This window comes from Corvus cornix, chromosome 21 (genome assembly GCF_000738735.6).
Source record: "Corvus cornix cornix isolate S_Up_H32 chromosome 21, ASM73873v5, whole genome shotgun sequence".
Taxonomy (NCBI): domain Eukaryota; kingdom Metazoa; phylum Chordata; class Aves; order Passeriformes; family Corvidae; genus Corvus; species Corvus cornix.
Window position 1 is genome coordinate 1,468,285 of NC_046350.1, and position 142,945 is coordinate 1,611,229.

The 142,945-nt window shown below is 48.0% G+C and overlaps 2 protein-coding genes across 2 annotated transcripts; one reads left to right on the forward strand and one right to left on the reverse strand.

Moving 5' to 3' along the window:
* The first annotated feature begins 43,710 nt into the window (after nucleotides 1-43,710).
* DISP3 (dispatched RND transporter family member 3) lies at nucleotides 43,711-91,355 on the forward strand. The gene is made up of 21 exons (XM_039563947.1): nucleotides 43,711-43,919; nucleotides 69,809-70,744; nucleotides 71,500-71,719; nucleotides 73,189-73,325; nucleotides 73,761-73,895; nucleotides 74,118-74,278; nucleotides 75,165-75,304; nucleotides 76,031-76,176; nucleotides 77,606-77,767; nucleotides 78,153-78,314; nucleotides 78,752-78,874; nucleotides 79,479-79,615; nucleotides 80,141-80,322; nucleotides 80,764-80,894; nucleotides 80,994-81,166; nucleotides 81,891-82,017; nucleotides 82,845-82,990; nucleotides 83,337-83,496; nucleotides 83,866-83,979; nucleotides 84,973-85,139; nucleotides 85,849-91,355. Exons 2-21 carry the CDS (start codon nucleotides 69,817-69,819, stop codon nucleotides 86,209-86,211), a joined length of 4,014 nt encoding a protein of 1,337 aa, XP_039419881.1. The 5' UTR covers nucleotides 43,711-43,919; nucleotides 69,809-69,816; the 3' UTR covers nucleotides 86,212-91,355.
* Nucleotides 91,356-95,630: 4,275 nt separating this feature from the next.
* On the reverse strand, nucleotides 95,631-97,296 carry LOC120411126 (translation initiation factor IF-2-like). Its single transcript, XM_039564134.1, has 3 exons — nucleotides 97,248-97,296; nucleotides 96,115-96,582; nucleotides 95,631-95,695 (listed from the first exon to the last, which is right to left on the reverse strand). The coding sequence occupies exons 1-3, from the start codon at nucleotides 97,294-97,296 to the stop codon at nucleotides 95,631-95,633; spliced, it is 582 nt and encodes a 193-aa protein (XP_039420068.1).
* Nucleotides 97,297-142,945: the final 45,649 nt, after the last annotated feature.

Below are 142,945 nucleotides of genomic sequence, written 5' to 3' on the forward strand. Positions count from 1 at the left end.
TACATTTTTTTCTCATTTTAAAACACCAAGCCTCATAATTTTCTAAGTAGATCTTTAGGGCTGTAGCCATGTGACTCCTATAAAAGACAGCATTCACATACTACATTCTTATGTGCACATCTGTCCCAAAGCATCCTGAGATGCAGCTATGAAGAACCATTCTGTTTTTTGGCTGTTGCCAATCAGGGAAGAGTGGGGAGTTCTCCTGTTGTGTTGTCTGGTGAAATGTTATGTTGTATGAAGTTCGGAGCACCTGCTTCTCCACACAGGGAGAAGGCTGAAACTGCTCTCTGGTGCCCTATCAGTGCTGCCAAAAAGATAAGGAAGGAATTGGGGTCAGATGGGTAATTGCTAAAATGAGAAATATGCTAAGTGCTCATACTTTTTAGCAGTGGAGCTTTATGCACAGTGAGTGGAATGAAATTAAAAAGTGAAAGTGAGGTTCTGTTGTTGCTATTGCTGGAGCTGGTGTGGTTGTAGAGGGTACGATACCAAGCACTAACACAAAGAACCACACAGCAGAGGCAAGTTGCCCTGCACAATCTTTATTATCTGTAATACACAACTTTCTGAGCATGGTCTATTGGCCCATTATTCGTCAACCAACTGTGTGTCAACAGATGTCTGAGTAGCATTTTGGCAATATTTGGGATGGTACTGACCCAATGGTGGCTGGTGCAGGAGTCTCGACAATGACACAGCCTATAAAAATGAAAATTATACAGAATGGTTTTAAAGCTTGGTTTATAAGAGACATGGCACATTTCTGAGGGGCAGATGAGGGTGCCTAGTGCTTTAAAGAAAACTGAGCATTTTCCAAGACTCACTTCTGTACATGGGTGAGAGGTGCCCTGGGAATACTGATGATCAGACCAGCTCAACAAAGGGCCCAGTTCTGTCATAGCACCTGACTCTATTTGAGCAGTTAAATTTGTTGTGACATAAAATCCTATTGATGATTCTGAGAGACACTTGTCAAGAGGTAATAAAAGGGGAAGAGCATTCATCTGCAATTACCTTAGATGCTTTTAGTAATGAAAGAATGAATTTTGCATGCAAGTGAAGCTACACAGAGATTAATTTGGCCTACAGCTATATATTTTTGTCAGTTCTCTGTACATTTTTCTTTTCAAAGTCTATTTTTCTGCTCACTATTTGCAAAGAGAGATTGATCATGACACAGAATAAGCACAGTAGCCTGATGTTTGGGTTTTGGGAGTTCTACTAGGTTTTTTTTTCTGTTAAAGGAATTTTCCCCATACGTGTTGCTAGGGGGACAAATTGCTGGGTGCTTAAGAAAAACAAAAGACCTAGCCACTGCAGTGGGGTGCATCTGGCTACTCTTTTGTTTCACCTGGGTGTGTGGACAGTCAGTTCCCGGCGTTTGGATGGAGAGAGAGGCTGCTTCTTCGGCTGCTTTTTTTCCTTCTGCCAGAGAAACCCTGGCATCCCAAGCCCGCCCTTCCCTGCCCCGCTGGGAGCTGGACCATGGCTGCCCTGCCCCCGCCATTGCTCCGAGCCTTTGCTACGTTGTAGCTGTGCTCACCCTGCCTGCCCAGACCTCAGGGGGGTTCCCACTGCAGCTCCGCAGTTTGGATACATCCGGTCTGCCACCTGGGATTTGTGCTCATCTCTGCCGTTCCAGCCTGCTGTTCCAGCCTGCTGTTCCTGAGGGTCCGGCCGGACACCGGGATCGGCTGCCCAGGGGTTTGTGGAGCCTTTGTTCCATCCCTTCCCGGGATCCCAGGGCACCGGTGCCGCGTGCTCCCCGAGCTCGCTCCGGAGCGCCCCCTGCAGCCGCGGGGGAACCATCGCACCTGCCCTGCTCACCGGGAGCCCCCAGCGCCCCTGCCGGCTGCGAGAGGAACTGCACCCGAGGGGAAAGGGCCTGACAGCCGAGAAGGCTTGGACTGGGTTTGTGATTGTTTGCTGTTACTGCCATAGTTATTGTTGTTCATTTGACTTGTTATATACATATAGACATATAATAGTAAAGAACTGTTATTTCTATTTCCCACATCTTTGCCTAAAAGCCCCTTGATTTCAAAATTACAATAATTTGGAGGGAAGGGGGGTCGCATCTGCCATTCCAAGGGAGGCTCCTGCCTTCCTTAGCAGACACCTGTCTTTCAAACCTAGACACCTGATATGGCCTGTTTATCCTTTCATTTCAAAAGCACACCAGATAGATCTATCTCTTCCTCCTTCTGTAATTTCCTCCTTTTCTTGCTTTTTTCCCTCCTCTTGAAAATTGTAATAGCAAAATTGAATGGGAGGTGAGATCTTCTTGGCAGAATTGTAGCCCAGGAGTAAGCTTTCTGTGCAAAGACTTGAAAAAGAAAACCTCAGAGGGAAGGAAACAGGGAGTTAAGATGCAAATGCTGATATGACCTTAACTTGAGTGTCATCCACAGCAATGCTTTAATTTATTCAATCAATTGCAGGGCCCTTAGGCTGGGAAAGGATAACTCTGGGATATTAAATCTGTCAGGCTGGGAAAGGATAACTCTGGGATATTAAATCTGTCCCTCTCTCCAATCTGTCACTGGTGTGTCAGAATACATTGATTCTTCTAGTCCTGCTTTTATTAACTGTCTCCTCAACGTGGCCTCTCAATCTATCACACACTAACCTGCAATTGCTTGCTGAGTGCAAGACCCCTGGAAAACCTCTGGATTCTCTGCTGACCCCTTATTTTATCACTGTCAGTGCAGATGTAATGACTTGCTATTATTGTATGTCATTCATCCCCACATACCTGGGGATTGCCATGGAAGACTAGACTGGAATCCTGTTTTGTCTTCTGCCCTCTCACAGCACATCACAAAAGATGTACCATACCTGTGTTGGAAATCCTGTGGCATGGTAAAGAGTGGCCTGAGGGATCCAGATCCTCCCAGATCCCCACTGATGGTTCGTTTAACTGCACTTGCCATTCCTGCAGATAGCATTTCCATTTCCAGCTTGAAGCTGCATCGGGCCCTAGGGCAATCAAACCAGGCAAGTGGTTTCCCAGGGCAGAAGGAGGTTTCATTGTTGCTCACTGTGCAAATAGCTTGGAGCTGAAGGGCCAGCATTTCCCAATTGGACTAAAGGCTGGTCTGACTGTCTCTAAACTAACTCTGGGCTTATTATAAAAAAGGCTAAACTCATTCCTCCTATAGTATGGATTCAATTCCTTTTTAAAAGCTAAGGCTACTTGTAAGCATCCTGTGGATCCAATTCTATTAGTAGTTGATGTCACTAATTTTATGGATGTCTACCTTGGTGGCCAAAGCTGGCACACATTTATGGCACCACACAGCTTTGCTTCAGTGATTACTGACCCCCAATAGCACAGTGAAGCACACATATATGAATATTAAAGCTGGAAGCACAATTTTGATCACCTACTCTGGCCTTCTACCTTACCCAAGCTCAAGACTCTAAGCCAGGCTGCCTGTCTCATCAGTTTGGACTGACTTAGTAATTTTGGTTTTAGAAACTGTCAGAGCTGGAAAATCTGTGTCTTTTGTACTAGTTGAAATGAGTCTGATTAATCAGAGAAATAAATTGCCCTGGAGCTCAGCAGAGTGTGGGAGTTCCACGCATTGCACACCCCTAGTCACAGCATGAGTGAGAGGCTAAGAAAATCCTGCCTAAAACCCACTGCCACAATCCTTCATCTGGCTCTCATATCCCTGCAAGACTTGGAGAGAGGTTGTTTAAGGTTCCCATCACTGCCTTCCCAACTGCAGCATCCAAATCCACTTGCAGCTTTGAAAATGTCAGCCTTTTGACTATATCCTGATTACGCTAGCCCCAGAGTGCTTTAGAGACTTTCCCAGTATTTCAACCACTGCAAAACTGGGCACTGGCAGGGGGTGGCTCTGAAAACCAATTAATTTTTACCTTTACTGAGAAGCCTCTGTTGTAAAGAGAGGTACATTTTCCCTCTGTAGTCTGAGTAATCAAGACACCACTCTTTCTTGATTTATTTGCCCATAAAATTCCAGGTGGTTTGGCACTGTTTCTTTCCCTTGTAGCATGAGCAAATATTGAGCCGCAAATCCTCAGCTTAATTTCATTAATTATCTGCTAGAGCTGGAAGCCTCTGAAATAATGTTTGATTTTAATAGAGATCTCAAAAGCAAAATAAGCTCCCAGCCCCTCCACTCCTTTCAAAGCTCTTTTTCTCCTTTTTTTCTGAATCTGGTTTTAATTCACCTTCACCTTCCAAAGACTTCGGGCTTCTTTGTTCTCATCTGAGTTGGAGAAGAATAGGCAATTGTATTTCATTACCATGTGCAATACAGTTGCAGTAAGTGTCTCACTCCCACAAATAAACAATAAAATAAAGTCCCTAATTAATCCAAGTGATTTTTCTTTTTACTGCCTGCGTGCATAGTTGCTCACTGTGTCTCTCAGGTTCGAAAGGAAGAAACCATCTTGCTGTTCTGTAGATATCCCAGCAGGAGTAATACAGAGTGAGGAAAGGAAGTGGAAAAGAAACAGCTGACGAAGGTCTTCTAAAATGATCCTATTCAGGAGGCAGACTCCTATTAGCTGAAGTTCTGGCCAGGCACCCTAAAGCAGCTGAGAAATCAAGATTTCTTTTTTCCTAGAGAGGTCTCTACTGCCTGGGATTCTTCTGAAGCTGAATCTCGCTTTGATAATCTGGGCTAGCCTTGATGTGTTCTGCTACCCCTTACTTCCCTCCTACTGCTGCAGCAGCACAGGAGCTGAGAAGAAATTGTCAAAATAAAAAGGGTCCAAATTGTTTCATTAAAAATTAAATATTCATGACCTGGAGGATGGTGCTGAGTGTCTAGATCTCCTCTAGGTTACTGACAGAAACACCCACGTACCCAACTAACAGGCACAGAGGTGAGCTGGGGTTTCTGCTGCTTTATTCCCCAAGCTGAGGAACAGTGCTCTGTATTTACAGGCATCTTTTGGGTAAGTACAGGAGGCTGTTCAAGGCGCTGCCAGGTTTCCAGGAAGTTGGTGGCTATCACAGCAAATCAATCTCTTGCACATAAAATATCACTATGAACAGGGAACACATTTCTCATCTAGCCACTTGTTCTTCTGGGACAAGCCAGCTGATCAGAAGTTCCAGGAAAATTAAATACATCTTGCAGAGGATAGATCGATGTGCTCTTTTATGGGGAAGAGCAGAGTGTGGATTGTGTGCAGGTGTAAAGGGCTGACAGCTGCTATCAAATGCTTTCCAAATCCTATTAAAAGAAAGAGTTTGCTTGGAAGGTTCTGTGAGAAGAGGGATGAGGGAACCAGAGAAAGGGAGGAAAGTATGTTTCATTGAGCAAATTTTCTTATTATCACTCCTCAGAGCAGTGTGTGATATATATGAAGATGTCATAGACTGGTGTGTTAGTGAATTTTAAGTGGGAAGAATTGCTTTTGTAGGAAATATATTAAGACAAGATTTCAGTCACTGTGAACACGGAGAGCACAACCATTTGCAGACCACTTGTAATGAGTTAAATATGCAGGAGAAGGAAAGTCGGTCAGGATGGTAATCCCAGAACTGGAAGAACTCAATTTAATATGCCATGGAAAAATCACTTAGAAGAACCCCCAGAACAATTAGGTGCTGTCTCTCATCTTCATTCATAAATATATTTGTTGGCTTGAATTTTTTTATCTGAATTTCATTTTCCATATGTTGGGGTTTTAGGAGTTCTCCTAGGTTTTTTTTCTGTTAAAGGAATTTCCCCCATACGTGTTGCTAGGGGGACAAATTGCTGGGTGCTTAAGAAAAACAAAAGACCTAGCCATTGGGGTGGGGTACATCTGGCTACTCTTTTGTTTCACCTGGGTGTGTGGACAGTCCGGCCCGGTGTTTGGATGGAGAGGGAGGCTGCTTTCTTTGGCTGCTTTTCCTTCTGCCAGAGAAACCCCGGGATCCCAAGCCCGCCCTTCCCTGCCCCGCTGGGAGCTGGGCCGTGGTCGCCCTGCCCCCGCCATTGCTCCGAGCCTTTGCTACGTTGTAGCTGCGCTTGCAGTGCCTGCCCAGACCTCAGGGGGGTTCCCACTGCAGCTCCGCAGTTTGGATACATCTCATCTGCCACACGGGATTTGTGCTCGTCCCTGCCATTCCAGCCTGCTGTTCCAGCCTGCTGTTCCAGCCTGCTGTTCCTGAGGGTCCAGCCAGACACCAGGATAGGCTGTCCAGGGGGTTTGTGAAGCCTTTGTTCCATCCCTTCCCGGGATCCCAGGCCACGAGTGCTGCGTGCTCCCCGAGCTCGCTCCGGAGCGCCCCCTGCAGCCGCAGGGAAACCATCGCACCTGCCCTGCTCACCGGGAGCCCCCAGCGCCCCTACTGGCTGCGAGCGGAACTGCACCCGAGGGGAAAGGGCCTGACAGCCGAGAAGGCTGGCACTGGGTTTGTGATTGTTTGCTGTTACTGCCATAGTTATTGTTGTTCATTTGACTTGTTATATACATATAGACATATAATAGTAAAGAACTGTTATTCCTATTTCCCACATCTTTGCCTGAAAGCCTTGATTTCAAAATTATAATAACTCGGAGGGAAGGGGGGTCGCATCTGCCATTCCAAGGGAGGCTCCTGCCTTCCTTAGCAGACTTATCTGTCTTTCAAACCAAGATAGATCTTGGCGCCCAGTGTGGGGCCTGAGGGCATTAAGAGAAAGGGGTTAGAAAGGAATAACAGATCCTGGGGAACTTAATTTTGTGTGCTGAATATAGGAACCTTGTTAGGCAGCACGATCTGGTCTAGTTTACCCTGGTTCATGTGGCACGTGTTCGTGGCTATATTCTTCCCCTTTGCAGCTCCTTACCTAAACATGGGTCCTCTGACTAAGGCTGCCATTGCTGTTATCCAGTTTGCACCATGGGTCAAGAAGGTGAGGAATTAATGGGCTTTTAACTTCCTCCGGAATGTGGGCACGTGGATAAAGGGCTATCACACACTGAGCACATGTTTTTGGGGTTATGTTAAAAGTGGTACCTTCTGTGAGGAAATGACACCAGAGGAAGTTTTCTCCCAACCCCTCAACCAGTTCTTTGGGCCCACCCCACCAATTTTCGAAGGGTTTAGATTTCCTCTGGCTACTGACCAGCTGGTGCTGATAGGCCTACTCTATTTAGCACACAGAGGTAAGTTGAGATTGGTTTGGATAACTACCCAGACACCAGTCCCAGAGACTAGAGATCCGGCCCCAGAGACTAGAGATCCTACCCCAAAGCCTGATCCTGTCCCAGAGCCTGACACAGCCCCAGACACTAGAGATCCTACCCCAGAGCCTGATCCAGCCCCAGAGCCTGACACAGCCCCAGACACTAGAGATCCTGCCCCACAGCCTGACCCTGCCCCACAGCCTGATACTGCCCAACAGCCCACCTCAGAAATAGACTACCCAAACTGGGTGGGGGTACTGATGAAGGGGATGCAGGAGATGTGCCAGGAGATATGCCAAGTGCTAAGGGAATACACCTCCTCAGCTAGTGAAAAACCCTCTCCCTGCCCCAAAGAGGGTGAGTCCGATGGTGCAGCAGTGGAACCCACGGATGTTATGACCGTCCAGGCTTCAGCTGAACCACAAGGACAATCACAGCCAGCAGCAGTCGCCCCTGTGCAAAGGAGGAAGTGTAAGACCAAATCAGTACGACCAGTTAATGATGATGGGGAACCAGGGCCCTCACAACCAGCAGGAGAGCCAGAGCCAGAAATCATCACTGAGTCCCTGTCGTACGACAGTCTCCGTGCTATGCGAAACGACATTGTGCGAAGGGGGCGTGAGCCTTATACAACCTGGCTGCTTCGGGTTTGGGACCTTATGGGCACAGGTGTGCAACTGGATAGTGGTGAGGCAAGGTATCTGGGATCGTTGACCCAGGACCCAGGTGTGGACCAGATATTTGTGAGGGAGCCAGGGCCCCCTTCTCTCTGGGAGCAGCTCTTAATGAGTGTGAGAGAAAGGTTCATTCACAAAGAAAGAATGCAGGAGTATCATCATAGAATGCAGTGGAAGACACTCGAGGAAGGGATCCAACAGCTAAGAGAAGTGGCAGTATTAGAGGTACTCTTTGGGAAGGATGGACAGCATGATAATGACCCCAATAAGGTCAGGTGCACAGGACAGATGATGTGGAACCTGGCAAGGCTAGGGCCATCGCAATACACCACCTTCATTGCAACGATTGATGCTGACAATACCCGAGAAACAGTGGGCTCTGTTGCCAACAAGCTCAGGCATTACGACAGCATGATCAATGGCCCGCTGAAAGCTCATGTCTCTGCTGTGGTCCAGGACCTCAAAGAGGAGATGAAGGAGATGAGGGAGGAGATGAGGGAGGAGATGAGGAGGGTCAGTGTGGCACCAGTGCGAGTCACAGGCCCCCAAGTCAGAGCCCGTCGTCCCCCTGCTAGAGAGAGAGGGTACACCCCACGAGCTGAGCTGTGGTTTTTCCTGTGTGAGCATAGGGAAGACATGAGAAGGTGGGATGGGAAACCCACCTCTGTCCTGGCAGCGCGGGTGCGTGAACTCAAGGAGGGAGGCACTAACCGAGGGGGTTCCGCTAAGGTGAAAGTAGCCTCAGCCTCCCGTGACCGAGCTGCCAGGTATTACAGAAGGGAGGATGATATGTCAGATCCCCTTGAAGGTACCTCTAGCATGTACACCCAGGGAAAGAATGATAACCAGGGCTAGAGGGGCCCTGCCTCTAGCCAGGAAGAGGCACAGGAGAACCGGTTTTTTTGGATGGTGTGGATTCGATGGCCTGGCACATCAGAGCCACAAAAATATGATGCATTGGTTGATACTGGGGCACAGTGTACTTTAATGCCATCGGGACATGTGGGGGCAGAACCTGTTTCTATCGCTGGAGTGACTGGGGGGGATCACAGCAGTTGACCCTGTTGGAAGCTGAGGTGAGCCTGACTGGGAAGGAGTGGCAAAAGCATCTGATTGTGACTGGCCCAGAGGCCCCGTGTATTCTGGGCATAGACTTCCTCCAGAATGGCTATTACAAAGACCAAAAAGGACTCAGGTGGGCATTTGGGATTGCTGCTATGGAGGCAGAGGGCATTAGGCAACTGAGCACCCTGCCTGGACTATCAGAGAATCCTTCTGCAGTTGGGCTCCTGAAAATGGAAGAGCAATGAGTACCAATTGCTACCTCAACAGTGCACTGCTGGCAGTATCGGACAAATCGAGATGCTGTGATCCCCATCCACAAGATGATCTGTGAGCTGGAAAGCCAAGGGGTGGTCAGCAAGGCCCAGTCACCCTTCAACAGCCCCATCTGGCCTGTGCGCAAGTCTGACAGGAAATGGAGATTGACTGTGGAATATCGTGGCTTGAATGAAGTGACTGCACCATTGAGCACTGCTGTGCCGGATTTGTTGGAGCCCCAGTACGAGCTGGAGTCCAAAGCAGCGAAGTGGTACGCCACCATTGACATTGCTAATGCATTTTTCTCCATTCCTCTGGCAGCAGAGTGCAGGCCTCAGTTTGCTTTCACCTGGAGGGGCGTGCAGTACACCTGGAACTGACTGCCCCAGGGGTGGAAGCACAGTCCCACCATCTGCCATGGACTGATCCAGGCTGCACTGGAAAAGGGTGAGGCCCCAGAACATCTGCAGTACATTGATGACATCATTGTGTGGGGGAACATGGCATCGGAGGTATTTGAGAAAGGAGAGAAAATCATCCAAATTGTCCTGCAAGCTGGTTTCGCCATCAAGAAGAGCAAAGTCAAGGGACCTGTGCGAGAGATCCAGTTCCTGGGAGTAAAGTGGCAAGATGGATGACGTCAGATTCCCACTGAGGTCATCAATAAGATCACAGCAATGTCTCCACCGACCAACAAGAAGGAAACACAAGCTTTCCTAGGTGCCATAGGTTTCTGGAGAATGCACGTTCCCAAGTACAGCCAAATCGTGAGTCCTCTCTACCTGGTTACCTGCAAGAGGAACAATTTCCACGGGGGCCCAGAACAGCAGCAAGCCTTCACCCAAATCAAGCAGGAAATCGCTCACGCAGTAGCCCTTGGCCCAGTCAGGACAGGACCAGAGGTGAAGAACGTGCTCTACTCTGCAGCCGGGAGCCATGGTCTGTCCTGGAGCCTTTGGCAGAAGGTGTCTGGTGAGACTCGGGGATGACCCCTGGGATTTTGGAACCAAAGGTACAGAGGGTCTGAAGCCAACTACACTTCCCCAGAGAAAGAAATCTTGGCAGCTTATGAAGGAGTCCAAGCTGCCTCAGAAGTAATCGGAACAGAGGCACAACTCCTCCTGGCACCCCGACTACCGGTGCTGGGGTGGATGTTCAAAGGAAAGGTTCCTTCCACACATCACGCCACCGACGCTACTTGGAGCAAATGGATTGCCCTCATCACACAGCACGCCTGAACTGGAAACCGAAGTCGCCCTGGGATCTTGGAAATAATTATTAATTGGCCGGAAGGTGAGACTTTTGGGTTATCTTCTGAAGAAGAAGAGGAGCAGGTGACACGTGCCAAAGAAGCCCCACCATATAACGAGCTACCAGAGAGTGAAAGACAATATGCCCTCTTCACTGATGGTTCCTGCCGAATTGTAGGCGCTAGCCGGAAATGGAAAGCTGCTGTATGGAGCCCCACACGGCAAGTTGCACAGGCTACTGAAGGAGAAGGTGGATCGAGCCAATTTGCTGAACTCAAAGCTGTCCAATTAGCTCTGGACATAGCTGAAAGAGAGAAGTGGCCAAAGCTCTACCTCTACACTGATTCATGGATGGTAGCCAATGCTCTGTGGGGTTGGCTGGAAAGGTGGAAGAAGGCAAATTGGCGGCGCAGAGGAAAACCAATCTGGGCTGCTGAGGAGTGGAAAGGCATTGCCACTTGGGTAGAGAAGCTACCCGTGAAGGTCCATCATGTAGATGCTCACGTCCCCAAGAGTTGGGCTAATGAAGAACATCGTAACAACAAACAGGTAGATCACGCTGCGAAAATAGAGGTGTCCCAGATAGACTTGGATTGGCAACATAAAGGAGAGGTGTTCCTAGTTTGGTGGGCCCATGATGCCTCAGGCCATCAGGGCAGAGATGCCACCTATAAGTGGGCACGAGATTGAGGGGTGGATCTAACTACGGACAGTATCTCCCAGGTTATCCATGATTGCGAGACATGCACTGCGATCAAGCAGGCCAAGCGGGTGAAGCCTCTGTGGTATGGTGGGCGGTGGTCCAAATACAAGTATGGGGAGGCCTGGCAGATTGATTACATCACACTGCCTCAAACCCGCCAAGGCAAGCGCTATGTGCTCACAATGGTAGAAGCCACCACAGGATGGCTGGAGACCTATCCTGTGCCTCATGCTACTGCCCGGAACACCATCCTGGGCCTTGAAAAGCAAGTCCTTTGGAGGCATGGTACCCCTGAGAGAATCAAGTCTGACAATGGGACTCATTTCAAGAACGGCCTTATAAACACCTGGGCTAGAGAACATGGCATTGAGTGGGTGTACCACATCCCTTACCAAGCACCAGCAGCTGGGAAGGTTGGGCAGTGTAATGGATTGCTTAAAACCACCTTGAAGGCACAGGGTGGGGGGACTTTCAAAAACTAGGAGGTGCATTTTGCAAGAGCCACCTGGTTAGTTAACACCTGAGGCTCCACCAGCCGAGCAGGCCCTGCCCAATCCGAACCCCTACAAACAATAGATGGGGATAAGGTTCCAGTGGTGCACATGAGAGGTATGCTTGGAAAAACTGTTTGGGTTAATTCTGCCTTGAGCAAAGACAAACCTATCCGTGGGGTCGTTTTTGCTCAGGGACCAGGTTGCACCTGGTGGGTGATGCAAAGGGATGGAGAGACCCGATGCATACCGCAAGGGGACCTTGTTTTAGGGTGAACTACCCATGGCTCTGTACTTATATCAGTATCTGCATGTATATATGTATGTAATTCGGGTGATGCATGTATTTATATGGTTAAAAGGGTTAAGTTTCATGTAATATGTTAGTATGGGAAAAATTCGAGGTGGATAATGTTGGGGTTTTAGGAGTTCTAGGGTTTTTTTTCCTGTTAAAGGAATTTTCCCCATACGTGTTGCTAGGGGGACAAATTGCTGGGTGCTTGTCGAGGGATTCCTTGTGGAATATAGGATACCCCAGGAGGGCTTGGGCACCCCAAGGCTGTTGCAGAAGTACCCCTGATGAGGCCTCAGGCTGAAAACAGGCTTGCAAGGCACCTGCCAGCCAGCAGCCTTGAACAGCCTTGGGAAAAGGTATACACTGGTCATCTCCCCCGCTGCTTAGAGGCTTTCTCATGGGAAAGGGGCGTGAACTTTGGGAAAAAGTATAACTTGGTGTAACGGGATAATAAAACTGGAGCACGATGCTCAAATCATATCGGTGTTCGTATCGTGACTCTGGCTGGATTCCCCTGCTCCCGGGACCCCCCCTGCAACAGGTGGTTAAGAAAAACAAAAGACCTAGCCATTGGGGTGGGGTACATCTGGCTACTCTTTTGTTTCACCTGGGTGTGTGGACAGTCCGGCCCGGTGTTTGGATGGAGAGGGAGGCTGCTTTCTTTGGCTGCTTTTCCTTCTGCCAGAGAAACCCCGGGATCCCAAGCCCGCCCTTCCCTGCCCCGCTGGGAACTGGGCCGTGGTCGCCCTGCCCCCGCCATTGCTCCGAGCCTTTGCTACGTTGTAGCTGCGCTTGCGGTGCCTGCCCAGACCTCAGGGGGGTTCCCACTGCAGCTCCGCAGTTTGGGTACATCCTGTCTGCCACACGGGATTTGTGCTCATCCCTGCCATTCCAGCCTGCCGTTCCAGCCTGCTGTTCCTGAGGGTCCAGCTGGACAATGGGATCAGCTGTCCAGGGGGTTTGTGAAGCCTTTGTCCCATCCCTTCCCGGGATCCCAGGCCACGAGTGCTGCGTGCTCCCCGAGCTTGCTCCGGAGCGCCCCCTGCAGCCGCGGGGGAACCATCGCACCTGCCCTGCTCACCGGGAGCCACCAGTGCCCCTGCTGGCTGCGAGCAGAACTGCACCCGAGGGGAAGGGGCCTGACAGCCGAGAAGGCTTGGACTGGGTTTGTGATTGTTTGCTGTTACTGCCATAGTTATTGTTGTTCATTTGACTTGTTATATACCTATAGACATATAATAGTAAAGAACTGTTATTCCTATTTCCCACATCTTTGCCTAAAAGCCTCTTGATTTCAAAATTATAATAACTCAGAGGGAAGGGGGGTCACCTCTGCCATTCCAAGGGAGGCTCCTGCCTTCCTTAGCAGACACCTGTCTTTCAAACCAAGACACCATACATTTAAAAGGGGGTAGTAGCAGAGAGCCTTTGGAGACTAAATATATCAGGCATCCACCAAGTCCACAAACATCCTGATTGGAAGGGCTGACAGCACTGGGTGCACAAATAGGTGAATAGGTAGTGTTAACTAGATGGGTAGATAAATAGAGACAAGCGGCCAGGCAAACAAATCACTGTGTGCTGCCTGGATTGCTTCTATAGCTTATCTGAGACCCATTGTGGCAAGTAATTTTTTGGTTTCTGCTCTATTTAGGAAATGAGCCTGTGGTTTGGGACCAAGACATCATCACACTGACATTAAAAGGCAGCAGTGAAACTGGGTATTTGCCTGTTTGTGCTTGATTGGAAATTCCTTCCAAACCTGGTGACTCTTCTCAAGTTAAAAGGAGAATTGCAGCAATTGTTGCAATCAACTAATAGCAGCATAGATTTCTGAAGAAGTTAATTGCAGAAGGGAACAGTACACCTCAGGAAGAAAAATAAAGGCTAACATTTTCTTGTAGGCCCCAAATTGAATTCCTGGTTAGGTCATCTCTGTGTCTCCTAATCATGTGTGACATTAAACACTTATTCAATGAAACTCTATTCTTTGTACTAATTATTAAGCATGAAAAATTGATATTGAGCGAGGCCATTGAGCCAAGACGATTCAATAACTAGCAGGGAGGAGAGATTATTTTAATAAAATAAGTTTGCTTGAGCCAGATGGAGTTCCCAGGATGCACTGAGACAATATGACACATAAAATTATCCTCTGGCTTGTGTGACAGCTCTAACTGTGCTATTAAAAAGCCATCAATGAGCTGGAGTGAGGTGTTGCAAGAAAGGACACAATGAGGGGGAAATTGAGGGTGTTTTAGACAAAATGTAGGTAAATGGTGAATATAAAAGGCAGCAAGGCGTGGCTGGGAGTCTTGGAATACCTTTGTGATCCTCAGTGGCTGAGATCAAAGAAAACTGCTGTATTTTTGCAGGACCACCAGGCAGATGTTATGTGACCTGCCCCTGCCCAGTGGGACAGGCTTGTCTCCACAGTGAATTTCTAGCTAAAGGACCTGTGCAGCCCACCTCACAAATTGAGAAGAAAATGCTTTGTGTTTGTGCTGGGAAAAAATCCCCAAACTAATATATTTGGGGATTTATATATATTTCCCTTCTCCTCCTCATTTTCTCTCCTCTTAGATTTGCTTCTTTCCCTTTCATTTCTTCATCTCATTCTTGTTCTATATGCTCTGTCTTTCACCCTCTCCATTACTAACCTGACCCTGAGAGGTCCAGTTTGGAACCAGGACTTCTTGGAACTAACACCTCTCTGTCTTTACTTTTTCCTCTATACTTCGTGGAACCTGTGCCTTGTTCTCTCTGTCCTGGGATGCAGCTAACAGCATTGTTACAGAAGGAAATGCCATCCCATAACAGGTTGGGTGGTATATGACATCCAGTTATCCAAACAGAATATAATGTAATTTCATCCATGGGCAGTGCTGAAAGGAACAGATTTCCTCTGAGTGTGATGTATGAGGCTGCCTCTGCTATCTCTGTTTGGTGAGCCTCTTGCTTCATTTCCAGCTTCCCAGCAAATCTCTAAAGCTCAGAAGACACTGGAGCACAGCACGTTTCACAGCTGAGGAACCTAGATAAACCAGAGACACAGAGGCTTGTTGTTTAAACCCCAGAGCAAACAGAAGCAAATTAATGGGTCTATCTATATCCCTCCCTTTCACTCTTCTGTTTGTCTTTTCCTTTCTTGTTTTCTCTTCTCTTTCCCTTTTCCATTGTTCTCTTCCTTCTTTGTTTCTTGTTACAATAAACATGATTCATGGCACAATGGCATTCAGCCTTTGGAACTTTACATCAGGGGAATGGCTAAGGGCAAGACAGCCCAGTTCAGGGAATTTAGCAACTTGTGTTTGACCTGTTTTTCTCAGGGATGAGGTGTTGGTCAGGAAGGAGAACAGAGCTGTGCCAAGATGGGTTAGTTAAATCCCAGAGGGAAGGGCCAGAAAAAGTGCTGGGCTTTTTCCAATCTTGCATCTCACAGGTTATGAATATATTATCGACTTAATAACCACCCTCCAGTGAGAAAGTCTGTAGCATTCCCGACTGGCTCTGCTTTGGAACAAATGTTTAAAGGTATGGAGGCATCTATAGAAAGAGAAACACATCCAGCAAGAAGTTCAAAGCACCCAAGCAGTTTGGATGTTTGACTGTGAATAGGAATGGTTGCTGAGATCTTTGGATGCTTTTGGGGTCTTCCAGCCTGAGTGTCTGCATCATTAGGTGCCAACAGCCCCCAGTAACTCTGGCATGTGTTTTAGTTCTGTCAGGTGAATGCAGGAGCCTGTTGTGCTGCCTGAGTACTAGTACCATGTATCTGCCTGCACTGAGCACCACATTACTGCTGCTGAGTTAGAAACACAGAATGTACAGGCAGCTTTGGGAGGGTAAACAGAGACCTGGATATTATTAACATGGTACCCTGAGCACTCTTAGCAGAGAGTGGTCCAGATGTGATCAGCAGACCATGCTATCATTAATGAATCACATGCATGAGAAAAGGAGAAAAGGAGGAAAGGAGAGGGGAGTTGGTGTGAAGGAACATGTTGGGTGTTTGGCTGATCCCTGGCCTCAACTCTGCGCCCCCCCAAACAGCTGGGTGCTCCCCAGGGACTTCTGTGGGATTCCCCAGGCCAAAACTGGGTCAAGCTCTGACATAGGTTCTGATCTTCCTTATGAAATGCCTTTTTTTAGAATTGAATTAATGGACTAAGTTTCCTTGTAGCCTTTTTGATGCCTTGTGCTCTAGGATAAGCTTTAGGTCTTTGTGAGCTGAAGGTGGCATCATGCATGTCACTACCAAGTTAGAACCTCTCCAATCCAAGCAGAGGAGTTGGTTTGAATGTGCACTAGGGTGTCTGAGATGAGCTGTGGGAATACCAGGATGTAACAGGGTGATGGTTTGTCTAGTCCAGGATGCTGCCACTAGAGGAGGACAATGATATGTACTTCAGTGGAAAACATAAACTGTGTACACTACACAGCATTTATCATATGAAGGCATGGAAGTGGAATGCTGAGGACTGTTTGCAGGACACTCTTAGTGTGAAATTGCTTTGACTAATGCCTGTGTCTCCTCTCAGGCATTCCCTAGACTGGCATTGTCTCTGTGCATGCGACTAACTGGCTGATAAAGAGGCACAGATACATCTCTGCCCTGCAGCAGGTTATTGGTAGGGTTATTTAATTTTGAAGGTTTCAAAGGGGGGTGATAACGCAGCGTTTGGTGCTTGAGGCACCAACTCTGGCGTGCCCCAGGTCAGAGAGAGTCCAGCTGCGTTACTTCTGCCTGTCGCAGAAGCGACTTCGGGATCAGGAGAAGAGCTGCTTGCTGGGTTAGCTAGCTGGCTTCTCAGCAGACGAAACATGGCAGAAGCCGACGGGATCGGCTCACGTTAGCTCAGAGACAAAGGAAGAGAGAGGCTGTTCAGGTCTGGCTTCCAACAGGTTTAATGCGATGGGATCATGATGAGGTTAGATTGCTGGGATGGGATCTCGGAGCCTTGTCCTCAGTTTTGTAGGTAATTTTAAAACCGTGGTGAAAGGGGAAAACAACCAATGAGTTACAAGCCAGGGGGAGGATACAATTTAACAAGAACCACTGGGGGAAACCGAGAGGCGGGAGTTATAACAGAACCAATGAACGACCAAGTAACCGAGAATTTTCCCGAACCAGGGGAGGTGGCTTGTACCCGGGCACCGCCCAGGGGGGTGCAGCTTAAGCTTCTCAGCCGCCCCCTGAGTCTGACTCTTCGGGGAACTCGATCCAGGGGAGGAGCTGGGATTGATTGGCACGCTGCCCCAGCCCTGCAGTGGGCTGGGTCACCCCAACAGGGTGAGAGTCTTCTCTTTGCAGCACCGGTGAGAGATGTAAGAAAGGTTGTGCAGGAGTGAAAGGAGTACCCAGCACTACCTTCCACAGGCAGGAAACATGGAAGGAAAAGTTGTGTTAACCCTTCTGGGCTGGATTGTGATGAGCCTTTAATTGTAGGATCACACACAACTTCCTGCATCATGGAATACAACAAACAGCATATCTTCAGCTGTATTCTCCTAAGTCACTGCCTTCATGTTTATTTAAAAGAGCTGACTGTGAAGCTCTTCTAAAAGTACATCCAATGAAAAATGACAGCAAATGGTGAAAGCAGTTGTGCAGATCCCAAAGGTCTAAATTTAAGGGAAACCCCTTTCCTACAGGAACAGCATGGAGAGAATTCAGGAGAGCCAGGTCTGCCACCCCTTTTGATGTTTCCCTTTTCCTCTCCTCCCCTGCCTTTCTCCTTGCTGTTTAAGGTAAACACCAACTGGTTGCTGGAGGCATCCTTGGCCCTCTGAAGTGATGATGCCTATTTGATCTGCCATTTGAAAGTGCATTGTAGTGGTTTGGCATGTGAATGTCTTTCCTGCTTCCTTGCTGTGTCTTTGCGTAGGGTATAATTTGAGACTAATTAGTTCTCAGCTCTCAGGTCTCACAAAGGAGCATCAGCACCTGGTAGACTCTATTTGCTGAAGCCTTTATGAACTGGGAACACATTTCTCTTTCATCTTATTGTACAAATAATTAGAATAACTTAACCAAAGTCCCCTGGGATGCAGTTTGTGTTTAAAACACTTCCCTGCAGTGACTGGCTACTTTGGCAGCCAGTATAGAAGAGCTGGAGGGGCTGAGACCTCTTGCCTGTGGATGCTTCCAGCCTTTCATCTGTATCCCTGTGAGCTCCAGTCCTTTCTAACCCAGTCTCTCTAATCCTTTCCTGTGTTTCAGAACTGTGTCTTTTCCAGAGATCAGCTGAAAAGAGGAGTGACATGCAGGCTTGGAAGAGGCAAGATGGATGACAGATTGTGTATATGAATGCAGTAGGTCCTCTCATGATTCTTCCAGCTTTGTGGTCTGGTACATGGTGCATGCCCTAGTCTGGGGGACATGTCAGACCCTTCTCTGTGTGGTTCTGGGTCACCCCAACTGCTCTGCACAACAGAGAAGCTCACACACGTGCTCAGTGCACTCTCTTGAGCTCTGGAGAGCTTTGGCACCTTTAAGGCCAGTGGAGTTCAACAATGGAGGTAACATCACCTCAGTAAAGTGATTCTGCATATTGCATGATTGAATTCCATTTATGTCCATAAAGATCAAAATCTTTTAGATAGCTTCTTTTTTTCGGTGTGACATCTTGTCACAAACAGACATGAAATGTTTCACATCTATGGGATTTCAACCACTAGCATAATTCCCTCACACATATTCCACTGCTGCATAATTTCCCTGCCTTTAATGTATGTGCACATTAAGGTTGAGTTACAGTTGCTGTGGGAACTATAACTTTGAGTTTTATGATTCAAAATGAAAAAAAGAGTGTATTTATATACTTTATTTTGCTTATGAATCAACATGGTAATATTGATGTAATGGGAGAAGAAAGAGAAACTTCTAAACAGCAAGTGTGACATCAAATACTGATCTGTTTATTTTCCCTTCTGTAATGTTCCTCTGACGGGCAAAATCCCCACGATAAAGAAAAAAATAAAAACTGTGAAGCAGACAAAAGGAAAAAAAGAAAGCACCAGATAACTGAGATGTTAAATGAAGTTGTTCAGAGAGAAAATGTTTGCACTTACAAGACACAGGTTGCCACATGCCAGGAACCTTAGTGTGTTGGGGTGGCTCAGCCTCTCTTGGGCTGAAACCATCAAATGTCAGTCAAACCAGAGCCGCCCACTGGCTGGATTTCCCCACCCAGGACAGTGGATCAGAGGGCGGACCAGAAGAGATCACTGAGATCTAGGTTACCTCCCCCTGGGTGGCTCCCAATCTTAAGTTACCTCCCCCTGTTCCAGAAAGTTCTCCCTTTCTTAGTTATTAATTGGTTCCCTGTTGTGACTCCCGCCTCCCTGTTTTCCCCATTTGTTCGGAAAAATTGTATCCTCCCCTCTGCTTGTACTCCATTGGTTGTTTTCTCTTTCCCCGCCTTGCTCCACCCCCCCATAAAATGGTGTGCCCTCTTCTTCTCGAGGCTTTTATCTGGTTCCTGGACCCTCCTGCAAATAAACCTGTTGGAACCCACACCAGAGGCCCCTCCCGCCTTCTTTGCTTCCGGACTAACGCAGGCCTAATCCATTGGCCGCCCGACGTTCTTCCTCTGAGGAGGAGCCAGCGCACGCATCCATCTCACGCTGATTCCACTGAGCCATCCAGCAAGGATGTTGTGGAGGCTAATGCTGCGTCCCCTCTGTCCAAGGGCACACCGAGGCTTGTGATTACAAGCCCCCGGTTGCGTTAGCTTGGCGCACCGAACAGCGACTACACACATGTGAGTTCCTGCATCGTCCTCACTGCCAGGGGGCTGCGAGTGTCAGCGATTCGGAGACGCCGACGCCTCTCGTGGCAGTGCGCTCTGTTTTAAAAGTTGCGCTCCGAGAGGAGGTGGCCAACTCCTGCCAGGAGAACAGCCTGACCCGGAGGACCCCACCGTGCCATTTTGTTTCCAGGACCAGAGACCTGTGTCTTCTTTGCGTGTGTGTAAGTATTTTTGCGATTCCCGGCCCCTGGGAAATTACCTTTAGTTTCTCCTTTTTGCTGGTGGTGGGTGAAGTTGAGGCTGAGATTTAAGATGGGAGCTAAGCTTTCTCAGCCTCACGGGAGGTTTATCTCCAAGTTGGGGAGTCCCTGAAGAATTGTGGGTTAAGTTATCAAAGGGGTTTTTGAAAAGGTTTGTTGAGTGGCTCTTCTTTTATTTTCCCCAGATGTCCCCTGTAATTTGAAGTCAGCCACGTTTTGGCAATTTGTGGGGGACAAAATATTAGAATTAAACCACGGGAATCCCTCTGGAGAGAGGTTTCTCTACATGGTCTGGGCTTTGAGAGATATACACAAAGCTAATCGGAAAATAAAGAAAAGCCCCGAATTCTCCCCAGTTCTTCCCAAGTCCCTCCTTCCCCCCTCGCATTCCTCATTCCACTACCCCGCTGAGAAGACCGGGAGTGTAAAATGCCAGAGGCACAGGGCTGCCACCGTCTCCCTGACCTCCTCGATCCTCTCAGCCACCCTGCCGAAGTAGCCCTGGCCAGCTGTTTCGGCTTCTACCCAAACCCTCTCTCCTATGCCCTCTTCCCCGGTTGTTCTCCCAAAAAGCGGTTCCCAGTTTTATTGCCCTGAAAATGACGGCGAAGGCTTTTCTTCCCCACCTTTTGTCCCCTTTCCCTGCTGTTCCTGCACTCCCCAAAATGGAGGAGACCGCATGGCACAGCCCGCCTTTTTTCCTTCTTCTTCCAAAATCCTCTTCCCCCCTCCTCCTCCCCTTCCTGGCCCCGCCCCCTCCTAACGTGATGACTGTGAGCTCCTCCTTCGCGTCGGGTCCCGCCCCCTGCGTCGGAGTCCCTGCCTTTCCCGTGGCCACTCCTCTTTGTCCTCAGCCCCCGCCTACCGGGAGGAGCCTTCTGGTTCCCACGCCTTCGTCTTCCGGTTCCCACTGTGGAAACCGGAACCGACGCCATCTTGAACCCGGAACCGGGAGCCTCCTCCGGTCCCTTCGCCGCTCCGGTTACTTATAACCGAGCTGGCGGCAACCCCACCTGGAAACCCTTTGACCCTGCTGGGCTCAAAGAACTTTGTAAAGCCCAGAAGGAGTTTGGGAGGGAGAGTCCATATTTCCGGAATCTCCTGCGGGCCACCCTCACTAATACAGTGTTGGTCCCAGCAGACCTCCAAAGCATTTTTTCCTGCTTGCTTTCTCCAGCCGAATTCGAGTTGTGGGATGATGGGTGGAGAAAGCAACTAAGAGAGGTCCTCCCAATCCTGTTGCAAGACCCTAATAACGCAGGGGTTTCCATGGACCCCTTACCGGTGAGGGGTTGCTTGCCAAGCCACAAGACCAGGCCCGAAACACCCCAGAGCCGGTCTTAAATGCTGTTAAACATGCGGCGGAGCAAGCATTTTTAATGATGCCCCCTAAATCGGCGCCTCTACTAAATTTTACTGAAATTCGGCAACTCCCAAATGAACCATTTATTGACTTTATTGACAAATTAAAATTAGTGGTGGAGAAGCAAGTGGAAGATACAAGAATTAGAGAAAGCATAATCTCAAATAGCAAAGCTAATGCAAATGAACCTTGTAAGAGAGTGATTATGACCCTTCCACTTGATCCTCCACCAACGTTAAAGCAGATGATTCGGCACTGCACAACCTTAGTTCCAATTGGCCAACCAAATTTAAAAATGAGGGGGAATGTGGTAGGAGCTGCGGGTGCCGCTGAGGCAACGGCACCTCAGGACAAGAGGATGACAAACAGAACCTGGACCTGTCACAGATGTGGCAAGCCAGGACATGTGGCCCGGAACTGCAGAGCTCCAGCCCCAATTAATCAAAGTTCCCGAGCTGTTTCCCCAGGGCAAGTACCATCGCCCACTCCCATGGAGGTACAGCCGGGAAACTGAGGACCCAGCGCGGATCTGCGGCCGCGTGATGACATAAAAGAAGCCGCAACCAGAAAAACTGTGACTGCAGCCACTGCAACCACGATGGACTCCATCACACCTCAACGGGTCCTCGTGAGCTGCAAAGGACTGAAAGACTGCTGCTTGTTTATAATAGGAGACACCACGCGTACACCACCAGAGATCTCAATAACACCAGAGATCGTCCAAGTAGGATCACAAGGACTCTTTACAATTAACATCCAATGTATTCATCCACCTTTCTTTCTTGCAGCTGGCCAGGTTCTCGCCCAGGCCATCCTCATGCCCAGAAGTTCACCAGAAAACTACAACCCATCTGTCTTCTGGGCTGAGGGGTAGGGGAAGGTAAGCCGATGCTAAGCTGCAAGATTTCATGCCAGGGCTCGGACATCAGCCTAGCAGGGATGATGGACATGGGGGCAGACGTGACGGTCATCGCCTCCAACATTGGGGGTTGCAACCGGCGGAAGGTATTGTTACGGGTGTGGGAGGATCTGTGGCTGCCCAGAGAAGCAGGACTCTTGTCCAGATTGAGGGTCCAGAGGGGGGATTGCAACAGTCCGTCCATTTGTTATTGACTCTGGGTTTACATTGTGGGGCAGGGATCTCATGTCCCAGTGGGGAGCCCAGGGTTGAGATCCCATCTCAACCCCGGGATTTTTAGTAGGGCCACTGCGGGAGCGCCCACCCAGAAATTGAATTGGCTCACTGATAAAAAGGTCTGGGTGGATCAGTGGCCTTTAAAAACACACCAGCTGAGAGCGCTCACTGCACTCATGGAGGGGCAGCTGGGGAAGGGGAACATTGAGCCTTCCAACACCGCTTAGAACTCCCCAGTCTTTGTGATCCAGAAGTTGGGGACAGACAAGGGGAGACTCCTTCATGACCTGTGGGAAATTAATGAGGTCACTGAGGACATGGGACCCCTGCAGCCCGGAATGCCATCACCCTCTATGCTCCCTAGGCAGTGGAAGCTAGCAGTCATAGACATCAAGGACTGCTTGTTCCAGATCCCCCTGAATCTGACGACGTGCCCCGGTTTGCCTTCTTGGTGCCTTCCCTCAACCGAGAGGCTCCCATGCAGCGTTACCACTGGCGAGTTCTGCCGCAAGGCATGAAAAACTCGCCCACCATCTGCTGGTGGTATGTTGCTCTCATTCTGTCCCCTGTCCGGAAAAAGGCAGTTAGAGCTGTGATCCTACATACATGGACGATGTTTTGGTGCGTGTGCCCATGCAGCAGTAACTGGACTGGACTCTGGGGGAGGTAATCAGGGCTTTAGAGGCCAATGGATTCGAAATCCATCCCAATAAGGTCCAGAAGACCTCACCCTTTAAATATTTAAGACTAAAAATAGAGGAGCAGACGGTGGTGCCCCAACCATTAAAGATCAATGATAACCCCAAGACTCTGCAGAAACTCCATCAACTCTGTGGATCCATCAACTGGGTGAGGCAGCTCCTGGGACTGACGACTGAGGACCTTGCCCCTCTGTTCAACCTGCTTCATGGGAACGAGGATCTCAAATCCCCGAGGCAGTTGACAGAAGAGGCAAGAAACTCCCTCATCAAAGTCCAAGAGGCACTGTCGTCTCGCCAAGCCCATCGTTATGCCCCAGGTCTGCCCTTTCAATTTACAGTGTTGGGGGAAATGCCATACCTCCATGGGCTGGTTTTCCAGTGGGACAAGGTGCAGAGGGATCCCCTTCTGATTATTGAGTGGGTTTTCCTCTCGCACCAGCTGTCCAAAAGTATTACCACACCACAGGAGCTCATGGTTCAGTTGGTGATAAAGGCCAGGTATTGCCTCCGTACCCTTGCAGGGTGCGATTTCACATGTGTTTACCTGCCACTAACAACCAATGCACTGGACCATCTCCTTCAAAACAACAATCATCTCCAATTTGCCTTTGATAGTTATTCGGGACAAATATCGGCTCACAACCTGAAACACAAAATTGTTCAATTCGGCTTTAAATTAATTCCAAAGGAAATTCAGAGTCGTGAACCCCTCAATGCCCTGACGATCTTTACGGATGGTTCGGGGCATCTCACAAGTCTGTCATCGCTTGGAGGGATGCTTGCACTCAGAAGTGGGAGTCTGATGTGCAGGTGGTCGAAGGATCCACCGCAGGTTGCAGAGCTTGCTGCAGTGGTCAGAGCATTTGGAGTGGTTCAATGAACCTTTTAATTTGGTAACAGATTCCGCATATGTAGCAGGAGTGGTGTCCAGAGCAGAAAGAGCATCGCTCAGAGAGGTGGCGAATCCAAAAATCTGTAAATTGCTTTCGAAGCTAATTCAAATTGTCTCCCACCGAAAGCAACCCTTTTACGTAATGCATGTGAGGTCACACACTGATCTGCCAGGGTTCATCACAGAGGGGAATCGGAGAGCTGATGCACTAGCCATGCCTACTGAGATGGCAAACTTGCCTAATAGATTCCAGCAAGCCCAGTTGAGCCATGCCACGTTCCATCAAAATGCTCCAGCCCTCGTCCGGATGTTCCACCTCACCAAAGACCAGGAAAAGATGATTGTGGCGACATGCCCTAGCTGCCAGAAATACCAGTTACCATCATTAGGCCAAAGGGGTTAATCCTTGAGGCCTCTGGCAATTGTGAGGTTATGGCAAGATGGATGTTACCCATTTCCCCCAATTTGGTCACCCAGAAATATGTGCATGTGTCAGTAGACACCTTTTCTGGTGCAACCCTTTCGCCTCAGCCCATCGTGGGGAAAGGGCAAAAGATGTCACCAACCACCTGGTTCAAGCCTTTGTTTGTGCTGGGACACCGAAAAAGAATAAAAACGGGACACAATGGCCCAGCATATACATCTGCAGAATTGAAAGATTCTTTGACGAATGGGGTGTGGAACATGTCACCATCCCCCCATTCTCCTACAGGCCAGTCAATCGTTGAGCGCAAACACCAGACATAAAAAGACTGCTTGAACAGCAGAAAGGAGGCAATGAGAGACTATGCCCCTGTTTAAGACTGCCAAAGCGCTCTTCACTTTAAATCTTTTTAAACTGCTTCCATGAAGAACCGAACCCCCATTTTAACACTTTACAAATTCAACAAGGCTAAACTAACTGAAAGACCTAATGTCTTGGTAAAAGACCCAGACACACTGCAAATACGCGGCCCATACCCCTTAATCACATGGGGAAGAGGGTATGGATGTGTATCAACCCTAGAAGGACCTAAATGGATCCCTGGAAAGTGGATCAAACCCTTTTTAACAAAGACATCAAAACCAAAGCAGCCTGAAAACGCGGCAGCAACTGCCTGGAAAAGGAGGAGAAACAAGACCTCCTGAATAAACAAGAAATTCTCCTCCCAGGCTGCAAAGACAAACATTCCCCTTCCCACCTTCCCTAATGTGTTTCCCTCCCCTAAGTGGTCCTTTGTTTTGAAAAAGTCCAAGGGAGCCACTGTTATTTAAGTTAATCGTATTTGTATTAATTTATGTTACACTGTCCCTAAAGTTACCTCCCATGACTGCGTGATGACATCCTATGTGCTGCTGTCGCACCTGCTGCTGCAGCTCCTCCTGTACACTGGGAGCTCCAGTAGCCGGATTCCTTACATTATCAAGGACATTGTATGGGGTTTCTTTATGGAGTTGTTAATTTTATTAGCCCTTCCCATTTTTAAGTGTTTAGTTTTGAAATCCCTTAAGCCTTTCCCCTCATTTCAATGTAATAAAGAAGGGGGAGATATTGGGGTGGGTCAGTCTGCTCTCAGGCTGAAACAGTGGATCGGAGGGCAGACCAGAAGAGATCACTGCGGTCTAGGTTACCTCCCCCTGGGTGGCTCCCAATCTTAAGTTACCTCCCCCTGTTCCAGAAAGTTCTCCCTTTCTTAGTTATTAATTGGTTCCCTGTTGTGACTCCCGCCTCCCTGTTTTCCCCATTTGTTCGAAAAATTGTATCCTCCCCTCTGCTTGTACTCCATTGGTTGTTTTCTCTTTCCCCGCCTTGCTCCACCCCCCCCTAAAATGGTGTGCCCTCTTCTTCTCGAGGCTTTTATCTGGTTCCTGGACCCTCCTGCAAATAAACCTGTTGGAACCCACACCAGAGGCCCCTCCCACCTTCTTTGCTTCCGGACTAACGCAGGCCTAATCCATTGGCCGCCCGACGTTCTTCCTCTGAGGAGGAGCCAGCACACGCATCCATCTCACGCTGATTCCACTGAGCCATCCAGCAAGGATGTTGTGGAGGCTAACACTGCGTCCCCTCTGTCCGAGGGCACGCCAAGGCTTGTGATTACAAGCCCCCAGTTGCGTTATTAGTGTAAAACCAGGCAATAACTTGACATACTGGGACTGGCAAGTCTAGGACTTAGAGTCCACTTAGAGTGGGCAATCCCAGTCATGCTGCTGCTTTTCAGGGGAGTTGTGATGCAGAGAAACAAAAGAGACACCGAAAAGCGCATGGGGGTGACCTAAAATCTGTTTATGTTGTCCCTCCCACTGCCCTGGGAGAGCTCACAGTTTGTGAATTTAAAGCAGAAAGGTTCATTCCTCACAGACTCAGGAGAAATGGAAAATGTCTGTGCGAGGCTCAAGTAGAAGACTGCATTACACTCTTTTTCAGTGTCTCAAAAGGAGGAATCTGGTTTTGGTCTCATATTGGTATTAAGTCAGAAGGAACCTTCTTCAAGTTAATGGTGTTAGATGGAGTAAATCAGGAGTAATGGGGGAGAACCAGGCCTGTGTAGTGCACTACACAGGGAAACACTTCCCAGCAGTGGCCAATACTACTTCTTAGTAATGAGTTAATATGATGTAGGATCTAAAGTACAGTCTGTGTTTATCCAGTACCTTTCTAGCATGGCTACTTCTGATGAAGCCACAAAGTTATCTCTTTTCAATTTTTCTCTAATTTAAAAGAATATGAACCTTTTCCCTCTCACAGCCTACAGCCACTCTTCACTGGTCACACTGCCTACTGTGATTTGTTATTGATTTTTACTGAGGTGGTGTCCATAACAGAAGTGGAGCAACGCAAATCGCTAATGAAAATTGTGACCAGCCTCTTATCAGCCTGCAAAGATGATGATTAAAAATGACTGGAAAAGCAACATCAATCTGGCCCCTTCACAAAGTTGTTTGGATGTACAAAAACAAAAAGCAAAGATTAGTAATATTAAAATCAGATTCTTTAAAAAGCTTTAGCTGGTCTCCTGTGTGACAGAAATAGCTTTGTTTCCTAAACACAGAACAGAGATATATTTCCTCAGTAGCGATGGCTGACGAGGAGCCACTCTAGTGTGTCAGATAAATAATGTGAGTTTCTAACGTTATTTTGCATTCCAAAGTTCACAAAAGTCTTAACGGCCTTCAGGACAATAAATCTAGAGAGCAGGTTATGGATTTAACATTTTGGATCCTGGATGGCTGCTGTGGGAGAGAGATTAACTATGGCGCATCAGTGGATTCCTGAGAGATGCGTGTCCGTGCTTGGCTGGGCTCGAAGCCTACTGTGCTGAAAGCACACAGAACACTTAGTGGAGCTCCCTGCAGCTCCATGCACTCATCCCAGCACCAGCTCCATCTCCTGTTGGGGCCAAGCATGGTTTCAGTGATGTATTCACAGGGCTGCTATTTTCCTAGGAGCATAGCACATGGATATTGGTAGATGTATGTTGGGGTGGCTGAGCCAGTGGATGAGATAGCTGAAGGGTCAAAGAACTCCGAAGCAGGAGAGGCCTTGGTGGGCTGACTCCAAAGTATAAGAACACCCCCTAAGTTAGGGTGAGAAAGGAAAAGCCTCTCCCATCAGGCTTTGTCGTGCTATGCAGATTGGGTCTGTCTGGTTGGCTCATTGCCCACTCCGCCCTTCCCTCCTCCCCATTGGCTCCCATTCCCTAGTCCTGCCTTTGTACCACCCCTGTTCCCTCAGATCATTGGTCCCTGATGCTCGACTGTCTTGATTTGAAAGACAGGTGTCTGCTAAGGAGGGCAGAAGCCTCCCTTGAAGTGGCAGATGTAACCCCTTTCCCTCCGAGTTATTATAATTTTGAAATCAAGGGCCTTTAGGCAAAGATGTGGGAAATAGGAATAACAGTTCTTTACTATTATATATATATATAACCAGTCAAACAAACAACAATAACTATGGCAGTAACAGCAAAACAATCACAAAACCCAGTGCCAGCCTTCTGGCTGTCAGGCCCTTTCCCCTTGGGCTGCAGTTCCGCTCGCAGCCGGCAGGGGCGCTGGGGGCTCCCGGTGAGCAGGGCAGGTGGCGATGGTTTCCCTGCGGCTGCAGGGGGGCGCTCCGGAGCGAGACTGGGGAGCACCGCAGCACTGGTGGCCCTGGGATCTCCGGGGAAGGATGAACAAAGGCTTCACAAACCCCAGATGGCTGGCCCTGGTGTCCGGCTGGAGCCTCAGGAAACAGCAGGCTGGAAGGGCAGGCTGGAGCGGCAAGCTGAAGCGGCAGGGATGAGCACAGATCCTGGGTGGCAGACGCGATGTATCCAAGCGGGGAACCCCCCGGAGGTCCAGGCAGGCAGGGCGAGCACAGCTACAACGCAGCGAAGGCTCCAATCAGCGGCGAGGCAGGGCAGCTACAGCCCGGCCTCCAGTGGGGCAGGGATGGTGGGCCGGGGGTCCTGGGATCTTTCTCCGCAGAAAGAAAAAAAGGCCGAAAAGAACCAGGCTCCTCTCCCCGACAACGAGGAGAGCAAACTGACCCCACACCCAGGTGAAACAAAAGAGTAGCCAGGTCTTTTGTCTTCTCTTAAGTACAGCCATTTGTCCCTAGCAACATGCATATGGGAAAAAATTCCTTTAGCAGGAAAAGAAAACTAGGACTAAACTAAAACCCCAACATCTACCCAACTCCAGTATAAAACTCTGGACCCGCCATTGTTTAGGGTCTTTTCGTCACTGGCTACCTTCACGGCTGCTGCAGTAAACCTTCATGGAACGCCATACGGGGACCCCTCCTGACTCTTTTGTCTCTGGTAACACATGAGCTATCCAGCTTGAGTGTGTATGTGTTTCCATGCATCCAGCTGCACGGGTGAAGAAGTTAGCCTGCACAACTGGAGCGATCCTTTGCCAGAGACACTTCCGGGAATAATGTGGCGAACTTTCCACCGACCACGCACTGTGTTAGATGTAACCTCGGAGAAACCTTGGGAAGCAGTGAAGAATCACTGCATACATGAGCATTAAATGACATACCTGGTGCAGCCCAGTGTCTCATTCAGCACTTATTGTCAAGGTCCTCAGTGGGGATAAACTGGTCTAAATCTATCAGATTCACTGGCACTGCAGTGACCACACTGATCTACACCATGAGACCTGGTCTCAGATGCATCTGAGCTGGGGGGGGCGTTGCAGACCATGAGAAATATCTCTCATTCAGCTCATCTGGATGATGAGGTCTGTTGACAGAGCAAGTGGCTGCAGGAAAAGAAGTCCAGCAAGATCTCTGCATCTTCTCTTTTAAGGCATGGGTGAGTTTGGAGAAGGCCTTTTCTGTTCTTCTCTGTCAAATGTGCTAGTTCTGCATTTCCATTACATCAGTTATGTACACTGCAAATATTTGATTTCAGGGAAATGTGAAAGGAAAGGAAACTACTCCTCCCTGTCTCTGGCTGGGCTGGATGTGCATTGGAGTAAAGGAGATGGGCAGAGAGCTGGGGAAGCAGCTTTTATGGCTTGTGGATGAAATGCCATGAATATGTACGGACTGTAATTGGCTCCCACAGAGTAACCAAGGTGCCAGCAGACCCAGGTGTCCTGGCTAAGTGTTGTAGACAATTAATAAATCAGATTCTACTGATCCCATATCAAGCTGTGCAGCTCATTACAGGATCAGTGAGTGAGATTCTCTGCAAAAGCTGCTTGGAAATAGGGTGTGTTGGGGGATCCAGGCTTAGGGGCAGAGAAGGTCACAACGGGGCTGGCACTATTGTTGGCTCAAATGGCAGCAAAATCAGAGCCACAGCAGGAGACAGTGACAGTCTGTCCGTCAGCCTTTGGCTGAGACCTGGAGTCACACGAGGGAGAACTCTCACCCAGTTGCTCCTCCCTGGAAACAGGAGCTGGGTAATGAGTCTGTGGGTTTAGTAAAGCCTAACAAACCACATCTTTGTCCTGTGACCCAGCTTACATATAGATTTTTCTTTGTGGTAACATGAATCCGTTATAAATAAAATACGTAATTCGTGCTATTATATATATAAAACTGAAATGTAATTAGACCCTACAGAGACTGAGTTTCTAAATCCCTGCACCAGCCTGGCTGAGAGAAAAATTTCACAACACTAGAAGTATTACTTTCACAATAAGTGAGGATTCCAACTAGGTGGGATTGGATCTTATCACCGGGACATTTGCACCATGATGACTTGATCACCACACTCAGATATCTACATTGCATCTGATAAGGAATCGGACATTCCAGGAACTAAAAATAACTGTTCCAGGAACCAGAGATGGCCCATCCATCAGCAGAAATGGCCCACTCATCACCCAGGATGGACAATTCATCAGACCCAGGAAAGGCTTTGTGCGGCCCAACTACTCTGGGACAAGAAAACTTCATGAATACGAGAAGAATAGAATTAATTCGGACTCTGCCCAAAAACTGTATAAGAAGGGACCAGCCAAAGCAGCACTCGTGAACGTGGGAGGTCTGATGCGATAGAGATCAGATCTATGCGTGTTCACCCAGCTCCGACCCCGGGCTCGGTGCTGTTTTTCTCGATCGTGGTGTTTGAAAACGATATTTCGGTCGCATAATAAATGTCATTTCTTTATTAATTTTGATTCGGCAATTTTGTTTATATTAAATCCCGTAAGTCAAAAACATAATTTGACCCATTGTGTCCCACCCACAGAGATATCCTGCAAACTGGATGACTAGTGGTGGTGGGATGCAACTTCCTGAAGCCCACTTGAGGCTTTCATGATAACCTGCCACTAACCACAAGTCTCCTTGAGAGGAAACACTAGTAATTTTAAGGAGGAGATGTGGCAGCTACCCAGTTTGCTCTGTGTTGCAGGGCCTTGAATAGATGCGGACAGAGTTTGTGGGAGGGCTTTGTGCTGCCATCAGCCATGCTCTGCATGCTGTGGGAATGCTGGCATCTATCTCAAGCCAGACTCTTTTATAAGTATTCTGAGAAGTGGTGGACCCTGGTTTTCAGAGCCTAATAAAGCTCACTTTTGCTGGGTTTAATGCACTTGTCACAGCAGCATTCATCAGAAGCGAACAGCACCTGAGAGAGTACAGCTCCCTGGTACTGGAGCATCCAAAAATGGATGGTGCTCCAAGCCGAGATTTTGAAGGCAGCATGGATCACATTACATCTAGAAGCAACTGATTTTTTTATGGAGTTCCAACAAGCTCCTCCATTAGCTGCCTCTCCCTTCCCCTTCCTCTAGCATTCAGGTACTTGGGCTTGCAGGGGTTGGAACTGCACAACTTCAGGGACTTTCAGTTTCCTATTCCTATTTTAACTTTCTCCTTCTTCTTTCTATTAATACTTTTCCTGGAGTTTAATGCAAAATGTAAGGAAGTTCTTTCTCTGCAACTTTTAATCCATCTTGCAGAAGTTCTGTAGCAGAGATTATAGGTATCAGTCCTATGGTTTTCTAAAATTTCTGTTGTATTATTTTCAATTCCCTCACCTGTCTCCTTCACATTTTTTCTGAGTATTCTCCTTCCTACATCCACATATTTCCCTGCTTGTTCACTTTTCTTCCTGTTCTTTTGGACAGCCTGATCATGGCAGAAGAGGTTGTGCAATACTACAGTCCTGTCTCTGGCTGCAAGGGGTTCAGTGTCCCAGAGCTTGATGCCTGGGCTTGGATTACAAGGGGGATCCTGGAAGGAATTTTGGATGCCCAACTTTGAGTCAGGGTCATGTGAGCTACATTGGATTCTTACAGACATCCAAATAATGGCAATTCTAAAACATAACTTCAGGGAAAAATAGGAAATAGTTATAAATGAATGAATGTAGCAGACTGCTGATGGGCACTGGTGGAACTTTAATCTCAGGACCTTATTAGAGCAAACACATCCATGCCACCCACCAGCTCTGGCCATTCTCACTACTTTGCCATCTGTTGCAGGATAGCTGGATGAACAAAATTTCCATAATTTGCACAATGTCCTCATGCAAAGCACAGTAGGAAGCCTGCTGGTAGTTCTTCATCTTATGGCTCTGAGGAGACAAAGTTGGACTTTAACTATAGGGAAGAGGCCAGACCACTTCCCATGTAATTCTTTTTCTTTGGAGTTTTAGAACTTGAAGAAGTTTTTCAGAATTTTGTGAAATGGTCCTCATTTTTTCCCAGGGACAATGAATTTCCAAAACATTCCATGGACTGCAACTTCAGCAAAACAATTCTCTGCCAGCACCTGAGGCAGTCAGGGAAGCAAAATAAACAAGTAAAACCCAAGCCACACACACTGCTTGAGCTTAATGCAAATAAATCACAGAAGTATTAAGTTCAGCTCTAAATCTCTCTCTCCATCTTCCTGTCTTTCAGACTGTTTCTTTCCTAAGAATATTTTATCAATCTGCCAGTCTAGTTTTATGTACTGTTTAGCTTTTTCCTGGCTGTGTATTGTCTGTCTTCTTCCCTGCTCGTACTTCTCACTTTACCTTTATACTAATAACACTGTGTTGGTAAATAGGGGCACACCACCAAAAGCAACTGCAAAAGATATTTCTCCAGCCCCATCTCTCAGGGGGACACTTTTCTCCATCTTGAGGCACCAGGGGCTCTTTTACAGATAGGTTTTTAATTCTCAGCTACAGCCTGCACTGGTCCCCATTTCCACACTGGAGGCAGCACAGCTGGGACTGTCCACACACTGCCTGCAGTGGCTGCAGTCTACAGCCTTCCACATGAACACAAACCCACTGACTGTGGCATGAAGGGCTCTGGTGAAGTAGTGGAGCCACAACAGGAAGAGCTGCCTTGTCAGAGCATGAAGCCACTGGCTTTGTCAAAAAGCAACCGCATCTGCCTGACTGGGCTGCTCAGACACACGTGGCCCCTTTTCTTGCTCCCTCAGAGAGAACCACACCAGTTGTTTGCTTCCTCACCCACAGGTAGATCAGCCTTTCTCCCACATCAGCAGTTCAAGCAGGTTGATGTTCAGATGAAAAAGCCTGCACAAGGTAAAACACAAAGCCTGATAATAGATGGAGGGTTTCAATTGCGCTCCATTTGCTCAGGGTGTGAGAACAGCACAAGCTTTTATTCTGTTTCATTGTCTAAGGCAGAATGCTTGTCTTGACTCAGTGGAAGGACCTGGACATTAAAGGAATATTTAGCTGCTTAGCTTTCCAATAGCTGGTTGGAAATAACTCTGGGTGTGGGGGACAAAAGACTAATTTGCCAAGCAGGTACCATATAGAACTCCCTGCCACAGGGTGTTTGAATAGACAGGTAAGTAGTCATATGCTCCATTGCTAGGAACTGGCCAACCTTTCTGAGGTCAAAATAGAACAGGACTGATTTATAACAGCTACAAATTTTGTTCATAATTTTCCCCCACAGTTAATTTTTTTTTTTTCACGGAGATAATATCAACAGGAAAAATACCTGATATAATTTTGAATTTGAAAGACATCTTGTCTTCCATTAATCATTAGGCTATAATGTGCCCTGCATTTGCTACATGCACACTGGAACTTTTCCCACAAATTGTTCAGAGCGATCTTGTAGCGGGTTCAGTTTGTAACTGGGCAGAAACACCAATTTAGTGTAGTGGTTTGGTCCAAAATACTCATTACTATTTACCTTCTGTGAGATAAGAATTAGGAGAAAAGCAAAGCAGGCACCAAACTTGAAAGAATAAAAAGAAGTTTATTAACAGACCTAAAAGAGGGAAAATGAAAAAATCATACCACACCTTCAGAACACTTCTCCTCCCCCCACCTTTCTCCCTTCTCCCACTGACAGTGCAAAAAAACAACCCTTGAGATGTTCAGTCTGTTTACCACTTCCGTAATAGCGTTGCTCAGTTCATTTAGGAAGAGAAGTCTCTCTTGCTCATGCTATGGAGAAATTATCACAATGAGACAGCCGCCCAGGTTGGTTCTCTGCTTGCATCATGTGAGAGTCCCCTCCCATGACTTGCAGCTTTTCCCACAACTGCTTTCAAGGGTCCAATCTTGAGCTACTGTGGTACAATTTTAAGGTTGAGCCGTTCAGAAACAAAAGTTCTCTTCACCCATCTCTGGGAGCATTTCATCTCTAAGAGTAGAGGCCCTCCTCCTTCCCTGGGAGCAAAGGGTCCTCCTCATCTTCATCTCTAGGACTATCTCTGGGAGCATCTCTAGGAACTGAGGTCTTCTCCTTTTCCCTTTGGAGCAAAAGTCCTCATCGCTTCCTTCTCTCGCTGTTCAAACTTCTCATCAAATTACAGCTGCTTCAGCATCTGCTTATCTCAGCGCAGGTGCTTTTGCTCACAAGTACAAGTTGAACGCTCCACCCCCCCCCATGCCTTCATGAAATTACAACGGGTACTCTGATACATCATAGCTTTACAACAGAATTTCAGCTTTAAGCATCTCCTCTTTCTTCTCCCTCAGGTTTTCAGCTCTTCACAGCACTAAAAGGGTTAATCTCACTTAGGCCTTGCAGCTGGAATTTCGCTTATCGCTGTTGGTCACATGATCTTTTGCTGGACAGCAGGGCAGCTTCAGCTGAATCTTGGCCGCACTGGAGAGGGGGAGCCGGGCCGCTCTGTCTGCACGTAGCAGAGCAGTGGGGGAGAGGGTGGGGGAGGGGGGGCCGTGGGGGAACAGGGCCCATCGGCTCCAGGATGGCTGTGGCCCGGCCCGGCCCGGCCTGAGCAGGGCCTGAGCCAGGCCTGCCAGGGCCCCCGTATGGGGCTCCGCAGCACCTGTCCCAGTGCCGGAAACGAGACAGAGCCCTGCCTGGGGTTTATCTATTCTTAAGTGTGGACCAGAGAGGTGGTCAAAATTCTAAGTGGCTTAAAAAATTGTCCATGTTCAAACTCGCTAACTGATAGGTTCTGTCAAGTCACAGAGGAAGCTGTAAGCACCCCTTTGCAAGAACATCACTTCCGGGACTATGCTTTGCTAACCCATGAGAGATCTACACCAGTGGAGGAAGGTTTGATCTTGAGGAATCCTTTTGTTTGCAAGCACCTTCTGGCTTAGAACTTTCCTAGGAATTTTTGGTTTTATAGAAATTTTTTGCTTTTTAGTAATTTTCTGACTTTGAATCACTTCTGCAAGCTTTCCTGTTTCTGCAATAGTTGAAGAGATTGGTAACATTTCTGAAGTGGTAGTGGGTATGCACTCGTCCTTCAGTGTGTGAATAGGTTAGTTTGAGTTCCTGTCCTCCTCCTTATTTTCCTTATTCTTGTTCTGTTCTTCCTTCCTGGAGCAGGCATTTCCCCCACCTGATTTTCAGAAGCACTTTTTTTACTGCTGCTACCAATATGCAAAATCTTCTGATTTGTCCCCACTGCATATCTGGTGGAGAAGGAGTCAAAGTTATGCTTTGCTTAAGTACATTTTAATTGCTTCAAAAAGAAATATCTGAAACACTAAATATTTCAGCTTAAACTAATATATTTTTGTTCCAGTCGGTGCTTCTTAAAGATTTGTGTTTCCAGTGAAGAGCTGAAATGTTCTGCTGGTAAAGTAGAGCATTTTTTGAGAAGTTTTTATGTAAATAAGAATATTTACATATCTGGAAATGAATGACCAAGTTTTAAAAGGCTTGAGCACCCACAAATTATGTTACGTATAATGGGAACTTCAGGTTTGATGCTTAGAGGTTTAAAGATGGATTTGAAAACCTACCTTTTGGCTTGTGGATTTGAAGTTTTTGGGTTTTTATTATTGGAATGCCCTGAGTTTTCCTCAGTGTGACTGCTTCAAGATGTGTTTGCCTTTCAGGATCTTGCATTCATCAGAGCAATAACTTCTGAAATGCATCAGAAGACTGAGCAATTTGTATCTGTGACACACAGCAGCTGAGGGGACCTGAAACTTCTGCTACATGAAGGTTAGGCAGATGCTGGGGCATTTCTGCTCATGGAAATGCAGTCAAAGAGCTCAGTTAACAGCTGTCACTCCATAGTGTTGATGGGGAGCTCAGGGGACTGGTAATGGAATATGGCACTCTTTCCCTCTGCTTTACCAGTTAGTATTCTCTCTGGTGAGCAATAAGTGAAGGCTAGTGCTGGCTGACTGTGATTTTTGGCCTCCTTGATGTGACCTTGTGGAGTGAACTTATTTTCCAAATGCCAGATTCAGCAGCCTTCATTCAGTGCAATGCATTGGAGCAAGTGTGTCTGGATGTGGTGGGAGGAGGGATGTGTAACCCGTGGGTGACAGAGTACAGCTTTGAAGGGTCAAGTTTAGAAATCACCAATTAACCCTTCTGAGCTCACTAACACTGCGGGTTGAGTGAGTTGAAGGCAGATGATAAGAGGCAACAGTGAACAAATAAATGGCACCTCAAATGCCTCCCACCACCTGGCTGTACAGAAGGAAGAAGGCTAGAGGAAAGCCAAGGTGGAGATAACCAAAGTGACTTATTCAAGATCCCAGAGTGGATCCTGGAGGTCCAGGAATAGAGGAACAGAGGTGTCCACCAGACTGTGATGTGCCTCAGATTGTCCCCCCTCTATAGATTGTTATTATTTATGTTTATACCATTAATAATTTGAAGGAAATCTATCTATATCAAAACTTCACTTATTATGCCTCCCCTTCTATGTTCAACTCTACTATGATCTGTTTGGTAAAGTCTGTTTAGAGACAGCTCTCTAACTGGAGGGCAGGAAAAATGGAATTAGGTGCTCTACAGGTGGATGTGAATAAGAACAGTTGAATGATTGATTGCAAAGAGGTTTCTACAGATGTTGGGGCTCCAGGAGGGGACCAGCTCTGTAGAAAGACACAAGGGAGACACAAGGCCAAAGATAAACTATGGAATAGGGATAGGAAAAAGAGTAGGAAAGGTTGAGAAGTATCTGCCACAGGAAGACCTTTAAGAACAGGGCAACACTATCCCAGGTCATTGAGCCCTGCAGGAAAACAGCTGCTGTATTAGTTCTCCTGCCTTCTACCTCAGAGTGGCCTGTAGTGGATAGCCTCAGGACCTCATCTCTCTTCCTTTCCCTATGTCCTCTGGTGAGCACACTGCCACAGAGGAAGTGATGTCTTGTTCAAGGTCACACAATGAGTCAGTGGCAGAGCCAGCTGGGGACGAGCCTCAGGGCTTCCCAAGTCCCTGGCCTGCATCCACTGTGCATTCACTGGCATAGAGGCAGCTCTGCAAATCTCACATTCATTACAATACAATAAAGCTTTGCTGCATGGGTCTGGTTTTTTGGGTTTTTTTACAATGTCTCTCAGAAACCCAAGACTGATTTGCATTTTAAAACCACCAGTTCCAGCTCAGGAGAATGCTATTCAGTAGCTCTGGGAGCTCAGGAGTAAAGATTATCTCCCAGTTTTTCTCTCCCAATTTTTCTGCCTGAAATTTATTTTTGTCCAAATAGCACAATACTTATTTCTAATGCTTATGTTGTGAATATTCATTACATCCTGAGGCTTCAAGGCTCCAGTGGGAAGGCGAGCACAGGAGGCACTGCAGTCCTGATACGCCTACACGCCATAGGCACAGGGTAGAGGCATCAGGGTGAGAAGGCTTGTTTGGCTAGGGTGTGAGCTGTGGGATACTAATGCAGTCTGGAAGCCTTTGGGGAACGCTGGTGAAACTCCATTAAATAGTGCACTGAAGGCCTTTTCAACAAATAACTTTCATAAAACCATTAGCTTCCCTTAATTGTAAGGAAAAAGCCTCACATGCAGCAGGGGTTTAGGACACACTCTGTCTCCTTTACATCTGTTTCTTTCTCTCTGGTAATCTGCAGAAGGATCTCTCTTTCCCAGCAAGCTTCAGGACTGGGGATACTCTTCCTGCCCTCAAAACTGTAGTGTTTTACCTGTCAGCAGTGGTGATTTAGGTTTCCACATGTGAATTTATGCAAAAGAGCCCTGCTCTCATGCATGCCCGAGCAGTACAGCTCCCCACAGCAGCGTGGGCTGCAGCTGCTTGCAGGGCTGGGACATGCTTCCCTTCTCCTGATGTGGCTGGAGGCTCCCAAGCTCACTGCTGTTCAGATGGTGCCATCTGGCTCTCACAAAATATATGAGAAATGTTATCCAATAAAAGAGGGGACTGGTTGGCTGTGTGCCTTCACCTCTGCTCTTTGGGGAAGCGGTTGTTTCTGCATCTGGGAAATGTTTAACAGAATCTTTGAGTACTAGTGTTGCCTGAGTAAGAAATAATAGGCCAACAATTAGAATTCAGGCCTGAATCAGTGGTAACTAGAAGACATTTTGCTTGGTCAGGTCAGGGCTAAGGTTTATAAAAATACACAACACATAGAAATAGATTGTAATGTGGCTTTGTTAGTTTTATGGACAGATAGAAAATGTTCCTTTCCTTGATGTTCTGTCAAGCAGGATGTTTGGGTTAAGAAAGATGAGAAGAAAAGGTCTCAGTTCTATGAAAGGAAGACATAGGAAAAAAAAAGATGGGGGAAGTTTCTAAAAAGAGCATTTTTTCCCCCCATCCCCATTCTTTTAATCTGAAAATATGCTTTATCTGCAACTCAGCATCCTTCAGGGATTGCCCCCAGGAGCTGAGGGGGCTGAGGGGGGTGTTGGATGCACCTGCAGATTCTCCTGGGACACTTTGCTGGCAGCTGATGAAAAAGAACCTCTCTGGCCTAGGGGCTATTGCCCTTTCTTGCTGGGTTTCTTCATTACTTTCTCTTCACTTTGTTAAGCTTACTGGTTTGTTCAGTCTTATTTTGAGGCCCTTTTCTATTGCTGCCTGCTCCAAGGTCACCCTTCCCCCTCCCTGAGACTGGTCAAACAGCCGTGTGCTCTGAACCTCCTTTGTTCTAAAGTGCAGGCAAAACCGGAAGTAACTCAGACTCTGGAGCAGTGTCTGATTGGCCAGTTACCCCAGGTCCGCCCCTAGCGCTCCCCTTTCCCTTCTCGTGAATAAAAGAGAGAGCTCAGAGTGGGCCCGCTCTCTTTGGCTCAGCTCCCGTCTGCGAACAACTTCTGTGTGTCTCTATCTCTGACTGAAAGCATCTAATTGCAGGATTAGGCATAAGCCAAGAGCTGTATTTCTACCTCTTTGCTTCTACCCGTGGTATTGGCTTCGCAGCTACCATTTGCTGCTTTTTAGAGCTACTGAAGTGGCAGGTTGCTTGTGCCGTCCCTCTAGACAACTCGAGGCTTCCTGAGGCACTGAAACTGAGAGCCTAGCCGGTAAAAGTGCTGTATTTCCACACTTTTCCACATACCCACAGTCCCACATGCATGTCACCCTGTCATGGTTTGACACTGGCCAAACGCCAGGCACCCACAAAAGCCGGTCACTCAACCTCCCCTGCCACAGCTGAGCAGAGGAGAGAAAAATTTAACAAAGAGTTCATAAGATAAGGACTGCGAGAAAACACTACAAGGGCAAAACAGGCACAACTTAGAGATATAAAGTGAGTTCATTACTAACAAAATCAGAGGAGGATAATGAGAAGTAAAATAAGTCCTTAAAAACACCTTTGCTTCCCCCAGCCCCTCCCTCCTTTCCACCGACAGCGCAGGGAGACAGAGGGTGGGGATCTTGGTCAGTTTGTCACCTGAGGTTTTCTTCTGCTTTTTGTTGTTCCCCTGTGAGACCATGAGGTCCCCTCCCACAGGAGACAGTTCTCTGTGAACTTCTCCAGCGTGGGTCCACCCTCACAAGCAGCAGTCCTGCCAAAACTGCTGCAATGTGAGTCCCTCCCACGGGCACACAGTCCTCCCAAAACTGCTGCGCCGTGGGTCACTCTTCCACGGGGTGCAGTCCTCCAAGGACAGGCTGCCCAGCCTGGGAGCAGGGCCCTCTCTCTCCACTGGATCTCCCACTGGATCACAGGCCCCTCCAGGCATCCACCTGCTCCAGCACAGGCACCTCCCCCACGGGCTGTGGGTGGATCTCTGCATCCCCCATGGATCCCCAGGGGCTGCGGGTGGATCTCTGCATCCCCCGTGGATCCCCAGGGGCTGCAGGGGCACAGCTGCTTCACCATGGTCATCACCATGGCCTGCAGAGGAATCTCGGCTCCAGCACCTGGAGCACCTCCTCCCCCTCCTTCTTCACTGACCTTGGTGTCACCATGTTGTTTCCCTCACATCTTCTCACCTCCTCCTCTTCTCTAGCTGGAATTAAAACTGTGCCACTACTTTTGTTTTGATTTCTCCTTAAATATGTTATCACAGAGGTGTTACCATCATCTCTAATTGGCCCAGTTTTGGCCAGCAGTATGTCCATCATCAGAGCCATCATGGATTTGCTCTGCCGGACATGATGGAAGCTTCCAGCAGCTTCTCACAGAATCCACCTCTGTGGCCCTCGTTTCCAAAAACCAGGCCATGCAAAACCAACACACACCTTTCAATCCAGGTGCTTCTAACTCCAATGAGACATCTCCATGTACACAAGGCCTGGTAGCCCTGTGTGTACTCCAGGGCTGTGCTGACAGACTTTGCATGCACTCATCTGTACACACTTACATGGAGGCATTTCTCCATCCCAAGCCTGACTCTCAAGCCAGTCATTGTGTTTGACAGAAGGTGAGTGCTCAGCTGTTGCCTAGTCCCTTCTGCAATGTGTCTGGCTGGTACAAACTTGAAAGCCTTTCGGGCAATCAAGCAATAATAGACCTTGTGGAAGCTGAAAGTCCCCCAGATAAAATTTACAAGGCCTAAGAGAGTCTGCCTGGCATTATTTAACACTTTACTAATGAGCACCTGGACAGGAAGGATTGCTTAGGTATTTTTATTCTGCATAGATGAGCAGTCAAGATTTCAGAGAGGGGCCATAAATATAAGCAAGTGGAATGGTGCCTGATCCTTCTGTGGAAGGCAGTTGTGCTGAGGCTGTGAGAACGTGAATAAAGGGGAAGGTGTTTTCCTTCAGTTTCCCAACTCCAAAAGACATCCTTTAGCCAGGAATGGCTTTACGGACAGTAGCAATCCCTTTCCTGCCTGCCTGTGACTGTGCCTCTGTGGACAGGTGTTTGTGGATTTGCAGCTACTACCCAAGAGTGCAATTCAATGCTGATGTCCCCTGGTGTCATGGGTGTGTTTCTACCTGTATGGCTGAGGACAGCAGTGTGCAATGCCTCAGCCCCTGTGCTGTTTGGCTGGGCATGTGTGCCATTAATAAGAGCCACAGATAATGCTAATTCTTTGTAGATGCATTTGCATTGTTAGTGGAGTCTGCCAATAAGGCACTGACACTTTTGTGTACAGTTACGTGCAAGTAATGCAGGTACGGTTGGATACAGTTTGTGTTTAGGTGTTGCTCATACAGACGGTTTCAACTTGTGTCTCAGTAAAACATACTCAGTATTGCTGATTTAAACTAGTAATGAACTATGTCTTCATTTTGGTAGCACACGCCGTGTTTGATTGAACACTTCTATGAGGCCTGAGGGAGGAAAGTGATAGCAGTTAGAAGCTGATGCTCTATGAACACAGAGGGACATGGAAGGAAATGTTAAACCAGGTATGAAGATTTCTCCTGGGCACTATCCTAGCCCCCTCATCCCCAAATATTTGAAATGTTTTATTTCTTTCCAATGCAGAATGAAAAGAAACTGAAATCATAGAAGTTGCCATAGCACAGGATTGTCAGCCCCTCAGTCAGCCCTTTCCATCCAGGTGAGTATTCCATTATGGAGCTTTTTGAGTGCTGTGCAGACCCCTGTGTGTTCACGTAGCGATACTTAATGTTGAATGTGGCAGTTGGAGTGTCTATATTGACAGGGAAAGGGATATTCTTCATGTACATATTGTAGGTGCTAGCACAGCAAGAGAAAATTCTAGTTCAGCTAAGGGCTAGTGTAGCTCTGTGGTGTGCATGTGAAGGAAGGTGTCGTGGTTTTATGCTCTTGAAAAACCATGTACAAGTTTTAAAAGCTGAAGCTGTCAAGTAGATTTGTGCAGAGAGGAGACGGGAATGGTTCGTCTTTGTGCAGGTGTGCCAGCAGCACTCTGTGGCTGTTTGCTCCTGTGTGCATCACACGACCTGGGGTGCTTGTGCCCAGAGGCAAGCGGGGCCAGCTCACAGGGTGTGTGTCTGTCTGCACCTGAAACGCTGTCAGAGTCAGAAACACTTCTGAGGAGAGTTGTGTTACTGTCTGAGTGTTCAGACGCAGCACCAGCGCATAACTCCCACAGTCTGCTGGGCTCTGCTGAATGATTGATTGAGCACTGTCCCTCACATCAGCGTGGGCTGTGCTTGCAACACCAGCAAAGTTAGGAAAAGCAATTTTTCCCTTTATTGTACACTTGCAGTTTTCAACAAAATTGCTAACCCCACACCATCACCTTCTCTGCAGACACCTTCATCACTGGCAGAAGTGTACAAAGCTGGTGGAATGCATTTTTACTTCAGAAGCCTCATTAGATTTGCATTCCTTGGAGCCCCACAAGGAAGACGATGGTCTGGCTTTGTCTGCTTCACTTCCTGTTCACTTTGGGTGATGCATCAGAAAGAGCTTTTGACACAGCCTGCCTGGAGACGGACCTGTTGTATTGTGCTGCTTTCCTTTTCTTACTGACTTGACAAATCTATCTGAAATCAGGTATTTTTCCTAAGCACCATCAACACTCAAATAAGTGAGAATGTAGGGCAGAACAAATTTAAATTAATTGATTAAAAGCTCTTACCACCAGGTAGTTGTTCAGCAATTTACTAACATAATCCTGCTCTTGCAGGAGTCCACATAACAGAAACAGGTCACTCCAGTACAACAGGCAAAGGATGAGGGGACTATTGTTCTCTCTCTCTCTTCCTCCAAAGCCAGAAGAGCACAAAATAAATATATGCAAGACCACTGTATCCAGCATAGTAACTAGAGACCCTCCCTCAACACTAAGCAAGGCCCCTGTACTCAGGGATATCTTTATCATAGATGGGACTCCATCTCCTGAAAGTCAAGGCAAGGGCAAGGCAAGCTAGATGACCACCTATGCAGAATGCCTTGCTCCATGAGAGGCAAGCATGAATGTATAAAAGATTTTCTCTACCACCCTAATTAATAAGTCTTGCTGTCTCCCATTTAATGACTCCTACTTAATTCAGGGATTGTGCCGCATACTTCTGCCATTTAATGCATGCAGTGTCTCCTGTACAGAGCATTTATCTAGCAGTGAAGGTACCAGCAGGTACTCATATTGAGTCCTTCCCAGAGCCCTGGCTCTAACACGGGCTGGACCTGCAGCACCGGCCAGGTGCTGCAAAAGTTTCTAGTAGTTTCTGTCCCAAGATGCACCAGGTCCTGGGGTCGTGGCAGTGCTCACCCGACAGAGCCGGACTCCCATCCCCAGTCCACAATCTGTCACACGAGGCATTCCCATCCCTCTCCAAAAGGCAGCCTGTAAACCAAGGGCTTCCTCCGCGGGCGGGCAGGGCAGTCCCGGAAGGTCCCGCATCCCGGAGAGTCCACGGGCACCCGCAGCTCCTCGCTTCGGCGGCCGCTCCGTTACCTGCCCTCTCTGCTAAGGAGTTGCGCGGGGAGGGCTGTCACCGGGGGCCGTTCCTAAGCGCCGTGTCCGCGCTGCCCTGCCCGGCGGCGGCCGCTCTCCCGGCGGTACCGGGCCCTGTGCTGGGACTGCCTTCCCACCGGGGCTGCCTGTCCGGTGCCACCGCACCGGGGCCACCGGGGCGAGGGCCGCACAGGGGCACGGTTTATAAACGCGATTTATAGCACGGCTGCAGCGCCGCCCGCAGCCTGGCGGGGCGGCGGCGGCCCCGGAGCTGCGCACCGCACCGCACCGCACCGCACCGCACCGCTCCGCGGCACAGCGGCGGGCGCTGGCGGTCGCCCTTCCGCCCACGGCGGCCGCGGCGCTCGGCGGAGCGGCATCTAAAGGCGGCGGCGGGGCCGGGTCAGGGTTGCGGGACCGGCACCGCCGCACGCCGCTGCCGCCGGCGCTGCAACGAGCACCGGTACCGGGGGAGTCGGCGCTGCCCGGAATCGCTGCGAGCCCAGGGCTGCTGCCGCTCGGCGAAGCGGAGGTGAGTGATGCGCTCCGCGGCCTCGGGGTCTGCGGGGGCTTGGGAGTCTGTGAGCACAGCCGTCTGTCGTGGTGCCATCTCCGCCGCCGGCCCTCAGCGCTCGGCCCTGCCCGGGTGGGTGGCCCGGGGGGTCGGTCGGGCTCTCAGGTCCCGCAGTGCCCAGGGACAACATCGCTTCCAATCGCGCTTTTTTTTTCTTCCTCTTTTTTTTTTTTTTTTAGCCCTCCACTTCCATTCGCTCCCCCCCCCCCCCCCCCACCCCGCTTCCTTTTTTCTTTCCCCCTGGGAATCCAACAGCTAAATCCCTCAGTTGTGTGTTTAGCCAACTCTCCCTGGAAGCTCTGGATAGTTCATGAATATGCACAGAGAGAGCCTTTCCCGGGAGGCTGCCCCTATAATGAGCTGATTGAGCTGCGCCTGCAGCAGGGTTGTTCTCCTGGGGGAAAAGTTGGGCGCCAGAACTGAGCAGCTTTGTGTCCCCGGCTTCACGGAGGCTTGGCCGGCCTCCCTGAGGAGGAGCAGAGTCAGTGGGGTATTCGCCGTACTCAGTTGTGTTAGCAGGTTCAGCCAGGCAGGATCCTCATCTGCTGTGTGTCCAAAAGATATAAAGAGCATCATGTACCTAGTACACGTAAGGTAACTTTCCTGTTTTATACCATCTTGTGCAGAAATGGACTTTTCCTGTCTAAAAACACCGCACCACTTAATAAGGACATTTCATTGCTTAGCAACAGTCCCAACTCAGCTTGGTCCTGGGCTCTTGCCATTCAGGTGGTCTCCAAAGATGTGCCAGTAAAACAGCTGCTGTCCTGGAGAAGAGGACGTCTTCTGTTTTTTCCTTGGTGATGTGATGACCAAGCCAAAAGAGTGAGGCTGGTTGCCACTGCCCAAGTATTTAAGAGCACTTGAGAGACTGGGAGCTGAGTGTAACTGAAAAATTCCAGTCCAGACAGAGTAAGCTGGAAGTGGCCGGTCCTTCAGGCATGTGTGGGACCTTGCAGCTGCCTTGATGCTGCCTCCTGTGTCACTTGCACCTTTGTTTTGTGCACAGGCATAGCAGCATGCTGGTTAACAACCTTCACTTATGCAATTATTAGAATAGTATTTTGACAGCTGTGCAGAGTCTGCTAGGGTTTAATGTAATACACAAACAAATAAGTTCCTTTAAAATAAGGCTGATGCATGCCCTTGTCTGCTGTGTCAAGACAGACTCTAGTTAAGTGGGGTGAGGACTTGTGCTTTGGAAGAGAAGTACTTTCACAATTCAAATGACAGAATAAACACACAGACTTTTTGCTCACAAAGCCACATCCTGATACACATAAAATCTGCTACCCTAGAAACTCAGGCTTTTAAAAAAAATTTCTCCATGAAAATTTGTGTAAACTTTTGAAACTAGCTGTCTGTTCTCATCAGAACAACTTTGCTTGGGGACAGTATTTTTCCCTCTTTCTCATCAATAACCTTGTAAAGTGTTGATAAAGATATAATCCACAGCATCAGCTTCCTTTAATTGCTCTTTTAGACTGTGTATCGAGATGGAAACCTAGCAACACAACAACTTGAAGGGAGATGTTTCAATAGCTACACTTCTTTTATCACCCTGGATGCATCTTCAGAGGTTAGACTCATCAAGCTAGTCTCTTTACCCTTTCGAGCCTTATAGCTTGATTCCCTAAACCTGGAATAAAACAGAACTGAGCTAGTGAAAAAGACAATGAAGATGGAATGGAAAAGCTTAATATGATAAAAGATCCATTCTTCCTTTCTTCCTGCTGCCCCTGTGAATACCTGCAGTATTCCCATGGGAAAGATACTCCTCTACAGAGAGAGAATGCTTGTCTAATAGGAAAATGATTCAAGGGGAAACTACCCTTCAGCATTTGTGTCCGTTTCACCTAGAGGCACAAGGGGAAAGCTAAGGGACCAATGGCCCAGAGCAGTGTGTAACAGTGTAATGTGTGAGAACCGGACTGGCATTTGAGAAGAAGCATCAGCATCATCCAGTCTCCAATTGCCCATGGTGATGACGACTGTGATTCCGTTTCTGCAATGTACAGGGCAAATTCATCCTCAGGGGTAGGAAAAAACCCCAAACCACAACCCCAAACGTGAGCTGAAGTCACTGATACTCTATTCAGATTTCCCTCACTCACTATAGTGTAGTGCTTTTAGCTATATTGACAAACGCCCTTGTTGTGCATAGCCTCCTTACCATAGAATAAGGCACTTACAGGGAGTCAAGGTGACAATGTAATTTGGGGGTGCATAAATGAGGGATTTCACACCGGTGAAATTGCTGTTAGTTTTCAGATATTTGGGGAAAATGTGTTTGCTAGGTGCTAAAAATTCTCTCAATACCTAGTGTGTCCTTGGCTGTGCCTCCCAAGATCTTGTACTTTTTCAGTGTTAATGAACAAAACATCGCAAATGCCTTTGTCAGACCAACAGAAGAAGCAGTTAAGTTACAGGAGAACTCTGACCCGTTCTGTATCTGTCATTTCTGAACTGCAAATGAAGTTTTATTAATAAGCTGTATTTTGCAGGAGTTTATGGGGTGGCTGTGATGTGTGTGTATGTAATCAAATCACATGACAGTGATAGGATGGGTGCATTTCGATTTGGCACAGGGAGAGCGTATGCACACGGTGTTAACATTTTGCATCCAAAAAAGCCACAGCACATCTGAAATCCTCTTGTGGTACCAGTGCTCCAAGATAAGTGCTCCTTATACAAAGACTTGCCTGTTGGTTACGAGTACTTAATAAGTAAGCTTGAGTGAAACTGGAGCGGGATAGAAGTTCATACCCTGGTGCATATGTAAAATCTGGATAAACTATGATTTTTATTTCTTAAGTTTGATCGGGTCCTTCTGTGAGTCCCAGGGGGTCTCTGGATGATGCTGCTGTGGTCTCTGTGCATGCCAACATGCAGTAAATCCTGGCAGGACTCTCTTCAGCACGAAGTATTTCACATACAATTGGTTTAATCCTCTAATCTTACCAAGCACTGACATAAATGAGAATTTAACAGGTTAGTTCATTCTAAAAAATCAAATCCCGTTATATTTCTCAAGGTAGTGCAAAAGATTTCTCCTTTTACTTACTTGATTGGCTTATTTTTTTAATCCATTGTTTGTTTAGAGGTATCAAACTATAGATTTGGGCTTAATGGTGAAAGGTACAGGTAATCGGCTCTCCTGTGATGCGAGTTTATCTGCGGTTTGAACAGCTGGAGGGGATTTCAGGATCAGAGCAAGTAGTGTGGCCTGAGGGCCTGGTTACTGGGAGCTGTGAGCTTGGCAGAGGAAGGAGTTTCTACTAAGTCTCAGTGCTTCTTACCTCCTCGGCGACAGCAGTCCTGTGCACTTTTTATTGCTTTTGTGCCAGTCAAGAGGAGCAGATGTCCTTTGCCTTCTTCCTTCCCACACACCTCGCCGTTTCTCTCTCTCTCTAGAGAGATAAGCAGTCCTCACAAGGTGTGTGTGAAAACTGTCGTTCGGCTCTGTGAGTGTGTGGCCAGGGGCCCGGGAAAGTGTTTTCAGACCTCGTGATGAAGTTGAGCAATGAAATACTAGTTTCTAGAACTCCCTTAATCTCCCCCCGTGATACCGCAGAACAGGCTATCTCTTTAAATGATTGATTTCACACAGATTTACCTGGGTTCATTCATCTTGTTGTAGCTTTACCAGGGTGAATTTTCTCTCAGGTCTGCCCTTACCAGTGCCTTTGCTAAGGGCTGGATCCTGCCTCCTCTCCTCTTTCAGAGCAGCACCTCATTTCGTGAATAGCTCTGCTGCATTCAGTGAGACCGTTAAAGAGGAAGGTGCTGTGGTGCCTGTGACTCAGACTAATGCAAGTCAATTTAAAGGACAGATTAAGCGCAGTGTGAGTATGGATTGCAGTGTCTGGCCCTTAATGAATAATTCAGGAGTATGGAGGAGACAGTGCAAGAGTTAAGTGCTTAATCCAGCTCTAGGTGAAGTCAGCAAAAGGCTTCCCATTGACCCCTGTCCGGGATATATTTCAGCAAAGCTTAACTATGTGTAAGTTTGTAAATTGTCCCATTGATGGCAGTGTGCTTCAGGCGTGAGCTACAGCAACTGTCCGCATTAGCACCCAGCTGAATGTTGTTTATGAATCTCTTGCCTGTTACACTGTCATTAACCGTCCTCTGCAGCACCTAAAGGAAGATTTCTGAGGTCTCAGCACGGTTGTTGAGTCACACTTTTATAGTATTGAAAACCAGAAAAGATTAATAACTGGAGTGCCACACCACTAACAGAAAATACAGACAGAAAAAGATTGGCAGAAAAAGCTTCAAAGGTTTCATTTTGGTTGCTTAGAGCCAGGGATGTTGCCCTCCTTCTGCAAGAACAAGACAATTGCCTGTGATAGGGATCCTACCAGCACTGGACACACAGCCTTTCACAGCTCAGGGAGTCCACTTGTGCCTGCTCTGCCAGTAGCTGAGTGTGATCTGCCTTCCTGGGGTGAATTGAACCCCCAGGGACTGCAACTGCTCCTGGAAGACCCGATGTGGGAATGGCAGAACAGTTTTGCTGGTGGGAACCAGAGGATGCTCTGCAGCTCTTGTTTTCAAGTTTTTATGGGTCTGTAGCACCTGGGAATCCTGTCCTTCCAGCTACTCCAGAGAGATTTACTTTCCCATAAAGGTTCAGTTCAGCACAGCCACTAGCAGTGCTGATTTTTTTCATGATGGCAGCAGCATCATCAACTTGGAGGGGCAGGGCATCTCCTCCTTCTGGTTGTAACATATAAAACTTCTAGCGTAACCTGTGCCTTTGTTCTGAGCCTCCAGATTCTGGCAGTGCCACAGGCTTTTGCACACCCACGGCAGAGCACGGCACCCCAGAGACAGGCTGTCTCCTGCACTGAAATTAGGGCTTCACAGATACCTCACCCTTTTTTCCTGTTTTAGAGTTCTCTCTGCTTGCTGGGAGAAGTGGTTTGGGGGACAAGGCTGGGATACTTTCCCTGCCATCTGCCTTAAGGCAGCAGGCTTGAAAGCTGGCAGAGTTACTTCCTGATCTTTGCCAAGCTCTGTTAACACAGAACAGCTCCTCCTGAATAGAAGGCAGTTCATGTTACATAAATAGTGGAGAAAGGGGAGAGGCCAGTGTGTTTAGAGGGGTTGAAAGCCACACTGGCAGTCATCTGATTCTTGAACTACTGCTTGGCCTTGACTCTCTGCTGCTTTATGGGGGGAGAGTCAGGGGTGAGTGTCATTTTTCTGCCTGGACTTGAAGGTGTGGATATTGTTGCTTCTGGGGCCTGGTTCTGCAGCTGCATCTCACTTGCAGTCATGTCGGTGAAGTCACTTGGGATTTGTTACTGGGAATGTTATCTGAGATCTACCTGCTAAACTAACTACATGGATAAGCTTATTTGGGCTTCAGGGCATCCTGTTTCATGCTGCCACAGACTTTCTTCCCATCTTACTTTTGCATAGCAGAAATCTCTTTGACTTGAACAAAGAGGAGGATTCCTGGAGATCTCTAGTTTTACTCTGAGCTCACTTGGCTGATGTTGGGCTAGCAAGTCACAGGGTCTCTGTGTCACTGTCGCTGTCTCTGTTAAATGGAGTTGTAGGTACAACTGCTGCTTCTCAGATGGCAACTAAAGCTGAATGATGTTAGCTGTAACTTGCTTGGTCTGTATTTAGCTTCTGTGAAAGTCAGCAAAAGTAATAGCTGAATTCCATCAGAGCTGAAGCTCAACTGTGGAACCTTGCTTAATTAATTTGTGAACTTGCATATAATCCTATGTATTTCCCTAGAGGAATAAGGAATTGGATCTGATAGGTGTTTGCAAAGGGTTTATGCAGTCTCTGATATATGATGCACAAAGTACTCTTTGCTCCTAGGGGGATGTTGGCTTGTTTCTTGGCTCTGTGTTACACCCAGGAGCTGAGAATGAACTGCTTTTGAGCTGTATTAAAGTCTTTGGAGACAGTTTGGAAAAAAAACCCAAACAATACCTAACCCTTCTACTGCTTGGGGTACTGCTGCACTTGCAGCACACTTGGTTCCCTGAATCCAGTAAGTTCTCTCTTTGTTCCACCTTTTAACAAGGGAAATGAATTACTGAAGAAGATGGGGCTGCAGACTCAGATTTGAACTAGAACCCAATGGGGCATTTTAAACATGTTTGAGAAATGCCCAAAGCAACCCTGACTCCTGCTTATAAATCAAACCTGGCCAAATCCTCTGTCTTCATATTTACACTGCCACCTCTTTCACTCCACCTCTCCCCTTCCACACCCTCCCACTTGCTCTCCAGCTAAAACTCAGGCATCAGGTTTAATCTCCAAGCCAATTTTTATAGCTGAGTTGAAACTGGAAGGTGGACAGGCCCACAAGAGCATGAAAGTGACTCAGTAACACAATGGGCTCCAGTTAAACTGGGAGTCTGGACAATATAAACATCAGCTTGTTTTGAAAGCTAAATTTATTTTGCCTGAAAGCTCAGGGTAGCTCTTGGACCATGCTGAAAACTGCTCCTTCTGGTGCTTCCTGCCAACAGTTGCAATTTCCAGCCTCTGGGCATTGCAGGGTGGGCTTTTTCAGGACTCACAGAGCACCTTGTCAGTGCCTTGGACTTCTCTGAGTGTCCAGTCTCTGAATGTGCTTCTTAGTGGAGTGTCTCACATCTGATGTATATGCTTCAAGCCATTCCTTTCCACATCCAAACTGAATTTTATGTCCAGGGCCATTCCTTCACTTTTTCCCCATCCTAACTCTTGCATCTCAGCTCTGTCCCTTCACACAGGGCTCAGAGATGGGCAGCAAGTGGGCAGCTGAGCTGTGGTCTGTGGTGGTCTTTGGTCCATTTCATACTTGTCTCTGGTGTCAATGCATGCACAGAGCATGGCAGAAAAGCTGCAGCATCGTAGGGTGCTATAAAACACCAGCCTATGACAACTGGAAACAAGATATATCAGCAGGTAAATGTTTCATCCCCTGTGGCACTGCTTAAGCCAAAGAAGCAAAGCTTCATTCCTGTAAATCAGCTGTCTGGAACCAATTCCTTGGTGCAAGTTTCCTCACAGTAACTCCAGAGTTCATAGCATGGGTTTTTATGTAAGTGGCACAGGAAAGCATCTTGCCTTGTTTAGATTCCAAAAACAGAGAGCTCTACTATAAGTAGCAGACAAATAAAATTTTGATGACATTTCCTTTACAGACCTCTTGCAGTGCCTTGTATTTCTGATGTGTTGTGGGGAGATAATTCCTTCTGGATCCAAATCTTGGCTTACATGCAGCTAAATTCGTTCCTGCATGTACACCACCTGCCTACATGCTCATTTACTTGGTTATGTTGCAGATCCTGGTACTGTTCGCATTTCCATTTCTCTGGCTGATTTGGGAAGGGCCAACAGTGACTTTTCCTCTTGTACTCAGCCAAAAGCCTGGTTTCCAGAGGGCCAGACACAGTTCCACATCCACACAGGGCAGTGGAGTGAGTCCCTTTGAAAATCAATTTACAGATGTCTTTGCAAAAATAGCCTGTGTTTGCTTGTGAAGGGGAATCCCAGGAGTCTTTTGAACAAGGCATGTTGTGAAATGATGGAAGTCTCGAACTCCAAAATATGAGAGCAATTCAGAGCAGATTATGTGCTTTGCCCCAGGAAAGCTGGAAAAACTAGAGCCACAAATATTACCTTCATTTTTGTGTTTTAACTGCAGGACTTTGTCCTAAGAGATAGCACAAGTAGCATCTCAGCCTGCGAACATCTGTCTGAAAGTGTGGGATGCAGTAAGGAACTGGGAACAATAGCCTGAAATGCTTTGATCCTTTGCCAGGTGGCAGTTCTCGTCCCTTTGGGTTGGCTGATTGCCACTCATGAGCAGCTCCTGTGCAGCTCCTATGGCTGTGAATCTCTGCATCTTTGGTGGTAGAAGGGGAATAAAGACAAGGGTGATGTTTGCCTCTTTCTGAACTGCTTCAGATCATGGACCTCCAGGTCTGTGCTGGGAGGGAGGAGAAGAGCGCAGAGAGGAGGACATTCCTACTGTCTCAGCTCAGTCCTGGTGGCCTAAATCTGTATCCTAGAGACGTGGCTTCACTGGAAGCTTCTGGGAGCTGTTACAAACAATGTTTCCCTCCCTTGCACAGTGACTAATAGGAACCAGCTCATGGTGTCTCTTGTTTGTATTAGGAAGCATCCTGGACTTTGTCTGAGACGAATGTGTCATTAAAGCCTGTTTGCTTATTCTGAGACCCTGCCCCCTCCTCTGCTAATGGTCTGCAGGACTGTGCTTATTGAGCTGTAGTAATATTTAATGTGAGTTTCTGCATGGCTGGTGCAGCTGGCAGTAAGCTTTAAGTCATTGTACTGGCAGGGGATCTGCCGACCTGCTGCTCAGGCACTGAGGCAGCTTGTCTTGTCTCCACATCTTCCCCTCAAGAAGTTTTCCTTCTGTTCTGAAAAACCTTGTGCTTGCCCAGGTCCTGCTCCAGAGCAGTGAGCTGTGTGACATTAGAGGCTCTTCAGCCTCTGGATATTGCACATCTTCTTCCAGATTTCTCACTGATTCTTGGAAGATGAAATATCAGTGCTAATTAGATTAATTCCGCAAGCACTGGGTTTTCATGGGAGGAGAGCAGGTAACTGCATCTATTTGAGAGAGAGAGAGGTGTGGGAGGTAAGAAAGACATACCTGCTCAGATCCCACTTTTCAGGCTGCTAAAAGCCAGCCAGCTACAAGCTGCTTTGTGAGTCCCTCCTGATCCAGTAGTAAGTTTTCCATGGGTTACTATAAAGCATAGTTTGCTGCAGTTATTCTCACTCAGTTGTAGTGACGGTCAGGATGAATTCCCCCCAAAATTCACCCTCACATTCTCAGAAATAGGAGGCTGTGTCTGTGCGACAGATAAGCTCAGCTCAGTGAATGGAGCTGGAATGGTGCACAAGTATTTCAGTATTCCTGCTACTCCCTCATTTGGGAGAGGGCTACAGATCACCCACTCCTCTCTCATGCTGGTGTATGGAAAGCCCTGCTGAAAAAGTCAATGTTACTGAAATACCATGGGAGTTGTGTCCTCACCACAGCCTTACAGCCTTTCTGTTCCAAATCTGGCATTTTCTGATGTCAGTAAATTGTAGCAGTGAAAAATAAGACTTGTAGATCCATTAGATCTAAATGGGTAGCGCCTGGAGTGAGACACTGTGACCTGCATGACTCAACACATGTGCAGATGGGACTCTGTGCCTGTTCCTCCCCTTTCTGGAAGGTCAGAACACAACGAGCAGAGCTGGCTAAGTACACTCTTCAGGTGGAGCACTTGTAACATTTTCTTGTAACCTTACTGTACCTTTTACCACCTTTGGAGTGGCAAGAAGTGGAGCTGAAACAGCTGCCTGTGCTGTGGTTGGCGAGAAGGCCTGGCAGCACAGGTTGGAATTCCTGCCTTATCTTTCATATTGCTGCCCACAGAACCACAGCCAGCAAAGCCTCCTCTGCACAAACTGCTGCTTGAGCTGCTGAGAGAAACAGCTCAGATGGAGGGTGAGGAAGAAGTTTTCCTCCTCCTTCTCAGCGATGAACTAGCAGCTTATGTGAATACTGTGGAGAGGAGCCTTTAGGAGAGGGTGTTTTGATCAGTCCCAGAAGCAGTGTGCACACCAGCAGGGTATTGCTGGAGAACTGCACATGGATGAGGCTGCACAGCCAGCCCTTGTCTGTGTCCTTCCTCCCACTGCAAAGGGTGGCTGTGGGGAGAGGGGTCAGAGTCTGCATGGGAATCCTGCAGCTGAGCACAGAGTGGTATCAGTCCCGGTGGTTAACGTAAACTGGGGAGGCTGAGCACAGGGTAGAATAATAAATTACTGGTAGGCACTGCCAGCAGGATCTGGCTTTCCTTTCCAGGGTGACAGTGATATATGAAGTTGGAGTGTAGCAGCACACAAGCTTTGGGGATGGCAGTTTATTCCACTGGCTTGGGAATTGATGATTCCCCTCTGTGGTCTGACATTCCTTCCTGGAGTGATACTTCTTGGGATAGTAATGCAAGGCCCTGGTTTGTGGCAGCCATCTACATGTAATGATCTGTAAAGGCTTTGCTCTGAGCACAGGTGCTTAGGGGTAGGTGCTGGAGTGTGGGAATCCACATACCTTTGACAAGCTTGTTCTTTGGGCCGCTGGCAGGTGGGATCCAGGGTGCTTTTGAAATCTGTCAAGGCACCCAAAGGCACCCAGCTGAGCCAGAAGAGATCCCTTTACTTAGAAACAGCAACTGGCTGGGGCTCAGACAAAATCTAAGTAATTTTTGTAGTGGTTAGGTAAGTAACATCTGAAGCATATCAGAGCCTCAGCTTGTTTGGTGTCTGTGTGCAGAAACCTGGAATTGCCACATGCCTGAGTGACAGCACAGCTTATCACCAGCACAAGCAAGTAGCTTGAGTAGTAAATATGGCATAGGGCTGTGAGGCATGTTTTGTGAGATTATAACCAAGAAAGCTGCTTCTGACATCTACAATAATTAGTTACAATAACCAGGAGCAAATTATTTTATCAGGAAATTAATTTTCTTTGGCAGTGACATGCATGTTAGCGAAGTGTTCTGCAGCAATCCCGGGATGTTAGGGCACTGAACGTGCATGGTTTGATGTGAGCAAATCCTTGTGACCTTTGCCTTTGAAAAGTGCCAGTTTCAATACTTTAAAGCATGTATTTTGAGGCAATTTATTGGTTTATTTTTGGTAGTGTAGATGGTGTGAATATGGCTGTCATTGGGGAGGTTGGATATCCCTCACCAGCATAAAGGTTATGTTGCACAATGATGGTTATGTTTGATGATACAGCTCAAATTATACTTGCAGAACACAGCAGAGTTTGTGGTTTGTTGCACACAGCCCCCATCTTTGCCCTCAAAAAGATCTGGTATCCTGTGTGTCAAGCTAGGCACCCAAAATGTCTACTTCTTCCTTCATCTCCTGAGCTCCAGCATCTGTCAGATGCAGACTACACCACCCCCTCCTTCTCTGAGATGCTGGGAGAAGATTCAGTTCAGCCCTGTTTGTTCAGCCCTCAGACTCTGTTGTGACAGGCAGTGTTGAAAAGCTCATGTGGAAATTAATAATTCTGCCTGTGAGCCAGGCATGAGCAGTGTGCAGGAAATGAGGCATGAGACCACACACTGAATGATGAGGAGACAACAGGGGAGCAAATAACTGCTGGGTTTGGGGAGCATTATCCATCGCATGCACTGGTGGAAGCCTTGGACACTGGGCTTGTAAGCAAAACTACACTGCAGAGCATTTACAAAAGAAGGACAAATTAAGGATTCTGTGTCGGCCCTGAATTTGGCATTTCTTCACTGATGAGTGCTTGACTTTGCAGCTAATCTTTCCACACTGTTTTTGGCATACAATTATGAGTAGATCTAATCAGTGTTTGTCAGAGCCTGGAGTAGCAGGTGGGTGCACGCAGAAGATCCTCGACGTCGTATGCTGAGAGTGCTCCAAGCAGCCTTTGTCCAGTCAGAAAGCTGGTCAAGAGATGGTAGAATCATTTAGGTTGGAAAAGCTCATTGAACCTAATCACTTAAGATCATTGATCCTTCTGTTTCCAGCTGCTCTTATCTTAGCCAGGGTGTAAAAGTTCCTGTAGGGCTGAAGAGGGGTGGAACAGTCAGCAGTGGAACACCTCAGTAAGAGATGTGGATGCGTGTGCCTATGCTTGATTTCATAAAGCTTGTGATCAGATAATCCTCTTTCCTATATACAGCCCTGTCTATTGTCTTGCTTTTTGTGAGCAAGTGGAGTTATAGACTGTAGAGCTTTAATGTATATATATATTTAAAATATTTTTGTTGAACTTTTTTTCCGGCAAACACATATTTATATCATTACACTGTAATTCCAACAGCTCTGTGCTGCTGGAGCACATTTCCTATATACAGCCCTATCTATTGTCTTGCTTTTTGTGAGCAAGTGGAGTTATAGACTGTAGAGCTTTAATGTATATATATATTTAAAATATTTTTGTTGAACTTTTTTTCCGGCAAACACATATTTATATCATTACACTGTAATTCCAACAGCTCTGTGCTGCTGGAGCATTCTGATGTCATTCTGATCTGCAAAGTGCCTGGAGTCTGGTAGTGTTTTTGTGCATCTTACCAAAGGATTTAAAGCAAGTAGAAAGGGAAATGCAAAGCACACAGAAAGAAAATAGATTAAAGCCTTGTTGCTGTGTTGTGCTTGCAACTGGAAAAGTGAACCCTGCTTAACTAATAATGGTGGAGCCAGCTCAGCCATCAGATCAAACCAGTGCTTTTCAGCAGCATGTGCATCTCTGGGCTTGTATGCCACCGAAACAGGCTCTGTCAGTGTTGTATTCTCAGGTGCAGGTTCTGCTCCATGGCTGAATTAAGTTAATGTTTTGAGAAGTGTTATAGGAGATTCAGGGTCAGGTATCCATGGCCTGTTTTACTTTTCCAGGAGTGCAAAACTTGTGAAAGTTGGTAAGACTGATCAATAGTTAATTTATGCAAGCACAGTTAACTATTGGGAGACAGCAAATGTTGATCACAAAACCTAAGAAGCAGGATTCACCTTAATCTTCTCAAAATAAGAGGAACAAGAATTTACTTGAGACCAACACAGAAACCGCTGAATCATTCTACAAAGGACTGTGCGTGCTTCAGAAGAAAGGTGAAAAGTGCATTGTGCTGAAGACTACTGATCTTCATCAGAAAGACCCCTGAGGAAGAAGAGGCACCTTCCTCAGTGAGACCACCAGCACACACCACGCATGTGTGACACATATGCTAATGATATTAATGACTTCTGCGAACTAATTTGTATAACCACTCCTATCTCAAGGAATGTGATGACTATTCATGAATTTTACCCATAATATTGTGTTGTAGGAAGTGCCAGTGTGTGTGTTTGGAGGAGTGATCCCCCACGCACCTGGTGCCGAATAAAGCAAATACCCGCTTCTTGGAATCTGTCTCTGAAGTGTCTCTTGGCCTGGTTTGGGTGATTCAACTGGCACCCCAGAGGGGACCCTAACTCTGCCTGGCTGCTGGATCCAGGGGTAAGCAGACCTCCCAGCCACGGCCCTGAATTTTCAGGGGGAGCTCAGCTGTCTCCTGGCTCATGGCGAGAGCAGACAAGGACCATCTGCACCAAATTAAGGTATTTGCTATTTTTTGTTGAGTAGAAATTCCCATGGGTCCAGGGTTCAAGTCCCCGAGGGTGGGTTGAAAGTCCCGAGGAGACTAGGTCTCCCAAAATTAGTCCTGGGCAAAAGGAATGGTACCTTTAAGGGGTTGGAGCCCCCAGGGATTGGACCCCACTCTTATGCACAAGGAAAGATACCTTTAAGGGGTTGGAGGCCCCAGGGGTTGGACCCCACTGTCATGCACTATCGTATTTTTGTTCTGTCTGTCGCTGTTTTGCTACTGTGTGAGTGAGAACAGATGAGACGTGTTCCGGACACAAAGCGAGTGTGGAGCTCTAGCTGTGGTTCTGTAACCCGGAGCCGGGAGTGGCCAATGAAAAGCGAAGTGATTGGCAGTGAGTGAATGAGTATAAATCATATAAACTATTGGTTTGGAGTTCAACCTTGTTATCCTGAGGGAGGCGGATTGTATCACTGGAGGGGAGAGATTTTAGACATTAAATTGAGAACACCCAGACACGCAACCCCTTTTCTAATGTAGCTCCACGTAACTTCCCTCCTGAAATTCCGTGGAAACAGTTGTGAGGCTTGGACTTTGTGTACATGTATTAATTGTGAGAGAAAGTGGTATTGTACTAAAAGAAGTGGGTGGTGTCCAAAATGAGGGTGTAAGTAATGTTAAAGTAAGGGGAGGGTGACAGAATAGTGAGAGGTTTATTGTGGCTTTAGTGTGTGGATCTGGGAGGCTTGGAAAGAAAAGTGGGAGGAGATGTGCAGGAAGGCTTGCATGGAAAGAGAGAAGAGAGGGAGAGAAAAGAGAGGAACAGACAAAGGAGGCAATGGGATCATCAGAAAGCAAGGAAATAACCCAGAAGAGTCCACTGGGATGTGTGTTAGCACACTGGAAAGAACTAGGAGGAATCCCTGGAGGGACTATGAAAAAGAGCACCCTAATTAAATACTGTAACCAATGGTTGCCACTATACAAATTAGATGATGGTGAAAAGTGGCCAGAAAATGGGACTTTAAACTATAACACCTTACTACAATTAATGCTATTTTTAAGGAGGGAGAATAGATGGGATGAAATTTTTTACGTGGATTGTTTTTTACTTTAAGACGTAAACCAGAGTGGCAAAAACGGTGTGGTATCAGTTTGGCACCCCAGGATTCAATGGTCCTGCTTTTAGAAAAGGAGGCAAAAGGGAAAAGCTGCATGAAGAGGTGTTGCTCATAATGCAATATAGGGCAGAGATGTTTAAAGCTCAAAACTGAGAGAGACCAGGATCCCTTAGAAAGCCAGGAGTTAATGAAATACAGTGGTGACACCCTAACATCAGGGACAACGTCCCCAGCATCTCTAACATCCCTGGAGGGTAGTGGGAACAAAGGGACAAGTGAGGCTAGCTCAGGAATATCATCCAGAACTAGGAGCAAGGTCCCTGTAGAGAAGAAGCTTATAGCACTGCTCAGACAAGTGGTAGGGCCAGATGGGGGAATAACAGAAGTTAAAGCACCATTTACAGCTCTGGATTTAGATACCTGGAGGGAGGCAGCCAGAATGTATAGAAAAGACCCTGAAAAGGTAGCAAAGAGGCTTGAATTAGTTGTTAGAAATCAGGATGTTGATTGGGATGTTAATGCTATCAGAGCTAGCTGAAACAGAAAAAGCAGCTGTAATATCCACGGCAAGAACACATGTGCAGGGACAAATAGCTACTGGGATATTACACGGTAATGTAGGTAACATTTTCCCCACGGAAGATCCACATTGGGACCCAAATGATCCACAAACATATCCGTTTTTGGTTAGATACAGGAAATTAATACACTGGGACTGCTAAACACTATACCTAAAATGTTTAATTGGTCATTGTTGTTCAGTATTCACCAGGAAACCACTGAGTCTCCAGACTCATTTGTAGAAAGGCTAAGGGATAATATGAGGAGACACACTACACTGGATCCAGCTTCTGAAATCGGGCAGTAACAGTTAATATCCTTATTAATGGGTCAGTCAGCGCCAGCTATACGCAGAAAATTGCAAAAGGTCAGGGAACCAGGTAACGGGAACTTAGAGAAACTTTTAGCAGCAGCGTGGGAAGTTTATAAAAACAGAGCACAGCCCCTTACGGTCACGGTTGCCCAGGTTAGGGGACCGAGATTCCCCAGGGGTGGGAGGAGGCCTCCACCTGGGGGGCAAAGACAGCAATGCCCAGCCCCTAACCGATGTTTACTGTGTGGCCAGCTCAGGCATTGGAAGCGGAATTGTCCTATGAATCGTGCCGCGATTCCGACGACACAATCATCAGCCCCGCCAGAACCAGTGACTGTAGCACAACTGTATCAGTAGTGACAGGGACTGGCTGGTCCCTCCCTAGCCGACCCGCTGGTTAAACTTAGGCTAGGGGAACGGGAGGTGGAATTTTTGGTAGGTACTGGAGCCACGTTCTCAGTCCTGAATCAGACTTTTGAGTCCTATAAGCAATGATTATGTCCAAGTTATTGGGGCCACGGGGAAAACAGAAAAAGCCTACTTTTTAAGACCCTTAAAATTTACATTAGGTAAAAAGATGGGAATACATCAATTTTTATATCTTCCAAATTCACCAAAGCCACTGCTAGGCAGAGATCTATTAATTTGGTTAGAAGCAAAAACAGAATTTACAGAATAAGGAATGAGACTACACGTTCCTGAGGAAAAATTAATTATGGCCTTAAGTTTAGCAAATTTCCCTGAAAGAGGAGAAATACCCATGGATAGTGAAATAACAGATCAAGTGATCCCACTAGTATTGGATGTTGAAATTCCAGGGAGATCAAAATGGGCTTCCCCGGTGATTACTGAACTACTGGAAGGTGCACAACCAGTGTCAGTTAAACAATATCCACTAAGACAAGAAGCACGAGTGGGAATAGAACCAATAATTGCCAAATTTATTGATCAAGGGTTGTTGAGAGAGTGTAGGTCTCCCTATAATACCCCAATTCTACCAGTACAAAAGCCAAATGGAAGTTATAGATTGGTTCTGGACCTAAGGGCAATAAATGCAATAACGAAAACACTTCATCCCGTAGTGGCCAATCCTTACACTTACAAAATTACAGAGTGACTGGGTGTGGTTTTCAGTTTTAAAGGATTCTTTTGTCTGCCATTAGCTGAAAGCAGTCAGGAAATTTTTGCCTTTGAATGGGAAAACCCCAGAACAGGGAGAAAGAGTCAGCTCACATGGACTGTATTGCCACAAGGATTCAAAATAGCCCCACGATATTTGGAGATCAATTAGCCAAGGAACTGGAAGCCTGGACACCGCCACTTGGAGAAGGTACACTCCTGAAGTACGTTGATGACCTACTGATAGCAACAAGGACCTGTGAAGACTGCAAGGACTGGACTGTAAGTATTTTAAATTTTCTGGGACTAAGTGGATATAGGGTCTCCTCTGAAAAGACTCAGCTAGTCCTCCAAAAAGTTACATATCTGGGATATGAACTGGTGGGAGGAGAGAGAGCCTTGGGAAATAACAAGAAGGAGGCAATTTGTCAAATGCCCTGGCCAGCTACAACCAAAGAACTGAGAACTTTTCTGGGAATGACAGGATAGTGTAGGTTGTGGATCTACAACTATGGACTAATTGTGAAACCTTTATACCAACTCCTGAAAGAAACTGGGGGAACTCACCTATGCTGGACACCAGAGACTAATAATGCATTTGTAACTCTGAAACGTGAGTTGATGCAAGCTCCAGCACTATGCATACCAGATGTCACTAAACCTTTTCTGTTGTTCTCACATGAGAGGCAAGGACTGGTGCTGGGACTTTTGGCACAGAAGCTGGGACCATACAAAAGGCCAGTGGCTTATTTCTCCAAGTAGCTGGACGTGGTCAGCCGAGGATGGCCCGCCTGCCTGCGTGCAGTGGCAGCCATCATCCTGAACATAGAGGAAGTTCGCAAGTTCACAATGGGCCAGCAGATGACTGGTTTTGTCTCTCACACAGTGTCAGCAGTGCTCACACAGAAAGGAAATCACTGGTTAATCCCATCTCGCTTTCTCAAATACCAAGCTGTTCTAACAGAATCGGAGGATGTGAGTACCAACATCTTAAATCCAGCAGCTTACCTCCAGGGCAAAGCTACTGAGGAGCCTGTACAGCATGACTGCATTGAAACCATGGAGGCAGTTTACTCCAGCCGCCCAGACCTTAAAGGACTCTCCGCTAGAAAATGCGGACAACTGGTTCACTGATGGGAGCAGCTATGTCAAGAATGGTAAGCGGTTTGCTGGGTATACAATTACAACCACAGACGCCGTCATCGAAGCAAATCCGTTACCTGTGGGGACATCTGCGCAAAAGGCTGAGGTAATAGCCCTGACTTGAGCCCTGGCATTAGCTGAAGGAAAACCTATCAACATTTGGACTGATAGAAGGTATGCCTTCGGGGTGGTACATACTCATGGGGCTATGTGGAAAGAAAGGGGTTTATTAACCTCACAGAAGAAAGAAATCCAGCATGCTACTGAAATCTTACAGTTGCTGGAAGTGGTGCTAAAACCTTCAAAAGTGGCTATGATGCATTGTAAAGGACACTCCCAGGGAAGCACCATCCCTGAACTAGGAAATGCTATGGCAGACAAAACTGCAAAGTCAGTGGCTAGTGGGGTTCAGATCCAAGCCCTAGCTCTAATCCCTTCTAACATCCTTATGGGTGAAAACTCCCCACCATACAACACTGATGATTTAAATTGGATACAAGAAGAAAAGGGACAAATGGGAACAGACAGGTGGGCTAAAATAAAGGGTCTCATACCCAGAAAACTGTTAAAATTGTTTATCCAGAGCGAACATTCTAAGACACATTGGGGAGTTGATGCTCTACATAACCACTTAAAGGACAAAGTGACAGCACCAAAATTAAAGGAGACAATTGAGGACATAACTTCCACTTGTGAAATCTGTCTTAAAAATAACTCTAATACCACTGTTAGGCTAAACACAGGGACTGTCCCTAAAGGAGTTTTACCAGGGGATGTGTGGCAAATTGACTTTTCTGAATTACCTAGAAGAGGGGGATATCTTTTAGTCCTCACAGACACTTCTTCAGGTTGGCCAGAAGCTTTCCCTTGTAGGACAAATAAAGCTAGAGAAGTTGTTAAAGCTTTAGTACAAGAAATTATTCCACGATTTGGGGTGCCTTGGGAAATTAATTCTGATACGGGATCACACTTCGTAGCCCAGGTGGTGGTGCAGAGAGTGAGTAGTCATCTACTGGGTATAAGCTGGCAATTACATGCACCATACAGGCCTCAGGCAAGTGGGCAAGTAGAAAAGATTAATCACTTAATAATACAACAATTTGCCAAAATTTGTCAAGAAACTAATTTATATTGGTATCAGGCTCTGCCCATGGCTTTGCTAAGAATTAGGGTAAAACCACGGTTTAAAGAAAAACTAAGTCCCTTTGAAATTTTGTATGGAAGGCCCTACAGAACAAATGTCACAATGACAGCGTGGCTCTGTTAGGGCAAAGCTACTTAATAGATTATGTAAAGCATTTAGGTCAAAAATTACGATCAATGTGGACTACAGTTGTTAATTGTCAACCGCCACCACCTGATAAACCCTTTCACAATGTGAATCCAGGAGATTGGGTTTATGTTAAGTCTCTTTCAGGAGATCCACTTCAGGAAAAATGGGAAGGACCTTATCAGACACTGCTGACCACTCACACAGCAATTAAAGTACAAGGAAAACCAACTTGGATCCATTATACAAAGACAAAACCTGCGCCAAAACCAGAGTGGGAAGCAAGAACAGGACCTCTACGCCTTCAAATACAAAAAATCAACACAACATGATTTGGACCATATTAGTGGCACTGGTAACTGGGGAGGGTGCATGGGATCAAAATACATACCTTCTATTGCTCAAAGGTGGTGTTGAGAACTTTAACTGATTGCTGGATATGCTCCCAGCTGCCTGAAAATTCTGCTAGAGGCTTTCCTTTGGTTGGGACAACATTCCCTAATACAACAGAAATCCATGCTGCACTTAGTACTAATAACCTTTCACATTATGTCAACATATCCCTAGACCAACTTCAGTGGAAATTAGAGCTTGAGGAATCAATAAATGAGTCCTCACTGGTACCCTGTGTGCAGCGGTGCTGGGAGGAGTCTATACCCAAAAACTCAGGAGGAAATAAGATGGATTCCAAATGTGGGAGCTTAACATTTATAGGCAGCTACCCCAACTGCTCAAGTTTTTGGACCTATGGGGGGGGTTAACATGTAGAATAAGAATCAAACGAGACGAAGACCAAAGCCCAAGGGTTGGCCAGTGCCCTCATGACAGGGTTGGTACTGGATATATGGACACAGTGCCTATAAAGTTTTACCCTTAAGATGGCAAGGCCGCTGTGCGATAGGACGAGTATTTCCCCACATTAATGTTGTCTCTCAACTACAAGGCTTGCTCCAAACTTTTATACACAGCACCAAAAGGACATCAAACCCCTTGATAGATAGACCCACTGGATTTCACAGCTTTGCGAGGTGGTTTATACCCAGCCTCGGAGTAAGTGAGCTAGAAAAATCAATAGTGAATCTTTTCACTACCGTAGAAACCATAATGAATGCCACTGCAGATGCCATAAGAACACAGCAAATCGAGATTAAGAGCATGTCACAATTGGCTATACAGAATAGACTTGCATTAGATTTGCTGTACGCCAAAGAGGGAGGAGTATGTACAGTTATAAATACAAGCTGTTGCAGTTATGTTGATTTAAATAAATGCATAGAAACAGATTTGCAGACAATTCTGGACAAAACACAAACATTGCATCAGATCACCTTAGATGACACTTCTTGGGGGTTTAAAGACATATGGGACAAACTTACAGCGTGGTTACCCAACTTATCCTGGCTTAAACAATTGTTCGTAATAGTTATTTCTATAATTGCATTGTTATTTACTGTTTGCATTAGTAGTTACTGTTGTACAATTTTATGTACTTGGAATCGCAATGCTTATGCTCAATGGCAAAAGCACAAACTTAGAAGCAAGATAGAGAAGGGTACTTACTTTCAAGACGTGAGATGTGTAAAGAATTACAAATGACCGAAGAAAAAGGGGGGATTGATAAGACTGATCAATAGTTAACTCATGCAAGCACAGTTAACTATTGGGAGACAGCAAATGTGGATCACAAAACCTAAGAAGCAGGATTCACCTTAATCTTCTCAAAATAAGAGGAACAAGAATTTACTTGAGACCAACACAGAAACCACTGAATCATTCTACAAAGGACTGTGCATGCTCCAGAAAGAAAGGTGAAAAGTGCATTGTGCTGAAGACTACTGATCTTCATCAGAAAGACCCCTGAGGAAGAAGATGCACCTTCCTCAGTGAGACCACCAGCACACACCACGCATGTGTGACACATATGCTAATGATATTAATGACTTCTGCGAACTAATTTGTATAACCACTCCTATCTCAAGGAATGTGATGACTATTCATGAATTTTACCCATAATATTGTGTTGTAGGAAGTGCCAGTGTGTGTGTTTGGAGGAGTGATCCCCCACGCACCTGGTGCCGAATAAAGCAAATACCCGCTTCTTGGACTCTGTCTCTGAAGTGTCTCTTGGCCTGGTTTGGGTGATTCAAAGTCAGACCTTCAATTAGAGGAAAATCGTATCTAATTCTCCCTATTGTTTTGCTTAACAATTCATGAAAGGTAGTCTACGCACTTGGTGACAGCTGTGTTGATAAGGGAGAATGGGGACCTGAGATAGCCCTTCTTGGTTGTATTTTAAAATTAGAATTCTGGATTAGTCTCAGTGATTCAAGTGTAGAGCAAGACTGTGGTTCTGTGTCCTGGTGTCTCGGTGGAGCTCTGCTTTAGTGTGGTACATTAATGATGCCCTCAAGTTGTTCTACATGGCCAGAACTGTGTGCAGCTCTGTGTCACAGAGACATGGCTTTCAGCAGGACCTGGATGCTCTTAGGATGTTTTGGAAGCACAAAAGCTATTTCTCTCCCTCTTATAGGAACTTCATGTAGCTAACAAAGGGGCCTAAAGCTGCCTTTAGTAGAAACTCCAGGAGATTTCAGGAATACAAATAGGAACATAAAACTGCTAGCTTTGCTCTGAAGCTCTGCCCATGGGAGAAACCAGTGTGAAGTTTAATTATTTTGTCAATGAGAATCTCCTATATTACAGAAATTGTCTTTCCCTCCCTTCTAGTCTTGTGCTTTCTTTCCTTTTTTCTTTCTAGTTTGCTGCTGTGCAAGGCTCCCTTTTCCCTGTAGGAAGGAACAACCGGGTAATTGAAATGGAACACTAGTGAAGATTTTTTTATCTGAAAGTCAGCATTAATTAGTCAGGTCAGTTGTAATTAGCTTCCTCATCTGTCACTGCTTCTCTCCAACTTGCCCATGACTTTCTTCTATCCTAGGTGTCACTGAAAAAGAACTGTCTTGTGGGAGCTGCATGGGTGTTTTTCCTGGTTGAGGTGCGAGTGACAATCCCTATGGGGCTATTGAGGCTTAAGCTGGATCTCATCTGGAGGAAGCCTGTTTGCTTTGGAAATAACAGAGGGAAGCCCAAGAGATCTAAATGCCTACCCAAACCAGCTGAATCAGTGCCTCTTCTCTAAAGAAACAGACCCAGGGCTCCAAGGAGTGCTCTTATCCTCTGCCTCTTTCAACCTGGCCCAGGTTAGGCTTGCGCAGAAGTGAGGCAGAGCTTTAATGAAGGCTGCGGGATTAAGTTCTCTGTGTATATCCTGGAGCTGAAAAAGTAATTGGGCCATGATACAGTGCTGGGAGTCTCTGGATAGTGTGAGAAGTGATGGAGGGAAAACAGGCCAGCCCCCAAGTAGAATTCAAGCAGAAAAAATGCATTTCAATCCCCTTCTGGCTAATTTGGGGGTTTATCTCCCCTGCCAATTCCATTTGCCCTGTTTTGGGTTGGATAAGCTTTCATCCTGACCCAGGCAGGATCTGAGGAAGGCAGCAAAGCTAGATGAGTCCCAAGGGCAATGCTAAGTGTGCCATGTCTGGCTTTGGAGCTGAATCACGTGATGAACTCTCTCCTGAAAGGAGTGCAGAGCTGTGGATGCAGGCATATGCTTACCCTGCATGCAGAGGGAGGTTGGCACTGCTGGGGACAGCCCAGGTGCTACTCACCCTGCCCTTGCCTCTGTCCCAGACCAAATCTTGATCCTTCCCTGACTCAGTTCTCACATGACTGTATATAAGGGCTTCTCCAGAAATTTCTGTGCTGGAGTTCACACCAGTGCCAGAATTGGTGCCAGTCTGCAGCTACAGTGTAACATGTTGGTCACCAGATATGTAGGTACCCATGTATTACAAATTGGGGGTTGCAGTCACCATGACAGTTGATGGAAAAGCCAGAGGGAGATGCCTGAGATCTGATCCTGATGCCTTGAGGGACTACCCAAAAACAGAGGCTAGACAAAATTAAGAGAATAAGAAGCAGTTATATTTATTGAAGGGCCTTCAGGTACATTAGGGCAGACAAAGCCCACCCAGGGGCTACACCCAAAATGGACAATGGGTCACAGGGTTTTCATACTTTTATAAGTTTGGTCCATTTGCATATCAGGGTTAATCCTCCAATTACAGCTTCAGGTAATGAAGTCATTTACCCCAAGTGTGCTCCCCCCAACTCACTTCTGTTTACATTTCTCAGGGCCTGAGACTGTAAGGTGTCCTTGAGTTTCAGGCCTAGAGAGGAATTGTTTTGTCTGATCAAAATGGGAGAACATTAGCTAACAGTCTATATGGAGTAAAGAATTACAGGATATGGAAAAATACAAGAGCTAAAATCCTAAGGCATCAATCCCATCCTTGAGTTGAGGATTTATTTCTTCGTTAAGAAAGAAGATGGTGTGATCCCTTTTCTGCTGCCTTATTATTATGTCGCTCTCTCTCATTTCCCTTCCTTGTCACATGCGGCTCTTCTGTCTCAGGATTAGAATCCTTTCCCTCCTTCTCCTCAGTAACTCAATAAAATGGGATGTTATTATGGCTCTTTACCTCTCTTTCTAAAGAGAGAATACATATACTTGTTCAGATCTCACAGTAACTCCTTTCTGTTGAAGGAGAGCCCAGGCCAGTGGGAGAAGAGTCAGGGGTAGAGGGGAGGTAACTGCAGGTACACACCAACCTGCCCAAATGGGATGAGTGAGGTTTGCACCTGAGTTCCTGCAACACCAATCTACGCTAATGTGAACTGGAGTTGTAGCTTGGCTGTGCGTTAGAGGCTGAAGGGTGACAGTCCTTGTCAGCTAGTGATGGAGGGGGGTCACACCAGCCAAGGGTGTGCTGAGGATGCCTGGCAAAGGTGAGCAGTGTGGGGTGGCCTGTGAGCTGGGGCCGACAAGGTGCTGTGTTGGGGGGGCTGGTATGCCAGCAGGCTTTGGACACATACCTTGTCAGCCTGGATGGGATTATGGCTGAGTTTGGGAGTGTAGAGTGTGAGAGAGAAGGCAGGATTATGGTAAGAATCTTCCAGGAGAGGATTAATTTGCAGATTCAGAGACTTGGGAAAGCCTCCTCCCTGTCATGATGCAAATAAGGCTCTGCAAGCAACAACACAAGAGCATGTGGATCTGTGTTCCCATGAACCCTGAGCAGTACCTGCAGTCCAGTGCCTGTCCTGGGCAGCATCATTTTTATGCTCTTGGCTTTGCCCCAGTGCCAAGGGCTCATACAGTGATCCATGTGCATTCAAGGAAACTTTCAGGCACTCCTTGGTTGTTTAGGATTATGCATCCTGAATATTAAAGAAATCTCAGCGGAGTCCAAAACCAGCTAGATTACTCCTGACCTTTCCAGAGGCTTGAAAAGAAACACACCCCTGCCCCCCGCTTGTTTTCCTCTTGCTGTCTCGGTCCTTCATGTGAAGGGGGCAACAACACAGAAGAGTTCTGTGAGCTGTCCTCTCTTCACCCTATTTCTCAGCCTGCTGAGGGTTGGAGGTCTGGCAGGAGAGGGACTGTGGCCATCTGCCAGCAGTGGTACCTGTCTGGTTTTGTACTGAGATGGCAGAGCAGGAGGCTCACATGTGCCCTCCTGCACAGTCTCCACAGTCTAGCTTGAGGTGGGTGAGCCACTGCATGAGCCTAACCAGGGTGAGGGGCTGGGAGAGCCCCTGCTCTCACACTGACAGGAAGGGTGGGATGTTTTGAGACGTGACCAGTTGCAGATTAAAGGCACTGATGAACATTCCTGCTTTCCTCGGTGTGGGCTGGAGCAGGGGTCTGGAGCTCGGAGGTTACCTGTTCTCCACAGGTTCTGTGATGAGGGGAACACTCTGCCCAGACATGCACAGATGCTGTTCAGACCAGACTGAATCCCATGGGAGCTGCTGTGGATCCCATGAACTCTCTGTGAGCAAAGCCACTGGCATTGCTCAGACTGACCAGAGCCAGAGAGGTTGCTGTGACCCTTGCTGCTTTGCACAACACTCCTCTGCCAGGGAGCATTTTTGTCCCACTGCTTTTCCTCTTGGTCCAGGTTCATGCAGCTCCTAGGCCTTCTGAGGACCTAGAGTTTAAGAGGTACTGGCAATTTATATTTCTGCTGATATAAGGCCTGTTAAAATAGCAACACTGGTTAGAAGCAAAGCTCGTAAATTGTTTCTGGCCTGTGTGTAAATTGCTTTCAACTCCCAGGGTCAGGTAACAAACGGAACCTGTTTGTTCATTCATTCAGTGAGGGGGGCTACTGGCTTTGCTGCCTGGACCCAGAAAAGGGAGTGACACTTACAGGGTCTGGGCTTTGCTCTAAGGGACCACCACCTGTGGATCCCTGGCTTGGGAAGCCACTATGAGACACCCAGGGAAAGTCTGGGAACCTGGGAAACCCCTGCTAAGGAGAGCACCTCCCAGGGATTATCCCTTTCTTTCCTGACCAAGTCTGGGCTGATCAGGGAGGGTTTCCTCTTTCATTCCATGAAAGCAGTAACTGCTTTTTCTTCCTGGTTGTTCTGTGGGAATGGGAAAAATGCACTCCACTAACAATATCCCACAGGAGTGGAAGGAAGGCAGGTTGATCAGTCCTTTCCCTTCCCATGCTGCCAGTGGATATCCCTTCAGGGACTAGAGCAGGGTCACAGTGAGTTCTCAGAGGGGGTGGTGTGTGCAAGCGTGTGTCTGCAGGTGTGGGTGTGTGCATTTCTGGCTCTGTGTGCACACATATGCATGCTTTGTGGGAAAGATGAATACTGCTGTAAATAGCTGGGGGAAATCTATTGTCAGTTCTAAGGAGAGGAAGATACACTCCCTTGCATTTTGTATCTGGTAGCATGAACTATTCCTGGGTGTGAGGACCAGGTTAGCTAATTAAATGTTCCTGCTGCTGCAGTGTGAGCAACATACTATGAATCCCTGCAGTCTCCATGCCTGGTGCTCCTGGAGCCATGCAGAGCCTTCCTCTGCCACAGCACTGGGCTCTGGGACTGTCACTTGAACTTTTTCCTCTCTGGTTCCTCTGCCAGGCAGAGTGTGGGATACCTCATGGCAAGGCTGTTGTTTCAGTGGCTGTAGCAAATCTGTGGGGTTTGGAAGGAGTGCCCCTGGGGGAACTGGAGCGTGCCTCCATCCCAGCTCTGCTGCTGGGACTCTGTGGATTCATGGCTGTGCCTGTGACACCACTGCTGGGCCTTGCTGATTGTTCTTCTCTACCTGTGAACAGGTGCTGACATGGACACAGAGGATGACCCTTTGTTACAGGATGCCTGGCTAGAGGAGGAAGATGAAGAGGTAGCCTTCAGCTCCCGGAAGAGGCAAGAGGGTGCTCTGTTGTGTGGGAAAAGCCCGTGCAGAGTCAGGCCCCTGTGTGTCACACTGCCTGTGTCTAGCTTCTGGAATATTGTTGGCTGGGTGTTTACCAACCCATACTGTGCTGGCTTCATACTTTTCCTGGGCTGTGCCATCCCTGCTGTGCTTGCTGTTGTCATGTTCCTCCACTACCCAGCCCTGGATATTGACATCTCCTACAACGCTTTTGAGATCCGCAACCATGAGTCCTCACAGCGCTTCGATGCCCTTGCCTTGGCCCTCAAATCCCAGTTTGGGTCATGGGGGAGGAACCGCCGGGATCTGGCTGACTTTACTTCGGAAACCCTGCAGAGACTCATCTTCGAGCAGCTCCAGCAGCTTCACCTCAATGCTTCCCATCTTGGGGTCAGTGCACGGGTCAAACGCAGCCCCCCAGAGGGCAGGATGAGCTCCCTGCAGCCCCAGGCCCACCTGAGCCCAGGAAACCAGACTTCCCGAATCGGGAGAGGAGCCCCGCGCTGGGACTACTCTAGCACTTACATCAGTGCCAACACACAGACACATGCTCACTGGCGCATTGAGCTAATTTTTCTGGCTCGGGGGGACTCTGAGAACAACATCTTTACCACAGAACGCCTGGTCACCATCCATGAGGTTGAGCGCAAGATCATGGACCACCCTCGCTTCCGGGAGTTCTGCTGGAAGCCCCATGAGGTCTTGAAGGACCTGCCCCTGGGTTCTTACTCCTACTGCTCCCCTCCCAGCTCCCTTATGACCTACTTCTTCCCCACTGAGAGAGGAGGGAAGATTTACTATGATGGCATGGGACAAGACCTTGCTGACATCCAAGGTGAGCTGAGGGCTGTGGGCAAGGGCTGGCATGTTCAAGGAATGCCTCTCCTCAGGTTCAGGCAGTCACTGGTGTGCAGCTAAGAGGGGTGACTGCCTTGTATGGAGAGGAAGATGCTGCTGGGCTGTGCCTTGAAGAATCGTCTTTTCTGCACCAGGGCCCCTTTTCAACCCTGCAACTCCAGTCACAGTTCACACAGACCCCCACAGGCAAGTGAGGGGGTGTCCTGCATGGTACACATGTCTTCTACTGACCCTTGTCCCCTGTAGATGACTGTGGTTGACTAGAGCAATGCCACTGCTTGAACAGACGATAGGGATGAGCTTCCCTGCACTACAGAGCAGATTAAAGAGGTCTGTGGGGTGCTCCGGCAGCTTGTGAGTCACCAACTGGAAAGGCTCCTATAAGGAGAGGAGGAGAAAGGCCCTGCCTCCTCCTGCCAGCTCTGTACCCTGTACTGTGCACCTCTAGTAAAACAGAGGCTCTGGGTGGTGACAAAGAAGTGACTCATGAGGAGTCTATGGGTGTGATGTAGCTGTGGGATGCACCCCTTCATCTGTCACAGAACAGAAGCAGGATGTGAGTCTTTGCAATCCAGGTTTCCCTGACCTTCCTTGCTCTCTGGAAGGCAGCTGCAGTCAGCATCACTCTGACAGACAGGATGACTCCCAGTTTCCCTGTGGCAGACTAGACCCTGTGCCTTGCCAAGACAATTAAGCAGGACCTAACAAAAGTGGTGCTGCTTTCTCCTTCAGGGTCCCTGGAGCTGGCCATGACCCACCCCGAATTCTACTGGTATGTGGATGAGGGCTTGTCTGCTGAGAACATGAAGAGCTCCCTGCTGCGGAGTGAGATCCTCTTTGGGGCACCACTGCCAAACTACTACTCGGTGGAGGATCGCTGGGAGGAGCAGCGCCGCAAGTTCCAGAACTTCGTCATCACCTACGTGGCCATGCTGGCCAAGCAGTCCACGAGGTGAGGGTGTGTGCAGGTGGGAGTGCACAAGAGCAGGGAAGGGCAGAGGATGGAACAGACCTTTCAGGGTGCAAAAGCTCTGCCTTAAGGTTCACACCAAGGCAGAAGTGCCTTTTCCACTCTGATAGCCACATTCTATTTGGCCTCACTGAGAAGGCACCAAGCACAGAAGGCTTGGCATGCTAGCTTGGACTACTGGTCAGTCTCGAACAGTGGCCATGGCATAATGCTCCAGATGAAGGAGAAAAAGCATCTCCACTGAAGCTGGGCTCAGGCATGGAGTTGTAAATGAGGGTGGGGAGCATATGGCAGAAAACCACTCATATGCTCCCCTTTAATGCCTCTTCCTACTGCAGCAACATGCCAGAGACACCAATAGAGACAATGAAAGGGGGACAAAGTTTGAATCTAATGCCTACCTTTCCACTGAGCCCTTGTCTGGCACTGGGTCTTTTTGCTTCCATCTCACAAATCCAGTTCCACTGGCTCAAACAGAGCTTCCTGCTCTGAGTTTGGCCACCACTGGTCTGATGCAGGAGATGAAATGGTCTTTACTCAAGGCCACTCAACCTGTATATCCAATTCTGCTTCTGCTTTTTGTACAGAGAGGTGGGGAGGGGAGTTTCAAGGCAGGATAATTTTCAGGAAATGCAGGCTTTTTTCACCACCAGGTCTGTATGACTTGGTTGAACAGAGTTTTGCTCAGTGCTTGTGAGCGAGAGATGATAAAATAGAGCTAAAAGGGCTAAAAGAGCATCCCAGTACCCTGGTAGCTGACAGAAGGCTTGTGCGTCCCAGTCTCTGTACCTTCTTATACTCCAACTTTCCACTGCCCTAAGTCTCAGTAACTCCCAGAATGAAGGGATGCTGATCTTCAAGAGCAGGTTGGAAGGCAGGCAGCCACGGAGCATTCTCAACATTGGGCTGGCAGAGCAGGTTGTGATTATGACAAGCCAAAAGGGAATTGAGGCCAAGGCTCAGTTCCGAAGCTTGGATCCCTGATAGCCTCCTATGGTGCAGCATTATTGTAGTCCTGGTTAAATTATGTTGGATTATTTCTGCTCTGTGCCTGCTTCCAGAGGCAGAAGCTGGTAAATCATGTGGTTTCTGATAAGCTCTCACTCTGCCTGCATCTGCTGTACTAATCTAATAAGCAGTGATTAGGATTCCAGATGGAACTGGCTTTGAAGGCTTCCGGAATTGTCTATTAGTGACTAAGACCCACCGTGCACTGGAGGAACTTCAGAAATATTAGACCTGCTCTTTATTTTTCTCCTTCCCTGTGTGAATTTCACCTCCAGGAGCAACTTTGTTCAACCTGCTCTCACTGCTCTGTTTTCTCAGAGAACTGCCAGGTTATTAGAGCAGTGACCTCCTTTTGCTCTGGAGGAGATACTGTGCTTTAAACCACCTGGCTCTCCTCCTTTTGCACTCAATTATTCCTCTTCTTTCATATCTTCCCACCCTAGCAAAGTCCAGGTGCTGTACGGAGGGACAGATTTGTTTGACTATGAAGTGAGGAGGACTTTCAACAATGACATGTTGCTGGCCTTCATCAGCAGTAGCTGCATAGCTGTCTTGGTCTACATCCTCACCTCCTGCTCAGGTAGGCTGGAGTCACGGCTACCCTGCTCTAACACAAATCCAAATGTGCCGTGTCTCTCTCTGTCTGTGCAAGCCTGGAGAGAGACTCTGATGCCCTGGAACCAGTGTGGCTGTGCAGCACAGCAGCATGCAGAAGCCATGCAAGTCAGTCTGATTGTCCAGAGCAGAGATTTGTGGGGAGGGTGAGGGAAGACTCACAGGAGATCAGGAGTAAGATGCAAATTCCCATCTTGCTAACACTGGCATAAATCTGATGTAATTTTTTGCATGAGCCTCATGGGAAAGAGTCTGCAAGCAGTAGTCCTGCAGCCCTGAACTGTTCTCTGTCACCAACACACTCATGGGAACCAGTATCCTAACAGAACAGGTGGGAGGTGTCTGTTCTCCTGAGGTTGGCCAGAGATACTATTTTTTCCATGTTTCTTTTCTGCTGTAGTGTTCCTGTCATTCTTTGGCATTGCCAGCATTGGGCTAAGCTGCCTGGTGGCTCTGTTCCTGTACCACGTCGTATTTGGGATCCAGTATCTGGGTATACTCAATGGTGTGGCTGCCTTTGTCATCGTGGGGATTGGTAAGCTCATCTTTACTCAAAGCCTACCTGTGCTGCCTTGCCCTGCCTTCTGTCTGCAGGAGAGAAGAAGGTGATGGTGGCAAATGCAGACTGAATTTTCAGGCCCTTTTCCATTACCTGTAAGTGTAATATTTGCAGATCAAATGTCAAGGGGGAAATCAGATTTTTAGCAGATGTCACTTCTGTGAGCAGAGTATCAATATCTCTGCTGTCTTTTTCCAGGGGTTGATGATGTCTTTGTTTTCATCAATACCTACCGCCAAGCCACCCACCTCAAGGACCTGCGACTGCGCATGATCCACACTATCCAGACAGCAGGGAAGGCCACCTTCTTCACCTCCCTGACCACAGCTGCAGCATATGCTGCCAACATCTTCTCTCAGGTACCCTGCACCTTTGGGATTTGGGGTTTCCATTTCTGCCAAATGGCCTAGTAGATCAGGAACCTGCCAACACCATCTGTCCTCTCCTTCAGCACAGTGGGCTGCCAGACCTGCTTCTTACAGGGCTGTCTCTTACCTGCTGTAAGGCAGTGGATTATCCAAGGAAATGCTTCTGTGCCACTGATCAAACAGCATCCAGTGGCCACCAGGCTCTGTCTCAGTGCTTTACCTACCGGGCTTGCTGATTATCATGTGAAAAATGAGGTTCACTCTTAGTAAAATTTTAAGGAAAGTTTAATAAAAGGGACAATTAGGAGACAATAGCAAAAAGGGTATTACGGCCGGGTGTTTTGGCAGAGCCAAAGGCACACCTCTGCATCCAAAAGATCGTCTTTAAAAGTACATCTCTTATTGCATATTCATTACAATCATGCATGATTCATAAATTCTTTGGAGTTTCTGTGTATCATCCCATCAGCCTTATCTTCCTTCTTGGCTCCATTCTGTCTCTGCTCCCTCCATAAATTTTTCTCTCTGGTTTCGGGTCTTCTTCTTTCTCTGATAAGATACTCCAGGAATGTGAAGGCTTTCTCTGCCTATCTTTTCTAAATTGACTACAGAAACAATAGAGATTCTATATCATGTATTGCAGAACCTAGGTAAAGTTTTTCTAACATTAAGGAACATGAAAAAACCAACATCACAATACATTCATAACAATTATGTAACATGCGAAAAGCCAACATCACAATACATTCATAACAATCATGACTGAGGTCAGCATGTGCTATTCTCAGGTTCCACCAGATATTTCTTCCTTGCCTGCTGTCTCTCCAGCAATCCTGCCCCAGTTGATCCCAATCTCATGTTCTCTCTCTTCATGTAGATCCCAGCTGTGCATGACTTTGGACTCTTCATGTCACTGATTGTGTCCTGCTGCTGGGTAGCTGTGCTCTTCACCATGCCAGCTGCTCTTGGAATATGGACCCTTTATGTGTCCCCATTAGAGAGCTCCTGCCAAGCCAGGTGAGCCCTGGAGCCTGTGGGTGGGAAGTTGTGGAATTTGCAGTCAAGGAGGTATGCAAATTCCTTCCCTGTCATCTCAGTTTATCCTCATTCCCCTCAGGCAGCTTGGCTTTGGCTCTGACAGAAGGGAAATTTAAGTTCTACCATTCCAGATTGGAGCAAAATGGAAGGGTCAAGTCCCAGTCTCATTCTCTCTGGTGTATGCACAGGTGTCTTCCATGAGCCAGACTCTGCAATGTCAGTCAATCCTTTCGGTTGAATCCTATGGAGCATTGGACCATTTGTTTCCTCGGAGCACTTAATGCACAGCTAAATCTTCAAGCAGTGGAGACACAAGCCCTGCATCACAGACAGATCACCATTGCTCCCTCCTGTGAGCACAAGCAGGACATGGAGATTTGTGTTTGAAAGTCAGCACGTTTCCTCTTCCCCTTCTCCTTAGCACTGCAGATGACCTGGCCTGTTTTTATTCATCAGCAGGGAGACGAACTGCTGAAACTCCCGTCACTCAGCACCCGGTGTCCATGGCTCAGCCCTGCTCTGTGTATCCAGCCCAGCCCTTGTCCTCTCACCACTTAGAAATGGAATTTGCTCATGGCAGTGCCTGTCGTCTTTCCAAGTAGTTGGAGCAGATTGTGGCTGTGCTCCTTGCCACTGAAGGAGCCCACTTCACAGGGTATGTGGCTTAAAACTCTTGCCTTTGTCTCCTTTCCTGCTTCGATCCAGCTGCAGTCAGAAGTGTACCAAAAAGAATGCCTTGCACCTAGCTGAAGATCTCTTCATTGCCTCAGAGGCCACCTCCAGAGCAGGCAGAGAGACCCTTCCCTACCTTGATGATGACATCCCACTCCTCAGCGTTGAGGATGAGCCTGGTATGTGTCTGCTGTGTGGTGCCTTTAGGGGGATCACACTCCCCTCTTCATCCTGCAGTTCTCCCTACCCCTGACACTGATCCTTGCCTCAGTTCCCTGAATTGTAAGTTGGAGATGGTGCCATCATGGGAGGTTGTAGGAGTCAGAATTCAGTATTTGTTGTAACTTTCCTTTGAGATCTTCAGTGGGTGTCAATGCATGCTTTCTGACTACTTTGCTGATTCTCTTGGGTCCACCATGGTCTGCTTTCTGTCTGGAATCACTGATTGTGACATGGATGTAGCCATGAAACATCTAATCCATAATGCCAGGACAGCTCACCTTGGAGTAAAGTTTTCCCCTCTTCCCTGCCATTTGGAGCACTGCATTTGGGAAGCAGGAGGAAGAACACTGTTGTTCTCCAGCATCAGCCCCCTACAGCAGCTCCTCCATCATGGTATGAAGAGGGCAGTGACTTGCCTGAGATCACATAAGCAATCTAGAAAAAAAGCCCAGAAATTCCCTATCTCTTGTTAGCAGGAGATAATCCTTCCAGCCCTGATCCCAAGAAAAAGGTGCTCACAGGGTCATGCTCTCTTGTACTTGGCTTTTAAAACTTGCTGGAATTTCTTCCTTTTAAAATCCCCAACAGGAGTGGTCTGGGCAGTGAGTATCTTTCAGGCCTAGAAGCAAACTGGAACTGGAGGTAACTGAATCAATTCCATGGCATGTGCAGAGCCCTTGCTGCAGGGAAGGCTCTGAGATGCAGGTAGAGATGCTCTGGCTCTGTGCTTCCTTCGTATGCCAGAGCCACATGCAGTGCTGATGTATGGAAATAATCCCTCCCTTCCCTGCAAACAGCAGGATGTTTTCCTCCAGGGTCCCTGGGATCAGGGAACTATAAAGAAGCAAAGCAGCTTGTTCCAGTCAGTGACCAAGTGTGGTTTGTAGGTTGGCTGTACAGTGTGCCGGGCATGCTTCATCCCACTACAGCAAGTGCCCACTTCTCACACACAGAGAAGGGGGCAGTTCCCTTTGGCATCCCTGATCTGGAGAGAAGAGAATCAGGGAGGAGCCAGGCTGCAGTCAGGAAGAAGTCAGCTGTGTATAATTAGCAGTAAGACATATTTAGTGGGACAGGGACAAATTCTGCTTGGCCCAAGAAGCATGCAGTGGACAGTGTTTGTGGGGTTTGGTAGAGGAAGGAATAGCCTGAAGTATAGATTTCAACTGAGCTATTGATTTACAAGTGTAGCTGTTGCATGGCAGTGACTTGACAAAGATGCTTCTTATAACATCCTGTGAGTCACTGCCTCTGCCGGGGTCTTACTCCATCTCTTTAGCTTGAGTGAGTTGTGCAGCACCTTGCAGAAGATTTGATAAAAGAGAGCAGAGAGCTCTAAGAGACACTCAAGACACTGAGACTGCTTTTGATTTCTCTCTATTCTAGTCTCCCTGGAAATAGGGGATGTCCCCTTGGTGTCTGTGATGCCAGAAAATCTGCAGCTCTCTGCAGAGAAGAGCAACCGGGATCACTTGATAACTCATCTGCAGGAGCTGCTGGAACACTGGGTGCTGTGGTCTGCAGTGAAGAGCAGATGGGTGATTGTGGGTAAGGAAGGAGGCGGGTATTGCATCTACATGGATTTTAGAGGGTTTGACATTTCAATCAGTCTTCAAGCCTTGATTATTAGTGACAAGAGGTGGGAAAAGGGACATGGTAAATGGTTTCTAACACAGTGGAAGAGTGCTCCCAGAACAGTCAGTCCCTAAGGGACTTTTCCCCTTCTTCTCACTCAGATCTAAAGTGGCAAATCCTGATAGAATTTTTTCCAGGCATGGGCTTATTACAAGAAAGCCCAGATGCCAGTGTGCTTTAGTGGCTGTTCTTTTTCCAGCTGAAAATACCATCTTTCTACCACATGCCTACTCTCTGAGTATGTTTGAAGTGTGAAGTGCATGTAAGGTCCCACACTTACCCAGGTTTCTCCTTGCAGGGCTCTTTCTCCTTGTTTTGCTCCTGTCCATATTCTTTGCTAGCCACCTCCATCCAGCTAGCCGTGCTCCAGTCTTGTTCCGGCCAGACACAAACATCCAGGTGCTACTGGACCTGAAATACAACCTGAGTGCTGAAGGCATCTCTTGCATTACCTGCTCAGGTGAGAATGCTGGTCCCCAAACCATGGTGGGTGCAGCCCAGCCTGGCCTAAGCCCTGGACTGGAGGAGCTGAAATGTGAGGCAGACACCTACAATGTTCAAATATCTCATTGGACATTGGATGGACCCTGTGGAAAGGAGGCACACATTGGGAGCGGGATGGTTGAATTGCCTGTAGGAGTGGAGTATTTAGAAAAGTATTTCCTGCTTTAGCCATGAACTGTTTATTTCTTCTGTAGCAATCCCTTCATAGACTATGAAAATTGACTACTTTTACTCATAAGTGCTGGTCTCATGTCAGTGCCCAGCTGAGGGTCTGTGGCACTGTGTTGCCTGCTTAGGGTTTGGTGTTCAGCAGCAGTCTGTGGTGTGTACAGGGCTGGTAGGTCTTTTCTTATGCTGTTCACTCTTTCCTCCCTGACTAACCTCGTGGGACAGGTTTGTTTCAGGAAAAGCCCCACAGTTTGCAGAACAACATCCGAACTTCCATGGAAAAAAAGAAGAGGGGCTCAGGGTCACCTTGGGGAAGCAAAGGCAGCATGGGTGATACAGGGCAGCAAGGTGAGTGGGGCATGATGACTCCGACCACATTTGGGGCCAGGGCCCAAGGATCCACTGGGGTAGAAACTAAACCACATGCTCTCTGAATAGCTGATGGGGAATAATTCTCTTCAGAGCCTGCCCCACTGAGCCCTAGGTTGGTGCTGGATGTATGGAGCATCTTCAAAATCCCCCTTTTCCTAATACCTACTGCTCTCCAGGACATGGTCCTATAACCCAGGTGGCAGTACAGTCTAGTGTCATATCCCTCTGATCTGAGTACAGGGCTAGGAACTCCAAGCTTTCACATCCCACTCCTGTTCACAACCTTGTTGGCAAGTCATGAGGAGAGTAAATTCAGCCTGTTTGCAGGGGATTTTGAGGATAAAACAGTTATTGGGCCATATCCCAAGACAGCATGAATTAATAAGCCATCAGGAATTACTGCAGCTCAGGATGTATTTGTGATAGCCTTTGAAAGGTGTGCTGTGCTGCCAGAAGACAGAAGCTGTGCCTGCTGTCCCAGAGCAGACAGCAGACCAGAACCCTCCTTTGCTCTGTCCATGTCAGTAGGATTTACTGATTGAGAAGTACCACCAAACCTCATGCCCTCTGTTTTCTTCAGAGCTCCAGGGGACTGTGTATATCTCCAAGTCCAAGAGCAAGGGAAGACCAGCCATCTATAGATTCTCACTCAATGCCAGTGTCCCTGCACCCTGGCAGATGGTGTCACCGGGAGACGGGGAGGTGCCTTCATTCCAGGTAAGTCAGTCCAGGATGTTGGACCCCTCTAGCAAGAGTGCAGCACTCAGCAGGTGAGCACAAGAGCCTCCTCCTGTCTCTCCATGGGGTCCTATGTAGCCCTGGGTGACATTTTCAGGGCACTGTAGTAGGGTAGTTAACACAGAAGGCATTGTGCTCGGCATCATCCAGGATGATACCCTGGAGTGCCACAAGACTTCACCTGTTGCCATTGTGAGGTGACTGTCAGCGATGGGAGCAGAACTGTGGGCGTCGCTAGAGCAGATGTCCCTCACCCCAGGCAGAGCAGCCACCATTCAGCCTAGGCCACTGGTAATGGGGGTGCTAAGGGGCCCTTCACACATGGGGCCCTTCACACACATTGCTGGGAAGGGGCAGGCTGGGGGCTGGCTGGGGCTATGCCTGCAGTGCTCATTCTGTGTGGCTGTGCCAATGCTCAGGGAGGAGGGGAGAGTGTGATACTAATGTGCAACAGACTGCAACCCTGTGGAGTTAAGTGTCTGTTTTCATTAATCCATTGCTTAGGTGTATAGAGTGCCTTTCGGTAACTTCACCAGGAAGCTGACAGCTTGTGTGTCCACAGTAGGGCTGCTTAAGCAGATGAGCCCCAGGAAGTGGATGATGACCACCTTGTCCTGCGACACCAAGAAGGGCTGGAAGTTCGACTTCAGTTTCTACGTGGCCTCCAAGGAGCAGCAGCGAACACGGTAACCTTCCAAAACCCCCTCAGGACAAGGCAGCAGAAACAGCACAGCTGAGACGCTGATGGGAGATGCCTAATGGCCAGTGCTAGTCCTGCTCTCAATCAGTCACATCCATGGCCCTAGAATTTGCTTTGCTGCATATATGCCCCATCTCTGCAGTCACTTTGCAGGCCTGTAGCATCATTGGCATGCCAAAGGCTTGAGAGACTGTGACTGGGGGCTTCTTTAGGTGGCAGAAAGACATTGCTGATCTGGTTCTTGCCCTTACCCACCTGAACTAAGGGACTGAATGGGTAGCACAGAATATGCAGTGGCTAGGGATACAGGTCTGCAGATGTTCACCTTTCCCTTCTGTCCCTGCAAATGTCTGTTTCCATGTAATACTTTGGACGCTTCATCTTCTCTACCTCTGGTCCCCCATAACAAACTTTCTTTGCTGCACAGGAAACTGTATTTTGCCCAGTCGCACAAGCCCCCTTACCACGGTCGAGTGTGTGTTGCACCTCCAGGCTGTCTGCTCAGCTCTAGCCCAGATGGACCCAACAAAGGCATCCTGTATGTTCCCAGTGAAAAAGGTAAGCTGATGAGGCCCTGTTCAAACATGCCAAGGTCCAGAGAATCAGGCTTTTTTTGCCATCTAATGTAACCAACCTTTATTCTGTATTTGACAACAGCACCCAAAGCAAAGCTGTCGGCCACATCTGGATTTAATCCATGCATGAACACAGGCTGTGGGAAGCCAGCAGTGCGGCCGCTGGTAGACACCGGAGCCATGGTGTTTGTAGTGTTTGGAATCAGAGGCGTTAATCGCACAAGACGCCCAGACAACCACGTCATTGGAGACATGGTACACGTAGTCTGGCATGCTGGCCAGGCATGCTCGGGGCTGGCGAGTGAGGGACAGGCTCTCTGGATGGTGTTTAGTTAATATCCACAGCCGAAGGTGGTCCAGCAGTCTGGACAGATGGAAGGGCAGAGGTGGTAGCATTGTGATGAGCCAGTACAGTTCTGTTTTAGCAAATTGACAAAATAATGGAGATCAGGAAGTCCTTACTGAAAAAAACATGTCAGACTTTTCAGAAAATCCCTCTGAGTGCAATATATAACTTTCTAATTTTGAGTCTAAATCTGGCTTTCCCGAGGATTTTAGAAACAAACCCATCTTGAGCTCAGTACAAAACTCACTACAAATTCAAGACTGAGGGAACTGATATTTTTCTGTAATATATATCTTGTTATGAAGTATTAACAAAAAATAAAAATTGGTTACTCTAGGGAAAGGTTACTAAACGTGACTTTTCTAGAAACAGTTTATCTCTCAGATCCGATACCTTGACACATGACAATCTTTCTCTAGAAAAAATTATGCTTAGCTTGGCTGATGCACTTCAGTGTTCTGCTGTTCTTCCTGCCTTGTGATTTGGGGGTACTGTGCAGAATCAGCGTTTGCCTGTTTGCTCTGAAGGGACAGTGAGAAATGCAGGCGGTGGAGCGGGCAGGAAGCTGCAGTGCCAGTTGCTGTGTGTATGTCTCACGTGTGGTGCTCTTGTCATTGTGTCTCCTTGTGAAAGGGCAGCGTTATCTACGATGACAGCTTTGACCTCTTCAAAGAGATTGGCAACCTGTGCCACCTCTGCAAAGCCATTGCCAGCAACTCTGAGCTGGTGAAGCCTGGAGGGGCTCAGTGCCTGCCCTCGGGTAGGTTAGACTACTTCCTCTGCAGCCCTACCTGTGCTTGCTTGGGCTGGGGTCCTCAACAGCAAACCAGAAAGGGTGACTGCTTCTTGCTGTCTCCTTTTCTTCCCAAGGCAGCTTGACCCTTCTAGAACATGTCATTGGTTGTGCTTTTTGGGACAGAAAGAAAGAAAAATGGTCTCTTTAATGCCAAAGACACTGGGTATATTCTTTGGGATTTAATCCAGAAGGATAAGAACAGAATTGTATTTGTTCTTCCCAGTCATGGATATTGCTTGAGATACAATCTTTTGATTCAGTAGATATCTTCTTAGTAGCTCCTGAATAATGATGAAATCACACCTGATCTCATTGCAGTGAGGCTCCTCACTGTCTCTTCGGCTTTGCATACCTGACCAGTGACCGTCTCTCCCAACTTCAGAGGTCACAAAGTTGTGGAGCTGAACCTAGGAATTGTATATTGGCTTCAGGCCAAAAGCCAGTTTCATGCCTGGAGCAAATCCCTGCCAGGCCAGGCAGACACCCCTTAGCACTTGCTCTCTGTGGTGCTTCCTGACAACTGGGGACAAACAGCAGTGGCAGTGTCCTGTCCTATGCTGATGGCACAGAGTGTCCTTTCAAGCTACAGCAGCTGAGAGCTGTGATGCCGAGACCTCAAAGACTTTGGCAAACCAGAATGGCAGGGGGAAGCAGCTGCTGACAAATGGGGCCTGCTACTCTCTTGAGGCTCCCATTTTGGGTTGTTGGTTGAGGTTTTTTTCATTCCCTTGCTCCAGTGTGCTTCCTTTCCCTGTTCTGCCCTCCATCCCTTGCTCTTTCTTTCTCTTCAGGTTACAGCATCTCCTCCTTTCTGCAGATGTTGCACCCCGAGTGCAAGAATATCCCTGAGCCAAACCTGCTGCCTGGACAGCTCTCTCATGGGGCAGTGGGGGTGAAGGATGGGAAGGTGCAGTGGATCTCCATGGCCTTCGAATCGGTGAGCATATGGCATCACCTAGTGACATTGCCATTCTGGTGACGGTTTCATCTTGTGACTTCTGGGGGTTTAGCTCTGCTCTTTCTGCACTGGCCACTTTCACTTGCAGCCATAATTTAGTGTTTATTAGCATTTGTTGCAGACAGATGCCTACACTCACAAGTTGGTAGAAGTGGCTGCTTACACCACAATTAGCTCAGGCAAAAAGCTGGTGGCAGATTTGCCCAAATGCCTCTGTCAGTTCTACCTGGCACTGCCCTTTGAGCTAGCTTGTTCTGCCCTTTCCCTTGCCATGCACACCCTGCCCAAAGAGCAGGATACAAGTGATGTGTTTGTCGTGTTACAGACAACCTACAAGGGGAAATCGTCCTTCCAGACATATGCTGACTATCTGAAATGGGAGACATTCCTGCAGCAGCAACTCCAACTCTTCCCAGAGGGCTCTGCTCTCCGGCATGGTTTCCAGACCTGTGAGCACTGGAAGCAGATTTTCATGGAGATAATAGGCAAGTGACTGCTGTGTTTCTCTCCGTGCTCTCTGATACATCTCCACAGCACACTCCATCCTGTATGGTGGGCATGGGTTATATCTGCAGTCCCTTGCCATTGCTGTGCAAATTCCTAAAGCCTGTTCCTGCCCTAAGCAATGTGTATTGTCAAAATTAGGCAAACCCCAAGGAAATAGGTAAGGGAAAGGACTCAGCCTTGCTGATGCTAGATTCAAGAAACCTATCACCTTCTTTCCACTGTCATCGTCCCTTCTCATCTTCCCCAGCGTGAGTCCCTGCCTGCCTTGTTGCCAGCAGGAACATGGTACCTTTCTCACCCCAGCTGTCACCTTCCAGGATTCAAATCAGCTGGCTGTTTTCTTCCAGGAGTGCAGAGTGCCCTGTATGGTCTTGTCCTCTCACTGGTCATCTGTGTGGCTGCCGTGGCAGTGTTCACCACACACATCCTCCTCCTGCTGCCAGTGCTGCTCAGCATCTTAGGTAAAAACACCAATTCCAATGTGTCAGGCTTTCACTTTTCCTGAAATTGGTGGATTGTGGCACTGCTGAGTCTCTGGTGATTTGAACTGAATTGCCCATCTTCTGTGTAAAACCCTTTTGGCTTTCCAGGAGCCCGTCCTGGAGAACAGACTAGCTAAGTGATCAGAAGAAACTCTCAACAAATGCACAGGAACCTCATTGGGAAAGTAGATTTGTGTGTCTAATTCCCAGTGTGTTTTATCTACACAATCCCTTCTATTTGTTTAAATAAGGGGTTTAGCTACACAAATGCCATCCCTACCTGTTATGTGTAATAATGTGATTAAAGTCCCACATGCTCTGAATAACAATTGCATTACTTTCCAAGAACCTGCACCATGGCTGCTGTTTCCAAGCAGTGGGAGATGTTAAAAGCTGAGTATTTTAGCAGATTTTTAGTATTCGAAGCAAATTTTAAATAGTTTCCTCTCCCTGGCTGGTGATTTGGTGATATTGTGCTCTAAGTGTGTTGCTAAACTTCTCAGTTTAAAAATCAAATCTATCATTTTGAAACCACTTATTCTCCCACATATGACTCAAAAACTAACAGTACTCTTGACTTCTAAAAAGTGTGCTCAGCCTCTGTGTAACTTCAGCAAGCAAAACAACAGTCTCACTTCCTTGTGGTGCTTGTGTGCACACATGGACATTTGTCTGGGCTTGGATTCATATAGCAAGAGTTAGTCTAGATTGACATCAGTCTGTCAGTTTGCCTGATATTTAACTAGGTGTTCCACTGGCCCCAGCAGGTCTGATCACCTTATGGAATGGTCCCTGTGCAAAGGGAAGGCAAAGGAAGTGTTTTTCTCTGTGGCAGGGGGAGTGTGTACAGGACTCAGGCTGGCTGGCAGCGGGGTATGATCCCAAACTCCCCAGTGACTGACTTGTATCAGTAGGATTGGACAGCAGTCCCAGAGTCCTTTACATTTGCCTGACAACACCTTCCTCACACAGGGGTTGTCTGCCTTGTGGTGACCATCATGTACTGGTCTGGCTGGGAAATGGGAGCTGTGGAAGCCATTTCCCTCTCCATCCTCGTTGGCTCCTCTGTTGATTACTGCGTGCACTTGGTGGAGGGCTACCTGCTGGCAGGGGAGAACCTGCCACTCCACCAGGCAGAGGTGAGCTCTGTTCTTCCTACAGCCTTGCATTCATTCCTCTTGTGCCCTCCCATGCCACTCAACTGTGATGCAGGATGCACGATAGGCAAGGGGGGATGTGTCCTGGCACCCTCAGAGCATCCCTGGGATATGGTAGTTGCTGCTTGTCCAGCTGACTGCTCAGACTGTGAGCTTGTGTACCTGAGTACAGTAAACTCAGATGGGGGTCCAACCCACATGGTTGTCCCTTTTCTTGCTGGCCACAGCTGTGCCAAAGCAACACCTTTTCACGTTCAAGTGAAGACAGTCTGTGCTGGAACAGCTCCATACTAATTGTGTAACCTCTGAAAATTGCTTTGCTGGATGTCCAGCTCATCTCTGGGCTTGTTAACATCTTTTGTCTCGTTGGGAAGATGGAGACCACAAAAGCCTGGGATCTCTGTTGCCAGGTGTAGTGTCTGCCTGCAGTGCCTGTGTTGTGTAGGCCCAGCAATCAGTCTGATGTGGTGGAAAGGAGGCACAAAATCCAGCAGCCTTTGCCTCTGCTGGGTTTTAACCCTATGGCTCTTGGCTCAGTGTTCTCAGAGACTGCATGAACTGTTTGAGATGCACTCAGGCAGCCTCTTCGTCCTGGACAGGGATTCTGTGAGCTAAGCCACCCTCTCAAAGCCTAAAATATCAGTGTAGCTCCATGTGCCGGTTCTGCTAACACTGCTGTTCTTTCCACCAGGATCCCACAGTGTGCCGACAGTGGAGGACAATGGAAGCAGTCCGGCATGTGGGTGTGGCAATCGTCTCGAGTGCTGTTACCACCATGATCGCCACTGTCCCACTGTTCTTTTGCATCATTGCCCCCTTCGCTAAGTTTGGGAAGATCGTGGCCCTCAACACGGGAGTCTCCATCCTGTACACGTTAACTGTGAGCACAGCCCTGCTGAGCATCATGGGGCCTGGCACCTTCATCCGCAGCAGGACTTCCTGCCTCAAGGCTGTGCTGGGGGTGCTCCTGACTGGCCTGCTGGGTCTCTGCATCTGCCTTGCCCTTCTGAAGAGCGGATATAAGATCCCCCTCCCCAACGGGACAGCCCTGTAGACCCCAGGCCAAGAGCCACATGCTCTGTCCTCTTGCTCCCTTTCTTTTTTCTTTTCTTTTTAAAGAATATTTTTTGTAAAAAAAAAAGAGGCAAAAAAGTCCCTTTTTTCCAGAAGTTTTTCAAATCCAGATGCACTTTATTTTCTAATGGGTTTTGCTCTAAACTTGTATTTATTTTGGGTAGTGATGGATGGATGATGGACGGTGAGGGCTGCCCAGGGAATACCTCAGCCCGTGAGTAGGAGGGGAGGAGGTTTCCTTCTCTCAATTTTCTTTCTGCTTTTCTTTGTTTCTTTTCTTGTTCTTTTAATTTATTTTTAACAAACAGGGCTTTCTGGAATCACGAAGCTAAAAGGAGAGAATTTGGGAAGGCCATCTGATCCTTTCAAAAACCCTTCCCTCTGTCCTTCCTCTCCACTTATCCAGGGTCAGCATTGCAATGATGACTCTTGAGGCGATACCCTACTCCCACACCAAGCCTGTGCTTCATTACTTTAGCCTTCAAGAACAGCAGTGAGCTGTTGGACAGGCCTGGAGAACAGTGTTGTCTGGATCCCTTTGGCAGGCCCTGTATCCAAGCCAGACCAGCAGTGAGCTTGCTGCATGGGAGCTCTTATGGGTGTCATTTTGAGATCCGAACTAGAGCTGTTGGGTGGCACCACCCGCAGTGACCTGCTTTCATTATTCAGGGAGGGCACTGGGACACATGGCTTTCCCCTTCTTTCCGGAGGGACAGTGCACCTTTTACTGGGATCTCATGTGTCTGTGAACAGCCATCAGGAAGCAGATGGTGCCCTCAGCAGCCTGCCCTCCTCTCCCTCATCTCAGTAGTGAGGTCAAGGCAGTTTCAATGCCCAGTCCCCCTGGTCACCTCACCAGTCACTGCCTCTGCTCTTCCTGGTGGAGAGAAAACAGAGAGCCCTGAGAGCCCTGCAGAGGTCTTTGGCCATAATGGTCAGCTCTTAGCCTGAGGACAAGGTAACCCCTGGGGCTAGGTAGAGCCCACACCTGGTGGTATACACAGGATCCTCTGTGGCAGCTCAGAGACACCCTCCTGTGTGGACACCTGAGTGCAGCAGAGCTGCAGCTGCTGTCTGCTCTGAGCAGATGGTTTATATTAAAGTAAAATGAAATCGCAAACTGGTGCCATTAACAAGTACATTTTAAGCACCACTGATTCTATTATATTTTTTAAATTGAAATAGCTAAGTGTGCATTGATACACAGCACATCTGATCCTTAGCAGAAGGGGAGGGTCAGGCCCCCTGGGAGATTCGTTAACCACTATTTACAAGGGTGCCAATAGAGTAATGTGGCCAGGAAGCAGCCTGACTCCATTTCTTTGCAGATTCCATGTCCTGGTGGCTTTGTGTTATCTGTCTGGATCAACCTCTCTTTTTAAGATGAAAATTCCAGGAAGCCCAACCTAATTGCCAGCCAAGTTGTGGAGCCTGTGCTGCTGGGAGACTGAGCTGCTTCTACTTGGCTCAGTGCATCCGTGCTCTGATCCCTGCCAGTCTTACACCTTCACATTGTGTCATGCCTGTGAAACTGGATCAAATATTTGTTTCTAAAGTAGCTTCCCCAAGGTGTCCCCAAGGTTCCCCAAGCTGGAGAGAGGAGTTATTATTTTCAGGAGGGCTCCAGAGCAATCCTGCTGCAGGCAGTGAGGGTCGTGAGAACGCGAGTGGAGCAGACCTGGTTTCTCCTTGCTATTCCATGGTGCAGCTGAATTACCCCTTTCTGCAAAGTGTTAAATGTTTCTTGGCACCTACCTCTAATCTGCACTAGCTCCTTCATAATGAACCCTGTGCCCATGAATAAATGGTTCTGGAAAGGATTTTTGACTATCCTTAAGCTGTGCTGCTTTGATGGCTGCTGTGCACAGTTCAGCACCATCCTTGATCTGTAAGCCATGCTGTTCCCCGTGTCTGTGCTCCAGACTTAACTCTTGGTGGTGCCCTGAGTAGTCCTAGGTGGCAGTGACTGGAGAGGGCAAGAGTGCTGATGATATACAGCCCCATGGGACCTATGTGGCTATGCAGGTGCTGCAGGGGAGGGCAAGGTATCCCTAGTGCTGTGGCCAAGGATGCTCTGACTGGTGGCTTGATTTGAACTTAACAAACACTTCAAACCCCTTTTGGGTGATTAAAGCTGATGGATATTTCCAGGTCACCAGACAAGAGAATAAGGTGCTGAGGGCACCCTTAGAGGAAGGTCCTTCTATAAGTATGAAGAAACCTTTAAAGGCCTCTAAGAAAAGGCACAGGAGTGCTTTGAATCCTGCAAAGTTGAAAGCCTATGTAAGCCCCTGGTATCCTATGTTTGTGCTCACTATAAAGAGGCTACATCAACCCCTCACCTCCAGTGTGATTCTGGACACGCCATGCTGGGAACACTCATTCAGCTGCTGAGGGGAGGCAAAGATTAATTTCAAAGTAGAGGGAAACCTTTTATGTCTCTTGGGTATGATCTGGCAGTGTCTGATCTGCAGACAAAAATAACAAGAGTTCTTGGCACCTGACAGGATCCATGCTGTTTTCTGGAGCAGGAAGGGAGAAGGACAAGCTGTCATTTTCCCCCCTCCTCTCCAGCCAGCCCAGGCTCCCTCATTGCAGAAGGACTAGCTGGCACTAGCAGGAGCAGGGCATCACCTTGCGTTTTGTTGCCCAAAGTGATACTGGGAATGCAGTGGCTGGAACGATTCAGAAGGAAGAGGAGCAACCAGGATAAGTGCAAATGATTCACAAAGGCATATTGAGGAAAAGGAAGTGATATTTTCCAGGAAGGAAAGTGACGTAAGGAGAGGAGGAGGAACTTACACCAGATGTAGCAGGATGGCAGAAGAGCTGGTAGAGGATCCTAGGTGATATTTTATGCTGCAAGGACTCACTGAATGTTGTAACTTGAGACCCTGATTAAACACAGTCATGATACTTGGCTTAAGATCTAACTAGACATTTTCCCCATCACCACTTCACCCTGCACAGCTCTGTGGTCAGGGTGGCTGCTGCTTTCTCCAAATGCAGTGGAAGGAAAGAGACTTAAAGGTGGGGCCCAGCCTTCTGCAAAACACTTACATCCTGATCTGCCCAAGCATCTGTGGAGACAACAAAAGGGTAGCAGATACATACATCCATGTCCATGTAGGCAGTGTCATCCTTGTGATTACAGAACACTCATAAAATTATAGAGGTAAGAAAAGGGATGGCTTTATCTGAGCAAGTGTGGAGGTCCTGCTGGGAATTGGTACTCGAAGGCAGATGCTCGTAGCAATAAAAAGCAAGGCCTCACCTGTCTGGTGCTGTTCCAGGAGCAGATGTTCACCTTAAACAATTCCTCCCATATCTCTGCCTATCTTCTTTCTCTGATGACTCCTCTGTTTCACAGGCCATCTCCTGGGCCCTGTTTTCTTGCTGAGCAAGGTTCAGCCTTCTCCGTGGTACATGTTCATGCCTAAGGTACTCACAGAGTCTGGACTGAAAGTGGCTGGAGAAGTCTCAAGGAGAATCTCTTTAGGCAGAGGAAGCCAGGGAGTTAAACAGCTTCACACAGAGCTTTCAGTTTTGATGTTTCTAAATGGAATGTATCAGATCAGTCTTACTTGGAAAAAAATGCTCCATTTTCCATTTCAAAATGATCTTGGTGCAATTAAAAAGCATACACGAACTTTCAGCTAGCACATGGCAATGGAATGTGCCTGTTAATTGCCCACTCCTTTATTTCTAGTAAATCCTGGTTTGAGGCTTAAGCTCTGAAAAGTTAGGTTAATACTTCAGGAGGGGGTCATTCTGGAACTATGCAGTCTCCTACAAAACAGAGCGGGGCTTGTCCTGCCCAGAAGTTCTCTCCAGCGCAGGGCAGTAGCAGAAGGACACTGCTCCTTGGTGCTGAAGCTCTGAGATTCATGCACAGAGCTAGTGTGACTGCTCTTTGCCTTCAGTGGAGTTACTGAGTGAGTCCAGGGCTCCCCATGGCTGTGAACACTGAGAGAAAGACTCCCCACTCACAACAGCCCTGTCCACATCAGCTTTGGAGCAGGGAGGAACAGAGTTGATGTCCTGTGTAGAGATCAGCATCAGAGGAAGGAAAAGATCCATGACTCCTCACTCAGTTTGTTTCTTCATGTTGTGGTGCCTCTTGAGGTGCTGGATTTGGGCAACTGGGGCATCAGGTTTGGCCACTGACCTCAGCAATTGCCAAGGCTGCAGATTCTGAAAGGAATCATTGGCTGAGCTGGACTGTGTTTCTCAATTCTTGCCGGATCTGAAAATATGCCAGAGCAAAGGCAGCCTGAGAAATATCCCCAAGGAGAAGGACATGTAGACACTTGGAGAGCTACTGGGACCATTGATATAGTAGTCTGGAGGCAATGGTCTCCAGATACCCTGGCTTTGCCTCCACTGGGGCAAATTGGGATGTTGCTTTATGTCACAGTGTCTAAGTCTTTTAGCTGGTCCTGCACTGAATTTCTGTAGCAGAGCAGCCTGCCTTTCTGGAAGGTTATAAAAGGCTTTTTGTTTAACCCCATGACACATATAAATCCTCCCATACTGTCCACCAATGAAGCTGTGCAGACTGATTTGCAGCCAGGCAGGACAAACTCAGTCTCTTGGTTACTTCTTCCAAAATCATACCTCACCCCAGATACCGTGTAAGCCATAGTTCACAGATATTTCAAAGGCTTTTGCTAACTACTCTGCCCTGGGTTAGTACCCGGGGTCCCAGAGCTAGACATCTTTCAATGCCTATCTCCATCATGAGGACAGAGGTTTTTGGCTTTTTCCTCTCTGCTCCTCCTTTGGGCAGTTGCTGAAGGGAGGTGTGGGGCAGTGACCAGGACCAGAGGCAGAGCAATGATCAGATAAACAGAAAGGTTTGGAGGCAGAAGCAGAACAAATGGGAGGGAGGATGGTCTAAAATACAAGGGAGAAGAGGTGTTAGCACCCCATGGACAGAGGGAGGGAAGGCATTGCCATTCTACCACGTTGTGTGCAGACCTTAAGAGTATCAGTTCTCAGAGTGATGTAGCACAATTCCCGATGTATGTGTGTCACTTTTGTAAGTTGTCTCCTACCTTCACTATTTTCAGTGTTCCTTGATTTTTGGAGACTGTTGTAAATAAAAAGATTTTGACATTCGCATGTTTGGACCCTCACTCATCACCACATTACTGTTTGTGTACACATACTGACAGCCAGAGTGGCACTGACAGGATCTGTATTGTGTAAGGAATGCGGTGGGGATGAGGCCACAGAACCAGTTCCTAACATGCACAGGATTGTCTGCTACTACTACTGAAATTGGTCCTCTTGAAGCCAACTTATCACATCCAGAAGAGCCGGCAATCTGGAAAAGGCAGTGCAGGAAACCACACAGGTCTGCAAGAGGAGCTGTGCGAGAGCTGTGGACCACAGAGGAGGCACAGGTTGGCCTTCGCAGGACTGTGGGACCACCTGGCAGGGGTGAGTGCCCAGGGCTGCCAAACATGGGAATGAGGGCACAGAAATGGGGTAGGACAGCTGCAGGCATGGACAGAGATGGACAGGCAGTGGTGAGTGCCCAGGGCTGCCAAATATGGGAATGAGGGCACAGAAATGGGGTAGGATAGCTGCAGGCATGGACAGAGATGGACAGGGTTTCCACAGCTCTTCAGAAAACAGCTGCTGGACTGAGGAAGGATTTGGGACAGGGGAAGGGGCTCAGAGGAGGGATTACACAGGGTGACAGCTGCTTGGTATTCATTTCAAGCTCGCAGAGGAGGGAAGGAATTGTGTTTTCATCTGGGGGAGCCTGTCCACACAGGCTGCTGGCTCAGCCTGTGCTAATGCTGACAGTCTATTACCACAGGCCTGGTTCCTACGGTATATCACTGTGTCCCGCAGCTATAGGGAGGAGGAGGAGGAGAAGATCCAGCAGGCAGGAATTGTGCAGCAAGATTGATTTATTTAATTATTTTACAAACTCTTTTATAGACTTTTTTCTTCATAGTCTAATTGGACAAAGGACCAGCCACCCCTTGGGGGTGATTGGCCAAAATCCTAAAACATCCATTATCAAAATATTTTCTACTATACCATAAACAAGACTTTCCAAGGTTGCAGGTGGCTTGGTTGTTTACATTCCCTGCTACCTCTTCTGTGAGAGAGAAAAGTCTCTCACGGACTTAGAAAAATAACAAGAAGATCCTCACTAACAGCATTTTTGTACCTACAATTCCCCCTTTTTGTTTTATAAGATAACAACCCTACTATTAATCCTAAACAGAAATCTACATCAGTTATTAATTCTAAATATGTCCTTAAGGCTTTAACTATCTGACTCCATAACAAGAAATTCAAAATTGAGTCTCTGCTTGTGGAAGGACCATCCCAGTCTCTGCTTGTAGAAGGACCATCTGCCTGATGGTTGACATCCTGGTCATCATCAGAAGAGTCATTAGGCTGATGATCTACATTCTGGTCGTCATTTGGATGGTTGGCGTTCTGGTCATCATTTGGAGGTTGCCCGTTCTGCCTCTGCTGCCATAGGTCAGGGCGAACGCATTTTGAAGGTAGCCACCGTATCCCAGTATCTGTGGAAACGCAAGCATACCCACGACCCCAAACGATAAGCTCATGAGGGCCTTCCCACTGGTTAGTGAGTAAATTCCGTACCCAGACTTTTGTCCGGGGCAGCTGTCTGTCGCCTGCAGACTGCAATGAGAGGAAATGATTCAGAATAACAGGATTATTTGAATTTTGTGGTACTGTAAGGTGATTAATTGTATACAAAGCTTTTGCTAGTCGGCTCTGTGGGGTTTATCCATGCATTCCCCTTTTCTGTTTGTCCAAAACATGCTTCAAGGTACCATGAGCGCATTCGACAATGACTTGGCCAGTAGGAGAATGTGGGATACCAAAGGTATGGTCTACACCCCATAGGTGTAAAAACTGCCGCGTCTTCTCCAAGGCGTAGGCAGGACCATTATCGGTTTTCACAGAAGCTGGCACGCCCAGGACTGAGAAAGCCAATTTCCAATGGGCAATGACATCACGGCCCTTCTCTCCAGTGTGAGCAGTAGCCCACATAGCCGAGGAGAAAGTGTCAATAGACACGTGCACATATTTCAGCCGACCAAATTCTGGGATGTGAGTTACATCCGTTTGCCAAATCTGCAAGGCTTTTAGCCCTCTGGGGTTTACCCCCGCTGGCAAAGGCGCAGCGAGTCCGTGACAGCACAAGCGCTGACAATGTCGCGTGCCTCGGTTGGCGTTAAATGAAACTGCTTCTGCAGGGTATGTGCACTTTGATGGAAGAAACCATGCGATGCCTTGGCTTGTGCAATTTTGTCAGGCTGAGGCCCTACCCATGCAGGGTTGGCCAGCATGTCAGCCCTGGCATTGCCTTCTGTTAGAAACCCTGGTAAACTGGTATGGCTTCGAATGTGCAGAATGTAATACGGATGCACTCAAGCCTGAATTGCAGACCACAAGGTTTGCAACAGCGAAAACAGATCCGCATTGTTCACCTCCTTCAGAAGTGAACAATCTAAGCGTTGGGTGATATCTGCTACATAAGCAGAGTCAGTAACCAAATTCAAAGGTTCCTGTGAGAATCGCTGAAAAGCCATGGTAACAGCCCTTAATTCAACTAACTGAGCAGAGCCTGACTCGTGTTCCTTCAGCACCTGCCATTCCGATCCCTCCTTCCAGGTAACAATGGCTTTCCCAGTCTAAAAATTTGTCCCAATCCGTACGCCCCAAGCTGCCAACACATCCCGTCCCCAAAGGTTAAGGGAAGTGGTAGCAACATAAGGCCTAATTGTAGCTGTGTGCCCCTCTGAGTCCTTCACCACCACAGGCCGTTTGCTTAAATAGCTCTGTGTGGATCCTCCTAATCCTGCGATGGCCGATCCCACCGGGGCTAAAGGCCATGAGGGAGGCCACGCAGAGAAGGAGATGATCGTTACATCAGCACCCGTATCAATCAAACCTCGAAGCTGAGTCCGGGGTGGACGGGCGTTCGGCAGGATCAGGGTACATGTCATCTGTGGCCTTTGGTCAGAGATGTCTGCAGTCCAGAAGGCCTGCGGAAGTCCCGTAGATCCACTGCCGTTATCTTCGTGAGTTTGTTGCTCTATCCTGGGGACACAAGACTTAAAAGGCACCAATTTAGCAAGGCAGGTCTTTTCAGGAATAGTTACAGGGGGTTTTGCGTGGAGACCATAGCGCAAATCTGACCTTTAAAGTCAGCATCAATAACTCCTGAGTGCACTAAGATTCCTTGATGGGCAACATCAGGTTTTCCCACCAGCATCGCACTGGATCCCTGGGCTAAGGGTCCATATGCGTCCAAGGGAACCTTATAAATACCGCTAGAGTCTAAGACGACTGCGGCTGCGGTGTGGACGTCAAACCCGTCTGATCCGTGGGTGCCGTCTGATCCCTGGGTGCCGTCTCTAGGGTGGCTGGGTAGGCCTGTGCCTGTACCTGTGCCACTCTCTGGGGGAGCGACTGCATCGGAGAGCAATTCCCCCTCCTTGCACCCCGGTGGAAGTTTCCCGACAAAGGCTGACCATTGGCATGAGTCCGGGATCTACAGTAGCCCGTGCAATGCCCTGGCCTGCCACACCTCTTGCACTGGGGGATCGGTGTGTTCTCTTTTTGGTTTGGCTTAGGCCGCTTCCATTTCCTCTTTCCTGTTTTGGTTGCTTTGGTTCATGACTAGAAGATGCGTGAACAGGCTGCAGGAACGCAGCCAAAGCAGACCTTCTCTGGTTCCCAGATCCCAACTTAGCGCAGGCTTCGACCATGTCTGTTACTTCAGGATCCCCTGGTAAGGCATCTATGATTTTTCTGCACTCCTCGTTTGCGTTATCTCTCACTAACTGCCTTAACAACAACTGTCTTAACCCGTCATCCTCAACCTGCTTCTCGAGAGAAGCAGCGACTTTCTCTACAAAAGAAAGGAATGACTCTAATTTGCCTTGAACTATTTCAGTATATCGCTTTCTGGGTGCTGACAACTCTATGGTTTTCAACAGGGCAGCCATGCCGACCTGTTGTGCTTGCTGCAGGATGCTAGAGGGCAAGTTACCCTGTAGACTGGGATCAGAGAAGGGACCAGTCCCCATCAAAGCATCCACTCCTGCTGTCTGTCTAGGATCAGCAGCAGGGAGCTGCAAATTTGCTAATGCAGTCTTGTCGGCCAGCTTTCTCCAGGTTGTTTCAAAAACTGTAAATTGTACAGGTTGAAATAGAATTTGACCTAAGTGTCTGATATCAAATGGAGAAAGCAAATCTGTATTTATCACCCTTATTATTTGCATAACCTCAGCAGAACCTAGCCCATATTGTGCCACCTTGGATTGGAGGTCCTGGGCAACTTTCCAAGCAATTACCTCATGCTTGTCATGCTCTCCTGAATCTGGGAGAGCCTTATACACTGGGAAAGCATGGATCTCTTTTGGGGAACCAGTACCATCCTGAACTTCGGGCACAGCCTGCGGATGGAGTGTAACAGCTCCCCGGTTACCCCCTGAATCCTCAGATCTATTTGGCATTCCAAGGATTTCTAATAACCTCCAGTCACCCTCCCCCAATGCTTGCATCTTAAGAGACTCTAGGAAGCGATTATAATGCGTCGGACGCACTGTTACCGTGCAGTCCTGAAAGGTCCAGGGGCGAGACCGGCGCAGCCTTTTTCTTCGCCGCGCAGCTACAGCCGCCTGACAACCTGGGGCCAGAACCTCATCTGCCTCACTGCCTGACGAGGAATCATCAGGCAAAGGCAACTTTGGGGTGCTGGGAGGGAACAGAAATGTACGGGGAGGGGAGGCACTTTGGCTAACTTCGCCAGAGCCAGAACAGACAGGACAGACTGCAGCTGGCTGCGCGGCAGTTTTTACAGCAGTTTCTTTACGGGAGGCCATCTCGGCCAGATCCGACCGAGCCGGTACTGAAGCTGCAGCTGACTCTGGGGCTACGGCTGCGCCCGGCGCCGCGGCCAGCACCGAGCTCGTCTCCCGCACAGCAGCCACGTTCGGTGCGGTCGCCGCTTCCGCTGCTGTTTCGCGCTCCCCGGACGTGCTCGGCGCCGCTGTCTCTGGCCGGTGCTCCGCGGACGCGCCCAGCGCCGCTGCCGGTCCGTTCTCTGCGGACGCTCCCGGCGCTGCCACCTCTGCCCGCCGCTCAGCAGCCGCCGCCGTTTCCAGGTTTTCCCGCAGCAGCGCTGTTCCCGGTTTCGCCGCCGGCCGCGCCGTTTCTCGGCTCGGAGCTGCACCTCCCGCTTCTGGCGGGGGGGGCGCGGGTGGCGCGGACGGGATATGTTTGGTAGCTCTGCCAGAAAGGGCAAATGCTGCATAAAAAGGTCCATCGTTCGGTTCTGCGACTGCGCAGAACAGTCCAGCGCCACGGAGGGCAGCGGACCACAGCCAGGCAGTCCCGGGGCGGGCACGCCCGGTGCTACGCCCGCTAAGTTAGATCCAGGTGCATATGGAACCGAACTAGGATGCTCTCTGGGCGTCCAGTTGGCTAAGCCGCTGATCTGCAGCCCTGGATAAGCCGTGGCTGCCGTCCAGCCGAACGGCAAGGCAGGCTGTGCACCCTGCCTCTGCCCTGACCCCCCCGCCTCTGCCGGCGCGGGGTCCCTGGGGGCTGCGGAGTCCTGCGACTGTGCAGGGTGAGCCGGCGCAGGCTCTGCCTGTGGAGCCGGGGGGGTTATTCCAAATCCACCATCACTTGCCCCAGAAGCCCAGTCAGTGGGGCCCCCCTCAGACATTCCTCCCTCACTCATCATGGAGATAGGCGAGCCAGCCCTGCTATCACAGTCAAGGGCTGTCAGCAGGATAAATAACGACCGCCAGGTTTTGTATAATTCTAACGCTGCTGGCTCCCCAGTCGGGAGCTCGTGTAGGACAGTGCATCCGAGTTCTTGCCATAAGGAAAAGTCCAAGGCACTATCTCTGTCCATGGAAATCCCTTTTAAAGTAGCCCAGTCTAATAATTCCCGAACTGAGTTTTCAGGAATGGAGGTGCACAATATGCTAAACACACCTTTCCAGACCAGTACGACAGCATCGTTCTGTGAGCCGCTGTTCGCCATTTCTCAGTTCTGTCGGACCTCCCGGTCCCGGGGGGGGTAAAGGAACAGCGTACCTCTACAGGAATTCGGCTTGGCTCGCAGCAGCAGGGCACGTCAGAGAGTGCAAATCACGTCGGGGTCACCAAATATTACTGCTGGCCTGGTTCCTACGGTATATCACTGTGTCCCGCAGCTATAGGGAGGAGGAGGAGGAGAAGATCCAGCAGGCAGGAATTGTGCAGCAAGATTGATTTATTTAATTATTTTACAAACTCTTTTATAGACTTTTTTCTTCATAGTCTAATTGGACAAAGGACCAGCCACCCCTTGGGGGTGATTGGCCAAAATCCTAAAACATCCATTATCAAAATATTTTCTACTATACCATAAACAAGACTTTCCAAGGTTGCAGGTGGCTTGGTTGTTTACATTCCCTGCTACCTCTTCTGTGAGAGAGAAAAGTCTCTCACGGACTTAGAAAAATAACAAGAAGATCCTCACTAACAGCATTTTTGTACCTACAACAGTCCACACTCCAAAACCTGCTGCCTACCATTAGGAGAGCCCCATCTCTCTTTCCAGATGAGGGAGTCTGGTGTGACGTCTTCATCACACACAGGAATTCCCCCATATCTCCTGTCAGCCTCTGGCACAGTGAGGTCTCCAGTACCTCCACACCAGCATCTGGGGGCTCTGCCTGTGTTCCCTGTGTGCATTCTCCCACAAGCTCCTTCCCACCCCAAAACCACCTCCCAGTTCTGGGGCTTTAAAAGGGAAAAGCCTCCTTCTCTCTGAAAAACTGTCAGATGCTGATGCTGTACCAGTGTCAGCTGCCTGTCCCAGGGAGGCTTTTTGAGGAGCTGGGGAGGTAAGCTGGGCTCATTAGTGCCCCTTACTTCAAGGGGAAGCTGCTAAAGGGGCTTCAGTGGGTCCAGGGTAGGGGGTGGCTTTCTATCTTTTCATAAGGGGCGAGGGGCTACATGTTCCCACCTTTTCATGAGCGGGCAGGTGGGCGCATATGCTGCCGGTGACTCATCAGGCCGCATGTAAGGCGTGGCTGAGAGAAGTCAGCTGCTTCCGACAAGACATGGCTTGGTGTCAGCCCGAAGAGTGGCTCCCTGTGTCAGGGCCTGTGCCCTCAGGACCATCCCTTGGCTCTCAGTGCCAACCTGGGTCGCCTTCCTGTCCCCTTCTCTCCCTTAGCACCGTTCTCCACCTCTCCACTGCAGGTGTCTTAGCACAGAAATAGGGAGCTTTTAAACATTATCCTTGCCTGATTCAGTCATGCTGATGGGAAAATAAAATAGTATTTTGGGGATTTTTTATTAGCTTTTACTCCTTGGTGTTTTTCTCCCCCATGCTGTGCTCGCCACCACTTCTCCCACCCTCTCTGAGACAGTGCCCAGGGAGCATTGCCTGCCATTGAGTTTGGCCCCCAGCTGGTTCCTGAGAGCCACACATGGCTCATTATCCAGAGTAGCTGGGGAACAGCCTTCCCCCTCTGATGACTGACACAGAGGGCAGACAAAGAGGATGACTCACCCTCTTCCCCAGTACTTTGTCACCCTGCAAGTGACACATCTTGTGGGGAGCTGTGCCTCTGGGATGCTCTTTTTTTATCCTCATGTCTGTTTATTCCATTATTATGTGCACCCCAACCCCTGAGGATGGTGATGAGTAAAAGCTGGAGAGGCTGGGTGCCAGGCTTTCTTTCAGCTAGTGCAGGAGCTGAACTGAGCCCAAAGCAGTGGGAACGCTGAAGGTTTGTGGATCATGTTTTTGTAAGTGCTGGCCCACGATGCCTATTTCTTGTTACCTTTTTTTTCCTCTTTCAAGTTAGAGCAAGTTTATTGAATGCAGTATGCAACAAGCAATAGGCAGGGCCAGGAAACCTTGTAGCAGCTTGATGGGTGTTTTGACATGGAGAAAAGCAGTGAAGGAGCTGAATAAGGCCTGAAGTGTCTTGAGCTGGGGTGAAAAAGATTGCCAAAGATTTGGTTTCAAACCCAGATTTGAAGCAGAGAAGCTATTTTGCTAGGTGGGGTTGTCCATGGATTAATCTGACCGTGAAGGGCAGCCTTGGCTGGGCCGGAAGGCAGCAGCTAGCAAACAGCTTGTGGTAGGATGTGGAGGAGAGTGAAATACAGAACATTTCTACTGCCTGCCTCAATCACAACCTATCTTGAACATGAGAAGTTCTGCTTGTGGAAATGGAGGTTGAGAGGCAATACCAAAGGGTGAATTTGGGCAGGAAGGAGGTATGGGTAGGTCCTGTGTGTGGACTAGCCAACAAAAGGGGTATGTCTGAGAGGAAAGGTTGTGGTGCTCCTGCTTTGGGTAGCCCATCTGAGAGTGGGTGGGGAGGATAGGTCATATCCTTTTCCAGTAGCAGATGTGTCAGTCTTGGAGTCCCCAGGGTTAAGGTGGGTGTGAGGACATGTAATCGCTGAAGGGCTGAGCTGAAATATGGCACTGAGAGCATTGTGGTTTGGCTGGTTTTGGTAGGAAGGCAAGCAGCCTATGTTCTGTGTTAGGCTCATCTTAGGCTACAGAAGTGTGCACTAATGTCTCATTTTCCAACACAAAGCAGTAATGCTGTCCCTGGCTCGCTGGCAAGAGCTCTGGCATGCCCTCAGTCAGAGGGGACGCAGAGTTACTTCTGCAACATCACTTCTGCAACGTCCTTCAGAACCAACTTCGGCAGCAGAAAGGCGCTGGCTGGGTGCGTGTGCTGGTTCCTCCATGGAGGAGGCACGTCAGGGGCCAGTGGTCTGGGCTCGCGTTAATCCGGAGGCAAAGGAAAGGAGAGGGGCCGCTGGTCTGGGTTTCAACAGGTTTATTGTCAGAGGGTCCAGGAACCAGAAAAAGGCCTTTGAGGGGCTTTCGCTTTCAGTTTTATAGGGGGTTTGAAAATGGCAGGGAAAGGGAAGGCAACCAATGAGATACAAGCCAGGGGGATGAATCACGCCTCAACCGGGCCAGGAGACACTTCAGAGACAGAGTCAGAGAAGTGGGTATTTGCTTTATTCAGCATGCCAGGTGTGTGGGGATCGCTCCTCCAAGCACACACACACCGGTGCTCCCTACAACACAGTATTAAGGGTTAAATTATGAATATTCATCACATTCCTTGGGACAGGTGTGGTTATACAAATTATTTCTCGGAAGTCATTAGCATATGGGGCACGCATGCACTGTGTGTCCTGGTGGTCGCACTGAGGAAGACCTCTCCTCTTCCTCGGGGGTCTTTCTGGTGAAGACCAGTAGTCATCCTCCCAGTGAACTTTTCACCTTTCTCCCTGGCCATGCGTAGTCCTTTGAGGAATGATTAACCAGTCTCTGAGATGATCCTTGTCCCCTCTATCTTGACAAGATTAGGGTGAATTCAGCTTCTCAGGCTTTGTAATTAACATCTTCGGTCTGAACTAACATTTGCTGTCTCCCAATAGTTAACTTGTGCTTACATGAGTTAGTTATTGACTGCCCCTTCTTCAGGGAGGATACAGTTTAACAAGAACCACTGGGGGAAACCCAGAGGCGGGAGTTACAACAGGGAGCCAATGAACAACCGAATACCAGAGAACTTTCTCGAACAGGGGGAGGGGGTGTGGAGCCTGGTACTACCCAGGGAGATGCACCTTAGGCTTCTGTGCCACCCATCGACCCACCCTCCGAATCACTGTCCTGGGTGGGGAAATCCACCCACTGAATTGTTGGCATTCAACTCCCCCAGCCCAACAGTGGGCTGGGTCACAGCAACAAAGGAGCTCTGCAGCCTCATTGGAATGTGATGGGTGTTGAGTGATTAAGAAGCTCCCATGTGAAATGACGTGATCTGAGATTATGTCTCTAAATAGAGAGTGAAGATATAGAAGGGGTGGGACCCTTTACAACCTGGGGCAGGACAGACTCAGGGTGGGCTTTTCAAACGGCTGTGCAGAGGTGTCTTTTTGGGGTTTTTTTGTTAAACTTTAGTGACCTTTTCAGTTGAATCTCTTGGTGCTGAATGAGAATTACAAGGTGACTGCAAGGGAAGGTTGCATGTGTGTGCTAGGGCTTTTAATCCTTTCTAGCTGGTAGCCTCTGTCCTGCTGAGTTTCCTAGGGCTGTGCTGTATTGGACAGAAGCTTATGAAGAGGCAATAGGGACTTGTGTTTTCTCTCTTGAACTCATTCCCAAACCCACTGGCTAGCTTGTGCAGGTATCCTGGGAGCCTTTCCTAAGGGGAATGGTCTGACCTTCCCCTGTGCTTTTTTGTAGACTAACAGGGGAATTGATTAAGCAGCGAGTGCTTAAGCTAATTGCCCGCAAATGGTTGTCAGAGGCTGGACCCAAGTTTGTTGTCTTAGTGTTGAGCGCTGCCTGTCAGAATGGTCCCGTGCTATGGGCAGCCGTGAGAGCTAGGGTATGGCCCTTGATGGCATTCAAGAATGTGATGAGTTCACTGCCGTGGTGCTGCTCTGCTTCGCTTCACGGAGTTTGTGTTTGGTCTACAAGATAGTTCTGTCACTAGAGAGTGAGCAGGGGTGGTTAATCACCTTCAGTGACACCTGGACTCGTGGTCGTTTCCTGAATGAGATGCAGCCCAACAAATGCTGCCTGTGGGATTTTCTTTCCAGCCCTTTGTTTTGAGAGGGGGAAGTTTCTCACAAGAGAAATTCCTTCTTAAGCTGCCAGACTGCTCAAGGGAAGGTAGTGGAGATGTGCTGCTTTGGTCATGTTTGCTGCCTGTACCTGTTCTGTCTTTAGACTCAGCCTCTGTCCTCTGGCACTGAGACACAGCACTGCCTGAAACAGTCTGGGGGTCTGACTGAACTCTGTGAAAGCTAGACCAGCTTTTTATTTTTCTTGCAAGTGCTATTGAGCTAGCTCTGGATAGTGCTCCCATTGTATACTCTTTGGGAATGAACTGCTCCTGGTGACAGTTTTTAAGGTTGGCTACAGAGGCTGGTGGCTGATTTTATTTTTTAAACTCTTGCAGTTTTCCTGAAGGTTCTAGTTTGTCAGAGACATAGGTGTGAATAAACAGCAGACCTGTCCCCTGCCCCCTATATTCATGTAACTTTTAAAGGAGCTGCTATAAGGGAGCCAAAGGCTGCTGTGAACGCCTGGAATGACAGTGACGATAGATTATATCTTGCCAGTGCTTTGTGTCTGTATGTCTTTAAGCTTCATTTTTTCTGATGTAAAAATGGAAGTGACATCTGCGTCTAATGTGTGAGGCTGTGACCTCAGTGAAATCTGCTGGTGGATGCTGCCAGAAGGCCCTCATGCACCATCCAAGGCTGCTCTACCTGTGCTCAGCTGGCTGTTGTCCCAGGGCTCTTTTCAGTAGCTGGGAATATGGAAACACTGCTGTTTCCTTGGGGCCTAGCTTACACTGGCCACAGTGGAGTTTATGTGGGGGGAGGAAGCATGCTCTCAACTGCCCCACTGTGTGTTTAGGCATCTATTGTGGTGACAGATCTCACCCTCCAGTATGCAGTTATCTTCCAGCTGCTGTTAGAGGCTCAGGTTTGCTGGGCCTTTGCTGCTCTGGAGCTTTAGGGCTGAGCAGTCTGTGCAGCTGGGAATAACCCTGAGAGAAGATCATGGCTTAGCACTGGAAAGCACAGAGGGCACCAGATCAGAGACACCCAACTAAGTATTAATTTTGTTCTCCACAGGTTATCATTGTGTGCTACTGGAGAAGTCTCCCAGAAAATTTTCTCTCTGCTGTCTGTTTTGCTGAGGCAATTTCTAATAAAGCTAACTACAGAAAATCAGATTCAGCTTGTTCCCAAAGCATGGAGACAAGTAAGTTTTTTCCTCCAGCACTGCTACTCTGAGCCCTTTCTTCCAAGGTGAGAAACTTGCCTTACACTCCTGACTCTGATAACAAACTTTGCTCATGTGGCAGCTGAATTTTGGGGACATTCTGGGATGGTAACTGTGCTGTGGCCACTCCCCAGCAGGGTTAACTGGGTGTGGAGGCATGTGTGGGACAGAGCTGGGATGGCTTGGCAGGCAGAGCCATGCTCTGTGTTCTGTGTTTGAAGGGCATCAGTGGTTGCAGCACTGGCTGGGAGCTGTGCCAGGAACCTGGCTGGGGAAGGCTGGTGGTGACCAGCAGCTGACCTCGTGTGCACTTGCAGCCTGCTGTCCCATTTATTAGCAGTTAAAACACGCTGTCTCTGCTCCAAATGGAGTTTTTACAGCATTGACACAAACAGCTGTCCCAGTCAGCCAGATCATAACAAATGGGAGATGTGGCTGGAGTGTTATTTTGCTGCAAGGGGGCAATACATCTTATTACTAAACAGTGAAGGTCGTGATGGATGGTGACAAGTCAGGGCCAGTCACAGGGTTGTCTTGCTTGATGATCGCACTGAAAAATAAACATAAAACCAAAGATGTTTCCAGGGAGCTAGGCAAGGCCTTGCATTGTACCTGGGAAGAGACAACACTGAGGTTCTCTGGTGTCTTATCTGCAACAGCCTTTGCATCAGGCTGTTGGTTATGCTATGTCCTCGCTCGAATTCAAGGCAAGGGGGGACTGGGAACAAGGTACTACAGGGGGTCGTGGAGGAAAATTATGATTTCTGTGGGGACAAGGTCCTCCTGAGGGCTGGGCGTATCATCCTGCTGCTTCAAGTGACTTGCGTGGAGGACTGTAAGCCACAGCCTCTCTGAGCAGAAAGCTAGAGCAAATGAAAGGGTTGTTTAATACCAGCACAAAATTGGAGGAAACATTTTCAATGGAAAGGTGAGTTAGTCTGATCAGCCACCTCTGCATCTGTACAGCTGCAGCAGCAAAGCTCAATCCTGTGCAGATATATTACCTACAACTCAATCACTGCTGAGACACCGATGGGTTCTTGGATCCAGCTCTGAAGGAGCTGCAGGTAGAGGAGTGTGGGCTGGCTAATGATGGTGTGTGACTCACTGATCTCTCCAGTACCTTCACCCACGCACCCTTCCCCTCCTGTTTCCAAGAGCAGAGAGTACAAGGACTGCTGGATTTTCTTGTCAGCTCTCACCTGCCCTAAGGGTGTTTTCTTTAAAATGGGAATTTGACATGATCAGAACAGGTAGTGCTGTGATTTCACACCAGAATAAATACATTCGGAGCACAAGTGGGACATGCAGAACAGCCCCATACCAACCAGCATCTCCTCTGTTTGGGCAGTTGTGGCAGAGAGGGCCTGGCAGCAGTGAGGGCTGGTGTGGGTATGCAAGTGGCACGGGCAGTGTTGGGAAAACAATTAAAGGTCGTTTACACTATTGGCATATCAGCAGGCAAGAATTCTTCCAGCTGGATTGGTTTCACCAAAGGATTGGGCAATAGGGCCAGTATTCATCTGGCAGCTTTTCTTTGAGTACTCTTGCATTCATCATCTGCCCTGCCTGTGCATGGCAGGGATCTGCTGGGGGAGAGCAGCAAAGGGGCTTGGCTATCCCTGCGGAAGGGTATTCCCGGCGTTGTACTCTGCAGCAGAAGCTGTGGCAATGAATGGCGGAGGGATGAGCTCTTGATTGGAAGCTATAAAAGCAAACAACAAAGCAGCTCTGTTTTGGTGTGTTTGTGGAGTAGATGAAGGACAGGGAAGCTTTTAAGAATCCTAGATCTCTTTTTCCCCAATACATTCTCCTGGCTATCTATTTATATTTAGTATCTATTTAGCAGAGAGGAGGGGAGGGCTGGCTGGGTAGGGCGTTTGTTAAGAGAGGATGGGTTTGTAATCCTGACAGATTCAGACTAACTTAAATAGAGCATTAAGGGAAGAAGGAAGCTTTGAGATTGCAGCTTTCTATTTAGGCAAAAAAAGGGAGCTTTCTGTGCGTGCCAGCTGCTGCTGGAGTGCAGGGGTGGTTGGTCCCTGCACAGAGAAGCTTTCATTTATGTGCACACAAGCACTCCTGAGGGCATCTGTGCTGGTTGGGGGCATTTTTGGATTAAGTCTTAAAAAGGTCGTGGAAGGCTAACCATGCCTTGTGTGTGTGCACCATGGTGGAACAAGCAGTAATGTTGCCAGCTTTGGGGCCCACTTGGCTTTCTCCAGACGCAGCTGAAAGCAGACTGGCCCGATGACCTGCAAGTTGCTGCAGGAAGTATCTGGGAAAGATCTCGTGGCTTTGTCTTTCTTCCCGGGTGGAAACTGGGGCTTTGAAGCACTGCTGAGCAGTGCCTCTCCCTGCTGCCTGGCTGTCTTCCAGGCTGGCTCTGCTGAGCTCCCATTACCTTGCTCCTGTACTGTCTTTTCCCTTAAAATCATACTGAAATTGGGAAGCCCAGTGCTGAAAGACTTGCTGAACATCAGACAGTAGCTGAAATCATTATACTCCCTTTTTTTTCTTCTTGTCAAGGTCATGGTGCATCTGGAGACTTTATTTCTGACTGTTCAGTAATGATGAGTACTGGGACCAAGAAAGTCCTCTGCACTAGGTCTGTGCCCAGGGATTGTCCAGGCAGAGGCTGCAGGTTCCTCGGGTGCATTTGCTCTTTGGGCCAGTCAAACCCTGATTTCTTTGCATTTCTGTTTTTGTCACTAAATATCAATATTTGAAAATTGCAGTCATGTTGCCTGGTTACTATGGAGTAGAGAAATTACATGGACTTGACTTCTGTGGGTGGCTGTGGATGGTGTGTGAGCAATTCCCAAGCAGCTGTCTGGGGTAGGAGGGAAATTCAGGACATGGTATGGCATGAGACATCAAGAATACATATCCAGCAGGAGTGAGAGACTGAAATAGGAGTTAGGTGATGAGGTACTTAACTTCTGTGGACCTGTGTACATGATATTACAATAAAATAATCTGAAGAAGTCTCTGCACTCCTGTACTAGTAGTAGATAGGAAAAGTTGGTCTCTAATACTTCCATATCAGCAAGGAAATCACAATGTGGTCCCAGGACACAGACTTTGACAATCATTTCCTGCAAATGCTCTGGCCAGTCAGTCTGTCGCTCAAATATTTGCTGAGAGATGGGTTCTTAGCTCAGTCTGTGCCTGGCTGAGTCCTTGCCAAGGAGGGATGAGGATGATGGAAGAGGTGACCTGGGCTAGTGTTGGTTTCTGCACTCAGAGGAATTTTGCTTCTGAAAAATGTGAATGTGGTTGGAACCAATTCTGTTCAAAAACATGAACAGACACTCAAAGAACCTTTTTTCAATCTCCCCATGACTTCTTCTCTAATTGCAAAGATGAATGCATAAACCCTTACACTGAAGTGTTCACAAGGGTCGGTTTACTCATTTTACTCTTTTTCTTGGCATAAAAGTTGTCTTATTAAGCAGGTTTTAATGTTTGCTCACCAATAGACACGGATTATAAAGCTTTAGAAATAACTTGCATCTGGAAAAGCCAATTGTCTGGGTTTGAAAGACAGGTGTCTGCTAAGGAGCCCCCCTTGGAATAGCAGATGCAACTCCCCTTCCCTCCGAGTTATTATAATTTTGAAATCAAGGGGCTTTTAGGCAAAGATGTGGGAAATAGGAATAACAGTTCTTTACTTTTATATATCTATATGTGTATAACAAGTCAAACAAGCAACAATAATTATGGCAGTAACAGCAAACAATCACAAACCCAGTGCCAGCCTTCTCGGCTGTCGGGACCTTTCCCCTTGGGTGCAGTTCTGCTCGCAGCCAGCAGGGGCGCTGGGGGCTCCCGGTGAGCAGGGCAGGTGCGATGGTTCCCCCGCGGCTGCAGGGGGCGCTCCGGAGCGAGCTCGGGGAGCACGCGGCACTGGTGCCCTGGGATCCCGGGAAGGGATGGAACAAAGAAGCTTCGCAAACCCCTGGGCAGCTGATCCCGGTGTCTGGCCAGACCCTTGGGAATGGCAGGCTGGAATGGCAGGCTGGAATGGCAGGGATGAACACAAATCCCGGGTGGCAGATAAGATGTATCCAAACGGGGAACCACCCCCGGAGGTCTGGGGAGGCAGGGTGAGCACGGCTACAACATAGTGAAGGCTCGAAGCAACGGCGGGGCAGGGTGGCCACGGCCCGGCTCCCAGTGGGGTGGGAAAGGCAAGCTTTGGAATCCCAGGGTTTCTCTGGCAGGAGGAAAAGCAGCCAAAGAAAGCAGCCTCCCTCTCTGTCCAAAATGCCGGAGACCAACTGCCCACACCCCCAGGTGAAACAAAAGAGCAGCCAGCTCTTTTTTCTTAAATACCCAACCATTTGTCCCCCTAGCAACATGTATGGGGAAAATTCTTTTAACAGAAAAAAAACCCAGGAGAGCTCCTAAAACCCCAACACCAGTTAATAAAACAAAAATTCTGATGTCATATTCTCATAAACAATTTATAGATAATTTACAGTGCTCGTGTCATTAGGCAAATGAACTTTAAATTGATTTCAAATTAGTGGGTTAATGATTTCCCACAGGTACCTTTTCCAGGGGCAGCATATGCAAGATGTTTTTTCAGCAAAAGGGTAGGTGTGCAGGAGTACACTTGTGTCTCTGTAATTGAGGCAGTAATTGGAGTGGTGGTCACATTCAAGTGCAGTATTGGTCTGCAAAAAAAGTGCTGACTGTCTCCATCACTGTAGCAAAAGGGGGGGTAGGAAAGGCTCTGGGAAAGACTGCAGTCTTTGCATATTTCTTGTATCATAACTTTCTTTTGGTACACATTAACTCCAGGTGCAACATTAAGGTCACAGATTGATTTGGTCCTGTTAAATAGCCTTGGAATTCATAGTACTGTAAAAAAATACTCATCTGAGTTCTTGTTAGAGTTGTAAGAGAGGAACGTGTCCCCAGATCAATTAAAACTGGGGTGATGATTGCATGGAGTCTGAGACCAACCTTAGGGGGAGGTGAAGTGGTCTTGCTGTTGCTGCGAGAGCCCAGGAGGCAGTCTCCAGTCTCTTGCTGCCACTCTTGTGGCAGCTCTGTCTCTGTGATTTATTTTGCTCTTTGTTTTTCTTTTTGTGTCATTTCACTGTGCCTGCAAATGTTGTGAATACTCTAAGGGACAGCCTGACTGTCTTGTGTATGTTGGCACAGGAAGTGCAGCTTGGAGCCCTGAGGTACCAGCAGAAGGTCAGTGATCGATAGCTCAGCTTGGTCAATGGTCAGTTGCCAGGAGGTCCAGACTGGTATCACATTGGAGCAGCTCCACTGCCTTGGTTAGCATTTCTGTGGCCTTCTGCTGGCATTAATAATTTGACGATCTGGGCTTTTCGTGTCACATCACCCTAATGCATGAGGCATAAGAAATGCTACTGAATTCTTCCTCTGGGAGGTGAGGAGTTGTCCTATCCCAGGCTGAGAAACTGCAGCCGGGAGAGAGGGAGAGATGCCCAGCCAAGGTCATGGGAGGGACAAAAGGGCTTCCCTCCCATGGCTGTGGTGCAGCTTTCCACCAGCCCCACATGGCTCAGGTGTGTTTGTAAGTGGGAGGCTGTGTAGGCAGGACAGTGCTGTGCAGAGAATACTGTCCAAACTGGCAAAACCCTGAGCAATACCCCAGGTGTTGTTCCTTGGTGCCACAAATGGGCAGGCTGAGTGCCTGAAGGGTTGTTTTGAGTGTGATAGACAATAACTTGTGAATTAAAAGGCTGTGGAAATGGATTTTGTTGGCAGCATTTGTGGAGTGCAGTCTCCAGTCTGTAGCTGGCTGTTTACATGAGCTATTGCTTCCAAGCTTTGCAAAATTAACCTCCTCCTTGCATTAAAAAATTATTTTGGATGTAAAGATCAGAGTGTTGAAACTTAGTGAGAATATCTCCCTCCCTCCACCATGCACACCTCATTTAGATGTACCTTTCATGTGAATGCCAGCTTATGATTCAAATCATTCAAGATAAAGCTATTATTACCTTCTATCAGTGCTCTTTAGGAAGTGGAAATGTGCCCTTAAATAGTGGGTGATCCCTGTAAAGATCAAATTTATACCAACTGAAAAGTTACTGCATCCCTTAGCCTCACCTGTGCTTCCAGAGGTGTTGAAAAGAACCTAGAGAGAGAGATTTCTGGGAAAGCATCTTTTCACAAGATGTTATTTTGGATTGAAGGACACTGAAATTGTCATTTATTGCACAGAGCTACCTGTGTCAGTACACAATTCAGCTCATAATTATAGCCTTTCATCTTATTAACATGTATAAGAATTTATATAAATTTTATCCAAACATTTTTTAATTCATTAGGTGTTCTCGTTCTCCTTGTATCTGCTGTGCCCTGGGGCTAAGAAACACTCTGTACTTGTTTTTTGTGTAAATTAGTCCTTAAAGATGCACATATGTGGGAGTGTGTCTTGTTTGGTTCAGTCCGGGTCTCCCCTTTGGGTTTCGTGTTACTGTACCATCCCAGTTTATACCCTCCTGGTTTCGTGTTCATAACCCTGCTTTCTCTATTTGTCTCCTCCCAGACCCCTGCCAATCGCTCCGGCACCCCTCCCAAGCTTCTAGAAAGTTCTGGCAGGGGCATCGAGTGATTGGTCTTGGGGAGAGGATCCCTCCCTTCCTTTCCCAAGATAGGTTCCCTTGTGTGTCCTTCATCCCGCAGACCCGTCCTTCTCCTTCCCTGATTCGATGCCATTGTCATCCCTCTGTAGGTACAAAAATGCTGTTAGTGAGGATCTTCTTGTTATTTTTCTAAGTCCGTGAGAGACTTTTCTCTCTCACAGAAGAGGTAGCAGGGAATGTAAACAACCAAGCCACCTGCAACCTTGGAAAGTCTTGTTTATGGTATAGTAGAAAATATTTTGATAATGGATGTTTTAGGATTTTGGCCAATCACCCCCAAGGGGTGGCTGGTCCTTTGTCCAATTAGACTATGAAGAAAAAAGTCTATAAAAGAGTTTGTAAAATAATTAAATAAATCAATCTTGCTGCACAATTCCTGCCTGCTGGATCTTCTCCTCCTCCTCCTCCCTATGGCTGCGGGACACGGTGATATACCGTAGGAACCAGGCCAGCGGTAATACTTGCCCTCCCCCCGTTTCTTCATCCCAAAACCCCTTTCTCCCAAGTCCCAACCCCTTTCGTCATGACCCCTCCCAGTACCCTAACTCCTCCCACACCCAAGCTGGGTCCACCCCTGTTGCCCCTCCCACTTGTCATCAGTGCACGCCCCCGAGCTCCGCCCCTAGAAGTTGTTGTAGGTCCGTGTCTGGTTGTCACCCGCTTCCTGCTTCCGGTTCCCACGCTTGGCCTTCCAGTTCCCACGGTGAGTGGTCGGAAGGGGAGGGGCCTGAGGACCGGAACCTGGAACTGGACTCCATTCTTCGGCCGCTCCGGTTTTTTATCAAAGGTCCAGGAGAGGGGGAATGACCCACACCAACTGGGAACCCCTCTTCCACCAAACGATCAAAGAACTCTGCAAGGCACAGAAAGAGTTCGGGAGAGAAAGCGAATATTTTTGTGGCCTTTTAAAGGCAAATCTCTCCGGAGCAGTAATGATGCCTTTTGACCTGCGTCAGCTTTTCTCGTGCTTGCTTTCCTCAGCAGAGTTTCTGCTCTGGAGGGCGGCATCGGAAAAGGAGCTCAGCCGACTCCTTCCTGCGCTTCTGCAGAGCTCTGATACGGCTGTTGATGCTGACAACCAGGCATTAACTATGGACCATTTAAGCGGCGAGGGGGAATGGGCATTGGCGCCAAAGCAGGCCCAGAGTCTGCCCCTAGAGGTGCTGCAGCAGGTCAAGGAACTGGCCGGTAAGGCATTCCTTGGCCTGAGACCGGACGCGCCCATGGAAAGTTACTCACAGGTCCGACAGCAGCCCACGGAGTCGTTCCTCCAGTTTGTAGAGAGACTAACCCGAGCAGTAGAGTTGCAGGTCAGGCAGCTGGCGGCCAGAGAGGAGGTCATAACAGAGATGGCAATGGCAAATGCTAATTCCCAATACAAGACAGCTATCCTGAGCCTCCCACTGGACCCCCCGCCGACAATCCAAGCCATGTTAGAAGTCTGTGCTGCGAAAGCACCGCACCTACAACCTGCCAGCTCGGACAAGCAACGGTCCCGAGGAGCGGTCTCAGTGGGAACAACAACACACCATCCTGCTGTGGACCAGAAGAGGACCACAGGCCGAAACAGCGGACAACCTCCATCGAGGAACAGCCAGAAGCGGGCCCAACAGCAGACCCGAAACACCTGCTTCCTTTGTGACCAACCTGGGCACTGGACCAAAGACTGCCCGCTCAAGCGGCAATTTCATCAATTTAAACAGGAGCAAGGGTCTGGGGGATTAGGGAGCCAGTTACAAAAAAACTGAGTGGGGAGCGCGCGCCCGACCCGCGTGATGATATAAAAAGGTTGGGCGGCGAGGGGGAGGGGGAACAGAAAGGGGCCAAAAAAGACTATGCAACATTACCAGATGTGACTTGTCAGCCTGACTTCACTTCTCCTGCTGATGGTTCTTTCAAGTTGCAGCTGTCGACACCGCTCTTCCTGAAAACCAACGAGTGGCACGCCGCACCAGTAAGTGTCGGTGGTGAGCTGGGGACGTGGGACCCAAGCCCTAGCAGGTATGTCATTGTTAGAGATGTTAAATGCACACCACCAGAGATTGAAGTCGCTCCGGGACTCATGACATCCAGTCCCGAAGGACCCGTTCTCTGGCTGCGCTGTGTCCGTCCACCTCTGTTCCTGCCCAGAGGGCAGACAGTCGCCCAGGCTATCCCTGCAGAAGGGCCACACCCGACAGCATGTACCACACATGTAATAGGAACAGGGAAGCCAAGGGTAGACTGTAAGATCAACAGGGGAGAAGAAGTCCTACATTTTAAGGGACTTCTGGACACAGGGGCAGATGTGACGATCTTTCCCACGCGGGAATGGCCAGCACATTGGGAATTGCAAAACATGGCAGGACACGTGCAAGGTGTTGGAGGTATCCAATTGGCAAAACAATCAAAGAGCATCGTGCAAATTAAGGGACCAAGCGGACAATTAGCTAACATACGTCCGTTCGTATTGGATTACAAGGAACCCCTCTTGGGGAGAGATCTCATGCAACAGTGGGGAGTCACAATTGACTTACCTGTTCCCCCACAAAATTTTTGGGTTGCGGTCACTGAGGAGCGCCCTACCCAAAAACTAAATTGGAAGACAGATCGACCAATGTGGGTTGAACAGTGGCCGCTCTATAATGAGAAATTAGAGGCGCTCGAGAAGCTCGTGGAAGAGCAGCTTAAGAAGGGGAATATCGTGGAGACCAACAGCTCCTGGAATTCCCCGGTCTTTGTCATCAAAAAACCTAACAAAGACAAATGGTGGCTCCTCCAGGACCTTCGCCACATTAATGACGTGATAGAGGACATGGGCTCTCTCCAACCGGGAATGCCATCCCCAACGATGCTTCCCCAAAATTTGAACCTGGCAGTAATCGATACTAAAGATTGTTTTTTCCAAATTCCTCTGCACCCTGACAATGCCCCGCGTTTCGCCTTCTCGGTTCCGGTTATCAACTGAGAAGCCCCGAGGAAGAGATACCATTGGAAAGTGCTGCCGCAGGGCATGAAGAACAGCCCGACCATCTGCCAATGGTATGTCTCTTCCTTGCCCCAGTTCGCACAGCTGCAAAAGAGGCTATCATATTCCACTACATGGATGATGTCCTCGTGTGTGCCCCTGACAATGACGTGCTTGCGAGTGTGCTTGACCTGACAATCAGTGCATTCGTTGCTGCAGGCTTCGAGCTCCAAGAAGAAAAAATTCAAAGGATGCCACCTTGGAAATACCTGGGCCTGGAAATTACCAAGCGGACCATTGTGCCGCAAAAATTGGCTATTCAAACAAATATCAAGACTTTGGCAGATGTCCACAAACTGTGTGGGTCATTAAATTGGGTAAGACCGTGGCTGGGTCTGTCTACCGAAGACCTAGCCCCCCTTTTTGATTTACTGAAAGGGGGAGAGGAGCTTAGTTCTCCCCAGAAACTTACCTCAGAGGCGCGGACAGCCCTGGAGAAGGTGCAACACCTGATGTCCACCAGGCAGGCAAGCAGATACAGACCGGACTTGCCTTTTAAGTTTATCATCCTGGGCAATCTGCCACACCTGCACGGGGTTGTCTTCCAATGGGAAGACAAAAAGAAGAGCAAAGAGGACCGGGACCGGAGGGACCCTCTCTTGATAATAGAGTGGATCTTTCTCAGTCATCACAGGTCCAAAAGGATGACACAGCCACAAGAGCTGATGGCTGAACTGATCTGGAAAGCTAGAGTCCGGATCAGGGAACTGTCGGGGTGTGACTTCGACTGTGTTCACGTACCAATCAGGACACAAACGGGCCAAATTACCAAGGCAATGTTGGAGAGCTTGCTTCATGATTGTGAAGCTTTGCAGTTCGCTCTGGAGGGCTACACAGGCCAAATTTCCTTACATAGGCCAGCCCACAAAATTTTTAATTCGGAAATCCAATTTGAATTAAATACAAAGAGTGTTCGGAGCAAGGAACCTTTAAAGGCCTTGACCATTTTCACTGATGCATCTGGGGCATCCCACAAGTCAATCATGACTTGGAAAGACCCCCAAACTCAGCAGTGGGAGGCTGATATTAAGGAGGTGGAAGGATCACCTCAAGTTGCTGAGTTAGACGCAGTCGTCAGGGCTTTTGAAAGATTCCCCGAACCCTTTAATTTGATAACTGACTCTGCATATGTAGCAGGGGTAGTCTTCAGAGCTGAACATGCCATATTGCGAGAGGTCTCCAACACAGCCTTGTATGAGTTGCTCTCAAAATTGGTTAGCCTAGTCTCCCACCGAGAGCAACCATTTTACGTAATGCACGTCAGGTCACACATGGACCTGCCTGGGTTCATCGCGGAAGGCAACAGGAAGGCAGATGCCTTCGCTGCACCAGCCATGATGGCCCCAATTCCAAATGTATTTGAGCAGGCCAAAATCAGCCATCAGTTGTTCCATCAGAATGCGTCTGCCCTGGTTCAGCAGTTCAATTTGAAGCACGACCAGGCCAGAGTGATCATGGCAGCGTGTCCTGAATGTCACCAATTAGCTCTTCCGCCATTGGCACCGGCACAAACCCCCGTGGCCTTAATAGTTGTGAGGTGTGGCAGATAGACGTGACACATGTCGCTTCTTTCGGCAGAATGAAGTATGTACATGTGTCAGTAGATACCTTCTCTGGAGCCGTCTTTGCCTCTGCCCACACAGGGGAAAGGGCTAGCAATGTCATAAGGCACCTAGTGCAGGCATTCGCTACCCTGGGCATCCCCAAAGTTATTAAAACTGACAATGGCCCAGCCTATCCCTCCAAGGAGTTCAGGAGCTTCCTACAGCAATGGGGAATAGAGCATAAGACAGGCATCCCCTATTCCCCGACTGGTCAAGCCATCGTAGAGAGGGCTCACCAAAATATTAAAAAGATGTTACAGCGGCAAAGGTTCTCAAAGAAATTAGAATCCCCAGCTGTCAGGCTCTCAAGGGCACTGTTCACGCTAAACTTCCTCAACTGTGCCTTTGAGAACCTGAATCCACCGATCATGCGGCACTTCGGGCGGTCTCAGCAGCTGCAAATGAAAGAAAGGCCTCCGGTGTTGGTTAAAGACCCGGAGACTCGGGAAATACAGGGCCCTCATGAACTAGTTACATGGGGGAAGGGATATGCATGCATATCCACCCCCGAAGGCCCCAGGTGGATCCCATCAAAATGGGTGAAACCGTGTATTTCCCAGCCCACCGGAGGAAGGAGTCAAGCACCCCCTAAAACCAGGGTGGGTTAATCCTACGCCCCTTTGGACCCTAAGTTCACCCCCAGGTATTCTTCCCAATTTTGATATTCTTTCTTTTGAGTTTCTTTCTAGCTTGGAGACTACAGAAATGGATCCTGCACCATCCATCCGAGCCGTTGCCAGAAGCCTGCAGCTTGTTGTCATCCTGCAGCTGCTCCCATGGCCTGTGTCGCCGTGGATAGTTCCCCAACCGGCAGCAAACGTGTGGTCAGTCCTGGCGCAAACCATGGGCCAAGACCACATATGTTTATCTACAGCCACGGCCCAAAACCCTATGGCCTTGTGTCTGGTGGGGATCCCTCTTGAGCAAGAGGAGTATGCTTCTCTTTTCGAAAGGCTCAAGCCCACGCAGGCTTCGACTACGTCTGCCCAAAATACCAAGTCAGCTGAAACGGGTAAGGCCCCTGTCGTCAAGCCGCCTGTCAGCTCGTACCGTCCCCAGGTGCCCTATCAGGGACGGCCCCCATTTGGCTGGCACCGCAGGGGGAAACGCGACATTGACAACCCCCTTGAGAAATGGCTGCCCCAACTCCCGAAGACCAGTAGTGAGCCCCAGGAGCTGGATCTCTTGGGATCGTACCCAGCTCACTACTGTGTCCAATTCCAATTCGGGTTGTCCCCGGATCAGGAGTTCTTTAAGAACATAGCTCCAAGCCACCGAGAGTATAAGGCAGCCAAATGGTGCCTGGCCATCAGTAAGGTGACCACTGAAAATCCCCATAGGTCACGTCCGAAAGGGTTACCCAGGGGACTGTTTCTCATCTGCGGTGACAGGGCGTGGGCAGGCATCCCCTCTCGCCTGTTAGGAGGCCCTTGCACCATAGGCCACTTGACGCTGTTGACGCCCAACCAAACCTTAGTTAATAATTGGGAGAGAAAAAGAAATAGGACTTCCAAATTGGCCATCCAGAAACGCGAGCTCTCTGATTTGGATCAAAATTGCGACTCGGAAGTCGTTCATTGGTCGAGACCAAAAGGGGTTGCAATCACCGTGCTTTTGCCGTGGGTGGTGGCAGCCAAAGCACTAGGAGAATTGGGCCATTTAGAATGTTGGGTTGTGAAACAAGCAAATCTTACCTCAAGCGCCCTAAGCGACCTCCTAAAAGACAAGGAACTGACCAGGCAGGCCACTCTGCAAAATAGGGCCGCGATCGACTTCCTACTCCTACTCCACGACCACCGGTGTGAGGAGTTCGAAGGGCTGTGCTGCCTTAACTTAACATCAAGGGCGGAGAACATCCACAGAACCATCGACAAGATGCAGGCCATGGTGATGCAAATTCAGAAAGAAACTGGTGACTGGCTTGGCGACATCTTCAGCAAATGGGGACTATCCGGATGGGCAGGATCTATTTTCTGATCTGGACTGATTTTTCTTTTTGTTTTGTTGGTTCCCCTAATTTTGTTTGGACTCCTCAAGAGAATGTTAGTAAAGTTGATTACAAGCTCCCCCTCCCCTAAGGATATTGACCAAGCCGAGGTACTCCTGGATGCAGAGACCCTGCAAGAACCGGAGCTTGAACCTACGGCTCCTGAGTTGCAGGAGTTCAAGGTCTTTTATCCGGACTCTGAATATTACCCCCAGCCGAACTTTAAACCATCTTAAAAAACAAAAACCACATAAATCTGTAGACATGCTTCTACCATTTATAAATGATGCCTTAAGATGCATACAATGAAGGGAATAAGGATTTAAATCCCCGTCTCTGTGGAATGTACTTTATTTTGTTTATATTTTGCAGGGAAGCAGATATAGCAGCACATCTCATGAAAAGTTGGGGAAGATGAGGTGGAATGGGGGGTGGGAAACATATGGGGAAGAGGCCTGATGGCGATAGTGGAGGGAAAGCAGTAGCTTGAGGGTAAAGACAGAAAACCTGGGCAGGGATGGGAGGGTGGCAAGAGAGGAGAAGGCTGGTGATAGGAAAGATGTGTGCTAATGTCTTTACAAACAATTCCATGGGTGAAGGTACGGGTGTTAATGTCTTTGAAATGAAGCTTAATATCTCTACCAACTTCAAGCAGCAGGTTTGTTACAGAACAGTTTGACTCCTGAAACAGACAAATGGATCTGCACAAGCCTGACTTTCTGAACTTTGGACCGAAATGACATGTTTAAGAGGGGAATATGTGGCATGTGGTTTGGAAAGGCTGTACCTTCCTAGTATCTCAGCCAGTGGGGAAAGGAAGAGGGCAACATGCGGCCGGGAGTTAGGATAAAAGGAGGCTGCACCCTCCAAAACCTCGAGAGGGTGTGTGCCCCAGTGGACTCTCTCCCTTTATTTGAATAAAGTTGCAGGACTCCTCTGTCTCCTTTATGGACACTGGCTTTTCATTGTGTGATTTCCCACACAAAATGGGGCCTCGTCCAGGATCCTTCCACCATCTGGGTCCGGCACACAGCAAGAGGAGCTGAAGGTGCGCCTCACCCAGTTTTTAGGTGACCAGCTCCCTTCGACGCTGGCCGGCACCAGGCGATTGATTGGGTTCCCGAGATTGTCCAGGAGACAGACGAGAGGCGGACCGGGGGGGTCCATGAAGAGTCTGCTAACGCAACCGGGGGCTTGTTATCACAATCCTTGGTGTGCCCTCGGGCAGAGGGGACGCAGCGTTAGCTTCCACAATGTCCTCGCTGGACGGCTCAGTGGAATCAGCGTGAGATGGATGCGTGCGCTGGCTCCTCCTCAGAGGAAGCACGTCGGGCGGCCAATGGATTAGGCCTGCGTTAGTCCGGAAGCAAAGAACGTGGGAGAGGCCTCTGGTGTGGGTTCCAACAGGTTTATTTGCAGGAGGGTCCAGGGACCAGAAAAAGCCCCGAGAAGCATTGGGCACACCCTTTTATGGGGGGGGGGGGGGGGGTGGAACAAGGCGGGGAAAGAGAAAACAACCAGTGGGGTACAAGCAGAGGGGAGGATACAATTCTTCCGAACAAATGGGGAAAACAGGGAGGCGGGAGTCACAACAGGAAACCAATTAACAACTAAGAAAGGGAGAACTTTCTGGAACAGGGGGAGGTAACTTAAGATTGGGAGCCACCCAGGGGGAGGTAACCTAGACCTCAGTGATCTCGTCTGGTCTGCCTTCCGATCCACTGTCCTGAGTGGGGAAATCCACCCAGTGGGCAGCCCTGGTTTGACTGACATTTGATGGTTTCAGCCTGAGAGTAGGCTGAGCCACCCCAACATCTCCCCTTTTTTTATTACATTGAAAAGGAAGGGAGGATTTAAGGGATTTTAAAATCAAATACTTAACAACAGGAAGGGCTAATAAAATCATAAAAATTGTGAACAAAATCCATAAAATGTCTTTTATCACTGATGGGACCCAGCTGCTGAAGCTCCACGTGGATGAAGGGGAGGTGAAAGCAGAAAATAAATTGCTGAACCAGTCCTTGCCTTCCTCTTGTAGATTTTGTACTTGCTGTTGTATTTCATGTATCTTGGCTTGGATGGAATTGCCTTCGGTGGACAGGTCCATACAACAGAGCCCCTCAAATTCCTTCCAGCCGTGACCATGGGCAAGGAGAAGGAAATCAATCGCTGCTCGGTTTTGCAGCATCGCCTGCCTTGTTTTCTCCTCCTCAGATAATAGTTTGCTGAGGGTGGAGGACGTGGCTTGGGCGTTTTTTCCAAGCCAACAAGAAATCTGCTCAAGCTCCCCAAGGGCTTTGGCTGCTGCCACCCATGTCAGGAAAATTGAGACCACAACCCGTTTGGAGTGAGGCCAATTAACAACTGAATCATCACAATCATCTGACATTTTTTGCATGGATCGTTTGGTTCGTACCTGATTAACAGATTGATGCCATTTGAGGAGCTGAGCCCTGTCTGGGGTAAGGGTAGTCAGTTTCCCCAAAGTGCAGGGTCCCCCGGTAAGGTAGGGCAGGATTCCATTCCACGCTCGGTCCCCACAGATCAAAAACAATCCATCTGGCAACACCTTGTTGTGGCCAATGGATCTGGAAACCAACAGGACCATTTTTTGGCACCAGCCCTTTTTATAGATTTTATTGTAAGGGCCAACCTGGAACTGATGCCTCGGCTCGCTGTAATGGGAATTGAAGCAGTAAGCTGCTCCAGCAGACCCCTGCAGATGTAACTCTTGGGGCATTGGGATGTCTGTCGGGAGTTTCCACATCCATCGGTCCCAATGGTGAGGCTGGAGGATATGTGTATGGTGGGTGTAAGCAACAAACTCCTCAGCGTACAAGGGAATGCCAATAAGGCAGGTCGACATCAGATCCTTCACCCCCGCCCATGCCTAGATGCAGCCCAGATTGATTGAGGGCTTGTGCTAGAGTCACCCACACATTGTGTTGTGGCTGTGGGATGATCCACGCTTTGCTTCGCTGGTGTTGACCTGGGAGAAGTTGCAGCAGTAGATAGTAAAGCAACACATGGTTCACCATCCTGTAAGGGCTTTAACTGAAGGAAAGCAGAACAACGTATAAATGAGATAAACAGAACAATCATGAAGCTATGGTTCCCTTAGACTCCCCCTCTTTCAAATACAACAAATGGCCACTTAGGGGAGGGAAACACATTAGGGAAGGTGGGAAGGGGAATGTTTGTCTTTGCAGCCTGGGAGGAGAATTTCTTGTTTATTCAGGAGGTCTTGTTTCTCCTCCTTTTCCAGGCATTTGCTACCGCGTTTTCAGGCTGCTTTGGTTTTGATGTCTTTGTTAAAAAGGGTTTGATCCACTTTCCAGGGATCCATTTAGGTCCTTCTAGGGTTGATACACATCCATACCCTCTTCCCCATGTGATTAAGGGGTATGGGCCGCGTATTTGCAGTGTGTCTGGGTCTTTTACCAAGACATTAGGTCTTTCAGTTAGCTTAGCCTTGGTTGAATTTGTAAAGTGCCTTAAAATAAGGGGGTTCGGTTCTTCATGGAAGCAGTTTAAAAGATTTAAAGTGAAGAGCGCTTTGGCGAGTCTTAAAACAGGGGCATTAGTCTCATTGCCTCCTTTCTGCTGTTCAAGCAGTCTTTTTAATGTCTGGTGTTTGCGCTCAACGATTGACTGGCCTGTAGGAGAATGGGGGATGATGGTGACATGTTCCACACCCCATTCGTCAAAGAATCTTTTCAATTCTGCAGATGTATATGCTGGGCCATTGTCTGTTTTTATTTTTTCAGTGTCCCCAGCACAGCAAAGGCTTGTACCAGGTGGTTGGTGACATCTTTTGCTCTTTCCCCACGATAGGCTGAGGCGAAGGTCGCACCAGAAAAGGTGTCTACTGACACATGCACATATTTTTGGCGACCGAATTGGGGGAAATGGGTATCATCCATTTGCCATACCTCACAACTGCCGAGGCCTCGAGGATTAACCCCTTGGCCTAATGATGGCAACTGGTATTTCTGGCAGCTAGGGCATGTCGCCACAATCGTCTTTGCCTGGTCTTTGATGAGGTGGAACATCCGGACGAGGGCTGGAGCATTTTGATGGAATGTGGCATGGCTCAACTGGGCTTGCTGGAATCTATTAGGCAAGTTTGCCATCTCAATAGGCATAGCTAGGGCATCAGCTCTCCGATTCCCCTCTGCGATGAACCCTGGCAGATCAGTGTGTGACCACACATGCATTACGTAAAAGGGTTGCTTTCGGTGGGAGACAATTTGGATTAGCTTCAAAAGCAAGTTATAGATTTTTGGATTTGCCACCTCTCTGAGCGATGCTCTTTCTGCTCTGGACACCACTCCTGCTACATATGTGGAATCTGTTACCAAATTAAAAGGTTCGTTGAACCGCTCAAATGCTCTGACCACTGCGGCAAGCTCTGCAACCTGCGGTGATCTTTCAACCACCTGCACATCAGACTCCCACTTCTGAGTGCAAGGATCCCTCCAAGCAATGACAAACTTGTGAGATGCCCCAGAACCATCCGTAAAGATCATCAGGGCATTGAGGGGTTCACGACTGAATTTCTTTTGGAATTAATTTAAAGGCCGAATTGAACAATTTGTGTTTCGGGTTGTGAGCCGATATTTGTCCCAAATAACTATCAAAGGCAAACTGGAGATGATTGTTGTTTTGAAGGAGATGGTCCAGTGCACTGGTGGTTAGTGGCAGGTAAACACATGTGAAATCACACCCCGCAAGGGTATGGAGGCGAGACCTAGCCTTTATCACCAACTGAGCCATGAGCTCCTGTGGCATGGTAATACTTTTGGACGGCTGGTGCGAGAGGAAAACCCACTCAATAATCAGAAGGGGATCCCTCTGCACCTCGTCCCACTGGAAAACCAGCCCATGGAGGTATGCATTTTCCCCAACACTATAAACTGAAAGGGCAGACCTGGGGCGTAACAATGGGCTTGGCGAGACGACAGCGCCTCTTGGACCTTGATGAGGGAGTTTCTTGCCTCTTCTGTCAACTGCCTCGGGGATTTGAAATCCTCGTTCCCACAAAGCAGGTTGAACAGAGGGGCAAGGTCCTCAGTCGTCAGTCCCAGAAGCTGCCTCACCCAGTTGATGGACCCGCAGAGTTGATGGAGTTCCTGCAGAGTCTTGGGATTATCTTTGATTTTTAACAGTGGGGGCACCACCATCTGCTCCTCTATTTTTAGTCCTAAATATTTAAAAGGTGAGGTCTTTTGGACCTTTTCGGGATGGATTTCAAATCCATCAGCCTCTAAAGCCCTGATTACCTCCCCCAGAGTCCAGTCCAGGTACTGCTGCGTGGGCGCACACACCAAAACATCGTCCATGTAATGTAGGATTACAGCTCCAGCTGCTCTTTTCCGGACAAGGGACAGAATGTGAGTGACATACCACTGGCAGATGGTGGGTGAGTTTTTCATGCCTTGCGGCAGAACTCGCCAGTGGTAGCGTTGCATGGGAGCCTCTCGGTTGAGGGAAGGCACCAAGAAGGCAAACTGGGGTGCATCGTCCGAATGTAGGGGGATCTGGAAGAAGCAGTCCTTGATGTCTATGACTGCTACCTTCCACTGCCTAGGGAGCATAGAGGGTGATGGCATTCCGGGCTGCAGGGGTCCCATGTCCTCAATGACCTCATTAATTTTCCGCAGGTCATGAAGGAGTCTCCACTTGTCTGTCCCCGGCTTCCGGATCACAAAGACCAGGGAGTTTCAAGCACTGTTGGAAGGCTCGATGTTCCCCTTCCCCAGCTGCTCCTCCACGAGTGCAGTGAGCGCTCTCAATTGGTGTCTTTTTAAAGGCCACTGATCCACCCAGACCCTTTTATCGGTGAGCCAATTCAATTTCTGGGTGGGGCGCTCCGCAGTGGCCCCTACTAAAAATCCCGGGGTTGAGATGGGATCTCAACCCAGGCTCCCCACTGAGACATGAGTTCCTTGCCCCACAGTGTAAACCCAGAGTCAATAACAAATGGACGGACTGTTGCAATCCGCCCCTCTGGACCCTCAATCTGGACAAGAGTCCTGCTTCTCTGGGCAGCCACAGATCCTCCCACACCCGTAACAATACCTTCCACCGGTTGCAACCCCCACTGTGACGGCCAGTTGTTGGAGCCGATGACCGTCACATCTGCCCCCGTGTCCATCATCCCTGCTAGGCTGATGTCCGAGCCCTGGCATGAAATCTTGCAGCTTAGCATCGGCTTGTCCTCCCCTACCACCTCAGCCCAGAAGACAGATGGGTTGTAGTTTTCTGGTGAACTTCTGGGCATGAGGATGGCCTGGGCGAGAACTTGGCCAGCTGCAAGAAAGAAAGGTGGATGAATACATTGGATGTTAATTGTAAAGAGTCCTTGTGATCCTACTTGGACGACCTCTGGTGTTATTGAGATCTCTGGTGGTGTACGCGTGGTGTCTCCTATAATAAACAAGCAGCAGTCTTTCAATCCTTCACAACTCACGAGGACCCGTTGAGGTGTGATGGAGTCCATCATGGTTGCAGTAGCGATAGTCACAGTTTTTCTGGTCACGGCTTCTTTATTTATGTCATCACACGGGGCCGCAGATCCGGCGCTGGGTCCTCAGTTTCCCGGCTGTACCTCCATGTGAGTGGGTGATGGTACTTGCCCTGGGGAAACAGCTCAGGAACTTTGATTAATCGGGGCTGGAGCTCTGAAGTTCCGGGCCATATGTCCTGGTTTGCCACATCTATGACAAGTCCAGGTTCTGTTTGTCATCCTCTTGTCCTGAGGTGCCGTTGCCTCAGCGGCACCCGCAGCTCCTACCACATTCCCCCTCATTTTTAAATTTGGTTGGTCAATTGGAACTAAGGCTGTGCAATGTCAAATCATTTGCTTTAGCGTTGGTGAAGGATCAAGCGGAAGGCTCATAATCATTCTTTTACAAGGTTCATTTGTGTCTCGGTTTTAAAAGATAGGTGTCTGCTAAGGAAGGCAGAAGCCTCCCTTGGAATGGCAGATGCAACCCCTTTCCCTCCGAGTTATTATAATTTTGAAATCAAGGGGCTTTTAGGCAAAGATGTGGGAAATAGGAATAATAAGTTCTTTACTATTATATATAGAACCAGTCAAACAAACAACAATAACTATGGCAGTAACAGCAAACAATCACAAACCCAGTCCCAGCCTTCTCGGCTGTCAGGCTCTTTCCCCTTGGGTGCAGTTCCGCTTGCAGCCGGCAGGGGTGCTGGCGGCTCCCGGTGAGCGGGGCAGGTGCGATGGTTTCCCCGCAGCTGCAGGTGGCGCTCCGGAGCGAGCTTGGGGAGCATGCGGCACCGGTGGCCTGGATCCCGGGGAAGGATGGAACAAAGGCTTCACAAACCCCTGGCCGGACCCTCGGGAAAAGCAGGCTGGAACGGCAGGCTGGAATGGCAGGCTGGAGCGGCAGGCTGGAGCAGCAGGGATGAACACAAATCCCAGGTGGCAGATGTGCTGTATCCAAGCGGGGAACCCCCCAGAGATCTGGGCAGGCAGGGTGAGCGTGGCTACAACGTAGCGAAGGCTCGAAGCAACGGCAGGGCAGGGTGGCCACAGCCTGGCCTCCAGTGGGGCAGGGAAGGTGGCTTTGGGATCCCGGTGTTGTTTCCAGCAGAAAGAAAAGCGGCCGAAAAGAACCAGCAGCTCTTCTCTCTCTCTCCCCAAACGAATGCAGAGAGCAAACTGACCACACACCCAGGTGAAACAAAAGGAGCAGCCAGGTCTTTTGTTTTCTCTCAAGAACCCAGCGATTTATCGTCTTAGTAACAGAATGGGGGAAAATTCCTTTAACAGAAAAAAAAAAAATTAGACCTCTTAAAACCCCAACGGATGGGTTTGTCTTTGCTCAAGGCAGAATTAACCCAAACAGTTTTTCCAAGCATACCTCTCATGTGCACCACTGGAACCTTATCCCCATCTATTGTTTGTAGGGGTTCGGATTGGGCAGGGCCTGCTCGGCTGGTGGAGCCTCAGGTGTTAACTAACCAGGTGGCTCTTGCTAAATGCACCTCCCAGTTTTTGAAAGTCCCCCCACCCAGTGCCTGCAAGGTGGTTTTAAGCAACCCATTACATTGCTCAACCTTCCCAGCTGCTGGTGCATGGTAAGGGATTTGGTACACCCCCTCAATGCCATGTTCTCTAGCCCAGGTATTTATAAGGTTGTTCTTGAAATGAGTCCCATTGTCAGACTCGATTCTCTCAGGGGTACCATGCCTCCAAAGGACTTGCTTTTCCAGGCCCAGGATGGTGTTCCGGGCAGTAGCATGAGGCACAGGGTAGGTCTCCAGCCATCCTGTGGTGGCTTCTACCATTGTGAGCATATAGCGCTTGCCTTGGCGGGTTTGAGGCAGTGTGATGTAATCAATCTGCCAGGCCTCCCCATACTTGTATTTGGACCACCGCCCACCATACCACAGGGGCTTCGCCCGCTTGGCCTGCTTGATCGCAGTGCATGTCTCGCAATCATGGATAACCTGGGAGATACTGTCCATGGTTAGATCCACCCCTCGGTCTCGTTCCCACTTATAGGTGGCATCTCTGCCCTGATGGCCTGAGGCATCATGGGCCCATCGAGCTAGGAACACCTCTCCTTTATGTTGCCAATCCAAGTCTATCTGGGACACCTCTATTTTTGCAGCCTGATCTACCTTTTTGCTGTTACGATGTTCTTCGTTAGGCCGGCTCTTGGGGACATGAGCATCTACATGACGGACCTTCACGGATAGCTTCTCTACCCAAGTGGCAATGCCTTTCCACTCCTCAGCAGCCCAGATTGGTTTTCCTCTGCGCCGCCAATTTGCCTTCTTCCACCTTTCCAGCCAACCCCACAGAGCATTGGCTACCATCCATGAATCAGTGTAGAGGTAGAGCTTTGGCCACTTCTCTCTTTCAGCTATGTCCAGAGCTAATTGGACGGCTTTGAGTTCAGCAAATTGGCTCAATCCACCTTCTCCTTCAGCAGCCTGTACAACTTGTTGTGTGGGGCTCCATACAGCGGCTTTCCATTTCCACCTAGCGCCTACAATTCGGCAGGAACCATCAGTGAAGAGGGCATATTGTCTTTCACTCTCTGGTAGCTCGTTATATGGTGGGGCTTCTTTGGCACGTGTCACCTGCTCCTCTTCTTCTTCAGAAGATAACCCAAAAGTCTCACCTTCCGGCCAATTAATAATTATTTCCAAGATCCCAGGGCGACTTCGGTTTCCAGTTCGGGCGTGCTGTGTGATGAGAGCAATCCATTTGCTCCAAGTAGCGTCGGTGGCGTGATGCGTGGAAGGAACCTTTCCTTTGAACATCCACCCCAGCACCGGTAGTCGGGGTGCCAGGAGGAGTTGTGCCTCTGTTCCGATTACTTCTGAGGCAGCTTGGACTCCTTCATAAGCTGCCAAGATTTCTTTCTCTGGGGAAGTGTAGTTGGCTTCAGACCCTCTGTACCTTTGGTTCCAAAATCCCAGGGGTCATCCCCGAGTCTCACCAGACACCTTCTGCCAAAGGCTCCAGGACAGACCATGGCTCCCAGCTGCAGAGTAGAGCACGTTCTTCACCTCTGGTCCTGTCCTGACTGGGCCAAGGGCTACTGCGTGAGCGATTTCCTGCTTGATTTGGGCGAAGGCTTGTTGCTGTTCAGGGCCCCAGTGGAAATTGTTCCTCTTGCAGGTAACCAGGTAGAGAGGGGTCACGATTTGGCTGTACTCGGGAATGTGCATTCTCCAGAAACCTATGGCACCTAGGAAAGCTTGTGTTTCCTTCTTGTTGGTCGGTGGAGACATTGCTGTGATCTTATTGATGACCTCAGTGGGAATCTGACGTCATCCATCTTGCCACTTTACTCCCAGGAACTGGATCTCTCGCACAGGTCCCTTGACTTTGCTCTTCTTGATGGCCAACTGACCACACACCCAGGTGAAACAAAAGGAGCAGCCAGGTCTTTTGTTTTCTCTCAAGAACCCAGCGATTTATCATCTTAGTAACAGAATGGGGGAAAATTCCTTTAACAGAAAAAAAACTAGACCTCTTAAAACCCCAACAATTTGCATTAGCTTTTGCTATTTGAGTGATTATGCTTTCTCTAATTCTTGTATCTTCCACTTGCTTCTCCACCACTAATTTTAATTTGTCGATAAAATCAATAAATGGCTCATTTGGAAGTTACTGAATTTCAGTAAAATTTAGTAGAGGCGCCGATTTAGGGGGCATCATTAAAAATGCTTGCTCCGCCGCATGCTTTACAGCATTTAAGACCGGCTCTGGGGTGTTTCGGGCCTGGTCTTGTGGCTTGGCCAGCAACCTCTCACCGGTAAGGTGGTCCATGGAAACCCCTGCATTATTAGGGTCCTGCAATAGGATTGGGAGGACCTCTCTTAGTTGCTTTCTCCACCCGTCATCCCACATCTCGAATTCGGCTGGAGAAAGCAAGCAAGAAAAAATGCTTCGGAGGTCTGCTGGGACCAGCACTGTATTAGTGAGGGTGGCCCGCAGGAGATTCCAGAAATATGGACTCTCCCTCCCAAACTCCTTCTGGGCTTTACAAAGTTCTTTGAGCCCAGCAGGGTCAAAGGGTTTCCAAGTGGGGTTGCCGCCAGCTCGGTTATAAGTAACCGGAGTGGCGAAGGGACCGGAGGAGGCTCCCAGTTCCGGGTTCAAAATGGCGTCAGTTCTGGTTTCCACAGCGTGGGAACCGGAAGACAAGGCATGGGAACCAGAAGGCTCCTCCCAGTAGGCGGGGGCTGAGGACAAAGAGGAGTGGCCACGGGAAAGGCAGGGACTCCCAACGCAGGGGGTGGTACTCGACGCGAAGGAGGAGCTCACAGTCATCACATTAGGAGGGGGCGGGGCCAGGAAAGAGTGAGGGGGAGGGAGGAGAAGAGGATTGTGGGAAGAAGGAAAAAAGGCGGGCTGTGCCATGCGGTCTCCATTTTGGGGGAATGCAGGAACAGCAGGGAAAGGGGGCGAAATGGTGGATGAAGAAAAGCCTTTGCTGTCATTTTGAGGGCATCAAGACTGGGAACTGCTTTTTGGGCGAACAACCGGGGAAGACGGCATAGGAGAGCGGGTTTGGGTAGAAGCCGAAACAGCTTGGCCAGGGCTACTTCGGCAGGGTGGCTGAGAGGATCGAGAAGGGTCAGGGAGACAGTGGCAACCCTGTGCTTCTGAGCATTTTACACCTCCCGATCTTCTCAGCGACGGGGTAGTGGAATGAGGAACGCGAGGGGAGGAAGGAGGGACTTGGGAAGAACTGGGGAGAACTCGGGGCTTTTCCTTTATTTTCCGATTAGCTTTGTGTATATCACTCAAAGCCCAGACCATGTAGAGAAACCTCTCTCCAGAGGGATTTCCCCGTTGGTTTAATTCCAATATTTTGTCCCCCACAAATTGCCAAAACATGGCCGACTTCAAATTAACAGGGGACATCTGGGGAAAATAGAAGAAGAGCCACTCAACAAACCTTTTCAAAAACCCCTTTGATAACTGTAACCCACAACTCTTCAGGGACTCCCCAACTTGGCGATAAACCTCCTGTTGAGGCTGAGAAAGCTTAGCTCCCATCTTAAATCTCAGCCTCAACTTCACCCACCACCAGCAAAAAGGAGAGACTAAAGGTAATTTCCCAGGGGCCGGGAATCGCAAAAATACTTACACACACGAGAAGAAGACACAGGTCTCCGGTCCTGGAAACATAAAGGCACGGTGGGGTCCTCCGGGTCAGGCTGTTCTCCTGGCAGGAGTTGGCCACCTCCTCTCGGAGCGCAACTTTTAGAACAGAGCGCACTGCCACGAGAGGCGTCGGCGTCTCTGAATCGCTGACACTCGCAGCCCCCTGGCAGTGAGGACGATGCAGGAACTCACATGTGTGTAGTCGCTGTTTGGTGCGCCAAGCTAACGCAACCGGGGGCTTGCAATCACAAGCCTCGGCGTGCCCTCGGGCAGAGGGGACGCAGCGTTAGCCTCCACAGCGTCCTCGCTGGATGGCTCAGTGGAATCAGCGTGAGATGGATGCGTGCGCTGGCTCCTCCTCAGAGGAAGAACGTCGGGCCGCCGATGGATTAGGCCTGCGTTAGTCCGGAAGCAAAGAAGGCGGGAGGGGCCTCTGGTATGGGTTCCAACAGGTTTATTTGCGGGAGGGTCCAGGAACCAGAAAAGGCACACCCTTTTATGGGGGGTGGAGCAAGGCGGGGAAAGAGAAAACAACCAATGGGGTAGAAGCAGAGGGGAGGATACAATTTTTCAGAACAAATGGGGAAAACAGGGAGGCGGGAGTCACAACAGGAAACCAATTAACAACTAAGAAAGGGAGAACTTTCTGGAACAGGGGGAGGTAACTTAAGATTGGGAGCCACCCAGGGGGAGGTAACCTAGACCTCAGTGATCTCGTCTGGTCTGCCTTCCGATCCACTGTCCTGAGTGGGGAAATCCACCCAGTGGGTGGCCCTGGTTTGACTGACATTTGATGGTTTCAGCCTGAGAGTAGGCTGAGCCACCCCAACAGTCTGCAGGAAAGGACCACTGAAAATCTCACTGGTGAGTCCAGTGGGAACTTCGGGGAATAAAACATGGCAGGATGCCCAGAGGGGGCAGTAAAGTAAAGTTGAAAAAGAGTATCAACTATAGGGATGACAATCCTGAAATACCTCCAAAGAGTCCTTTTGGAGAATGTTGAGATTGTAATAAATGGTTAAAAGGTTTTTTTGGTTAAAAAGAAATTAAAAGTTACTTGTTATATACAGTTAATAAGTTAATTATTATTGTGACTGTACGGGTGTAATGCTGCTATGTGATTGCTAGATGGTGACACCAATGGGGGAAGAGTGGTGGGTCTATAGAAAAGAGGGGAACGTTCTGGAATGTTCTTAAGATGACTTAATAATTTATGATGTAAACATCTTGAGGAATTATTGGTTAGGGGGAAAACCAATCACTCGACGCCCCAGAGACTGACGGAGCTGAACACCAATGAGGACCCTAGCAACAAGCCATCAGAGGGAGGATCGGAGCTCCACCAATCGTAACATCAGAGAGGAGAGTGTGCCTACTGGCGTCTGGCGAACGCCATCTTAATTTTTAAGAAACTGTCAGTGTCTCAGCCATTTTAAGATCTAGGCTGCAGAGGAGAGGTGTTCGGTGGTGTCTGGCAGGAGCCATATTAATTTCTTTTGAAGAACTCCCCGGAGGAGGGAGGGTTCCCCCCCGACGGGCCGGAAGAGTCTGGTGGGGTTCATCCGGTTTCCGGTTGGGCCGCCATTTTGATTGTAGTTTTTGGTAGGGTTCATCCGGTTTCTGGGTGGGCCACCATTTTGGTTGTAGTTTTTGGTAGGGTTCATCCGGTCTCCGGTTGGGCCACCATCTTAATTGTAGGTTTTTTTTGATCTCCGGTTGGATCTCCCACAACCGGTATATTTTCCCACGATCCCTTTGAGGTTCCTACATATAGGTTTTTCCTTTTCTCTCCCGTATTATTGAAACGCTTTGTGTTATCATTTGAGACTGGCAGTCTTATTAGGTTCCCATATTAAGAGATTAATAACTTGAATTATTTTAGTAATTTATTAAATATTTAAATTATAATTCAATTTTTATATTGAGGAATTAAAACTTGTATTATTTTAGTAATTTATTAAATATTTAAATTATAATATAACTATTATATTAAGGAATTAATTTAAATATAAAACTCAAATTATTTTGGTAATTTATTAAATATTTAAATTATAATCCGATTATTATATTACTAAATATTTAAATTATAATATTAAATATTTAAATTATAATTCGATTATTATATTAAATAGCTAAATTATAATCCAATTTATTATTGAATCATGGGTCAGTGTGCAGGGAAGAATTCCCAGAATACAAAGAAGGAAAAGAAAGAGATAAAAGACATTCCTCCCAACAGTCCCTTAGGGGAAATGATGCAACTTTGGGATGCTGATAAAAATTTAAAGAAATTGGACAGAATTAAAATGATCAATTATAGCGTTGAAATTTGGTCAAAGGAAGTGATTCAGGAAGGGCCTGTTTATTGGCCCTGGTACGGATCTAAAGAAAAGTGGATGTGCAAGGCCTTGAACAGACATGTTAACTTAAAAGAAAACCAAAATGAGGAAGTAATATTATATGCAGCCTGTTGGCTTGAAAATGAAATCTGGGATAAGAAAATAAGAGTATACAAAATGTCAAAAGAGAAGGAAGCAAATGAGAAAGAAACACGGGAAGCAGGAGAGAAAAGTAGTTCAAAAAGATGGGACCCTCTTGAGTGTCTCCCACCCCCTTCTCCACCCACTCTGCCTGTGGCTCACCCTCCTGCTCCTCTGGTGCTTCCCCCTGCTCAGCCAGTGTCTCTCCCACCCCCTTCAACACCTGCTCCACACGTCTCAACCCCCTCTGCTGCACCCTATTCTATCACCCCAGACCCCATCTGCTCCATCTGCTTCCCCTACCCCTGAGCCAACTTCTCCTGTACCCCAACTAATTATTGTGGTGAAGAGGGACACACAAAGAGAAACTGCAAAAGAAGTCTGGATGAAGCAATTGCAAGAGAACGAGATATATTGGAAAAGATTCAAAAGGAAAAATGATTAGGGGTGTCAGGGGCTCTTTGCTCTGGGGAAAGGTTTTGAAAATCACACAGAGCCCTTGGTAAATCTGGAAGTTGGCCCCCAGAGCAAAGAATATGAGTTTCTGGTTGATACTGGAGCAGACAGATCATGTATATCAAAGCTTCCAGAGGGCTGGAAGATAATAACAGGTCAGAAAATTGAAAGAAAAAACTGATAACTGCTCCAGTATTGAGTTTGCCTGATTTAGAAAGGTTATTTGAGTTATTTGTGAATGTTGAAGAAGGAGTGGCTTATGGAGTGCTTGTGCAGGAGTGGTGTGGAGTGAAAAAACCTATCACTTATGTGTCAAAGTTATTAGACCCAGTGATAAGGGGATGACCAACCTGTCTCCAGGCTGTCGCGGCCACAGTAACTCTGGTGGAGGAGGGATATAAGTTAACTTTTGGTAACAAGATTAGAGTGTACACTCCACATGATTTGAAAAGCATACTAAGCAAGAAAGCTAGCCAATGGATCTCTGACAGCAGGCTTTTAAAATATGAACTGATTCTAAACAATATGGAAAATTTAGAGTTAACCACAACCAGAGCAATAAACCCTGCCCAATTTTTATATGGAGAACCAGACAGGGGACTTGAGCATATCTGCATCGAAACCATTGACCTGCAAACGAAAGTCAGAGAGGACTTATTGGAACACCCCTTACTGGAAGGAGAGATCCTTTTTGTGGACGGTTCGTCCAGAGTAATAGAAGGAAAACGAGTTTCGGGGTATGCAGTGATAAATGGAAAAGACATGAATATTGAAGAAAAAGGAAAACTTTCAGGACAATCGTTGGTGCAGTGCTGTGAACTTTATGCTTTATTACGAGGACTGTTGTGGCTCAGTTATCAAAAAGGAACTATTTATACTGACTCAAAATATGCATATGGAGTGGTACACACTTTTGATAAAATCTGGACTGAGAGAGGATTTGTAAATTCAAAAGGAAAAACGTTAGTGCATGAAAACTTAATAAAAGAGGTACTTAAAGCTTTAAGAGGCCCAGTAGAGATAGCCGTAGTGCATGTAAGGGGACATCAAAGAGGAGACTCCCTGGAGATAAAAGGAAATAATTTGGCTGACCAGATAGCAAAGAAAGCAGCCTTAGGAGATGAAGGAACCATCCTACATTTATCAAGTTTAGAAGACAATGGCAAAGATGGAGACATCCCACATATTAGGGAGAACTGAGTGCGAGGAAATACATACAGACTGTTGCAAAGACTCTCAAAGAACTGAGAGAAAAGGGGTATCTTCCCCAAACCACGCCCATTGATTTCGATATTCATAAATTCCAGCCTGGTGATTGAGTATTAATTAAAACTTGGAAAGATCAGCCATTGACCCCGAAATGGGAAGGCCCTTTTCAAATTTTGCTGACCACAGCAACAGCAGTGAGAACTCAAGAAAAAGGATGGACTCATGTCTCCAGGGTGAGAGGACCTGTACAAGCCCCAACTGAGTGGACGGTAGTTAACTCGACCGACACCAAGCTGACACTAAAGAAGAAGCCATGAAAGGACAGATAAAGATGGAGTTTTCTTTAAGATGATTTATAGTTATTAACTGTTTTAGTGATATAAGTTTTAAGAATTTGAAATTGTTCATTGCATGATTAATACTTGTTAATGTTTAAAGTTTAAAAATAGTTACTTATTGAGGAATTTAAAAGAATTTTTTAAAATTTGTTTGATGTGTCTCATTACAGATCCAAAGAACTCTGAAGGAATAGAGCATCCTCCCACGCACCTAGCAATCAGACCCTAAAAGGAAAGAAAATAGGTTGACACAAAAGGCAGATTGTCACCACAACAAGAGGGTAACAATAGCCAACGGGTAAGAATACTGCAAGGGGGCAAGACCAGATCAGGATACACTCTTGCCACAGAGAGTCGCGGATCCTCTAATTGGGATTAGAGGGGAGACATGGGTGGGAGAGTGCCCTGTACCAGACCCCTGCTGATATGGGTTCTCCTCATGATTAACATCCAAGCGGGAGGAGCACCATCTTGTGATAAATGTTACTACCCCTTGTATGCGGGAGACTCTCGGACGGCCATCCTAAGAACCCATTCAAATCCGAGCCCTAATTGTTCCAACTTTTTAGAGCTGCAAACCTGCATAGAGGATGGCCGAACCTATTGGCTTTTTGACAATGTAGGGACTTTTAAACAGAAATTGCTGAGAGAACGCCCTATGAAGGAGAAATGGATCTACTGTGAGAAAGACCTGGTAAAGCAAAAAGAAAAAGCAGGAAAATGGGAGCCAGACTTGGTTAGAGAAAAGGAGGTAAAACGGGTAATTAAGAAGGGACCTGAAATCAGAATGATGGGAGGAAAGAACTTGTTCCTAGATCTGGTTGAGAAAATAAGCCATGAATGGAATATAACTGATTGCTGGATTTGTGGAGATACCCAGATGGCAGAGGTTTGGCCTTGGGAGGGGATTGCTTTGACCCCACAGGAGACCCTAAAGATAATGGAGAAGGAATCATCAGGAGCAGATGAGAGGGAGGAAGAAGAAACTTGGAGCTTGAGGTCGGGAGTCATCGGAGAAGAATGTCTATGGAGGAGAGGTCCTAAATATATAGCATATGTGGGTGAGTTTCCCTGCAAAAGGTATTTTGTAACAAATGGTACACATCAGTGGTGGATCCCTAAGGCTAAGGATTTATATTGGGCAAGAAAACAAAAACAAGGGTGTACATATGTGGAACAAGAAAATGTTATATGAATGTATTACCAGGGAACCCAACTCCTTCCAAGATGAACCAAAAATTTCAAAATTCTGGAGTAAGATTGGCATAAACAATGCAAAATTCCATAATTATTGGCAAGCACCAAAAGGACTCTTCTGGTTATGTGGGAAAATGGCCTGTGTTATGCTCCAAAAAGACTAGGCTGGAAGCTGTACCCCTAGACATAATTAGACCCTCCTTTTTCCTACTTCCAAGAATTGAGGGGTGAAGTCTTGGGGTTCCTCTGTATGATGAACTGGCACGGAGAAAAAGGGACATCCAGATAGGAGGAACCCAGAAGTGGGGGTAGGATGAGTGGCCACCTGAGCGGATCATAGCTACCTATGGATTTAAAATTGTCCTGACTGTATCCAGAGTAGCTACAATTAAAGTACCCAAAAGTTAGTTTTCTGCTCTCTTTTACTAATAAGGCAGTAGCAGTTTTCACTTGAACATAGGTGGGTCATCCTCAGGACACTGGATGTAACATTTTTGAAAGGTATGCCACAGGTCTTTTCTGCCCTCCCCATATTTGGGTTAACATTCTGTAAGCTGTCCCCTCTTCTATGTTGACATACAGATAAAGTTTTTCTAAGGAAGGGAGTGCTAAAACAGGTGCTTAGATTAATTTCTTTTCCAGATCTTCAAATTGTTGCTGATTCCTAGCCCACTCAACTTTTTCTCCTTCCTCTTGTAGTTTTTTATACAAAAACTTTACATGCTGGGTAAAATTCTCAATCCATTAAAATGGTAATATCCGAGCAAACTTAAGAATTTTCTTACTTCTCGTTTGGTTTTAGGAAGGTGCATAGCAACAGTGCCAGAAATATGTTCTGGGGTTATCCTCCCTCACCCTTCACTTATCAGATGCCCAAGATATTTTACTTCTTTCTCCAAAAATTGTAATTTTATCTTAGAGACCCTTAGTCCATTTTCTCCCAAAAGGTTCAATAGCTTAATTGTGACATCTCGGACTTTCTCTTTCCCTGATATCAGCAAATCATCCACATAGCGTAACAACTTTGCCTCTGGATTTAGATTAAACTCTTCAAGCACCTGTTCTAAAATTTGTCCAAGCAGATTTGGAGACTCTGTAAATCCCTGTGGTAAAGAGGTCCATCATAACTGTTGCTTTCTCTCAGTAGTGGGGTCTTCCCATTCAAAAGCAAATATATCTCTGCTGTTTTCTGCTAGTGGACATGTCCAGAATGCATCTTTTAAATCAATCACACTGAACCACACATGGTTATGGAGAAATCTTACATAGTAAAGTATATGGATTAGTGACTACCGGGCGGTGTACCCAAACAAGTTTATTCAATTCCCTGAAATCTTGAACAAGATTGTATGTCCCATCCGGTTTCCTGACAGGTAAAATGGGGGTATTGTAAGGGAACATGAAAGGTTCTAACAATCCATCCTTTAAAAGTTGCTCAGTTATAACTTGTAATCCCCTTTTTCCTTCCAAAGTTATAAGGTATTGTTTCACACAGATGGGTTGGCTCCCTTCCTTCAATTTTACTTCCAGGGGAGAGATATTCAGCCCTTTTCTATTATCTTTAGCCACCCACACCACCAGATTTATTTCCCTCTCATCCTCTATAGTCAATTTAAATAGCTTTACCACCATTCTACCCTCTTCTGGAATTACCCCAATCCTTAATTGCACTTGTAAATCTCTTCCTAACAAGTTGGTGCTGGCCTCTGGTATTATTACAAAACTAGATGTTATTTCCTTACCATTTTCCAAAACTTTTACTTGTTCCATTATGGGGGCATGGAATCCCTCCTCTTTCACTCCAATTATTCTGGTTTGCTTCATCCCTTTCACATAGCCACAGGGGATTTTAATTAAACTTGCTCTCTCAGTTCCTGAATCAACCATAAACACATATTCTTCTTCTTTAAAATTCTTAAATTTTATATTTATCAAGGGCTCTTCATGCTATTTGGACCCCCAAAAAATAGAGCCCCTAACACCCCTAATCCTGTGCATAAGATTCTGATTCCATCATCTGGAAGTTTTCAACCTCCCTCTGTAGTTCTGGGCATTCTCTTTTGAAATGTCTCACTTTTCCGCAATAGAAGCATTTCTTGGGGCCTGTCTGCCAAGTGGTCACCCCCTGTCCTCTTCCCTGGAGTCTCCTAATGTTAGGCTGAAGGCTTCCCTTGGTTACTCCTCTTCCTCTCCCTGGCCTTTCCAGCATGTGATTTGGTGGGAAAAAGGGATTTTATACAAGAGAGGCTGAGCCCTGTTTGGACAGAGGAAACCTGGAGTCATGGGGCACCACTACAGACAGCTGGTACTAAGGTGCCTCTCTGCAAGGTAGGTTGGGGCTCCCTCAACACCATGAGAGTATCACCACTGATCCTGGCTTGTGACAGATACCCTCACTCATGGAATTGTTTGTGAAGACATTAGTACACATATTTCCTATTAACAGGCTGAGGAAAAGGGCTTCAGCTCCATACGCTGCTGTTCCGTGTGCCTCCTTACTTGGTACTTTGAAGGAGAAGAAAAACAAACCCAAAAACTCCTCTTGCCATTAGCCTGGCTGGCTATAGTGGAACCAGAATGATAATTTTTCCCTGCATATGGAAACTGGGAAGAGTGATTTGTTTCCTCCCTGCATTGGAAACTCCCTGGGTCACAATGATCTGGCAGGCAGCACTGTTTTCTTCCAGCAGCTGCAGCAGATCATTTGGGGGATGGACCTGGGAGCACCTAGCTTCAGAAGGGCTGATAATAGACCTCCTGTTTCTAGTAGTTAGAACTTCTGTTATCATCTTCAGAGACTCTGGGGAGAGACTATGGGCCTAAGCCCACAAAAGCACTGAGGCTCGCAATTAAGGAACTCAAATGGGAGTTTGATGCCTTTGCTGGGGACAGCCTGTGATTGAAAGGCCTTGCCCCTCGATGTTATCTGTAAGTATCTGTCACTTGCTAAGCTTTTCGAGAGTGGGAGATAAAACCTCTGATTAATGCCTCCAGGGAGTTTCTGCAATATTGTTTTGCAAGCAATTGTCATTTAACATTAAGGTAAAATACCTTGCATCTATGAACTAGAAAGCCATCCTTTTAAAGACAGCGTCTTGGCTTTCCAGGCTCTCCAGCTAAAAAGTTAAAACTGTTTCATCTGCCAGTGCTGAACCAATCTGCTGGAACCCCAAGCTGGCCCTGAGCACCACGTGGTCACCTCAACAGGTCGGGTCCTGCTGCCATGGCTGGGAGACCTGGAAGGGGGGGGGGGGAACGGAAAGGAAGAGTTGTGCTTTTTATGCCCATTTTACCCCTCATTGGAGGAGACTGATGCTTAACTGGCACAGGCTAATGCTGGTTGGCTGGATATGTGAATGAATAGACTTTCATTGGGGATCTTGGCTATATGAAAACACCCAGGCTCAACTGTTAATACCTATGTTTTCCCTGAAGAAGTTTTCCCCCTAAGCTAATAATTTACCAGACTGGTGATTTTTACTTAGGAAAGTAGCTTGATGGGGGAGACACCACTCCTAATGTTTTTCCTTCATGTCTAATTTATGCAAATCCTTTTCATTACTACTGCCTTTCTGAAAAGCTTAGCTTCCAGCTTTCCTTGGTCTCTTTGCCTCATCTGGTTCCTGCTGATTCAACCAAGCTGACTAATCTGGTAGCCAAAACTTGCAACATAATCCTTCCTGCCATTCTCTAATCTAATAAAATGTTTTTGGGGTGGTCACTGCATCATTGCAGGTGATAATGGTACCACTGTGTGCCCTGTACCCCTGTCAAGGTGGTGGCAGTTCTCTCCTATGAAGAACAACAGCCTCTCATTTTTCCAGCAATCCCCAAAAGCCAGAAGCCTTGTTCAGGCTCCTTCACAGCAATGCAATCACCATTGCATGAAAGCCACGGCTGCCCATGCTTTAACAGCATTGCAAATTACACTCATAAATTCAGAGTGCAGCTAATTGTTGTTTTATGGAGTAGATGTTTTTCTGGGGGAAAAAAAAAAATTCATCTGTAAACACTCTGATGCCTTGCTGAGCAGAGGGCTATATATCTTGGGTGAGGAATAGCCTCCCAGAGCCATGTACAGTGGATCACACTTTTCAAGGGCACTCACCTCCCCCTGATGTTGTTCTGGGCAAGTGTGATCTGCAAGAGGTTTTTTTTTTAATGTGGGGTTTCACCTGCTGCTACAGTAATATGCCCTGTGATTACAGTGTTATTACTTTTTCTGGAGACTCGTCTGGCCTGGCTGAGATCAGGGCTCCCCTGTGCTGCCCACTGCCCTTGTGAAGGGGAAGGATGCAGTTGGTTTGAAGGATTACACTCTTAAGTGGATGTGACTGGCAGGGGACAGAGGTATCCAGCTCATTCTGCAAGGGAAGTGAGATGCTGGGCAGACTCTGCTTTGTTTACCAAGATGCTGGGCAGACTCTGCTTTGTTTACCAAGATACTGTTGTGTGGCATTTGTCACCATTAGGAGGTGCTATGAGAAGGTTTCTGCTCCTCATCTATCTTGAGGATTGATGGGAGAGCCAGAAATGAGCTGCTCTGGAGACTTGGCCCAGAGCCCTGATCTTCAGTGGCCTCATCCTGCACATGGGGAAATTGGTGGTGAAGCAGCACCTCCCCCCCTCCACCCCCCCCATTTGCTTGGGAGTTGTCCAGGCTTCCACCGCTGCTGGAAAGACCCAAGTTAGGTTTCAGCTCCCCACATTCAGACCCTAACGCTTGTAGGTCAGCCAAAACCTGCCAGTTCTTGTGGTGACAGTCCCACTCTCAGACACTGCTCCCGTATCCTGCCAGTACCGCGCTCTGTGTGCAAATGTAGCCTTTTAAAAAGGCTACTTTGCTGAGCCCTTGTCTCTATTCCTAACTGGATCTTCTATACTCAATTGTCTTCATCTGTGGAAATGTTATGAGGGTGAGTTTTCAGCCCTTTTTTCTTAGGTTAGTTTATTGTATTTTAGTTTTGGTTTCAGTGTGTAGTGACTTGGCAGGATATGTGATTTATCAGGAGGCACGGAGTGGGAGGTTTTATAAATAAAAAATCTGCATCTGTTCCATCTCCCTTCACAACCAGGGGCTGATCTTTGTTGCACCAGGACAAACCTCGAAAGCTTTTCACTAAAATTTAGGGTAGCAGCAGCAATGTGTGAGTGTAGCAGAGATGAGAATCTGAGTGCATGTAAATTGTCAAGGCTGTGGCTCTTGGGGCTCTAAAGAGCCAATGTATGTATATTTTAATTACTGTAGCCTTTACAGCAAGCACTGTTTCTGCTGAATGTGCAGAATGTAAACCTGCAATACAATAGCTGTGGTAGGTTTTGATAAACTGTTTGGACTGGGCTTTGCTTTGCCCCAGGAGGCTGTAAGGAGACTTTGGAAGATAATGATATGCTAGTGTAGAATTCAGCAAATAACAGCTTTTTAAAAGGTCCTTGTTTGGTATGGTAAGAGATATCTCTAAAAACAACACTTTCACTGGTTAGACCTACATAAGAGAATGTATTTACGCTGAACTGGGACGCTGTAGTTACAAGTAGTAACTGTGCTTTGAGCTTTGCAAATGTTCTTTATAATCAAAATGCTTTTGTCCCTTCCTTGTAGCGCTGAGGTGAAGCACATAAGGACAGGAAAATTTCCCTTGCAGTGCATGGAGACAGCTCTGAGAGCTGTACTGAAAGTGCTGTCTTTTGCCCAAGTCCAGCTCCAGAAAAGGACTCGGATGCTGTGAGGAGCTTTGGTGTAACTGCCAAGGTTGGCATATGTCTAGTCCTCAGTGAATGCTGCTGTACAGCCTGTCTAAGATCTGATATTGTGCCAAATGGGGCCTAGTGGGAATCAGACCTTTAAGCACATAATCTGCTTCATCAGGCTCTGTCACCAGGGGGATTTCTATTGTAGCATTACTTGTTTAAAGGGGAAAAGTGAGCACAAGCATTTTGAATGTAAGGGTTGAGCCAGGCTTTCTTGTAAACAATGTGCCTTTCCCCTTCAGTGTGTGGAGGCTTGTATGGAGTGCCCACTTGGCTGACAGCCCTGGAAGAGCTGATGGTGGGGAGGTCTCCTCAGGAAGTGCAGTGCAGTCTGGCTGCTGCTGCTGCTGGAGTCTGATCCAGCTACAGGAGAAGCAGGAGCAAAGAGGAATGAGAATAATAGTGAAGCACAGGGGTGCTTTCCGAGTGCGGGCTTGGCTCTGCTGCTGGAGGACCTGGGGCCTGACCTCCTCTCAGAGGACCTGGACTGGAGCACCTCAGTTCTGCTGCTGAATCAAGGGTTGCTTTGCCACAGGGTGCAGGCAAAGGCTTCAACTGGTGCTATGCTGTGATTGCCAGGCTATGGAGCATGTGTTAGTGTGAAAACTGTAATGCTGGCTCTTGGCAATCAGTCAGAATGACCTGAAGGGGAGAAAGATCTTTCATCCACTCCAACGCCAACCATTATTTAAAGGAGTCAGTGTCTTGGTTTAGAGACAAATTTAGGAGATGAAGTTCTGGAATGAGTGTTTTCTCTAAAATGAAGGGCTGCAGTATTCTCCCCTTTTCTGCCAATGAGAGACGTGAATACCAGTGGGTAAAAGTGAAAAAACCCAGTTTATTAACAAAACAAGGTACCCACAAAGAAAAGATTGAATAAATGCTAGATATTGAACTTTCAGAAGCTTACGCTCCCCCCTCCCCCCAGCAGAACAAAAAAACCTCAAAATGCCAGGGGAAGAGACAAAGACTGACTGACAGTGTGGCAAAAAAGGGGGGCAAAATGGCAGCTGGACCCTTTGGCTCAGTGAAAGGAAAAAAAAGGAGTTCCCACAGCAGCTCAGGCAAAACAGATGGGAAACTGCTGAACCTCTGGGGTTGGTCTCATCCTCACAGCAGATGAAGCTGGTGGATTTTGGTGTCCTTTGTCTTGTTGGTTCAGCTTTTCCGAGGTCTTGAGCTGGCTGGAGCGGCCCCTGCTGGTCCCCCACAGGTCCCAGATCGACTGCCTCGGCGACCGCCTGGCTTCAGACTTAGAAACCAGGCTGAGCAGTTCAAGAGAAAACGAAACAGAAACCGCCAAAAGGATTGCTCCAGGCCAGGGGAAGGGGGAAAAAAGGAATTGTTGGGGTCCCTCCCCCGCTGTGTAGCCCTGGGAGAGGGGCCCTGAGGGCACAGACACGGGGTTTCCCTGCCCCTGCTCAGCCTCGTTCCCATTGGTTGGTTTGTGTTCCCTGCGCGGGCAGAAGGACCCTTGGTCCCGTGACTGGAACAGTTCCTCGGCAGAGCTCCGGCCATGCGGCTGGGGAAATAAACATCTCTGAAACAGCTAGCAAGAATCTGTCTGTCCATATATATTTCCTTTCCACGGGACTCCTGGTTTGATATATGCGTGTTGCAGGATCCCCACTGCAACAAATGGTGGAGAATTGAGAGCAGAACGATCCCCGATCCCTAAGCGACTGATTTGTGTGAGTAAACCCTGGAAACTTTGGATTCCTCTTCTTGGTTTTGCTTTGCTATTCCATATCTAAACTATGGAGGAACGGTGGGAAGACTCTTGGCTCTCAGAGCCGCATATGGACATTTATCTTAAACTTAAAATGATTCTTGAACAACGATTTGTAAATTTTAGCTTGATTCAAGCTCAAAAAGAACTGAAACACTTCCTGGCATGCTTGTTTAAGAACTTTTTCTATGTTTCTTGGGATTTAATTCTTACCAAGGGCTTTTGGAAAACCGTTTGGACACAGTTAATACTGGAGTCAAAATATATGCCGATGGAAGAATATTTTCATGAATATTATTTAGTTACCGAGACTGTTGAGCAATGTCAGCTGTGTCCTGGCGAAGGGAAGCCTGGCGCAGGGACCGTGCGGCCCAGGCCACGTGCACCGAGCGCTCTGCGAGCAGCAGCGAGGCAGTTCCGCGCGCGGGCGGAGCCAAGCGAGCCGCAGTGTCGGTGGCGGAGCGAGGAGCGGCGGGAGCGGCGGGACCCGCGGTGCCTGCCCGGCCGCGTGCAGCGCGTGGTGGAGCGAGCCCCGTGAACGCCCGGCCGAGAGGGGCGGCGCGCGGGCGGCAGCGGGTGGCGATGGCGGTGGAATGGAGCCGCACCCAGCCGAGACGCACGCTGGAGCAGGGCGCGGGGGAGTCGTCGCTCGGGGCCCGGCCAAGATGTGGGTACAGCGCCTGGCAGCGGCAGCAAAGCTGCGACCAGAGGAGGCGACGCACGGAGAACTGAGCGGCGCGGCCCGGCCCGGCCCGCGCAGCCCCGAACGCCACCCCGGGAAGAGCGCGCAGGCACGAGCAGCCCCGACAATTCCAACACGGGAGCGACCGAAGGAGAGAGCAAAGACGCAGCGAGACAGAAAACAGCAGCCACTCGGAAAAAGGAAAAGATCATAGTAACTAAGACCTTAGGGATAGTAAAATGGTATAATGTTAAGCAAAATTATGGTTTTATAACAAGGTGTGACAACCAGCAAGACATATTCGTGCATAGAACTGCTATTAAAAAGAATAACCCTGAAAAATGCATCCCAAGCTTGGGAGATGGAGAAGTCGTGGAATTCAAAATTATACGAGGTAGAAAAGGGTTACAAGCATCGCAGGTCACTGGGCCTGATGGTGTTCCTGTAAAAGGCAGTATATATGCAAAAAATCGTAGTCATGTTAGACAACATCTCCATTGTAAGCCCCCCCTACAGTCTCCCTTTCCTAATCCCACCTTTCCCTTTTACCCTATGTCCTATTACCCCCAGTGTATTCCTAATCCGTTTTTTTATCCATGGTTTCCCTCACAAAACCATGCTTTTGCCAATTGTTTCCCCAAAAATCCCTTTCCAATGCCGAGTGGGGGATGAAAAGGGGAAGGGAAGAAGTTAAACCCTCTCCTGCCTCAGTTTCCCAACAAAGCATGCTCAGAGAGTCCTGTCTCCCTTCTGTCAGCCCTAAGATGTTCCACAGAATCTGATTGGACATTTATAGACTCAGGAGGGTGGCTTGTTTTGTTTTGAAACTGTTCTTATTATGTTTATCCAGTTGTTTTCATTCTCCTTTTATTAAAATAAAACGGGTGAGGTGTTGGGGTCCCTCCCCCGCCGTGTAGCCCTGGGAGAGGGGCCCTGAGGGCACAGACACGGGGTTTCCCTGCCCCTGCTCAGCCTCGTTCCCATTGGTTGGTTTGTGTTCCCTGCGCGGGCAGAAGGACCCTTGGTCCCGTGACTGGAACAGTTCCTCGGCAGAGCTCCGGCCATGCGGCTGGGGAAATAAACATCTCTGAAACAGCTAGCAAGAATCTGTCT

Excerpts from the sequence above, each read along its gene's own strand:
- LOC120411126 (XM_039564134.1), bottom strand. The coding sequence starts at position 97,296 with ATGGCGAACAGCGGCTCACAGAACGATGCTGTCGTACTGGTCTGGAAA. Across the intron at positions 96,583-97,247 it reads TGTCGTACTGGTCTGGAAAG|TCGCAGAACCGAACGATGGA; the intron begins GTGTGTTTAGCA and ends TGTTCTGCGCAG. Across the intron at positions 95,696-96,114 it reads TCTGGCCGAGATGGCCTCCC|GCTGTGCCCGAAGTTCAGGA; the intron begins GTAAAGAAACTG and ends CTCCATCCGCAG.
- DISP3 (XM_039563947.1), top strand. The coding sequence starts at position 69,817 with ATGGACACAGAGGATGACCCTTTGTTACAGGATGCCTGGCTAGAGGAG. Across the intron at positions 73,326-73,760 it reads CATCCTCACCTCCTGCTCAG|TGTTCCTGTCATTCTTTGGC; the intron begins GTAGGCTGGAGT and ends TTTCTGCTGTAG. Across the intron at positions 74,279-75,164 it reads CTGCCAACATCTTCTCTCAG|ATCCCAGCTGTGCATGACTT; the intron begins GTACCCTGCACC and ends CTCTTCATGTAG.